We start from the raw sequence: 114006 nt of genomic DNA, 5'->3' as shown, positions 1-114006 counted from the left end.
TTGGTACATAATATTTACCATTAGGTAGAGTTACATTTGTGTTCCGAAAAAACATTATATCGGAACACAAAGGTGTTGAGAAACTGTAAAATATCGAACTTTCCGGGAGATGAGTATGGCAACTTAAAAAGCTAAGGGTTCTTTTCGAGTTTTATTCTGTATGCATTCTTCTTCTGCATATTGTGGATTAGAGTCTAATTTAGTAATTCAAAAATCCCGAATTTCTTGTAATTTTTACAGATTAAATCTGTTCAAGAACTAAGTGAACTAAGTGAGATTGGGTATAACGAGAATGCGATAATAGTTGAATTTGGTAGCTTATTTAACGAAAAAACATGAGTTCAAGCTTCTTCTATTATATTAACAAATTGAACTCAAACGGGCTAACGGGTAGTAAGTTCAATTTAATTTCCGCCTTAACCCAATTAGGTCGGTCCCTCAAACATAACAAATACTCCCTCTGTTCCATATTATCTGTCTTTTTTGAGAATTTTTTTTGTTCCATATTATCTGTCACTTTACAATTCCAATGCTGCATTAATTGCTTATTTTTCAACTTTACCCTTATTAACTCTATAGCACTCTTCATGCATTAATTAATAAACAAGGGTATTTTAGTCCATCAATATCTATTTTCCTACATATTTATTGAGATTCTTAAGATTTGTGCCAAGGTGAAAAACGACACCTATTTAGGAACGGAGGGAGTATAACATAACAAATATAACGAGTATTTAAGACAGTTATGTAATAGTAATATATTTTACTATAGGAGAATTAAAATAATAATATTGATTGAGACATTGTATATAGTTGAAAAAATATAAATCTAATTTGATGTAGTATTTCAATATTTGAATTATGTAATTGTCCTTTATCCCAATAAACCTGGGATAACATGAATATTAATAATGATTTATTAGAGTTAAACTGAAGCAAATAGCATGTGAGTAGTTGCTTGGAAATTCCAAATTATTTATTGGCGCTTTATTCAAATTAAACGCGGGAAATTAAAAATTATGCATGGACTCTTTGTTTTGGGCCTAATTGGGCTATGTTTGTAACCGTTTTTAAATTTTTTTCACACTTTCCCCAAAATGAAAATTATCTTTATAAACTATTTTTAAAAAAATTCTCCAAAACAAATTCAAATATTTCTCTTTCTAACAAACATGATTTGACCGCTACAGTGAAAAATGTCTTCACTAAAATACAAAATCAAATCACTTTATCTTTTAAATTGTTCTTCCAAAATACTTTTTTCCCAAAAGCTTTCAGACATGAGTTGACTTGCTACAGTACAAATTATCTCCTCTCAAAACACAAACAAACCTATATTAATTTTCAAATTCTTCTCCCAAAACATATTTCTCCAAAATAAAATGGAAATGAAAGCTCAAAAGCTTACCAAACACAGCCCTTGTTTCCCAATTACAGGCTATCATAAGGTCCATCACAAAATTTTCTCATCTCAAGTTGTGGGCTCTTTTAATTTTATTTTTTTATTTTTAATTTTTTTAATATTAATATTTAAATTAAAACCCTGTTACAATTGGAGAAATATGCACATATATAACTCAACCTAATGGTACATATTATGTACCAACTCTCTTAATGTAGGTTGCTCGCTTAATTTGTTTTTTGAAATAATGATCTTATTTGTCGTTCCCGGTTCGGGCCAGTTCATACCGGTTCACGGTTCAATTTTTCCGGAACCGGAACCGGCGCGTAATATGCACGGTTCAGCGGGCCGGGTCGGTCCGCCGGTTCAATCCGGTTCCGGGCCGGTTCACGGGTCGGCCCGAAATTTTTTGATTTATATATATATATTTAAAAAAAATACTTAATAGTTAAATAAATTAAAATAATTACTTTTAAATAGGAAAAAAACAAAAGGAAATCAATAAAATAAATTTAACTTAATTTTATAGGAAAACATGGGGTGTAAGGGTGTTTATAAGAAACAATGGGGGGGGGGGATTTAAAAAATAGCAAATGACGGCCGGTTCACCGGCCGTGTTTTGCTTTTTTTTTTGAAGTTTTTGATTTTTTTATTTTTTTTTTAATTTGGGTGAACCGTCGGGCCACCGTCGGGCGGGCTCGGCGGTTCACGGTTCACCAATTCATAGAACCGAGTCTGTCCCGGGGACGACAGGCCGGTTCACGGGTCCCGGGCCGGTTCACCGGTTAACGGGTTGGGCCGGTTCCGTGTCTAGACGGAACCCTAATAATTAGGGGCATAAATGTCAATTTAACTTTTCAGGGGGCAAAGTGCAAGTTACTGTTTAATTAATACATTAAATTATTCTAAAAAGACTTTCCAAGTTATTATGTAATTATAGAAAAGTCTCAAGAGACCGTTGAATTATGTTCAACTGTGTGACTGTGCAGAGTAAGGGACGTACGAAATATAAAATCATGATATTGTAAGTGAGATTTTCAATAAAATCACAATTTTCGAAAATTAATATAGATTGCAAATGAAAATGTAATATGTATTCATTTTTGTTTCAGAAGAAAAAAAATGATGTACCAAAAGTTTTGAAATCCATAGGAAAAAATGTTATTCCAAAACTGGAAATATTCGGATCTAGGTCGACAAAATTCTAATGAAATATGATAGGTAATCTTCAATTTAGTCGTCTGTCCAAAACCTTCAGCGCATCCTCTAGTTAAGTGCGGACGCTGATGCATAGATCTTTCCTTTGTATCCATAGTTCTTCACCAGATCTTCGATGAAAAATAGCTCCTTCCACTATGCCAAAACAGCTCACTGACGACGTTTTTTTTGGCGACGATTTGTGAATAGTCGCGAACTTGCGACGATTTATATTAAAAAACGTCGCAAGATGTCGAAAAATAAGATTTCGGTGGAATATCTCGCGACGATATTATTAATCGTCGCAACTTTGCGACTATATGTCCAAAAACGTCGCAAACGGAAAAAAAAAAAAGAAAAAAAAATTCCTCTCGTAACGACGCACGAAAAATATTTTTTGTAATTTAATTTTTTTACCGTAGCGACGAATATGACGTATACGTCGCTAGTGCAATTGTTAACAAAATACATTTTATTGGGTTGGCGACGAATTTGGATAAACGTAGAGTTATAAAGTAGAAATATTAAATAATATTTATTCGTAGCGACAAAAGGTCGCAAGTAAAACATTTTGTTAAAAAACTTTATAATTTTTATTTGTGACTATAGTGTATTAATCGTCACCAAAATAATTATTGAAAAATTCCCCTTTTTTCTAGCGACGGTTTCAATTTAATATAAATATTTAAATTAAAATCCTATTACAATTGGAGAAATATGCACATATATAACTCTACCTAATGGTACATATTATGTACCAACTCTCTTAATGGAGGTTGCTCGCTTAATTTATTTTTTGAAATAATGATCTTATATGTCGTCCCCGGTTCGGGCCGGTTCATACCGGTTCACGGTTCAATTTTTTCAGAACCGGATCCGGCCCGTAATATGCACGGTTCGGCGGGCCGGGTCGGCCGGCCCGCCGGTTCAATCTGGTTCCGGGCCTATCTGAGCCGGTTCACGGGTCGGCCTGGAAAAATTTGATTTATATATATATATATATATATATATATATATATATATTTAAAAAAAAAATACTTAATGGATATATAAATTAAATAATTACTCTTAAATAGGAAAAAAATAAAAGGAAATCAATAAAATGACTTTAACTTAATTTTATAGGAAAAAATGGGGTGTAAGGGTATTTATAAGTAAAAATGGGGGGGGGGGGGGGGGGGGGGATTCAAAAAATAGCAAATAACGGCCGGTTCATCGGCCGTGTTTTGCTTTTTTTTTGAAGTTTTTTGATTTTTTTGATTTTTTTTTTTTAAATTTGGGTGAACCGTCGGGCCACCGCCGGGCCCAATTTATAGAACCGGGCCTGTCTCGGGGACGACGGGCCGGTTCACCGGTCAACGGGTTGGGCCGGTTCCGAGCCCAAAACCGGCCCATGGTCGTGTCTATACGGAACCCTAATAACTAGGGGCATAAATGTCAATTTAACTTTTCAGGGGGCAAAGTGCAAGTTAATGTTTAATTAATACATTAAATTATCCTAAAAAGACTTTCCAAGTTATTATGTAATTATAGAAAAGTCTCAAGAGACGGTTGAATTATGTTCAACTGTGTGACTGTGCAGAGTAGGGAACGTACGAAATATAAAATCATGATATTGTAAGTGAGATTTTCAATAAAATCACAATTTTCGAAAATTAATATAGATTGCAAATGAAAATGTAATATGTATTCATTTTTGTTTCAGAAGAAAAAAAATGATGTATCAAAAGTTTTGAAATCCATAGGAAAAAATGTTATTCCAAAATTGGAAATATTCGGATCTAGGTCGACAAAATTCTAATGAAATATGATAGGTAATCTTCAATTTGGTCGTCTGTCCAAAACCTTCAGCGCATCCTCTAGTTAAGCGCATCCTCTAGTTAAGGGCGGGCGCTGATGCATAGATCTTTTCTTTGTATCCATAGTTCTTCACCAGATCTTCGATAAAAAATAGCTCCTTCCACTAGGCCAAAACAACTCACTGGCGACGTTTTTTTTGGCGACGATTTGTGAATAGTCGCGAACTTGCGACGATTTATATTAAAAAACGTCGCAAGATGTCGAAAAATAAGATTTCGGTGGAATATCTCGCGACGATAATATTAATCGTCGCAACTTTGCGACTATATGTCCAAAAACGTCGCAAACGGAAAAAAAAAAAAAAAAAGTCCTCTCTTAGCGACGTCTTTATATAAACGACGCACGAAAAATATTTTTTGTAATTTAATTTTTTACCGTAGCGACGAATATGACGTATACGTCGCTAGTGCAATTGTGAAAAAAATACATTTTATTGGGTTGGCGACGAATTTGGATAAACGTAGCGTTATAAAGTAGAAATATTAAATAATATTTATTCGTAGCGACGAAAGGTCGCAAGTAAAACATTTTGTTAAAAAAATTATAATTTTTATTTGCGACTATAGTGTATTAATCGTCACCAAAATAATTATTGAAAAATTCCCCTTTTTTCTAGCGACGGTTTCTTTAGGAAACGTCGCAAGTCTATTTAATTTATTAATATTTTTTTAGTTTGCGACGAAAAAATTTAAAAAAGTCGCCAAGAGATTCGTTTAAATCTCAGTTTGCTACGATTTGGTAGAAATCGTCGCAAATAATTTAATCAGAAGACGTACCCTAATTCTATTTCCCCATTTCTCTAACTCTTTCTTCTCCTGTCTCTCTCTCCCCCCCATCTGCCATCTGCCGGTGCCTCCTCCTCCGCCTCCGCCGCCGCCATCGGCCCTCTTCACTCCGCCTCCGTCTTCCTCGTCCGCCATCCACCCAGCTCTCAGCCCAACATCCGGCGAGGTCTATACGGCGGCGCCGCCACCTCCCTCTTCTCCATACGGCCTCATTCATCTGTAACTAGCCCTAATCTCCTCCTCTCTAGCTAGCCCTTGATCAACAACCACAAAAAGGTAATATTTCTTGCCCTAATTTTTTATGAAGGCATTATTTTCAGTAAACACGAATTGGGGATGTTTAGCCTCGACAACAGGTTTGCACTTTCTCACTTTTAAATTTAATTTTTTAATGTCGGTTTGGCTACGGAAAGTTGAGAATCGTATGTATTTCTTGGGGTTCGTTACTTCTATATATGCTTAATCATAATCTTAATTTGTTTCTATGGTAGAATGGTGCTAGTGTGCCCCGGTGAAAATTGCTCACAACTTTGTAGGCACTTATGTGGTACTACGGAGTTCGATTTTGCAAAGGCAACATATATTACACCAGAACTGAAGTTCAAAGGTTGCGTGATAATCACAAAACCGGTTGTTGTCTAGCAAGATTCGAGATGGTATTTTATTTTATTCTTGTCAATAAATTATTATAGGTAGTTCACGGTTTCCGTTTATACTTAAAAAATTCATTTCAATTGCCCTTTAATGTCTAATGTAATCTGTTCTGATTTAAGAACAACCATTTTCTGAAAACGCTCGACATTGTGTATTTTTTAAGATGGATAACACTTTTCGACAAGTAGCTGAAAACGTACATTTTAACTATGAAACTCAATTGCTATTGAGTTGTTATATTTGTGCTTCGGGATATTGTTTAATATCACAATTATTATGTGAAACAACTAAGGGCGGGCTAATGGTGATGGAACGACGTCAATTTGCTTCTACAACCAATTTAATTTTGAATTTTGAGATCATAATCAATCTAGCGTTTTTCACCAAAAATCCAAACATGCAATCAGAAACGAGGGAGAATGAGAGATGATGAGAGGGAGAAAGAATGACTACCTGAAACAAACAAGGACTAATGGTGTCTGGAGAACGAACAAGAGTCCCAAATTACGCAGATAATGGTTTTTTGTTTTCATTAGAGGAAGGGAATAGGTGCGTTTAGATATATCTGATATTTTATTGGGTTAAAAGCACTTTGCACCCTAAACTATATGTCGATTTGCACATTGCCCCCTAAACAATTTTATTTTTGCAACAGTTCCCTGAACTCAATTATTTGTTGCACCATGCCCAAAAGTTATTATTTCCGTGCAAATTATGGACGGAACTAGACACGGCCACGGGCCGGTTCGGGCCGGTTCATACCGGTTCACGGTTCAATTTTTTCGGAACCGGAATCGGCCCGTAATATGCACAGTTCGGCGGGCCAGGTCGGCCCGCCGGTTCACGGGTCGGCCCGGAAAATTTGATTTATATATATATATTTAAACAAAAATACTTAATGGATAAATAAATTAAAATAATTACTTTTAAATAGGAAAAAAACAAAAGGAAATCAATAAAATGACTTTAACTTAATTTTATATGAAAAAATGGGGTGTAAGGGTATTTATAAGAAAAAATGCCGGCCGTTTTTTGTTTTTTTTTTTTTTTTTAAGTTTTTTGATTTTTTATTTTTTTTTAAATTTGGGTGAACCGCCGGGCCGGCCCGGCGGTTCACGGTTCACCAATTCATAGAACCGGGCCCGTCCCGGGGACGACGGGCCGGTTCACCAGTCAACGGGTTGGGCCGGTTCCGGGCCCAAAACCGGCCCGTGGACGTGTCTGGAACCCTAATAACTAGGGGCATAAATGTCAATTTAACTTTTCAGGGGGTAAAGTGCAAGTTATGACATAGTTGAGGGGGAGAAACGCCTTTTACTCTCATTTTATAAGATTATATGAAATAAATTATATTATTATTCTTAAATTAAAATATTAATAGTTTTTTTTTACATAATTAGAATAATAATGCAAACAATATTTCACAAGTAATTGAGTGAAACATATTGTGGTGAATAAATTCATATTTTAAGATGAAGTCTAACAATTAAAAAAAAATGGAATATTATGTATTTATCTTTGAAATTGTATTTATTATAATTAAATCCTAAAATATCTTAACTTAAATTATGATATTAACGTCTCCATTAAATTTAAGTTAATATTATGTAAAATTGTCTACATAAATTTAATTGAGAATATTTATGTCATAATTTGAGTTAAGGTTTATTATTGCTAATTAAAATAAATGCAATTTCAAAGAGAATTACATAATATTCCAAAATACACTTTTAATTAGTTATACATTGTTGGTATCATTATAACTATTATAATAAAAAGCTACATCTATTTTAACTTAAGAATACCATTTTATGATTCATTAAATATAATTTTAAAAATTGAGTGTAAATGGCGTTTTTCCCCCTCAACTATGTGATAACTTACACTTTGCCCCCTGAAAACCTAAATAGACATTTTTGCCCATGATAATTAGGTTTACGTCCAAAATTTGGACAGAAATATTAACTGTGAGGCACAATGCAACAAATAAAGGAGTTTAGGGAAAATTTTGCCAAAACAAACTGATCTGAGTTAGTCAGATCGGAATAAATAGTATGCGGGATAATTAGAGTTTATGTCCCTATACTATACACTAAAATCGGTTTTAAGTCTTTATATTATTTTTGCCACGATTTTAGTCCGCTCTCAGATTTGGGTGTTAATTTGGATGGAAAAAGTGAGTATGCTGCTTCGACCCCATTAGGTACCTATAATTTTTATTTAAGATTATTCTTACAATTTCGTCCTTAAAAATATAAAAATCCAATAATCTACTAAAACAGAAATAAATCGAATTATCATACAAATCCAATTAATAAATACACACACATACTTTACTACTTGTTTGCGATACGTACACTTGCGTGTTGGTATTTAGCTCCCAACAAGTTTTTGGTTTCTCCTGGCAAAACAAATAATTACAGCTAAGCAAAACGTAGTAAAAAGCGTTTGTCGTTTAATGTAACATCTAGAGCAGCAGCTGATGAAATAAATATGGTAAAAGCAGGGGACTTTTTTTCTACAATTTTCATTGCTTTTTCAACCTTAATCCCCTGTTACTGTACAAATTGTTGTGTTTGGGGTTTGGATTTGAAGGGAAATATATGGTTCACGGAAAAAATACCGAATTAAGATTAAACGACTGTAGAGAGGGTCGTGATTTCCTGTGGTGGTGAGAAAGTGACACGACGTTGGTAGTATGCAGAGGCGGAGGTGGAGGTGGAGGTGGTGCCCTCTCGTTTTTTCAGACCGACGATGGTGATGGTGTAATCGTTCTATAAGAGGTGGATCAACATTTTCGTCTCATGTTTCAGACCAAAAGAAGTCCAACATGGTTAACGAGAATTCTTGGAATTTTTTAGAAACCTTGTATTTACAACTTTCTAAAATATATATACCTAGAACTTTAGTTGGAGTTCACTAGAGTCCGTCGACCGTAGTCGATCATCACCATCCGTACAGAGTAGTCAATCATCACCATCCGTGTAGACAAGTGAAGGAGTATAAATATCACCTTATACTTCACTTCAAATCATCCCACACATTCTCACTTACTCATCAATAATGGAAGACAATAGTTTTTACGACGAGTTAGCTGCCAGCGCCTTTGAAACCGACCACGATGAAACTGAAGATGAGCAAAATGAAGAGGAAACTGAGGATCATGAGGAGCCCGACGAGGAGCCCGACGACGACGATGAAACCGACGACGAGGAAATCGAACCGTCCGATGAGTTTTACATAGAGGAAGTAATATTAGTTAATTTTCATTTCTTTATAGTTATTCATTTTAAGTTAACCTTTCTATTAATACACTGTTTTTTTTTTTTGAGCAGGCTAGAAGAAAGCTCGAAGCCTTTAGGTATGCTGTTGAGACTGAGGACTACATAGCCACCCAAGAAGAAGAATATAAAAGAGATAAAGAGGAAGCAGCTGGTTTCTTTGAATCATTGCCAAATATAAATCCGATTACGATCACCAATTACATGGAATTGGCTGGTTTTGCGGCCATCCTGGAAAATAAAGAAAACTGGAAAGGAACTGTTATAGTTGCAGGAGAAGTTAGAGGGGATCTGTGGAATAGTGTAATGAAACTTGTTACACAAGAGGATGGTACAAGAAGGAAAGGAGTGAAAGTGAGGGCCAGACCATGAGTTATCCGCTTTAGTTTTTTTTTTCTTTTTCTTTTTATTTTTTATTTTTAGATTAGGATTTTTTTTTTGTTTCATTTTCTTTTTGTTGGTTGGGGTACTCTTTCCTTGTTAGGTCAACCAAGGTTTTAACGGGGCCTCAATATTGATAAAATATTTTTTTTTTGCCAAAAAGGATAGTTTTTTTTTTTCATTTCTTAACCTCTTGTTGTTTAGAGTATTGTGTAATTAATTTCCAGGAATATAAAAATTAACTAAAAAGAAAAATAAATATTATAAATAGCATGACAGAATCAGAAGTAAGGAATTTCAGCTGGGAAGAGCAAGTTCTGATCTGTAAGTTTAAATCCACATTTATTTATTTATTTGTTGTCGATTTGGCAACCGTTGTTTGGGATGACATCTTGAGTTGGATTCACAGCAGAAAATTTTCTATAAATATCGAAATGTTTAATTGCGAAAAAAGGTGCTGCTTTTCTGGAGCCAAGGTACTATATGTATATTATGTTGTTAATTACATCATTTTTTAAATGGTTAATCCTTGGAGGGAATACATAAACTAGATGTTGCATTCTTTATGTCTTTGCATGCTGTTTCTCCTGAGTATGTCGATTTTACAATTAAATTCTTTTTGAAGCTGAACCAAGATCCACTATGTGTTTGTTGTTTTTATTTCTTTGTTTTTGTTGGTTTATGCAATTATCCGATCACTTGTGGGAATAATTTGTTTTACTGTTTTTAGTTCGATAATTTTGCTACATACATGCAGGATAGTTCTTTTGAGTTTTTAATATTTTTGAAAATCGACATCCATACGTACGTTGTTTGATTACATAAGGTAAGGCTCATCATAATCAAGAGCATCGAGAGCAAGTCTGTATTAAGTTGTACGTAGCAAGTCATACGAAGATCTTGGAATTCATAACAGGTGGTGAATTGTTTGATCGGGACATATTTTTGTTATTTCTGATGAATAAAATTGGATTTCATGTTTCCAAAGGATTAGTACTGATGCTTGCTGGATTGATTATTTATTGGTTATCGAAAATCACATGTCGAGACCCTTTGATGGATTCACATGCCGGAAAAATTAACTATCATTACTTAGTTTGAGAAGGTAAATGTAATTTTACAGAAAAATGGAGATTTTCGTACTCTTGACATACTTTAAATTTTCAATTATTTTCTCTTTTCCTTTTTATTGAAGGGGAAATAAGGCATTTTAATAAAATTTGAGTTGAGGGGCATAAATATAATTTCGACAAAAAGAAATGCGTCTGAAGGCCACGATCTTGACACACAAGAGCTAAAAATTAAGTCCATTTGTGGATGTGATCTCGTTGCGACTAAGTTGTTGCCAATTGCTAGCAATTGCTGACCAGGACCTCGAGACACTCCAAGAAAGCGACCGATTTCAATGTGCGACTGTCGTGTTAGAGACTCTTTGTCGTCGAGAATGGACTAACGCCTTCTTTGCGCGACATCGTTGATGATCTTATTACGATTGCCGACTATCTCGAGATGCTTCTGCCACTGCCTGATCTGCTCAATCTCGAAGATTGAAATCGGTCGGTCCATTGGAGGCCAATTTGTCCAACAAATTGGTCCTGTTGTTGGAGACGATTACTCGGAACCGAACTCGAGAGGAATGCGATGTCTCTTGGAAATCTGGCATAATATCTCGGATTACATGATGTAATAAAACAAAATCACAATTGCGATTCAAACCCAATTCCTAAACAAAACCCAATTACAGAAGAAATCAAATTGGTAGAGTTATATATGTCCATATTTCTCCATTTGTAACAGGATTTTAATTTAAATATTCATATTAAAAAAATTAAAAATAAAAAGAGCCCACAACTTGAGATGACCCAATTTTCTGATGGACCTTATGATAGATAGCCTGTAATTGTGAAACAAGACAATTTGGCCCAAAACAAAGAGTCCATGCATAATTTTGAATTTCCCGCGTTTAATTTGAAGAAAGCGCCAATTAATAATTTGGAATTTCCAAGCACTAGTCACATGCTATTTGCTTCAGTTTAACTCTAATAAATCATTAATATTCATGTTATCCCAGGTTTATTGGGATTCATAAACGACAATTACATAATTCAAATATTGAAATACTACATCAAATTAGATATATATTTTTTCAACTATATACAATGTCTCAATCAATATTATTATTTTAATTCTCGTATGATAAAATATATTACTATTACATAACTGTCTTAAATACTCGTTATATTTGTTATGTTTGAGGGACCGACCTAATCGGGTTAAGGCGAAAATTAAATTGAACTTACTACCCGTTAGCCCGTTTGAGTTCAATTTGTTAATATAATATATATAGAAGAAGCTTGAACTCATGTTTTTTCGTTAAATAAGCTAGCAAATTCAACTCGAGGTTGATTCGTGTACGACTCAATCAATCACTTTTCGTTTTTAGTAATCATTTTTGCTTGCACTAAAAGTTGTTGCGTATATATCACTAGAAAGGAATGTGTGTTACGTATATTGTTATTTTTCGATAATCATTCAATTAAGTCTCTTTAGTCACAATTTTGACTAATGTACGAGTATATATGGTTGAGCCTTGATAAATTAATAATTTTACTTAAATAATAATTTATCTCGATTTCGACTCATAGTAAACATATTAAATTATTAGTTTGCTAATTTAATATTTAACTACATTAATAGAATTTAGCTAGTCCCGCTGCCTTAATTTATTATCATTACACGTGTCATAAGATCCTAACAAGAACCTACCAAACTATTAAAAAAATAAAAAATATAAGACAATAATTGATCATGATAGAAAGCAAAAAAAAAAAAATATATATATATATATATATATATATATATATATATATATATATATATATATATATATATATATATATATATAATAGTGGGAGCTTTTTAATTATTTTCCCTTTTCAATTCTTCCTATGTAGAGTGGCAATTAAAGAGGTATAGTTTTTGTTTGACATCTTTACATAATTTGGAAAACTAATTTTTCTTGTACAATATTTTTTATAGACATATATAAGTTTTTATCTATATATATATATATATATATATATATATATATATATATATATATATATATATATATATATATATATATATATATATATATATATATATATATATTTTTTTTTTTTTAATATATTTTCATACAAAAAGATTTAAATACATTTTAGTATCAGCTATTAATTTGCAATTGATCATTGAATCATGTAACTAATCAGGAAGTAACAAAAGAAATTGAAAATTTGTTATTCAAATATATTTATAACTTTTTAAAAATTGCATAATTGCCCATATGGTATCCAACAAGTGTTCTCGAGTATCGGAGACAAAACATCTTCGAAACACCGAAACGTTATGCAATTGAAGTTTCTGTACTACATGGCTATCAACCAATCCGTATCAAACATATAAAATCAATATCAAGATAAAATTTATTTCACTAATGTATTTATTTGTTAGGTTTATTAAAAAAAAATTATTGGCATTGCTTTTCAGAAAGATTTGCACGTTCAATATTTTTTCATAAAACACACATATTACAATAATCTCAATAAAATTACTTTAATAAAAGAAAAAATAAAAAAAATAAAAAATCCCCAAGTTTCCTTCCAGTTGAAGGAAATTAAATGACAGGTGCCCACAGAGATAAACCACTTAAGTTTATTTTAATTTAATCTTAAAATATTATTAGTTTATGCATCCATTCTAATGTCTGGATAAATTAAATAATTCATATTTTTATGTTTGTGTAATGATTGGACAATAAGCCATAATATGGTAACTTTATATCAAGAGAATGACAACTTTAGAAGGAATAAAAATATTGAAATGTTACATCTAGTTTCAATTTTACTAATATCATTTTAACTTCAATCTGATTTTGATATATTTTTATTTTTTTTTTGGCAAATTTTGAAACACGGAAATTGTAGTTCTTTGTGTTAGTTTTCTAATTCAACTTAAATTCACTAGATTGCATGTCGTGTGACAAAGTTATGCATGAATGAGTCATATTTTGAATTTTAGATACCTAGTACGAACATCAAAACTGTGGGCAGTATCCATTGATTCGTATATATCTTTCTTATCCGACATCCAATTTTGGTGATTCAAGTTGGATTAGAAAACTAACTCAGAATACTACAAATCCTATTTTTCGGGTTTTGCAAAATTTTGAATAAAAAATGATCAAAATCACGTTTGAAGTCGAAACAGTATTATTAAAACTCGAACGACGTTTATCACATCCCATAAAAATATTAATCTCTCCGTTTACTTTTAATTTTAAAAAATAAATATTTTTAATTTGAACTCATTTTTAGCAGGTAAGTAAGATTAACAAACAAATCAATATGAAAAATGACATTCAAATAATGCAATTAAATTAGTATTTGGAGAGAGAAAATCACAATTATGTAGATAATTAAAGGGCCTTCGGTCAAAGTTGCTGAGTAAATATATGTAAGTTTGACCAATTTAATTACAGTAAATATTAGTAATTCTTTAAAATGGCTTAATTCCACTTTGCACCCTTGGAATATACCATTTTGGCACTTGCACCCTCAAAATAAATTAATAGCACTTTGCACCACCGAAACTCAATAAATCATGCATAATGTACTCTAAATAAAATTTTAAAGCTAATAAAGGTAATATAATATTTTAATGGTATTTTTAAGGATGTCATATGTCGAATCAATGTTTTTATTCATCAATCATTTTAAAACCATAAAGTGCAATATAAAAATACTATCTCATCAACATATTTCAAAGTATTTTTATCCGAAAATCATATTTTATTCCAAATATTTCAACCAATTACAATAAAAGATCCATCAATTGAATAATTTATTGGCAACAGTTTTTTTCTTTTATTTTGTAAGAAAATATAGTTTTTTCTTTCAATAACCCGGTGTGATTTCTATTTTTTTCCACTTTATGCGCTCTAAATTAGGTTGTAGATTGAAAAAAAATTACAATTTAATTTGTAATTTTGCACACAAAAAAAAAACCCGATCTTTAATATCCAATTTATGGTGCATCGTGAATGATTTATTGTGTTTTAAGGGAGCAATGTGTTGTTATTATTTTTTAAGGGTGGAAAGTGAGAAAACATTTAATTTTAAGGGTGTAAAGTGTTATTAAGCAATTTTAAAAATGATCTATCGCTCACTCACGCGGTTTACTTTCAACACCCCCGGGGGGACGCGTTTTCTTTTTGCCCCCTTTTTTCTCACTACTATAATATTTTCTTAGAAAGTATTTAAAGTAATTCGAATTAAATAATTAAAAAAATTAATCCGAATTACTTATTTAAATTACATTTGTATTATCATAGTATTTTTATTAAAATAGTTTTAGAAATATATATATTTTTTTAACGAAGAACAAGGCTCGCTCCCTTAATTTTTTTAAATGTTTGTTATATACATAAAAAATAAACATTTTAATTAAAATAATTCAGAATTCTTATAATAATAATAATAAATAAATATTGAATAGAACCAAACAGAAGAAACAGAAATGGACAAAAATACAAAGACAGCTATATCAGCTTATTTTTAGAATTAAAAATAATAAAAAAATAGACAGTCACAGTCTTTGCACAGAGAGATACACAAAACCAACAAGCAACCTCTTTCTCTCTCTCTCTCTCCACATATACATACACTTTTCTCTGTATATATATATATATATATATATATATATATTACTACATACATAGATACAGAGCTTTTATTACAATACCAACTCCGGTCTGGTGGGGACACCTCAAAGCCACCCACCTCCGCCACAACATTTTGAGCCCCATTTACTTTCTCTCTCACACACACACACACACTGAATTCTTTCCACATTAATTTATATATAGAGAGAGAAAGAGAGATTTGTTTGTTTGGTACATTAGTTATGATACATCACCTCTCTCTCTCTCTCTCTACTTTATCTCTCTACAAATAAAAAGATATATTTGACTAAAAAAGTCCATGAGTCCTGTCCAGCCAAATTACAGTGCAGAGTTAGCTTGTAAAGAAGACCATTTCACATTTCTTTTATTAATTAATAAATTACAATAATAATAAATAAATAAATAATAGTATTACTTCTATTTAATTATTATCATCCTCAAACTGATTTCAAGAAACACACACTACACTACACTACACCTTTTGGAGTTTCTCTTGACTTTCCTCAATATTGTAATATTATTATTTATTTTTCTCCCCCTCATTTTATTTCTTTATTTATTAAATCTCCTCCAATTGGGGTTCTGCATTTATATTTATATATATAATATATATATAACGAGTGCTTTTCCCGATGGGTTTTTCGCACTCGGTGGTGTAAAAGACTCGATCTTTATCGCAAAAAAACCTCGCCTTTTTTTTTCTTTCTTTCGCCGTTTGTTTTTTTTAGCTACTGAATCTTGATTTGGATTAACTGCATTTGACTGAGATTTTACAAATTCTCAAATTAAAAAAAAAATAATTGAAGGGGGTGGATTACTAATCCAGCTATTTAGGGCATTTGACTGTGGAAAATGGAGTGGTTTTAGAGCCTTTAGGTTTAATTTTTTCTTTTTTACAAGATTTGTGTTCTATCTCTCTCTCTCTTCTTTTTTTTTTTTTTTATTTAATAAAAAAAATCGAGATTGAGAAATGGCGATGAATACTGGAGGGAGGCTGGTTGCAGGTTCTCATAATAGAAAGGAATTTGTGCTTATTAATGCTGATGAAATTGGAAGCGTCAGTCTCTCTCTCTCTCTCTCTCTCTCTCTCTCTCTCTCTCTCTCTAATGCTTCATTTCATCTCTGCTTCTTGAAATTTCTGTTTATGATTTCGGTGTAGATGATTTTTCTGAAATGCCATATTTCTGCTTATTGGATTTTTTATATATTTAGATATTTTGTTTTAATTTTTTGCTTTGACATGATTTGGTTCTTCAGCCCTAGATTTGTGTATCAAGTCGAATTTTTTGTTTAATAGAAAATGCATGAAATTGAAATATCTTGATTTCGGGTTCTGGGTTTTCGGGTTTATTGTATTGATGCGTGTAATGATGATTCTTGATTTTTAGGCAAAAAAAATAGTGACCTAATTTCCCAGCAAAATTTCTTCCATTTGAGAAAGCAGGATGAAAAAAAAACCCCGATATTTTCGTTAGATATTTGCATATGTGAGCACACATTCGACTTTTCGATTAGGATTTTATCGAAACACAAAGGTGTTGAGAAACTGTAAAATATCGAACTTTCTGGGGAGATGAGTATGGCAACTAAAAAAAAAGGGTTCTTTTCGAGTTTTATTCTGTATGCATTCTTTTACATATTGTGGATTGGAGTCTAATTTCGTAATTAAAAAATCCCGAATTCTTGTAATTTTTACAGATTAAATCTGTTCAAGAACTAAGTGGGCAAACATGCAAAATTTGTGGGGACGAAGTGGAGATAACTTTAGACGGTGAACTCTTTGTAGCCTGCAATGAATGTGCTTTCCCCGTATGTAGACCTTGTTACGAGTACGAAAGAAAAGAGGGAAATCAATCCTGCCCTCAGTGCAAAACGAGATACAAACGTATTAAAGGTAGAGTCTTTATGTTCGTGTCTGTTATTTTTTTTTTTTTTTATTTTTTTGTTTTTTGATGTGTATAACATTTTCCGATTATTTATTTTGTAGGTAGCCCTAGAGTTGAGGGCGATGAAGATGAAGACAGTGTTGACGATTTAGAGCACGAGTTCGATTATGGAGACATTGAGTATTCGGGTTTTACAGACAGTGCAGGTGTAATAAACTCCGCCTACCGTGGTTCAGCTGGTTCTGCCTCGACTTCGAGACACCACCATTCGTCTTCTCAGGGTCTTGAATTCCCTCTTTTGACTTATGGCGATGAGGTAATCAACGAATTTTGTATGTCGTGTGTGTGTGTGTGTGTGTGTGTGTGTGTGTGTGTGTGTGTGTGTGTGTGTGTGTGTGTGTGTGTGTGTGTAATTGTGTAATGATTAAATTCTTGTAGGATGCTGAGATTGCGTATAACGAGAATGCGATAATAGTGCCCCCGTACGCCAGTCATGGGAATGGAATTCATCAACCGAATTCTGGTACAACGACACCTTGTAAGTAGTTTCTTGATTTTTACTTTATTTATTTATTTTTTTATTCTTTTCAGGGTTGCAAAAAGAGAAAAAATAAAATAATAATAATAATAAAAACTTCGTCTTCTTTACTTTGCGTGCAAATTTATAGTGCATCCGCGACCTATGGTACCGGAGAAGGACCTTGCATTGTACGGGTACGGAAGTGTTGCATGGAAGGATCGAATGGAGGAGTGGAAAAGGAGGCAAGAGGAAAATCTTCAAGTGGTCAAACATCAAGGAAGTAGTGATGGTGGAGATTTTGACGGGAGCGAAATCGACTCCGATTTGCCTACGTGAGTAATAATACTCTTGTAATCTCGATTGCGCACGTCGCTACGATTTTCGCTACCCTTTCAAGAAAAGTTGTTGATTGAATGATGCTCAAGAATTTTTAATCCTAGTGTGAAAAATATATTGATATTTTTCGTTTTCCGAATGGTAGGATGGATGAAGGGAGGCAGCCACTATCGAGGAAATTACCGATCGCTTCAAGCAAAATAAATCCATACAGATTGATAATCGTGCTTCGTCTCGTGGTACTAGGTTTATTTCTTCATTACAGAATCCTAAATCCGGTCCCCGATGCGCAAGGTCTATGGATGACATCTGTTATTTGCGAAATATGGTTTGCCGTTTCTTGGATCCTCGATCAGTTTCCGAAATGGTACCCTATCGAAAGAGAAACCTACCTCGATCGCCTTTCACTTAGGTATAAATATAATGCAAACCTTTCTTTAAATATCAAATAAATTTATCTGTTAAAATTTGATTTTTTTTTTTTTTTTTATAATTTTTATTAATGTTTTTTTAGGTACGAGAAAGAAGGGAAGCCATCGGAATTAGCAGATATAGATGTGTTTGTTAGTACCGTGGACCCGATGAAAGAGCCTCCATTGATCACTGCAAATACGGTTCTTTCGATTCTTGCGGTGGATTATCCAGTTGACAAGGTCTCGTGTTATGTTTCGGATGATGGTGCAGCGATGCTTACGTTTGAAGCTTTGTCTGAAACTTCGGAATTTGCTCGAAAGTGGGTCCCGTTTAGTAAGAAGTTCAACATTGAACCTCGTGCACCCGAGTGGTATTTCTGTCAGAAGATGGACTATTTGAAAAATAAAGTGCATCCAGCTTTTGTCAGAGAGAGGCGTGCGATTAAGGTTTGTGTCTACGAATAATATATTATATTGTCTTTTTTTTAATGTGTCTTTTTTTAATATGATGTTTGTGTATATTTGGGTATAGAGAGAATACGAGGAGTTCAAAGTTCGGATAAATCGATTGGTGGCGATGGCCGAGAAGGTTCCGGAAGAAGGTTGGACAATGCAGGATGGTACGCCTTGGCCCGGTAATAATGTGCGGGACCACCCTGGTATGATTCAGGTTAGTGTTACTCGTAAATCGTGATCCGATTATTTTCTTTTACTTACTATGTTCGTATTTTTTTCCTTATGTAATGTGGGGTAGGGGTGGAAATTTGGACGGATTGAGTCGGTATTAGTACTTTCGGAAAATTCCATTTTTTTCCGAAGTGGAAAACTGATTCCAATTTGGTTTCAAATAAAATTGGAAAAATCAGAAATCGGAATTTCGGAAATTGGAACAACAAAACTTGTTCCAAAATCGATTCTTTTTAATTGGAATCGGCGTTATTCAAATTCCAATTTTTAGTTCACCAATAATACAAAGTACACTAATATTGATATTAAAAACGTAATTTTCGGAAAATAATCGGAATTTTCGGAAATTAAAATTGGATCGAAAACCGGAATCTAATATGTCTTCCAATTCACTTTCAAGAAAAATCGGAATTCGGAATGAAAATTGGTTTCCAATGTATCTTTTATTCAAAAGATGTTCAATTTGTTTATTTTTTTAACTGTTTTGCTACTTGAACAGGTATTCCTTGGTCACGACGGTGTTCGTGATATTGAAGGGAATGAGCTTCCTCGTTTGGTTTACGTTTCCCGAGAAAAAAGACCCGGTTTCGAGCATCACAAGAAAGCCGGGGCCATGAATTCTCTGGTGAATCTCAATTTTCAACATTTTATATATAAATATAAAAATAGGTAGAAGTGAAAAAACAAGAATGACCAAAATACCCTCGATTATATGATTTTTTTCAGATTAGGGTTTCGGCTGTTCTATCGAATGCTCCTTATCTTCTCAATGTGGATTGTGATCACTACATAAACAACAGCAAAGCTATGAGAGAAGCCATGTGTTTCATGATGGACCCCACCTCGGGAAAGAAAATATGCTACGTGCAATTCCCACAACGTTTCGATGGGATCGATCGGCACGATCGATACTCCAATCGTAATGTTGTTTTCTTCGATGTAAGTATCTATCTATCTATATATATATATATATATATATATATATATATATATATATATATATATATACATATATATATATATATATATATATATATATATATATATATATATATATATATATATATATCATATGCATATGTATATGTATATGTATATACTTTATTCGTGTATCCACTTGGGCCTTGTTAAGATTAGCTAATTAAATAATTGGTCCTTACTGGATTTTTGGTTAGTCCGATAATTTTTTCGGGCCGGGCCCGCAATTCCGGAAGAAAATGGCTCTAATCTTGGATAATTGGGTTTTTAATTAGATTATTATTTAATCTTAACTTAGAAACCAAACGAGGCCTAAAATGATTACACAATCTCCCAAGTCCTAATAAGCCAAGATAAGAGCTCATTTTTCCAATATCTTTCGTGGGCCCGCCCAAACACTATTTATTATTATTAATTAATCATGGTTTATCTTATCAACCAAACGAGGCCTTAGCTCTACTACAATGCGGAAACTAACTCGTAAAATTTTCGTACAGATAAATATGAAGGGATTGGATGGTTTACAAGGACCTATATACGTAGGAACGGGTTGCGTATTTAGAAGGCAAGCATTATACGGATTCGATGCTCCGGCTAAGAAGAAACGACCTAGCAAAACGTGCAACTGTTGGCCGAATTGGTGCTGTTTGCTTTGCAATTCTAGAAAGAAGAACAAGAAAGATAAAAAGAAGTCGAAGCACAGAGAAGCATCGAAGCAAATTCACGCTCTCGAGACCATCGAAGAAGGAATCGAAGGAGGTATATATGTATATATATTTATATATATATATGTATATATATCTTTTTTTTTTTATTTTTCTGTCGACATTGTTATTGCATTTAATATTAGTACTTGTGTAATTTTTGTGTATATTTTAATTTATAGAGATGAGTATTATCGGACAACCACTTATCTCGCAAGAGAAACTCGAGAAGAAATTCGGGCAGTCGCCCGTTTTTGTGAATTCGACTTTAGTACAAAATGGTGGGGCCCCTATGTCGGTTAGTTCCACGTCACGGTTACAAGAGGCCATTCATGTCATTAGCTGTGGTTATGAAGATAAGACTGAATGGGGAAAGGAGGTAATTTTTTTTTTATTTAGGGTAAATTGCACTTACCTCCTTGAGGTTAGATCAAATTACGATTAGACCCCTCAAGTTTTGGAAAATTACATATACATACCCAAAACCAACAATTGATAATTTTATCCCCACCTTAATAGTTTTTTAACCCCCGAGTTTTTTCAGTTTTCGAGGTTTTATTTTCGAGCAAGAAAGTACATTGAAACCCAGGTATTTTTTTAAGGGTAAAAAAATGATCATTTTTTATTTTTTTGCCGACATCATCACTTTTTGATTAGTTTACGACCATATGGGATAAATTGTTAACTATCAACCAAACCTGAGGGGAAGTGTATGTAATTTTCCAAACTTGGGGGGTCTAGCTGTAATTTTTTTTTTTTTGTTTCTAAATTTCTAAGTGCTGAAAAAAAATCCAGGTTGGCTGGATATACGGCTCGGTTACGGAAGATATATTAACGGGGTTCAAAATGCACTGTCATGGGTGGCGATCGGTTTACTGCATGCCAGCTAGGCCTGCTTTTAAAGGCTCCGCTCCGATTAATCTTTCGGATCGACTTCACCAAGTTCTTAGGTGGGCCCTTGGTTCTGTCGAGATTTTTCTTAGCAAACATTGCCCTATTTGGTACGGTTATGGAGGTGGATTAAATTGGTTGGAAAGACTATCGTATATAAACTCCGTTGTGTATCCGTGGACTTCTATTCCGTTAATTGTGTACTGCACTTTGCCAGCTATCTGCCTTCTTACCGGCAAATTTATTGTTCCCGAGGTACGTAAATTCCCATGCGACGCTTTCTTGAAATTATCAATTTTTTTTTCGAAACGCTACTTGTTAGGGTTTATTGACGTTGCATTATAGGCGTCGAGGTTTAGAATCTATTATATAACAGAATTTACATTTTCAAGAATACATTTTTTTTTAGCTAATTTCATGATAAAAAAAATTGACAGATAAGTAATTACGCGGGAATAATATTCATGGCACTCTTCATCTCGATCGCCGCAACGGGCATACTCGAGATGCAATGGGGCAAAGTCGGAATAGACGATTGGTGGAGAAACGAGCAATTTTGGGTAATCGGTGGGGTTTCGGCCCACTTCTTCTCTCTCATCCAAGGCTTGCTCAAAGTATTAGCCGGTGTTAGCACTAATTTCACCGTCACGTCGAAAGGTGCGGACGACGGAGAATTTTCCGAGCTATACGTATTCAAGTGGACCTCTCTTTTAATAATGCCCACGACTCTATTGATTATAAACGTCATTGGTGTCGTCGTGGGTATCGCCGATGCGGTTAATAACGGGTACGAATCGTGGGGCCCGCTTTTCGGTAGGTTGTTCTTCGCCATTTGGGTTATCGTTCATCTTTACCCGTTCCTTAAGGGTCTTTCGGGTAAGCAAGAGAGAGTTCCGACTGTGATTGTGATTTGGTCCGTTTTGCTCGCTTCAATTTTGACCCTCGTGTGGGTCCGGATAAACCCGTTTGTTTCGAGAGATGGGCCTATACTTGAGATTTGCGGGCTCGATTGTGATAACTAGAGGATATACGATGACCATTTTTGACGGGGTTTGTTCGAACGGGCTTCTTTTTTTTTTTTTCTTGAGGTAGAATAAGAAGTGGTAGTGTCATTTTGATGAGGTGTGTGTAGATATATGGTAGAAGGTTTATTTTGGGGAAGTGATTGATTGGGTAATTTGTGTGTGAAATGGTTCTATTGATTCTTTTGTTGGATATATAATATAATATGATACATTATCTAATTATGTGGTCAATGTAACTGCAAATAATTATATATTAGTTTAATATTATTTAATCATTATTATTTATTTATTTTTTCTACTTGTGGATTTGGATTTGATCTTATTTTTATGTCTCTTAGGTACTTTTAAATTGGACCAAGTTATGTAATTTGATCTCATGGTGTAATTGTTATTTACCTTTATTTGTAATTGGTCAATATATATAGTTCATCTTCAGTTTTTTTTACTAATTTTTTAATTGTCAAGCAAAATCACAAAAAATTGTATACTATAACACACGATTGTTGCAGAAAAATCAGTCGTAGGTTCAAATCGATCTATAATAGTTTTTTCACACAAATATATGGTAAAAAATATATAGAATCATAATTAGTCATTAAATAGTTTATTTATTAATAATATCACTGATCTTTGAATCGACAAGCAAAATCCCAAAAATTGTATACTATAAGACACGATTTTCGCTAAAATCACTTGCATGTTAAAATAATTTTTGACACAAATATATTTAAAAACATATATATAACACACCATTTTTGAGTCAAATTATTATTTTTAATATTTTTCATAATACAAAACTCATTTCATTAATATTTTTTATCGAAACAATCATCAAATAGTAATCACATCTGAAGATACATTTTGTCAAATATTAAATGACTTGGTAAGCAAATCATGACTTGGTTTTCAAGTCATTACAACATTCCTGCGGTGGGCCCCATTGCATAATAAATCTGAAGAAAAAAAACACATTTAAATTTAGAAAATGTGGAAATAAATATTTGCAGAGTCAATCTGAAACAGCTAAAGGAAAAGAATTAAAGAATAGGAAACAAAAACTTTAGTTGTTAGATTGAAGGCTACGGCATCAACAAAGTCAATCACACGTTGACCATAAATATAATGACTTTTAGACTCTGCCAAAATAAATGAATTCAAACTTAATGCAAAAGTAGAAATGCAAATTATTTAAGTTCAAAAACTTAATCAATCTTGGAGTATTAATATATTATTATTGCACAATAACCTCTCTCTCTCTCTCTCTCTCTCTCTCTCTCTCTCTCTCACACACACACACACACACACACACACACACACACACACACACACCATGTTCCTATAATCTTCCTGGCAATAACACTGCAGTTTCTTTATAATCACACACACACACACACATACACACACACACATATATATATATATATATATATATATATATATATATAGCTCATTCATCATTTGTATCTACGTCTAAAATGGAGTCTGAGAATCAGAATAAGAGCCTTCATATGGCAGCAGAGGTAGTACAGCAGCTCATGGTACAGATATTCGGAGAAGAAGACGACAATACCCATCAATGTTGTAAGAAATATTATTCTACTGGGTCGATCAACAAAAGAAAACCAGAAGAAAATGGCGGGAAAACCATCATCAAGAATCGAAGGTATCGCTCCATCTCTAGTCTGTACATGTCCACACAGCCAATCATATCTAAATTATGTAAAGAAAGTCTATGATGTTTAAACATCTGAATATTAATGCATTGCTCCCTCGTTTCCTGTTGAGTCCCGAACGAGAGAACTTGTTCAAGCTGCGCCTTTGAACTTTGCATCATATTCATACGATTGCTGCAAATAAAGATGAATACATAGTAAACATTTTTATTACCAAACAATAGAGTGGAAACAAATAGACGTCAAAATTATCTACCCATCTAGCTAAAAGTACGAGGGACTGACTTATGTAAGAACATTACCAAGAAGATGGCAGAGATCATTTTTCGTGCAAACCATCTTTTGTGCATTGCTTGCTGTGCACCCGATGCTGCTTCTATACTTTCAAACCTCAAGTACACATAACCAGCACTATTCCTGCCGGTCAACGTAAATATTCGTGAGATTGCATGTAACCATTATAACTTATCCAGTTGACAATCCACAAAAAGAAATGGAAATCGATGAAAAAATCACTAATTTCTTACTTGTCGACATAGATATGCTTCACTCGCCCATACTTGGAGCATTCTTCGTGTACATCATCTTTAATGTCCAAATCAAACTCAGGATCCGCCTGCAAAAATTATGTTCACGTATAAACAAATGAGGAAAATAAGTTCTTCTCCAACCTAGAAACTGAACAAGCAGCAAAAACTAACCTCAGTGGCTGGGTCAAACATATTCTTCAACAGTAAACACTCGCTGGGAATTCCAATAGGTTCAGGAAGCATAGAAATAAACTGGGATGGAAGAAGTGTAGCTTGTTGTGAAGGAGCTGATCCATTCATAGCAGGAATTCCAATGGGCCCCACAACACTACAAAAAGGATCAAATCAATTAATTATGGAGATCTAACCAAGAGAAGACATTGATATAAGATAACTCTGTACACAAACCTTGAAGCAGTACCACTGCGATCAAGCTTGGCCATTAGCATTGCTCTCGACTGAGCATTCAAAGACTGCAAAGATTTCATAAATGAGAGCATGAAGAAAATAAATACAACATGAATTAGAAAATTATGAGCTATACGTCTCATTTTTTGCTCCTAGAAAAGTAATTTAAACACTCACCAAGCCACCACCATCATCATCATCAAAATCTGCAGTTTTTGCTCCTGAATCTTGTGCTCCGATATGGTCAGTGACAGAAGACACCTGAAGATGACAAAAATAGAGTTAAAAAAAGATTGAACCACAGAAGAAAACCGTACCCCCACCCACCCCCAAGAAAAAATAATAAAGGAGAGTTATTATGGGAAACTCAAAGTTGAGCCGATACCTTAATAGTCCGACCAGCAATTTCTAGTTTCCCATTCAAACTTAGAGATGCCTTTGCATGTTCAATTTGCAAAAACTGAAATCACATTAGTAATAGATCAGTAGAGTTATGTTGGACTAGATGGTAAAAACATCAACATGCTATAGCAACTGAGAAAAAAATAACCACCAACACGAAAACATCAATAAATACCGACTTGAACAAACCCGAAACCTTTGCAGTGTCCTGTTTCAGGATCAGTAGGAAGTTGCACAAGCTCCACAGGCCCAAATGCTTCAAATATCTAGAAAGGGGTCAACAACTATGTGTGAAACATTGCTCAAAAGCTGGAAAACAAAATAAAAAATGCACGATCTACTTAAACGGTATAATTGTTACAAGTTGCTTTTGAATATTTATGAAAGATATTGTCGAAATCAAATTCGAAACTAAGTAAATGAAAACTCCATGTCCATGCACATTGATATTTTCACGAACTGCACGACTAGCGTTAAAATGGCATGAATTACATTATCAGAAGAAAAAATAGATAAGAAAAAACAACACTTCACCATTTGTGGCAAGTTAACAAACAGATCAAGAGATTTAACAAGCTAGGTGGTGTTTTTAGTACAACAGAAATGCTCGGAAAATATATACAGAGCTCATCAGTCACGGCTCGCAAACACAACCACATAACGATCCTGAAGGTTGCTTAAACTTTGCTATACCAATTGGTGGTTGGTGATACATTATTTTTTGTTCAAACTGAGTTGATTAAAACAAGAAATTTGAATTTACACAAATGAAAAAACCCAGAGTCAATAACAATCAAGGGCACAAAAATAGAGCATCAACCCACACACAGCCAAAAAATGAAACCTGCACTCAGCATTCACAACTGAACCGGTTGTTCATTTCTAAAATTTAACACAAGGACTACCAATCCAGACAAGAAGTGTAAACTTGAGAACAAATAGTAGCTGTGTCTGAATGGTATCTGGTTCATATTTTTTGTGGTATTCCAACTACATAGAGAATCAGATGGTTCTTAAAAGAGGTCCGCAGCCAAATTACCAACATTGAGATCTTTTTAGTCCAATGTTTGAGTTCCTAAAGACAGACATATTATTGACAAAATAATATATGAATGATAAACAAAGCCGACTAAGACACATACTTGTCTAAGCTGATATTCAGTCATGTTGAAATGTAGATTGCCCACATAAAGCTTCCTATCTGCTGCGCCATAAGGTCCAGCAACTCCTGTACCACCACCAGCAGAAGCAGTTGACTGAACAAGATTCTTTTCAGCCTCCGAAGGTTTTACCATTATAGGTTGTCCAAGAAATAGGTGGCCCGACATTGCAATAGCCATTGGTACAGACATTGAATCAACAAATTCAACGTACCTGTATTAAGGGTTTGCAGATTCAATCAATCAGACAGAAGCCCAAAAATAGACACAGAGCAAGAACAGGAAACACATACCCAACTCCTTTTGAACGCCTTGAATTCCGATCCATTATTAGTTTTACATCCCTTACCTGAATATAATGAAATACATAAATCAAGATTAAAAATAACAAAGCAGCACAAAAAAAAAAGAATTCAAAAGCCAGTTTCACATCATCCGGATCAACATGTTGCAGAAGTACAACAGTGAAAATGGCACCATTTCCATATTCCATGCAGCTAAATACAGATTACAAAATAGACACTACGCTAATTCTAATAGAAGCTGTGGAGCATTTACTGCAACAAAGAGGAAGCATTTCAGGAAAATATGAAAATAGGCAACTCGGTTATGGACCAATTATCGAAGCTTAATCAATCACCAACCTTTCCTGCTTGTGAAAAGAAGTTATAAACATCTCTCTCTGTCGCCTTCAATGGCATCTGGAATAAGTAGTGACTGTTAAATCCGGTCATGCAATAACCAAAAAATGACTAGTACAAATATACCAATGTCACAATATACTAGAATATAGCAGTCTAAAGTTAAATAGTACCTGAAAGGCAAAAACAGTTCTCTGGTCCCTTTCTGGATCAGCTTCAGGTTCTTCTCTTTTATCCTTAAACCTTCTGCATTAATAGTTCAAAGTAAAATAAGCACAAGAAAAATGGTAGGAAAGGGCAATTTCCCAATATGTACAGCCTCGTCAGTCTGTTACAGACTTGAGGTAAGAATATAATCTCAAACCCTTTCTCATACTCCCTGGAGTTCATGCACTTTCACCCCACACAAAACTCCACGCCAGCAACCTTGTTTGAGTTCCAATTACAAAGGTAAATCCTAAACCAGAACAGTGGTTTTAAAAACAAATTAGCATATATATCTGGACACTCGACGAGTACTTATCACTAGACAAACAAAAATGATTAAAACTATTTTTTACCACTACAAAAGAAATACTAACCGAATGAAAATGACACTGGGGGGGGGGGGGGGGGGGGGGGCAATGGCCCGTAACCAAAAAATCTCGCAGCATTATTTTCATAGCACATAAAACAAAAATATTTCAAATTTAATGACATGAGAGAGATATATGATTCAAATTTTAAAATATGGCTATAAACCAAAAAATAGTTCAAAAACCATTTGGCTGATCACCTTTATACTGAGCTCTTTACTCGTATTATATATACATTACGGATGTGAACCTGATTTCTACTGCAAATCCATAAATATTTTGGATCAATAATTCAGATTAAAGGACTACTGATGTTGCAGCAAATAACAATATCTTATACACGCACTCCCAAGAAATGAAAATCGGGTGTTCAACTTCCATGTTCAGAGCAAAGGGAAGGGCAGAAGTCGAACTGAAGAAAATGAAGCAAAATTTATTTCACCTGCAAAATATATAAATTTTCAACAAACGCAAAGGAGCCCTAGAGATAAAGATTTGTGTGTTAAAGGCAGTAACCTTAAACCCAACGATACAGAATATTAAAAGGATGGAAGAGCAAGGTGAAATCCAAAAGCCAAGAACAAAGCAACATAACAGACCTTATCAAACTCAACAAGTGTTTCTTCTGTGAAGAATCTTCCAAGGGGTTTCCGCATTGTTAAGACCGTTAAGATGTGCAAACAATCCATCTACGATTTTCAACGCACATTAGAATATTATATCCTATATATGCATAAACTCATATATTGCTGTGAAATTATACCATTTTTTTATGAATACCATTCATGTTTCATCTCTACTAAGGCTCTAAGTGATCAACTACCACGAATCTCGTTTATTACCGACCAAATTAGTTTAAGTTTCAGGTTCAAAAACAACAATAAACCACAACCTTTTGCAAGATACGGACAAATTTATCGGCAACAATCAAAATAAGAAAAATATAAAATTCTGAAAAAGACAGAGACTATTTTGATATTACCTGCCATCATCACGCTCCCTTTCCCTAATTGGCTCCCTTTCCTTCACCGGCTCCCGCTCTCTTTCCCGGTCCAGCCTCGGCCGACTGCTACTCCTTGTTGACCTCTCCTTTTCCTTCTCCCTATCCCTCTCGCTCCTCTCCTTCTCTCTCCTCTCCTTCTCTTTATCTCTGTCTCTCCTCTCCTTCTCTCCATCCTTTTCTCTTCTATCCTTATCCCTATGCCCCTCTCTATCCTTATCCCTCGTACTCCGCCTTTCTACATCCGGGTCACGGCTCCGACGCCGTGAGCTCCGGTCTCTGTCTCGAACCCTCTCCTTATCGCCGTCGCGTACTTTCTCTTCGCTCCGGGCTTTCTTACTGCTGCTCTTCCTCTCTCTATCGTCTTCGTCGGCAAGCTCATCGTCTCCGCTCCTGTCTCTTCTTCTGTACGCCTTATCACTCTTCTCTCTCTCATTTTCCTTGTCGCCGGCGCTTTCCTTCGTTTCAGTCTCGCCGTTGATGTCTTCCACAGCTTTCTCCAAGTAGTCGTACTCGTCGAAATCCATTGAATTCGGATAACTGAAGCTGCCAAAAATCACACTCAATTTCCCGCCAAGATAAAATGGAAAATGGGATAATCCTCTGTAAACCCTAGATAAAATTAGGGTTCTGAAAGGGAAATCGCCGATGAGCTGAATGGAGAAGGGAATTGAACTGAATTGGGCTTTACGGAGCTAACTGTTGTTGGGCATTTTATATTGGGCCGTCCAAATGACATTTTCATTATTTCCCACAAATTTCAAAATAATTTCTAAAATGTTTATTAATCGTCGCTTGTTGATCAATCGCTAAAAGCTCGTTCGAGTTTAGTTCGTCGACACAATAAACATTCCTTTTGATAAGTTACGAAGCTCGACTCAAGGATCAACTAGAAAGAAAAAAAGATACGTATATGATTCATGCTCGATTCCATTAAAGCTCAAAAACAACTTTTGAAACACGATAAAGAAAATAAAAATTCAAACGAACTCGAACAAGTACACTACAAAACTAACAACAACTATAGGTTACATCATCTATACTCAATTCAAGCGTCACATTGAATACAAAACAATGGTTAAGTACAGGATTTAACCAACAAGGTACAACACTTTTCTTTTCACATTCTAGTTTAGAACAAATGTGCGTTTTAATCTCCGTTTTCTTGTTTAATAGCCTCAAACAGCTTCAACTCCCGATTTACATATGGTGACCATCGTATAAGTAAATGGTAGAATTCACGAGATAAAAAGCCCAATATTTGCTTTCTACATTAGTCTGCCGAGGGGAATTCTATCACCTTGTCGAGCAACTCTTTGAATTGGAGAGATTGGAGTGATCCTTTCAGGCATTGTCATACCTCCAGAAACGATAATTTCTGCAATTTTCACTTAAATGTTAGGTACAATAGAAGGAAACTTCTCGGAAATAATATCCAAAAACAATGTTAACATAGATTTAAACACAAATAGAGTATCGTACCTATCCCTTCTCGAATAGAGAGATTGGGTCTTATAATCTCTTTGGAATTAACCAAGAATATATCTCCAATATACAAGTGATTTGTTGGGACGAAAACGCTGCATAACTCTTCATCCCCGTCATCCCTCTGTATCAGAGGAGAAAAAATAAACCAATAAATACAGTATAATACTATAAGATGTGGCAAATACTCGACATACGGAAGTAATCGCATTATATATAATTGAGTAGGAGCTGCGAACTAGTTTCAGACAATTGGTTTTCGTTCTTTCCTTTTCTGGTGAGGACAACAGTTCATGGTATATTCCATCCTAAACCCGTAAAGAAATCCAGGATCTTATATGTACAAACCTGGTACTCCATTCTACAGTTCCTTACACATGGCTTTCTTCTCCAATTTCAGTCATCAAAAACAATTTTATATTTTTGGAGAGTTATTTACCTCTTATTAATACTAGCTAGTAGCTACATATTGTTTCATTAAAGCCTGTCTAAATTAAACTCATGTCCCTCACTTTGTTCGGAAACTAGATGGAACAATCATAATAACATTTACCATATAAAAGTAATAACCGCAAGAGACAAACTTTGGTATTACTTATTTCTTTTATTTTTCTTCTAAAGTATTACAAGTTAGTCTGCTGGTCTTTTTCGTGTAATACAGGGACATGGAGTTTTCTTAATATTTATAAAATATATACATGGAATAATCAATGTCTAATTCCAAAGCAAACATATCACTTGTGATAAAAATATTAGGAATTCATTCTCTCCTACAAATGTGGTCGATTTTCAGAGTTCGTGTTTCATCTATCATCTGCAATAAGTATCGGACTTGATAAAAAAAGACTGCTCGATATGTTGACGATATAAGGCCCTAGAGAAAACCAGAACAATACCTGAAGGATAACTGATGAAGTGATAAAGCCAAATGCATATTCACCCACACGTGGGTGGCTTATAATTGCCACTTCCTTAAACGCAGTAGTATTTTGGTCTGCAGCAAATAAGAGTATAAACTTCAAAAAGAAAAATTAAACCAAATAACCAGCATTTGAAGAAAAAGTTATGTTTTACATGAATACTCCTCAGAACAACAACCCCCCCCCCCCCCCCCCCCCCCCCCCCGGTCTTAGAGGGTGAGTGAATTGATAAGGTAATCCCAATTTACCTAGCTATAAATTCAATTATGTCTTCAACTATAGAAATTATAATGAGTGTATAGTTCATGAATTAGGAAGATTGTCGTCCTAAAATATGAATCACTAGTCCATAAATAACTGGTTTCAGATTTGAATGCTTTGGAGAGACCGAAGGTTTTAGAAGACGATGAATACACAACTACACACTAGTTCACAAGAGGCAACTAATGTAATCCATAAATCCTTTCTCCTAGCTGGCTTGCAAGTTGCAACATTATCAATGAAAATATGCATAAATGTGGAACGTGATAAAACTTATGTTATGTTCAATTCAGTGGGGGTGTCGTTTTGACAGCTCTGAAAAGAAGTAGATATAGTATTGCAAAGTCCTTATGTAATTTATTAAAAAGAACTGCGTAAATAGTCTATCTTTTTACCTGGAGAAATTGCAGAACTAATTTGCTTGGAGGCTGAGTAAATATGCTTAACAAATGGCATTCGCTTTATAAACCATTCTCCAATCCAGAAAACCGTAGCACCCAACCACGATGAAACAAATACGCCAACAAGGAATACAAAAAGTAATGACGTAATAAATCCAAGTCCTGCACCAAAACAATCGACTCAAAAAACATACCAAAATACTTCTAACACAAATACAGACAGGAAAAGGATAACAAACAATGAATTCAGTTAAACGAACAAAAGAGGAATAAAACTACTTGTAAGAGAAGAGATACTACTCATGAGACAAACACAGTGTTGAAATTTTTTAATCTAATTAGCATCTTGAAGAGGAATAGGAAAGTGAAACGGAAACAAGAGCATACTAACCTGAAACGACCTACTAACTAGATGTATAAATAGATTGAGACATAAGCAAGGTGTATGTATATAAAACAACAACTAAATAATCTGAGAAATTATTTTCCAGGTGTATCAATTTCAAAATATAGAGAATATATAATATATTAGTAGGCAGTCGGCACTGCCAAAGATAACAGGTGGCACTTTGATGTAATTTCTTTTCAGAAAGTCCTAGATCATTACAATCACCTAATTTTGCTGTTCTTAACTGACTCGATCGTGACATGCAAAAATTCTGAATTTCAAAATAAAGGTGGCAAATGGTAGTTTACCGGTGGAATGCACAGACAAATTGACTTACCAAATACGTTAATGCCCATCTGAGCATACAGAGGACTGAAGAAACCATCCACAAACTGAATGAACCACCAAGTCACAAAAAATGAAACAGCAACTGGAAATAGGACTACGCTGCAATTATAATGTTGAGTACAATGTTAACTTAATCTGACAAACTCAGATAAATATAAGCATATTTAATAGAAATATGTAAGGAAATAAGTACCATCCGGTCATGAACTTTTTGGAAACCCAACTTTGAAGAACAAAACAGCAAGCCTGGACAACAGAAAACAAGAGAAATTTAGACATAAAAAAAAAAAAAAAAAAAAACAATATCTGAATGTCAATTCAATAGATTTTAGTCATTTAGCACATATCGTATTTTTGTATTGGTTATATTTATGGTTGGCAAAATGCGTTATTGCTAATTCTGTTTCAAAACAATAGTTTCTCAGAAATTCACTCATATTATCAGAACTACAGGGTCCACTAATAAAATTATCTTAGATCTCAAATTTGTTTTAATACCAAGGGTGTGCATATTATCACGATCTTATCCATTAGCAGTGTTTATATGTGTTTTTTATCTTTTGTTTAATGTCCTTTAGTATTCCACGTGTTCTTTGTTTGGACCCACGTAACATGCACGGTTTGTTCCATTTCTTGTGGCTGTTCCTCTTGATGCTTAAGCTGTTGTTCGATGTACTTGCTCAAAAAGACTGCAAAATTGACGATTTGCCAGGTACAAATAGTAGTTATACACAGGCAGTTATTTTTCCCTTTTTGTTTGGAAGATCCTCCTTAAGTTAAGGAGGTTCTTCCATAACTGGAAGAACTACTTTAGTGTGATTGACAAAGGCTGGGCTATGTTTAGTTTGCCATCTAATACTAAAGAACATTAAAACGACGATAAAAAAATCATAAATAAATACTCTAAATGGATAAAGTTTGTAATAGTCATCGCAATCCAAATATTATCGGTAGAACACGGTGATTATAATGTCCTTTTTAGTCTTGCCAACACAACAAGCAAAATTAGGACATCATAACATCTTTATCACATCGTTATTTGACATATACGCGTTCACGAATTCATTGTAATTTTGGTAGATTTTCCCCCATATACAGGAAAATGTTGAAGAAAAAGAAATTTCCGGCACATGTTATCTTCTTTTCTTTTTTCTAATAACAAATTTACTATAATAAGACCTTGTTCGTTCGTCACTATTAAGTCCAATTTACTAAATAATTGGGCTAGTACGATGTTTCGTTTCTAAGGTTCAAAACAACTCAAGCTCGCCAAAAAGGAAACGAAGCCCACAATTAAATGCTAATATTCAATTAAAGCGGTAATGTCCCTCCTGAGTCCTTAGTCCTGCCTACGATTAATAAAGTACGTGGCAACTACAAAATAAAAATGACAATCTCATCCTAAATTATCGAACAGTATTGAATTATCGGTAAGCCGTATACGTTATTGAAAAATCACAATCCACTGCCAGAATTTTACTAATTTAAGACTATATTATAATTCACATTACAAACATCAAACAATTCAGTTCAGCAAATTGTACTTGGAAGATATCTATCTATAGATCCATTTCCTACCTCTAATCTAGATCAAACAAAATTCAAAATTAGGGCATCCCAATTTTCAATTAATCAACACTTCAATAAGGACACGTTCTACAATAATTACCACCGACCATGCCCAACCAATCAATCATTTGTTAGAATCTTCAAAAATGTCAATAACTCAGCTGATAAATCTACAATTAATATGTGCAATTATTGGATCACAGATCACATTCAATATATATCTAGAGAGAGAGAGAGAGAGAGAGAGAGAGAGAGAGAGAGAGAGAGAGAGAGAGAGAGAGTAAATGCATAAAAAAAACACCAACCCTACGAGTGGAAGAATCGGGAGAAATTGGAGGAGATTTTAGCGGATCTTCAGGGTCTCGGCCTTCTTCCTCTTCGCCGACACCTTGACTCAGCGGCACTGAGGTGGCGTCCTTCTCCTCCGCCATTTTCTTTCCAAAAATAGCAATTTCTTCTGAATTTTCGTCAGCTGTTTCAATGGGAGGGGAATTAGGGATAATGAGAGAGAGAAATTGGATGAATCGATAAATATGGAGGGAACTATTTTACAGTTGTGCCACTGGCGTTGAGTGTTGGGTGAACAAGGTACTACTATTTATGCGCGAGGTACTACATGCAATGCAACTAGTCAGCACCTTGACCTTGGAATTATATTCTGTTTAAAGAAATTAAAAATTAAAAAAAAAATACATGTAATTTAACTGGTTAAATACAAAACTGAAATGATTTACGCGGCAGTAAAATTACGAATGTCGTTCACAATACATTTTCTTTCTCTCTCTAAAAACTCCACAATTCACTCAAATCCCAAAACCACAAAAAAACCCCAAATTTCACAAAAATCCTAAATCCTTCTCACAATCCTTCCAAATCCGAAAATCTCCTCAATTTGAAAGGTAATTACTCATCTAAACTAGTTATATATATTGAATTTGTCGTTAATTATATGAAAATCGAAGGAAAATCGCGATTTGGGGGTCAATTTTGAATAAAAACTGCGCATCTTCCACGCCCAAAATGGGAGTGTGAAAGCAGTTTTCACGCCTAAAACAGGCGTGGAAACTGCATTCACACGCCTGTTTTGGGCGCGGAAAATTGGTTTGGGCGTTCGGTCCGGACGCCGGTTCTCGACCGGTCGTCCGGTTCAATTTTTTTTTTTTATCCCTGTATAAATGACATGGTATATTATATTTAAATAATTATCAGTTAATGAACTCGCTCTGGCCTAGTTGGTCAGGCGTCTCGTTTTTTTCGCAATAGACCCGTCTTCGAGTCTTTCCAGCAGCGTATATTTATTAATTTTTTGCGAAGTATAACGAAGTCTATAAATACAATGCAATAATAATTTATTATCAAAATGGCTGTAGTCTTGTTGGTTAGGTAAGCATGTGCTTCCAAAATAACGTCCCGTGTTCGAATCCTTGTGGCAGCATAAATATGTAATTTTTTTTATTAAATCTCAGTCACAGAGCGCGCCCAAACCGGGCGCCGAAAGCTGTGTTGGGCGCCCAAATCGGGCGCGGATAACACTTTTACGCGCCCAAACCGGGCGTGAATCGGACTTTTTAGCTCCCAGTTTGGTCGTGGGTCGCGTTTTCACGATTTAAAGAACCAAAACGAACAAATTTTACCTCATTAGATTTCATATCTCGATCCTTATTCGATGCACTCATTTTTTTTTGCAAATGGCTACAGTAACATGAGTTTTGGAATGATTTCTAATATAAAAGCTAAAATTGTAGAGAGAGAAAGAAAGATAGAGAGTGGATTTTTTAAAACGACATTCGTAATTTTGCTACCGCGAATGAACTTTGTATCATATATCCCATGTACTACACATAAATACAAAACCCCCACATTATTTCTTTTTCCAAAATATGACCAAATACCCCTACTCAAGCATATATTTATATGTATGTATGTATGACCCATTTTCCACAATATATTTTACCATTTTCAGTTAATTTTACGTGGAAAATTTTGGTATTTATATTTTTTTCCAAAACATCTAATTGCTTAAATTTTTATAATTTTCTAAATAAAACCTTTTCTTTTTGTCATTTTGAGTTTCTTCATTTTTTTTTTCTTAAATGTCTTCCGGTAGTTCAAACATCCTAAGATTACAAACATCTTTACAATCCTATTATTGTTGAAATTTTGAACTACCTGAAGACATTTAAGAAAAAAAAATGAAGAAATTCAAAATGACAAAAATAAGAGGTTTATTCATAAAATTAAAAAAAAATCTAAGTAATTAAATGGTTTGAACAAAAAAAATAAAAATATCAAAATTTCCCAAGTAAAATTGACCGAAAATGTTTAAAAATATAGTGGAAAATGGCTCAAACAAACCCTTATATTTATAGGCTTAGCAGGGGTATTTTCGTCAGATCTTGAAAAAATATAACAACAGGGGGGTTTTGTATTTATATTTAGTTCATGTGGTATATGATACAAAGTCCATAGTATATGGGTGTTTTTGTATTTAACCCTAATTTAATTAGTAGGACAAAAAATTAATTTTTATTTTTTAAATAAGTCCTCTCTCGTTCATTATTTTTCAAGGTGAAAATTAATATAGGCCCATGGGATGGAGTTTTATTACAATTCAGCTCATTATTTAAGTTTTATTTCAAATAAGGCCACATAAATATGAATCCTCAAAATAATCGCCTCATGTTTTTGTGTAAGATGACTAGATAACCCCAACTGTTAACTTATTGGCTTACATTCGATTTTTTTTTCTTTTTAACATTTCTTTTTCAACGATGGGTCGTCGAAACTTTGATTATTTAACCCGGTGTTAGCTGACTTCAATATCAGCATAAAATCATTCTTTTTCCGATGGCGTGTTGCCAAAGCCCCGATTTAGTTAACTAAATCAAGTTAACCGATGTTGAAGTCGGCTAATCACACCTCCGACGACTCGGCTTTGAAATAAGGGAGCTCCAACGACCCGTCCTCGAAAAAAACACGTTTATATCTGCATTTTTTTTATCATCTTTCAACATTATATATTATATAAGTTTGTGTATATCAAACTATCGTATATCCCAAATATTATAAAATACTAGTGACTTGTTCAATGAAATATAGAGATATAGGAACTTCCACTTTCTATAACATTTTCACATTTTACTTATATTTTAGAATGTACCTGAAACTTTTACAAGATCGACTATAGTTAGGGATTACATCGATCTTCACCCTTCATAGTGAAGTGGACTAGTATAAATAAAAGTAAGATTTTATTTATAGATCAATCAGACAAACTTATAAATACTTAGACTAACTATGAAGATCAAGTGTTCCAACATAATGTAATTATCTTATCACTATAATCATTACTTGTGAAGTTTAAACTGAGACAATTCGAGTAGATGGGTGGATATTGTTATAGAAATAAACATAATCGTATAATAAATAATATTTTGACAACTATGACAATATACTGGCCCATGTGAACGAGACAAATGAGTTAAAATGGACGATTGTGGTAAAAGATATGTACTAATTGATCTTGCTGCAATACCAATAGTCAAACGATCTTCAAATATATGTTACTTTGGTAACTAGCAACAACAACTTCACATACCTTGTTCCGAACCTAATAACAATCCTATGCTCGGTGGGAGCCAGTTACTATCTAGCTTACCGAGTTTTAAATGAAAGGGGTTGATTACAATGTCAAATTCAAATTATTGCTGTAAAATTCGTATTTCAAAACGATAAGTGAAGATAAGATCTCGTATATATAAATATACGTACCACTTTTCATCTCTCAAGTTTGCAACAATTTCATATTTGATTCACATGTTTACAAAAAATACATTTGGTCCCTCATGTTTTAATAATTTGAAACTTTTGGTCATTTCCGTCAATTTCGTATTAGTCCATCAATTGCTATAGCGATGGGAACCTGTCTGATTCTGTTAATTTTAACAGAAAATTGACGAAAAAGACTAAGAGTGCTGAATTATAGAAATATGAAGGACCAAATGTATTTTTTGTGAACATAGGGGACCAAATGTGAAATTGAATCAAACTTGAAGGATGAAAAGTGTATTTTTTCCGATAAAATGAAGAAATGATAGAAAACATGTAATGTAAATATTTATTTATATTTGTTACTCTTAATTATTTTATTTTAACTATTGCTAATTAAATAATATAGTTGTAAAAATATTTTTCAATAATCTAAATTTATAACTTAAAAAAGTAGAATGAGAAAAAAAAAAAAAACACCTCATAAATAAACCGGTCCAAAGCTTGTTATGAAAGCCAACCCATTATCCACATACCTTTTCTCCACCGCTCCATATTCCCCGCCACCACCAACCCCGTTTTTTTCTTTAATAAGAGCGGGAAATTTTTAAAACCCGGGAAAATCCCCAAACCCTACCACTATATAAACATACATTTGACAAGCCGTTGTTTATTTCTGCGCGAAGAAGCTTCCTAAAAAACTTGTCAGTGTCTGCACCCACCACCTGTTCGACGAAAGTCCGCAGTGAGCGGGATATTGAAAAATCGGCGGCGAAAAGATGTATGTGGTGAAGAGAGACGGGCGGCAGGAGGCGGTGCACTTCGACAAGATAACCGCGAGGCTGAAGAAGCTGAGCTATGGGCTGAGCAGTGAGCATTGCGACCCAGTTTTGGTGTCCCAGAAAGTCTGCGCCGGGGTGTACAAAGGCGTCACCACCAGTCAGCTTGATGAACTGGCGGCGGAGACCTCTGCCGCCCTGACTGCTAACCACCCTGATTATGCCTCCGTGAGTTCAATTCGTCATTTTTCTAAAATGCTCGTCAATTTTTTTCAAAAATTGTTTGTTCTAATGGAGAATCTATGTCAATTGTGTCAGATTTATGAGAATTGTTTGTTCTAGTGGAGAATCTATGTCAATTGTGTTTGATTTATGAGAATTGCTTGTTCGGTAGTTGTGCGGTGATCTGATTTCTTGAGGGTTTTACTGTTTGGTGTTTTTGATTTTGTTTCTGATTAATCTGCTCTAACATTTGTTAGGATTTGGCTTCAGATGTTTCTGATTAATCCGCTGTAATATTCTAAGGCCTCGTTTTGTTAGGAAGATTAGCCATTATTAATTAAATAGTTGGATTTTGTTTGATGTTTAGTATCCCAATAACTTGCCGGGTCGACCTGCAAATATTATGTTATCATGACTTATCTTGCCTTCTAGGCATGTTTTTTTATTGCATCGTTGGAAGGTCCAATTATATAATTGGGTTTCATTAGATTATTTAATCTTATCTTGGCAGCAAAACGAGGCCTAAAGATACTAATCGGGTTTTGGAAAAAAAAAATCTGAATTTCTTGTTTCTAAATTTTCTTTATGTCAAAGTGTAATTGAACATTGATTTTGTCCTGGTACCTTTTTTATAAGTATTTCGTAAAGTTGAAAAATGTTTTGTTGAATATGTAGTTCAATTATATGAAATACGGGGAATGATTTGGATATCTTCTAAATGTGCAGTTGGCTGCAAGGATTGCCGTTTCAAATCTTCACAAGAATACAAAGAAATCCTTTTCCGAAACGTAAGTAAATTGAATTCTCAACAAGCACTGCAAATAAGTATCAAATATAATTTTCTTTTTGCTGAATTACGCACACATTTACTGCAGGATCAAGGAAATGTACAACCATGTTAGTGAGAGGTCAGGACTAGCTGCTCCGTTGATTGCAGATGATGTCTATGAAATAATAATGAAGGTATATAATCTTGAGAATTGTGAAAAAGTTTTAGTGCTTCGCTGTAATGATTCCTTTTCTACAGAATTTACATCCATGTTTGAGTTATTAATGTTGTGTTATTATTCTTTTTGACAGAATTCTACGCGTCTTGACAGCGAGATAATATATGACAGAGACTTTGAATACGATTTCTTTGGTTTCAAAACGCTCGAAAGGTCTTACCTCCTAAAGGTCCAAGGGAAGGTTGTTGAAAGGCCTCAGCACATGTTAATGAGAGTTTCTGTTGGTATACACAAAGATGATATCGACGCAGTTATAAAAACGTACCATCTGTTGTCTCAACGATGGTTCACTCATGCATCTCCGACTCTTTTTAATGCTGGAACACCAAGGCCACAAGTATGTTTCTTGTATTATATATATATGTGTGTGTGTGTGTGTGTGTGTGTGTGTGTGTGTGTGTGTGTGTGTGTGTGTGTGTGTGTGTGTGTGTCATATAAAATTACTTATTTTATGTAGTGCATAAATTTCTAATTTTCTTGTGGTATGTATGTGTGTGTGTGTGTGTGTTTGACTGACTGAGTGAGTGTGTGTGTGATATAAAATTACTTATTTTATGTAGTGTATAAATTTCTAATTTTTGTGTGGTATGTATGTGTGTGTGTGTGCGTGTGTGTGTGATATAAGATTACTTATTTTATGACATCTTTTTTGGATCTGCAACGTTTACAGTTGAGCAGCTGCTTTCTCGTATGCATGAAAGAGGATAGCATTGAGGGCATATACGATACATTGAAGGAGTGCGCTGTAATCAGCAAATCAGCTGGTGGTATTGGTGTGTCTGTGCATAACATCCGTGCGACTGGAAGTTATATACGCGGAACAAATGGACAATCCAACGGCATCGTTCCGATGCTTCGAGTCTTCAATGACACCGCTCGGTATGTTGATCAAGGGGGTGGCAAGAGAAAAGGTTTGCACAATTGATTTTCTTATTCCAATAATGTAATAAATCTTGCATTAATAATATATTTTTTTGAAACTATCCAACTTTTTTTTTGTGATGTAAATAGGTGCTTTTGCTGTGTATCTCGAGCCGTGGCATGCTGATATCTCTGATTTTCTCGATTTGAGGAAAAACCACGGGAAGGTATATCTATGACTATTTACTTGAAAAATACATTTGATTTCTGTCGAATATTTCTAGTGTTGATTGGTTTTGCTTTCTCGATATTGTATATAATTTTATATTTTCCGTTTGTTTTTATTCAGGAAGAGCACCGTGCCAGAGATTTGTTCTTTGCACTTTGGGTACCTGATTTATTTATGCAAAGAGTTCAGTCAAATGCAAAATGGTCGTTGTTTTGTCCTAGCGAGTCTCCTGGTTTAGCCGATTGTTGGGGTGCAGAATTTGAAGCTTTATACACTGAATACGAGAGACGGGTAATAAATCCAAATTGTCTATTTCGATAGTGCGAGTCAATGATTTTTCTTTTTCCGACGAGTGGTTTCTGAAGTTATGTTGTTTTAAAATCAGGGAAAGGCCAAGAAAGTTGTCGACGCACAGACCTTATGGTTTGAAATCTTGACATCTCAAATTGAAACGGGGACTCCATATATGCTGTATAAGGTGAACAATTAAGACAATGTTACATGGTTGTTCATAGTTTATATCGTGCTACCTTTTCACTTACCGATCTTACTTACTATTTTCCAGGATACTTGTAATAGAAAAAGCAATCAGCAGAATCTAGGCACGATAAAGTGTTCGAACCTCTGCACTGAGATAATCGAGTACACAAGTCCAACAGAAACTGCCGTCTGCAATCTGGCATCAATTGCTTTACCGCGTTATGTCAAAGATAAGGTTATTATCAAGGCACGTAAAATCTATTACTCTTAAATATTTTTGTACAATCTCTTAATTCGTTTATTCTTTTCTTTTGGTAGGGTATGCCAATTGAAGCACAGTCGGCAAAGTTCGTTGGCAGCTTAGGTTCCAAAAGTCGATATTTTGATTTCGACAAACTGGCCGAGGTTCAATATTTTCTTTTGTCTGTTCCTTATCGAGCTCTTAAATATTTTAAGATTTTATTTCTAATAATAGATATCGTCTTGTTTTTGTGCAGGTCACTGCTCTAGTTACCACAAACCTTAACAAGATAATCGATGTAAATTATTACCCTGTCGAAACTGCAAAGAGGTCTAATATGCGACACAGGCCGATAGGAATCGGCGTACAGGGTCTTGCCGACACATTTATGTTGCTCGGCATGGCATTTGATTCTCCAGAGGTGAAGCTCCCGATAAGCTGTTACATATATTTTTTTTTTAATTTTTGTGCAACAATAACTAAATTAAATAACCGATGTATTTTTATTTATATTGTCTGGTGTAGGCTCAGCAGTTGAACAAGGATATCTTCGAGACCATATACTACCACGCATTAAAGGCGTCCTGTGAACTAGCTCAGAAAGAAGGCCCTTACGAAACATACGTCGGAAGTCCTGTCAGCAAGGTATGTATTTTTATTTACATAACTTATTACGACACTCTTATTTTACAAACACGGCAAGGTTAAAAACGTCATTATAATTATCATATTGCTTTTTCGATATTTCAGGGAATTTTGCAGCCAGATATGTGGGGAGTGAAGCCTTCGGATAGATGGGATTGGGAATCTCTTAGGGCATCGATTGCGAACTACGGAGTGAGAAATTCGCTTCTCGTTGCGCCTATGCCAACTGCTTCGACAAGCCAGATTCTCGGCAACAATGAGTGCTTCGAACCTTACACTTCGAATATTTATAGCCGAAGAGTTCTAAGGTTTTTTTTTTTAATTAATATATTTACATTTTATTTTTTGGCGTGATTCTAATTATAAATAACCGACTATCTTTTTTTTTTTCAGTGGCGAGTTTGTTGTTGTGAACAAGCATCTTCTGCATGATTTGACCGAGATGGGTCTTTGGTCTCCTACCCTTAAGAACAGGATAATTTACGAAAACGGTTCCGTTCAGAACATTCCGGAAATTCCTCAAGAACTCAAACTGATTTATAAGTACGCACGAGCTGTAATATGTTCTTTGTTATTCCTTTTTTTTTTTCGGGCTTTCATGCTAATTGAATTTTTTTTTTTAATCAGGACTGTTTGGGAGATCAAGCAACGGGTATTGGTCGATATGGCTGTTGACCGTGGTTGCTTCATTGACCAGAGTCAAAGCCTAAACATCCACATGGATCAACCTAATTTCGGAAAGCTCACTTCCCTCCACTTCCATGCCTGGTCTAGGGTAAATGAAACTTAACTTATTTTGGAATTTTATTTTTATTTTTATTATTTATTGACCATTAAATATCTTTATCTCTGTTGGTTACGAAGGGTTTGAAGACAGGAATGTACTACCTAAGATCACGAGCTGCAGCCGACGCTATCAAATTCACAGTCGACACTACAATGCTAAACGTAGGCGCACTTTCAAAAAGTCGTAATAAAAATTATCCGTTTATAATATTTAATTGTGTAATTAACTTGATTTTTTTCGATTGGTTTGCAGGATAAGCCTGCGGTGGTGGAAGAAGACGAGAGTGCTAAAATGGCGCAAATGGTATGCTCGTTAACTAACCGCGACGATTGCTTGGCTTGTGGAAGTTAAACGGAGCTTTTCTTGTATTTGTTCTTGATTAAGAAGGGGCTATAAATTATGTTTTTAACTAAATTTTATTGATTAAAGAAAATTAATCAAAGTAATTAATTATCTTATGTATTATGATTATGTGTGCTGTGATGATCCTAAATGGAAGTTAACTCGATTTCCATAATGTTGTTGCTCTACTTTGGAACAATTGAATCTTTGTGTATATATATTAAGTTTAATATATCTGTCTAGGTATTAACATTTTTTTCCTTTTAATATTCTATTTTTTTTAATCCTCATTGTTTGTAGTGTAAATAATAATCTGAGGGTAAAATCTCGATAAATTAATAATTATGCTTAAATAATAATTTTTTTTGGTCTTAACTTGGTAAAACTTACTAAATTATTACTTTGATAAATTAATATCTCGCTAAATTAATAAAATTTTGGGTAGTCTATTAATTTATAGATGTTTAACTATATTTGGTAAAAAAAAATTTACATGGGGATATATGTAAAAAATGTATATGAAGTTCGTTATATGTAGCATAGAATATAAATTTTTTTATTTGGTGTATTTGAAAATAGTAATTTTTGGGTAAATTACAACCTCCTTAAGGGGTAAAGTGTAATTAAGAAAAAACTCATTTTTGAAATATTACATTCAACATCCACCCTAGAAAAGGGTGTAAATGTAAGAAATTTACAAATAGCAAAAGGTGGATGTAATTGTGAAAACATGTGGGATTTTTTTTTGTAAATAGACCTTACTCAAGGGGTAGTTTTGTAATTTACCTTTTTTTTTTTTGTTTTGTTTACATTATAATTTGTGACCATTTACCTCTTATTGTTATAGAAAGTTCTATAATGCTAGTGGCTATTGCAGTACATAAAAAAATTATCAATAATATTGACTTTGACCAAATTTTGTGGCAGACAGTTGATTGGCTACCCTTGAAAAATAGTTTAAATAGAAAAGTTATTATAATATTGTCTAGAAACATCTATGTCACTATTCATATATAGTAAGCAAAATCAAAATTTCAATTTTATTTCTTATATTCGAACTTGTATTAAAAACAAATTTAATTTGACTTGACCTACTAGATCATGGTCACCTTAAAATTTAAATATCATTGACATTTTTTTTAATTGAATCCTTTTGTTACCAATAATGTTGTTTTCTCTTATAGCCCAAACCTAGTCCCTAAAACCATTAATTATGGCATTTTATATAAAATTGTGATTGAGATTTGGTTATGGACCAAAACCTTAGCCCACTAGACCAACTCCAATACCTCTTTATTACACAATTGACTTGCTATATTCTTCGGTTTTGTGGATGCTGCACCTGATGAAATATATCAGGTGATTTTAGACAATGGATCTACACATAATAACATACAAATTCATGTGTACGTGTGCTCAGTGAGTGATTATTTGCATAGATCTACGGTTTAAAATCATCCAGTAAATTTCATCGAGTGTATCATCTTATTGACCAAACACTTATATGTTCACTGAAAATAATTTAATATGTTTTGTGACTAGTGTTTAATTTTATTTTATTTTATAATTTCTCTTTAAATAAGTTGTTTTAAGTAATAATTTTTTTTTCTGCAACAATTTCGTGATATTTTTTATACATTTTAATCGATATTTGTTACCATCTAGTACCAAAGTTAAGAATATTATTTTCTTATCACCAAACAATTGTGATTGATTCCAACGTTTTATGTCTATAATCTTCTTCATCAATGTATATTTGAAAACTAGTCGAATAAAATAAAATAGAATTTTCTATACAATTTTATTCAAGAAACTAACCGATTTTGAAAAAAAAAATTAGAACTCAATAGTAATCACACTTTTCAAAAATCTAACTGTCTATAAAAATCCAAGTCTATGGTCCAATCCAAATCATTAATTTAAAGACCTGGTCAACTTATAGTTTTAATGTAACTAGCCATTGAGTAATCAAATTACCAAATTGACCTTGACCACGTGCAACATATGGTATGCCCCCACAAGAGTTACACTAATTGGTGGATCAAGAATGTGTAGTGTAGTTAAGCCGACTTCGAATCGGTCAACATTTAATAAGTTGAACTTGTCACACATTATTAATATCTTTTGCGCAGTTTGCTCGGTATTCTAAGGATTGTTAAAAAATAAAAATAGAATTCAAACTCTTTCCAAATTTCAGTCCAATCAAATGATCGGCGACTGCCAATATGTCTCGGGGTAACAAAAATGTATTGTTCTGGGGTATATCAAGGTTCAGTCTTCGATTCATATTCCGTCGACCAATTCTTCATAATTCACATCTTTGTTGAAAGAACTTCTTTTGTAATTCCTTACATAAGGATTCAGAAAATACCGGATCCCCACCTACACAAGCAAATTGTTGATACAACTGCAAAATGGCATTTTCTTTTGATCCAACTTTTTTTTTCTCTCCTTATCATTCAGAAAAGACAAAAAAATTCAGGATAATAAACATTGTCTAGAATTTCTCTTAGATTCGAACCCATTGTTGATGATAGACTAGAATATATATTTTTTGTTTAATTTCCTACTCACGCGAGCCCATATCCTTGCTTTTCTATCAATCTCTAATTCTGATCTTCCTTCCCAATCTGATATTATGGTGCCGGTATAGACCGAAATTCCGTTATGGTCCAATTCTGACCGGTAATAAATACCGGGGCTTTGCAGTATTTGATTGATTACAATTCTATATATTCCATTTACTATAGAAGTTCCTAGGGAATTCATTAGAGGAATGTTTCCAATCAAAATAGTTTGTTCTTGCATATCCTTACTGGTTTTCCAAATTAATCCGCGGATACATATTATTCAGAAGAATATGTGAGTGATTCATACACAACATTTCTTTCCTTTATCACTGGTTCTACCAATTGATATCTTTCCACAAATAATTGAAATTCGATTTCATAATATGTATCTTCAATTTTTGGAAACTTATAAAGTTCTTCTGTCAAACCCTGATCGATGAACCTACAAAATCCTTCAAATTGTATCTGATTAAATCCAGGTATTGTAGACATTGCCTCATTTGGATCCCCGAGCATTTTGAATTTCCCATTTATAAAAAAAATCTCATTCTCATTATTAAGTTAATTTAAGTACATTCTTCATCGAATTAGATCGACGATCTAGCATTGATGGAATTTCTATTCTATTTACTGAGTTCTTTTTACATGAAAGTAAAAATAGTTAATACAAATATTTATGACTATTGATTTTTGTTTGATTTCAAATAAAATAAAAAGATAACTGTACAAGTTTCACAATTTCATACCAAATGCAATGAAGGTATGCCCACTAGGTAAAGATAAGATAATCATGCACCGTTGAGTTTTAGATGATGAAAATAAAGTCAAAATTTTCTTTTGTTTTTTGATTCAAAGTCAATTTATTTGAATTAGGTTATTTTAATTTGCCTAAAAAGGCCAAGGAGTTGAAGATCATATAGCATGAGTTTAGGGCTCTTTTTTATTTTTTGTCAACCTTTTCATTTTTTTATTATATGCCAATGAAAAATGTCCCAAGAGTTTGACTTTGACTTTCAAATAAGATTCATAAAAGAAAAATTAGTTGAATTAAGAGATAGATAAAACGATTTTTTTTTATACGAGAAAATATAAGTTTCGTTTATCAATAGAGAGTTAAGAATTCGTGACCGATTACTTAAAATTAATCTGTTGTTGGATTCGACTGATATAATAGACCAAATTGAGTAAGAAATATCCCTCTTGCACGGACGATTTTATATGAATATATCAACTATACTCTAAGATACAACGACCTTATTTCAAAATAACTGCAGAAAAGCCTCACAATAATGTATTTTGAATTCTCAATAAAATATGAAATAAAATATTTAGATCCTTGTTGATTTTGACATTTTGTCACTAGAATTGAATGAGACGATTGATAATGGAGTATATGCTTTTGTGAACCACGTTTGTGAGAGATAGTGGTTTTGACCGAAAGTCAACGGTGAGAGATAGCAATAAGACAATCAACTTTCTCAGCACCGTCATCGTGGCCCACTTAAATTCTGACACTTGGTTTGATTAATTAATTATGAGCAGGTTTTATCTATTATAATAGGGTAAATTACAAATACCCCAGAGGTATGGTCATTTTACAAACAAACCCCTATTGTTTGGATAATGACATCTACCCTCTCAGTTATGTTTTTTTCTTACACCTCCACCCTTATGATGTCAAATTCAATATAATCATCTAGATTTCGTGGAATGTGCTCTAGTTTGTACTCGTTTTGTATAAAAATACAGTTTCTGATGCACCACAATCTGATACATATGCAAGTCAAAAAACACATATTATGATCATCTTGCTTCAAAATGTAGAGTTAGAATGGGATAAACGTGTACAAAAGTGATAATATTTCATATAATCTCGAAGATTCCACTAATTTGAGGAGTTGAGAGAATGATTGTAATTATCCAAACAAGATGGGGGTTTTCATAATTTGACCATACCTCAGGGGTGGCTGTAATTAACCCATTATAATAATAAAAAAGAAGTAATAATAATAAGATTCCGTTGACAATACTTATTTGGGGTTGTCTAGGGTCCGAGAGGGTTGTACTTCTCGGACCATAATCAACCAATACAAATGTGACACGTAGGATTAGTACGTACCCAGTAAAAAAAGTACGAACCCTGGGTTATATGTAAAATTACATAAATGCCCATTCTAATTAAACTTAAAACTTAATTATAAAAACAAATTAAAAGTTTAATTACAAATCAACAAATTAAAAATTGTATTAAAATAACCAGTAATCTTGCACCTAATCTAATAAATCGTAAACCCTACTTCATTGACATCAATCGTGCTTGCAATGCTTCTCCTTCGTCATCAATCGCTACCTCCGGCCCGGGAAGCATCGTTTCCTTTTTCATCATCATCTATTATTTTCGCTTCTCTCTCCCTGGAAAAATTGAGGCGCCGCGTATAGTGTAAGACTGCGTAAAAGCTTTTGCAATGGTCATGTTCATCGTATTGTGGTAAGTATCTATTCCGTTTTAAAAATTGGTAAAGGATTCAATTCACATCTGGAGGATTTCTCATCACCGTTGGATGACCTAATAATTTTTAATGTTCAATCAGAGTAAATAATTTGATCATTTTATTAAGTTTTTCTCATTCAATTTAGCGTCTGGTGTTTTTTTTTACCGTGTGACTGTGTGCATCTTGTTAAATTGTTTGTTTGAAATTCAATAACTATATTATAAATTTTGTGTTGATTTCAATTGATGGATTTGGTGGATCACTAAGTAAAATCTTCATACATTTTCATATTGGAGTAGTAAGCTAATTTTGTAGAATATAAGAACACAAAAGGATATTCTACCAGAAGTGTTGCTAAAGAGTTACTATTGAAATGATCCATACACTTACTTTTTTCCTTTTGTGTGATATAATTTGGTTATTTAATTTGATGTAATAACATTGGTGTGCTCCGAGAGATCAAGAACACTTCGTTTCCTATAGCTTATGTGAATGGCAAAATGCATAAATTGAGGCTTTTTGTGCCTTTATTTAATTTTTTTTTCTTTCCGAAAACTCAAGAACGCAAAGTTAATCAAGCTTCAAGTACAACCACAACCATAGAAATAGGATAATACTTTTAAACGCCGATGTGTTTTTGTTATTAGGTTCCTGAAGTGCTTGCAACAAGTGAAGACATAATTATTTACAATCAAGATCAAGTTGGAGGCAGTGTGACGAATCTGTTTTCGATATCTGTGATTGTAAATTTGAAAGTGTTATCTTATATTTTGCAGTCGGAGCAGCACACTCTGGGAGCAATTCCCATGTTAAATGAATCTTATTGAAACAAGTTGTAGACTTTAAGAAAGTCTGGTTACTTATTTATTAATTTTTTTGTAATGACTTATGTGATGGTGTGTAAGGAAAATAGTATTGTGGAGGATTCAACATGTTACGTCATTTGCTGCTGGTTTTAACAAATTTTACCTTGTCGTGTTGGTTAAGAAATATGCCGAGAAAACTAAAAGGGTTACTAGTTTCTTCCTTTTTCTGTTGGGATTTTGTTCAGTATAATTTCAAAATAGCAAAAACTCAACCGATCTTCCTTAAAAGAAAATCAAACAAAAGAATCCCGCAAAATTAAAGAATGGCACGAGAATGATGAGTTGTGAAGAAGTGCTAAGAATGGGTATGGCTTCTTGAAGAAGTGTTGTTGAATAGTTGAATACGAGTGTATTCCGTAATTTTTTTATTTATTCTGATGGCATTGCAAGATTTTAAAACGCAAGCTAACTAAATATATATTTTTCATTTTCACAGATCGAGAAATTCCACCCCACCAGCTCGTGTTGGTGTTTCCATATTTTATTTAAAAATGTTACAAACGTCTGAGCTACAATAAGAGAATATAAAAATATCAAGATACACAAATCCCCGACAATCATTTTTGACATGTTGCCTTAATTTTCAATTCCTGTTGCAAACCATACAATACAATTTTGAGATGTACTTTGAAGTAATCATTTTTGGCATATGTCTTCTCCAACTGCAGTTCAAACCTGCACGAGTAAATATGTCAAATTATGAATACAGCTCAACAAATCAGCCCACAATCATGGAACTAACGTTTATACACGTCTGTTTTCATAAAAAAATACTAGCAAAACCCATTTTCTCTCTACTAAACTGTCAAATGCTAGGTGTTATAACATCCCATGAACACACCATGTAGTCATGTCAACTTTTTAAGATTAACGAATAATGTACAACACATGAATACAACAAATTCCAGTGTTTAAACCTGGACAGCAGATATGATATTTATCTCCCAATGTATCAAACTTCAATTCAATAGTGCTCTCCCTTAAAAAACGAACAGATCTAAACACAGAATTATAACATAGAATCTAGTTAACATATTACTGTGAAATCCTAACAACTAGAAGTGCTAAAAACACATAAAAAATAAAAGGATCTTTAGTCTTGTTTCAATATAAAACACCGCCAAGCTTCACCAAGAGGGCCAGGCATGCCAAAATTTAATCAATAGGAAAATATAATATGCCTAACTAATATTCAAATCAAAATTTCAAGGAATCTCTTAAATAAAAATGCAGACTACCCGAATATATAGTAAAAACAATGTCAAATTTTTATGGGAAAAGAAAAAACCCATCAATAAAAAGGATAGGAAATAATTGATTGTTCATACATTTCAAACAAAAATATGCAGATTACAAGAATAACATGAACCATCTCAATAATAATAAGAAATTGCAAACTACATGAACAGAGAGGCATATAAAAAAAGGGCAGTTTCAGTTATTTAATATTATGCCGAAAACTACTTCAAACGATATAATTATTAAATACTATGAAACCCAAAAAAAAGAACTGTACCTTCATGAAACAAAATCTAAACTAGGGTCAAAGTAAAATTCGGGTAACTACCAACAATCCCAGTGCAATTGATGGTTAATTGTTGTTTGAAAGACATAATAATATAATATGCCTCTTGCATTCGAATTTTGCCAGTAAATGCAATGTAAATGTAAAATAGGTTAGAAACAATTCTATAAAACACGAACTCATTTAAAAAAAAAAAGAACTAAAATATTCAACAATTGATATTTACCGGAACCGCTTGCGACACGCATGGTTTCTGCAGATCTCAATCTCGAGGGAGAGTTGCAGAGAATCAAATCCCCCCAAACACACACCCACACCCCAATTCGTTGATCCCTGACGGCTGACTCGCTACCCATTACCAACTACACCTCTGTCTTAGCAATTGAATTGTTCCTAAAAAATCTGACGAGATTCTGGACAACTGTATGGAGAATTAGAAATAAAAGCATATAAACCCTAATTTCTTGAATTCGCACATGTTCAGAGAGTTTATGGATTTATGTTAATGTTTCAATTTTTGTTTCCTCTCGTATATTTTCCATTGAATTCATGAATAAATGAAATATTTAGATTATTAATTTGAATATTTACTCAAAAAAAAAAAAGATTATTAATTTTGAATATAAGGTTAAGAAGGTAAATTATGTGAAGTACGATGGGGTATGATGCGAGTACGAATATGTTTTCATAGGTACGTACATTATTTGATGGGGTCTTGGTGTCGTACTGCATCTGTACATTAGATCAACGAACAAGATTTTTTGTGCAATGATTTATACGGCTAAGATTAATTTTTTTATAGTCCGAGAAGTACAACCCTCTCGGACCCTAGACAACCCCTACTTATTTGTGTTTGCCTAACTTTGAACGTGTCAACTTCTAACAAATTTAATTACGAACAACAATCTAAATAATATTAATTATTAAGCGTACGGAATTTGACTGGTCCTCGTATTATCCGAAACTCTAGGGAAGAATATCTAATATTAATAAAATATTACATAAACCATAGAATATAAACACTGGAAATTTTGGTTAAAATTTTCGTCAAAACTATTTTATATACCTAATAGCCAGCCCGAATACTTTGAATTTGCTTAAACTCTCATAGACAGTTTAATTATCAACTTAAACTGAAAATAGACAATTTATAAGTTTCAGAGTTTAGACTTTAAATTAAAAATAGTTTGAAAATGGATAGTTGAATTGGATAATTATGACAAAATATAGATATTTTGAACTGAAAAAGGGGACGACCGATAATAATAACCTTTTCCAGTGATGTGTTTGGCAAATTTTAGGCGGTCGTCGGGAAGGAACTGATAGAGACATTCTCAACGGAAGAAACGTAAATTTTTCGAGTGGATTCAGTATTGAAAATTGACGTGGATGAGAATAAGTTATTTTTCATGAAAACTTAGATGCTACATAATACTATTTACATTGTCTATAATAATGTGTAGATCTACGATTAAGTATACTTAACCAATGTTTAATAAAATATCACTGAAGAATATGCTATATATATTGATGGTTTTGATTTACGACCAATTTTTATTATATAAAAAAAATCCGAAACTCGATTTCCATACTATAGTTTCTAATTTTGAAATATTGATTACTTTCATTTTAAGAAATTGAAAATTTTATTTATTTCAAGGTTTTTCGAGACAAAATGTTAATTAGTTTCATAAATGAAAACAATATTGTTTTTTTTCCCTTCTTTAATTGTTAATTCCAATTCAATGTATCCTACGTAGAATATGAAAATCGACATCTAATCTTAATAATTAATAAATCACGTGCACGTATTATTATAACTATTAGTTTTATTTATTTATTTAAATAAAACCCAAAAAATAAAGCTTGGCGGTTGTTGATGTCGGCTCCGCCATTGCTCCGCCGACAAAAAAATGAAAGCGTGTATCGGATTTTGAGTTTCCGATTAGAAAAAATAAAAAATAAAATAAAAAAAATCCCACTCTCACATATGTGAATTCACACCTCACAAACCTTTGACAAATTAAACTCACTCCTCCATAGTTTTAACAAATTATAAAAAACACCCCACTTGTATTGTAAAAAATTCCTTAAAACACCCCCCACAAAAAAAAAATGTCAAAATCAAGAACCCCACAAAAACAAAAAGCATGTAAGAAAAACCCATTTTTTTATTTGTCTTAAAAACATATTCTTGCTTCACTATGAAGAAGAAGAAGAACCCCATCCCCTCTATATCGGTCGACATTCTTTTATTTGGCGGCGCTATTTTTTAATTCAAAATTAAATAATTAATTATTCAACTCAAATAATTCCCCCTACTATATAACGTTCTATTCAAGAAAGGCTAGTTATTTAAACTTGTCAACTTTCTTCACAAGTAATAAAGATCCAATTTTTCTTCTTCTTCTCCTTCGACAATAAATCAATATTTTTATTAATTAATTAATTAATTTAATTAATATTAATATTTATATTTCTTTTTAGTTTACATGTGTGTGTTCAACAAGGTGGCGAATCCAAGAGATGAATTTTATCCCAAAAAAAGGGGTGAAATTATAAATAATGTAAATTTCGAGCTTTTCGATCATGGCGGCGGGGAGAATCGGGTGTTGGATTCTCTGGTTTCTCCTATGTTTTCTGGCTTCAACAGAGAGCAAGAAATGTCGGCTATGGTGTCGGCTCTTGCTCATGTCGTCGCCGGAGATGAAGGCGGAGCAGCCGCTGCTGCCGCCGTCGGCGGCTCTTCTTCTTCTTCGTCTGCATGCAAGAGGGGGCGCGATGAAGAGCCGAATACTCAGTACTATTCCGAGAAGTCTGTTGCCAGAGTTTGCAGGCCGCCGCCGCCGCCGTATGCTGATTCCTCCATCGGAAGTTCCAACTTCAGACAAGGTACCATAAAAAAAAATTCATATTTACATTTCGAATTCTTAAATTTATATTTGCCATTCTTATTATATATACTAAAAATTTCAAAATTTTTAAATTAGAGAATTTTTCTTTTCACTTTTGTCCTTAATTAACGAGAAGGGTATTTTAGTCATTCTAAAATTTAGGCATAATTATTTTATTAATTGGGTAAATTATGGCCACCTCCTAAGATAATGTTAAATTACGAAAAAAAATTCTCTCATTAGGTAATTACAATCAACCCTTACTATGGATTTTCTTACGCATCTACAGCCTTATGGTGTTAAATTCAACGTAATCTTCTAGATTATGTAGAATATTTTCTAGTTTGTATTCGTTTTGAACAAAAAATGCAGTTTCTACTTTCTAATGCACCACAGGTCCACAATCTGATACTTACAAGCTGAGAGACACATCTTATTATTACCTTATATCCAAACGTGGAGTTCGACTGGGGTAAAACAAATACAAATTTGAAAATATTCCACATAATCTAGAAGATTATACTAAATTTAACCGCAAGGGTAGACGTGTAAAAAAATTCATCGTTGATGGGTAGTTGTGATTATCCAAACAAAAGGGACTTTTTCGAAATTTAACCTTACTCCTAATTCACCTTATATTTAATAGCTTTCTTAATAGGCGCAAATTATTTCAAGCATGAGGAGAAACTAATTAAATCAAATATAATTTAATTTTTTATTTTTCTGCAGAAGGTGGTGGTTCAACAAGCATGGTAAGAACAAGTATAATAACATCAACAGAAGCATCAGCAGTTTACACATATACCCCCACATTATATCATCATCCTCAACAAAACTCCATTAATAACAACGAATCGCCACCGGCATCGAGAATCAACACCCGAAGGTACAGAGGTGTGAGGCAGAGGCCGTGGGGCAAATGGGCGGCGGAGATACGAGACCCTTACAAAGCCGCCAGAGTTTGGCTCGGCACCTTCGACACCGCCGAGGCTGCTGCGGCCGCCTACGATGAGGCGGCACTACGTTTCCGTGGCAACAAAGCTAAGCTCAACTTCCCTGAGAATGTCAAACTCCTCCACCACCACCACCCTCCTTCGGAGGCCGCGGCGGGGCCCGTTGTTCGTGGCGGAGGAGATGGTGGTGATGATCGGTTTCAATGGCTGAGATCGGATTTCGAGAGGCAGCTGTACAATGTCGGATATGATTATAATAATAGTAATAATGGATCGTTATCGAGTTCAGAGATGATGACTCCTCCTTCTTCATCGGGAGTTGTGATGACTCTTGATGATATACAGAGGCGGGATGGATTGATATCAACAATGCAATATCCGCCACCGGAGACTTCTTATCCCTTATATTATCCGGCGGCTCAGCCGCCTGAGATCGATTTCCGGCCGGAGGGCAGTCACAGCAGTGGAGGTGGAGGCGGAGGTGATTTTTCTTGGACAGATTCTGGTCATCAGACTTCGTCTGGATGATCAATCACCACTTCGCAGGATCAAGAATCCTTTTTTTTCTTTTTCTTTTTTAAATTTAATTGAAGAAAAGATGGAAGTTTTCGATTTTTCTATACGTTTTCGATTCACAAGGGTAGGTTCTTGAGCATTGCTCACCTTTCCCATTAAGCAGTTGAGATTACTGATGAATTTATCATTTAAAAGCCAAGGAATAATAAAGAGAATGATTTTTTAATAGACCATTTTGATGGTTTTTGGTCTATTGATTCGATATATTAATATTTTGCTATGATCGGGATTTATTCGGCCAAGAAATTTCTAATGCCTACAAACGGGATAGACTTGAAATCCAACACAGGACTAAAAAATCAACTCAAAATAAGCTAAACAAAATTAAATTCATTGCAAACCAGATTCATTCAAAAAAGTTGCGATGAATTTAATATTCCGAACTCGAAATCCTCCCTTCAAATCAGTCAAGCCTAACCAAGCCTTAAACAAATAAAACTAGAAGGATTCGTAATACTAGTAAATCGGGGCCAGGAAGAAATGATCACACCAGCCAAATAAGACATTTCAAGCAAAAAAATATCTGCGAATTAATGAACAAGTCATGAAAAAGATTCAACATGACTTTTTCTCATTGGAATTTAAGGAGCTTCTAAGGAAGATTCGATAAATCGCGATCCATAAATCCCGAGTCTTCAAAAATTAAAACATTGGTGACATACATTTGTGAGTGATCTACGATAAAATCCAAACATATAAGCGCATAGACCCAACTCATTCCTCTGCATTAAGTCTAAAGTGACAAATGAATCATTCAAAAAGTAAAAGCATTAAAAAGGACTGGACATGTAACCACGTTTGATATGAAGAGCCGAAGAGTAGCAACAAAAGTCCATCTTGGTCATTGCCAAATCAATAAAACGGACACAGAAACCGGACCTGCATATATTAATATTTACTCAAAATTTGTACCCATGTATTAAAATTCTGAATAAGTTAGAAAAAAAAAATGTTTCCAACCTTTACGTAGAGATTAATCAGCTTTTCAAACTCAGTGCAGCTTTGTGGACCATAGTCTCCTTGTGAATTTGGTGGCAACTCTTCTCTACAAGGTCGAGGAGTTTCTCCAGGTTCGTTGACCATAAGTTTAGAATATCGTTACTGTCTTTGGCTGATTGGAAACAGATCACACCCATTGGTCTGTCGATTTTTGCAATCAATGCTTTGGAGACAACCATTTCAGAGAGATGCTTCTCAGCTTCCTGTGAGATAGTAAAGAGAATGCCGTGAAGAAAACGATAAAGACAAAATTGACTATATAATGCTATCATTGTTTGAAGTTGCAGCTCAGCAGCAATTTCATTAGTGTTATAGATCACGTCACGTTGGGATATAGAGAAACAAATTGACTATTTAATGTTCAAATCTCTCCAGTAGAGAGTAAGATTATAAGAAAACGAAATAAACACATGTAACCACTTTCTAATGCATAGTAAAGACTTCTAATTAAGTATCACTAGTTCCTTGGCAATGAATTATACCAACAAACATTCCTTTTTTATGACCTGTTCATTATATAAAGTAGTTCTTTAAGAAAGAAAGAAAGTGAGCTTTGTTGTTAGATACAACATAGAGACAATCTATTATTTTAAACATTCTAGCCCATTATATCTGATGCAACTTTAATATCATGGTAAGATTCATCCACTGTCATCCAATTATGGCCTAGACACGAAAACTTCTGGCATAATAAAGTGTCTACATGAACCAAATTGTATTAGAAAGCAGTTCTCTAAGAAGGATATGGAAGTTCCATTATTAGATAAAATATCTTCAACAAATTGACATTAGCAATTATTATCGGCCATAAGTATCAGTTTCCCAAAGCCATTTGCTTGGATTTCAAAGATAGTGCCAGAATAAGAGTTTTACGTCACAAATAGAATAATGGTCAACATCACACCATATCTGTGAAACATTCAGCAACAAACTATAGCCAATAACATAAGATCGGAAACTATAATTCAAAACTATTAGATTTTTTTTCAGCAAAACGATATTCCACAAACAGAATGCAGACAGACCTGGATGGTAAGGCATAATAGATCAGCAAGCCTCTTCAATGTTATCCGTGCGTAGTATTTTGAGACAACAAGGATGTTCTGCAAGGAATTCATCTTTTCGGTGAGTATTGCATTTGTATACATCTAAGTTGCTATAAAAAACAAAATGATAACATAAAATAAAGCAGTGAAAAGGAATCGCAATTCATAACAAGAAGCGAGATTTAGGAGCAATACATGTTCTATTACTCTAAGTTTCAGACTCTCAGCTGCCTTTTCATCCAAGGAACCACCAAGCATGTTCTTTTCATTCTCAAACTCTTTTTGGAACGTGCCCCACAGAACTGTCCACTGAATAACTTCCATGGTAACTAGTTGTTTCAACAGCAACCTAATGACAGGGTAGAGCAAGTAGTTATAATATCGTGTAGACAAAGAAAGTGGAAGGACTAGTGATAATGATATTTAAAAGGACTAACTTGAAGTCGGGAATTTCTGACAAGTTTTTATCTTCCAGGGTTGAGTTAAGCAGACTAGACTGCATAGGATCGTGAGGAGATAAGACCAAATACCAGCAAATCTTTCTCAACACCTGCAGAGAATATGATCGAAGCCAATGCAACGAAACGAATAATAGGGATTTATTAAAAAGCAACAAACCAAGTCTGGCACGCAGATTTCCAGACACAATAAACGGAAATTGCAAATGTAAATCATTGAAGAACCACAAGAAAGATGTTCATACCGGTATCCACTGAGCAGGGTCTTCTTTCACAGAGGGAATCTCATATATCGACTTGTAACACCGACATATTTCAAGGTAATCGTTGCTATGTGCGTGATAGCTACAAGAGAAGAAAGAAAGCTAATCAACAAGTATACATAAATTAATTATCAACCGATTAATCAACCAGAATAGGGAGGCTGAAAGCAAATAAATAGTTGGATCGAGCAAGCAATAATCATTGGAATCCAAACAAAAAATTCCCATATGCCAGGAAGGATCTAACTTAAATGGCAAAAACCTATACCATATATCAATATTCATAACAAGACGTCACAGAAGATTTTCCAATTTCCCGATAGATAACCCATCATGAACATTATAAAGAATATAACAGCAATGGGCCAAAGACAGCACTAGATTCAGGCTTGTAGCCTCACTTCTTGTATATTTATGTTTGAATAAATATGCATTTCCACGACATTTGTATCATCGGTGATCAGACAGATATGAGTTCTATGAATGCAATTATATCTTGTTCGGTAGAACACAAATTATGATGAAACAATACAAGGGAAAATAAATATCAATTTGACACATACCGAATCATTAATTCGTAGTAGATCCGTTTCAACTCCAACAGTGATGGAATATCAGCAGGAGGCTCTTCAATGATGCTTTCACTTTCTTTGGGCTTCTTCTTTTCTTTGGATGTATCAGCTTCAAAAACCCTAGTACTAATCTTTCTCGAGAGTATTTGTGCACGAACATAATCCTGACGATCCAAACACAAACGGACCTACAGAATTTGAAGAAAAAGCTACCATGTCACATGAGCCGAATCCTCCACGCAAATAAACTATCAATTATAGATAGACAGAAAAGGGAGAAAACCACATACTTGCTCAAGTATGAAAGCTATTTTTTCAGTTTTTGCCATGGCCCCAAATGTTTCCACCTATGGAACAATCAGTCAAAGAAACTAGTGAGGTTGGAAGAAATGTACGATTTGACAAATGCATCAGGCCCAGAATATTTGAATATTATTAATAGAGATCATGTACTGACCGCAACTTCCTGCATCAAGTCAGCTGCCTCAGCTATAAGTCCTTGTTCTTCCTTAATCTTTGCAAGTTTCTTGATCAACCGAGCTCTCTCTATCTCAACATATATCTGTAAGCAATTTGAGAATTATACTAAAATTCGAAGTCCTTAATATAAAAAAATGTGAATGGGATCTCTGCATGAGAATCACCTTCCCAGCAGATACACTGTTAAGAGTTTGGATAAGCTCTATTTTAGTATCAATATCAGGAGTCTGGTCAATATATTGCATTGCTTGCTGGACCATGGATTGTACAGCCTGCATCAAAACATCAAGAATAAAAATCAAACATGACTGCAAACTTCAAGTGGTCAAAGAATCCCAGAAACATCAATTATAACCTGATACATGATAGAAAGGAGTGCTATTTTATAACCTGATTTTTCTTTGGTAAAATCAACCAACCTAAAATAATGATGTTGGAGTACCAACTCCACAGATAGAACACTTACTACCTCATATAGTTGCTAGCCAAAAATATTTTCAACGGGTTTAAGATTTGACCCCATTACGATCGGTCAACAAGAACGCACATGAATTATATTAACTTATTAACATAAAGCATCTGTGTGGGGATCGGATATCCCCATATTCAACTATGGTTAGTAAGTGAATACGTAGGTCTAGCATTTGTGTAGATAAACAAGGGTTTCTACATATCTTGTTTTGTTTTTAGATCAACAAAATAATTTTCTTTAGGTAAAAACATTCCACTATGGATTACGCCATGTAAATGTCTTAGTTCAATTACAAATAGAAATGTTTAACACACAGTAGAAACACAAGATGATTGGCAAAAAGATTTAAAAATACGAGATGTGAGAATAGACATACACAGAAACCATCCCAACCCCTACATAACCAAGGAGACTAAAAAACACAAACTATGGTTTCGAAGTATAAAAGAACTACACAAGTTTATCCTAAACATGTGTTAGAGAACCATAAAGCTTAATCAGACCAACAGACTCGAAAAACATCGCATACCCCAGACAATTAGTCAAGTAAGATCACATTATTTTCATTACCAACATAACCAGTGATATACTTGATCGATGGAGAATAATACAAGGTCATAAAAAGGTGCTAACAGTTTTCTCTGCCCAGTATTATTTTCTTTCATTATGTCAATACTTGACCAACGACCATCATAAGAACATACGAAGTCAAACCCAAAATAAAAGGTACAGTCATTCTTATTTTCCTCGGTCGAATCATAACAACGGTTACAGCTATCAACAAGAGAGAGAGAGAACCAAGAAAATACAAAATTAGCACAAACTACCAGACTTCACCAAAAACAACTTAGTTATAAGCCAACAAAAAAGAAAACCAACTTCCAGAAATCATAATCCATACTGTACGATTCAAGTCGATTATTGGGCATAAATCAGTAATATAAAAGCTGCACATGCGTCCACAATTTTCAACTACAATACAACAGTCTATGAAAATAAATGTACATAAATGCGTAGAAATCGATTAAACCTGCTTCAACTGTCCACGCCGCTTAGAAATAAGCACAATCTGTTCGTTGAGTGTTTTCCACGCGCCGGCTTCAAAGCACAGCTGCATAATGTCGGTGACAGCCTTCCGAGTGCCGGCGATTTCACCCGCTTGCCTCATCTGCTTCTCCACGTTCAGCAGCATCTCAATTTTAGCCTCCAAATCTCCCCCTCCATTTTCCTACAAAATCAAACCCCAAAATTTGACAGAAAAAAAAATTAAAATTATACCACGAGATCCAAAAATGCGTAACGAAACACAAGAAACTGAAGCTAATCGGAATTCAGAAGGCCCCATTTTCGTACCATTTTGATGAAATAGATTCGAGGAACTGGGAAATTTTCGTGCAATCGATGAAAAATCAAACCCTAGAGAGAGAGAGAGAGAGAGAGAGAGAGAGAGAGAGAAGGAAGGAGACGAGAGAGTTGAAATCTGTTTTACTGTCCGACTGCCTTTAACAATTAGCACTGGCTAATAAAACTCTACTTTAATTTTTATATTTTCTATTTATTTTTTTTGCTTATTATCAGAAAAGCTATATATAATAAACTAATATTTATCAGAAAATTTTAATAAATAATTATACAAAATATTTGGCTTAAAATGTAAACAACAAAAACTTCATTTGACATGGCAAATGTTTCTTCAACTTTTTATCGAAATATCATTAGAAAAAAAATAATAAAAAAAAGAATATATACGAAAATTTGAAGTACACGAGTTAGTATTGTATTGGACTCAATTAAAATTATATTAAATGTACGACATTGTTTAAATTTGATGAAGATAAATTTATTAGTGAACCGTTTTTAAAAACAATCGATTTAATATTTTTATTTATGAACAATCATGTAACAAGAGATAAATTAAATTGAACTTGTGACATTGGCTCGTCTATGTTCTTATCAGTTGTCCTAAAATTAATTGGTGTTAGAATAGACGCGAATTGTCCACGGCAATCAATTGCTGACAAATCCAGACTAACCAATATAATTCATTCAATAATCGACATTAACTCAACAAATTTATCAAAAAAAAAAAGACATTAACTCAACAAGTACACAATTAATTGATAAATAATCAAATACTCATTATAGTAGAGTGCCAAATATCTAATAATTCAATACTTACTTTCAAATCTCGCAATATACCTACTAAATGAGGGTTTTTTGGTAAGAAATAAATAATTGGGTAGAGGTTTGTAATTTCCCAAACTATAAGGGTTTTTTCGTAATTTAACCTTACCTCAGGGGTTGACCGTAATTTACCCAAAAAAAATTTACTAAAAAAATTCAAAATTTAACATCATACAAAAATGCAGCAACAACAACAACAACAAACTTCAGTATGTAGATTCTTGGTTCTACTCGACACGTATCATTGTACCAAAACAAAATCCACGTAGACGAAATCTATCTAATCTGCTCACCGGCTCGTACAGAATCGCGCCGTTGAGAAATCTTTAAAATATCGTTACCTATATCGACACCTTCTTCTACATTTGCTCGTCTATCTTCGACCGTACCGTTCTTTTCAGACACATAGGCAAAATTTGCTACCACTTGATGTGCATACGAACGGAGCTTTATTCTAGAAGGTTCTGTTTTTCCGCAAAATATTTCGACAAAATTGTTCGTGCATCCTCGGTCAAAAGCATTGACCACCCTCGAACCCCCTCTTCTCCGAAAATTTTCATACGTTGTCTGAAAAAAAAAATCAAGAATGTCTATATAACAACAGCCAAGGGATGTGTGTGTGTGTGTGTGTGTGTGTGTGTGTGTGTGTGTGTGTGTGTGTGTGTGTGTGTGTGTGTGTGTGTGTGTTCTGACCTGATTGGAGCAAATGAGATAAAGATGGAAGAAAGTGAGGCCTCCGATAAACCAGAGAAGAACGAAACAATATGCGATTAATACGAGCGATGCTGGCGACTCTTTTATAGCTTTCAAAATGGTAGCGTGTTTATTTATAAGCAATTTCATGTGCAGAGCCGACATCGAGAATACGGTTATACAGAGAAGTGCCGACGAAGAAACGAAGAGGAAGAAAGTACGATAGTTCCGCTGCATATCGAAAATACGGTACGTTAGCTTTTATTTATCACAAGAATAAAATATTCGAAAGAAAGACGTATCACCTTTCCAATGCATTGACCAACCCAGGGGCAATGATGGTCAAACCTCTCGACACAATTATCGCATATCGAGCAGTGAGAGCATCTCGGAGGACGGTAAACCATGCACGTTTTGCAATACTTAACTCTCACGGGAACGCCGTTCACGAAAACTTCTTTCGAACGAGGGAATTGCAAGTTTTCTGAGAGTTTTCCACCGACTTCTACCGAAGCCGAAGACTCGTATCCTCCGAATTCTTCTGATGGAGGGTTTGTACTTCGAGGTACAACTCCAGGATCACAAGCCGATGTCAAAAATAGAAGGATCAATACCTATTATTTACCGACGAGACAAGAATTATAGGATTGCTTGCTTCATAGTTCGTATTCAAGTTCATCGTGTTTTTAACAGATTTGGTAAGAAAGATACGGAGTACTTACGTATACGGTGAGGATAATAACGAGGAACAAAATTGCATATCCTGCATTATATGAATGAAGTTCGTGGAGAAGTTTCTTTGCAACTAGAGCACAAAAGACGAAAACGGGGGCTAATATAAGTAGTAAGGTAAATATCAAGGAGCCGACGTCTGGTCCGAACATCAACCTCCCACCAAAGAAGAATTTCTGCACGAAAAAAACGAAGCCCACAATTAATTGCACACGTAAATTTTCAAGAAATACACAAACAGACGCGCGCACACGAACACTAATCCCAAGGTTCGATTTTTTTGTATTGGATGTTCCGTATCATTATTTAGAGGTAAATTAATTGAAGAAAAAAAAACAATTTAATTAATAAAGTTGAACTCGGACAATGGAACTATCAAAATTCTCGTATTAAGCTTAAACAAGCAACTCATTCCGAAACGACCTAATACGTTTTACTATCAAGAAATGTACCATCTAACTACAAGTGTTCGATGAAAAGTCGTTCTCGTATATTCAACAGTAGAACACTAATGCTTTCACATTGTAGCATCAAAATACAAGATTAAACTAACTTGAATCAACATGGAATTGTGATATAAAGTTTCAGACAAATCCTTCCACAAATTTACGGATACGCCATCATACATTGCGGCAAGAGATCACTTCTTAAACAATCTCCCGGCCCCGTTATCAAAAGAACCGGCAGGATAAAGCAGGCAATAGAGTAAAAGATTGGAAGTAACTGGCACACCCACAGAGTCAAATGAGTTCAAGAAATCAATAAGCTTATATACAATTACACACACACAGTCAAATGAGTTCAAGATATCAAGAAGCTTATATACAATTACACACACACACACACACACACAGTCAAATGAGTTCAAGAAGCTTATATACAATTACACACAAAGTTCAGTTACACGAATCCAGGAATTAGAACTGAATTAAAGTCATTTAGCTGTATGAGAGAGAGAGAGAGAGAGAGAGAGAGAGAGAGAGAGAGAGAGAGAGAGAGAGAGAGAGAGAGAGAGAGAGAGAGAGAGAGATCTGCCCAGCAAGTCCCATTTCACATAATATCACCAAACAATAATGAAAAATTATAATAATAAAAATGCACATTACATTCACAGAGTTAACAGAAACCCACCAAAAATCTTTCATCCATAAAAAAAAAAAAAAAGGTTGATAGATATGAGAAAGAAGAGCTTACATTCTTCCCTTTCCACACCTGATACACTCGTTTGGGCTCTTCCATCAATTAAATTAGGGTTTACTTTTGATGCTCCATTACTTCAAAATAAGCAGCGATTTGATGAAAATATTTAAAGGGTTTCGTGATAAAATGGCGCTCTGTTATTCAAATGTTTGAATTTGAGTGATTTTCTTTATTTTTCTTATCTTTTTTTCGTCTTCAAATTTCTAGAAGCAAAACGCTTAATTAATTGCATTTTACCCCCTCTCCTTATAATATAATACATAAAACCCCCAACATTTTACCTTTTATAATCTTTCTTGCCCATTATTTGTAAAAATTATAATTATCCTCCCCAAATTTTTCGACCTTCGAAAACCCGAAAAATAATGAAATGTCTAAATTGCCCCTTGAAGAAGGAAATATCTAGAACCGTCAACGATTGGTGAACCGGCAGATCCATTTGCAATCCCTTTGGAAATATTACTTGAATCGTATTTATTTTCGATGTTTCAAATACTTCGTACATTACCCAATAAATCATACAAATCTATGAGATATATCGTATTATAAAAGTCTTCACTTATTTGCAAAATTATATTTATTCCCATCGACTCATATACCATTGACTTTATAATTGTAGGTTCATGTTCAACTCATATATTATTTTGGACTTCGTGTTAATATTCAGCTCAAATAAGATTATTAATATTAATATCTTTTAATTATTAGAGAAAATTTACAAATTACTTGAATACATGTGAATTACCTAATTTTATGAGAGCAACAAAATTTATGTTTCATGCATAATGCATAATTTAAAATATAATATCAAAGATGAAAGTAATTATGAAAAAGCTAATTATTTGAAAAATTACAGTATTCATCCCTCAAGTCTGCTTCGATTTCAGATTTGGTCCCCCATGTTCATACAAAATACATTTCGTCCCTCATGTTCCAATTTAATATTTTTTGTCATTTCCGTTAGTCAATGCATGATGGACACACGCTTGATTCCGTTAGTTTTAACGGGAAATTGACGGAAATGACTAAAATGTTGAATTTTTGAAACATGTGGGACTAAATGTAAAATCGATGCAAACTAGAGGGACAAAACTGTATTTTCCCCTAATTATTCATTAACAAAAAATACTTTTGCCAAATAGTGTTATTTGTATAAAAAAAAATAATAAAATTAATAATGATTTTCTTATTTAGAATCCCAGTGTGTTGCAAGGGAAGGATTTGAAGTTCCGAAATAAAATCCATCTTTTCTTACAGACCATCGACAAACCCCATGTAGTTCCTCCTCCTCGTAATCACAATTGTAACTCAAATCGTAGTTATAAACTTCGAAAGCTATATCTTTTTCGCCCCACCAAAAATGGCAAAAGTACATTGTAGTCCACCAAAAGTTGACGCATAATTTCCAATGGAATTCTTCGTTCGGTCCAAGCGTATGAAACCCGAAGTCGGTATCTTTAGAAGCGCAATGGATTTCCAGCGGCGCACTTTTGCTAGGGAGATTATTGATAACGTGAACTTGGTACAGTGGAGTTATTACTGGGCAGAACGAAAAGGCTTTAAATATGAAAAGATTGAATACTACGAGAAATAGTGATAATTTTTGTTCGTACTTTGCGGTTGATTTACACATCTTGAAGTTTATATAATAATCTTGGCCGGTAGATTTCAGATGAACATGGGATATATGAGTTGGTGAAGATTATGACAAATTTAATTCATGTATTAGTGCAAGCGTTACATTTTTGTGTCATCACTCACACTTACTTGCAAGTTGCAATTGTGTAACATTTAATTTACATTTTACCACTTAAAACATCAATTTAGGTGGTGTTTGCTACAACTTACTTCTTGTCTTTTTTTAAAACTATTTTTGTACCCTATTATCTGTTACTTTAGATTGCCAATACTGCACTAAATGTATTTTTTTTTTCTCCTATATTAACCTTATTAATAAAACTCTATTCATTAATTTTCTCTTATAAATTATTAAATATTAAAAATTGTTTTAGTCATTTTTATATGATTTTCTTAAAATCAAGATATATATATTGAGTTTCTTAATTTTTGTGAAAAGTGACAATTATTTAGAAACGGATGGAGTATTTAACAAGACAAGTTTTGATTTTGCAAACATCTAAAAACAAAATTATGATAGCAAGCTTTTGCAATCACCACTTAAAACATCAACATTCAATTAGGGATTCTTTGTCGTAGATCGGGTAATTCCATTATCCCAAATTTACCATTTGCCACTACGAACTATTACTCATTATTTGATTTTTTTCAATTTTAATTTATTTTTCTTAATTTTCAGTTTTTTTTCCAGAATAAGTACAGTATTTCTTAAATCAACTGCAATTTATTTATTCTTTTTTCAAGCAAGTTTAGCAAATTGAAAAATTACTACATATTATTAAAAACAATTACAAAAAGGTTGCGGCTATACGCAATACTAATTCCACTTGTGCAAGACCAAATTAATGAAAGATTAAAAAAATTCCATTTTATTAAGATGAAATGACAAATATACCCATAAATTAAATTACTTTTGTTTGTTAATGCAAGACCAAATAACAAATAATGAAAAAACAAAAAAAAGAAAACAAAGAAAATGTAAAATTAAAAAAACCCAACACCACAACGACAACCACCACCACCACCCCCCCCCCCCCCCCCCCCCTTCAAACCCGACCATACGCCCAAGCTCCGCCGCTCTTGATGCGATGTTCTTGATGTCTTGTACATATTTTTGAAACATTGGATTAATTTGGACGTTAAGCGTCTTTGCATTCGCCTTTTGCTATAAAAAAATAAATGAATATTGAAAAAAAAGTAATTGGAAATAGAAAGTTAAAGAAAATATGAAACGACAAAATTTCGACATTAAGGTGTCGAATATATGTCCAGAAATTCGACATCTTAATGTCGAAATTTAGTATATTTGGACTAATTTGCAAACAGTTAAATTTCGACACTAAGGTGTTCGATTTTGTACTCCAAAATCGACATTTGTATGTCGATTTTTTACTATAAAATTCGACATGTACATGTCGACCGCGTTTGCGCGGGATTTAAAAAAAAAAATATATGAAACAATAAAATTTCGACATGTCCATAAATTCGACACCGTAATGGATAAATTTAGTATATTTTGACTAATTTGCTAACAGTTAAATTTCGACACTAAGGTGTTGATTTTGTACTCCAAACTCGACATCTCAATGTCGATTTTTACCACTGCGTCTGCACGAGATTTTTTTTGGAAAAATGATATTCTGGCCAAAAAATACATAAATGCATGCCTTCTTGGATTCTTTGATGTCTTCTAACTCCATACTTGCCATCTTTGTCTTTGTAAGATTTGTTGAGTTTTGGATTCTTTGATGTCTTCTAACTCCATATTTGCCATCTTTGTAAGATTTTGCCATCTTTGTAAGATTTGTTGAGTTTTGATGATTTCGAATGTTTTGGTTTATGGAGGAGGAAGGAGAAAGGTTTTATGGGTTTTGGAAGATGGAGAAGATAAGAGTTGGTCTTGTGGTTTTGTGATAAATTTTTTGTGTTTTTGAGTTTTTAGTATTGCACATTTGGAAGTTTTCAAATTTTTTAACAAGTAAGGATATTATAGTATTTATACATTGAAAATTTTAATTTAATCTTGCACAAGTGAAAATATAGCCGCAGCCTTACAAAAATTGAAATAGACTACAAAAAGTTTACAAAAATCAAAATAGCAGAACCGGAAATCAAATAGTTAAAATTCAAAACAACTAAATTTATATTTTCAAATTTGAACTACAAAATTATCTAAATCAACTACAAATTATCAAAACTACAAAATTTCGTTGAATAATGAAAATCGAACTACAACCAACACAATTTAACAAGTAAATATCTTTGTACTATTGATTGAACAAAAATCGGTCCTACAAAACAATACGAATCCGCCAAAAATAAACACTAATTCGAAATCGTCACCAACAAAGACAATTGAACCAATCGTCGTCGAAATGTAATGCCACCTTCGGCTTCGGCCTCTCAGACACGAGTTTGTTCGATAAAGAGATGATACTTAATTTGCTCGGAACAATTCAGACAAATACCAAAACAATTCAGTATTTAATAAATTTAATAAAATAAGAAAAAAAAAAATCGAAATATTTGATATGAATGAGGAATAATCTCAGACATCCAAGGAAGAAAAAACAGCAGAAGCTCTCAAGCCCGGCGAAAGGCGAAAGCTCTTAGGCGGCCACTGCGAATGTATTGAGAAACAAGCCTTTTGGATTATCATCATCGAAATTCACATTACTCAATTAATCACAATTAACAATCAATTAAATTTCTTTCCCATCTTATATGGCCAGCAAATTATTAAATTAAAAAAAGCTGACAAAGTGACAGATGGATATTGAATTTGAGGGACTTGTTCTTCCCTCTGAGCTACACTAGAATTTCTCCAAACGCTAGAAGGGCAGACATATGTCCCAATTATTAATATTATTTTTTAATTGAAAAAAAAGATTGAATTTTTATTTGAAATTGAATAATTGAAAGTGTCTCAGACATCCAAGGAAGTATAGAACAGCATAAACTCTCAAGCCCGGCGAAGGGCGAAAGTTCTTAGGCGGCCACTGCGAATGTATTGAGAAACAAGCCTTGATTTTTTCATCATTGACACCAATTTTCAACTAATTATCGCAAAAAAAATCGACGGAAAATAACAAAAATTAAAACCTAATTTCATAGAAAAGACTGAATTTTGAACCAATCGCAAAACGAATAACCAAATCGGGGAAGGGGAGAACGACGAAACTGTGCACAGATCGATGAATCGGAAAATTAAATAAATAAATAAGCCTCGATTTTTTCATCATTGACACAAATTCAACAAATTGTCGGAACAAAATCGACGATTTTTTTTTTAATTACGACCTAATTTCATAGGAAGACTGAATTTTGAAACAATCGCAAAAAAATTGGAAAAAATAAATCGGAGAAGGGGAAAAGGATGAATTGTGCACAGATCGATGAATCGGAAATATAAAATAAAAAAATAAATCAAAAAATACATACTGATTAGAAGGGGTCTCAGACATCCAAGGAAGAATAAAACAGCAGAAACTCTCAAGCCCGGCGAAGAGCGAAAGTTCTTAGGCGGCCACTGCGAATGTATTGAGAAACAAGCCTTGATTTCTTCATCATCGACCCTAAATCAGTTATAATTCCATCGGAATTTTTTTAAGCAAAACGGAAAATCAAATAATTACGATCTACATTCCTAAGCATAGTTATTTAGAGAGAGAGAGAGAGAGAGAGGAATTGATACATTGCTGAATAGAATAGGTGAAGAAGGGGAGTGTTTATATAGAAAAGGGGGATTAGGGTTTTTCTAGGGTTTAACTCAGAGTCGAATTATCTGGAAAGTTTGAGCCCATTTTTATGGCTCATGGGCCTGGCTGTTGGCCGACAAGTTTTTTTTTTTTTTTTTTTTTTTTTTTTTTTTTTTTAAATATAAATTCAAATGAATACTTTCAATTTCTCTCTCCATCTATATACAATTTTCAAGATATAATAAGATTAATTATATTTTTCAACTTTATAAGTATTTAAAAATAACTTATTTTGGCCCTTTAAACCTTCATAAAAAAAAAAAAATTGTTGCACTTTGCATCCTCCAAGAACATATTGCCCAATTTGTTTTCTTCAAAACACTTTTGAATGAACCAAATACAATCTAATCTAATCTAATCCGGTCGATCTAACCGAACATGGCATAAATCTTATATAATTAAAATAATATTTTATTAGATAAATTTATTATTTAGCTAGGAACTCATGCAATATATTAGGGGTGGGTGGGTGACATTGGTATCGATACCAAAGTTTTTTTTATTAATTATAGTGAGCTCAATCGTAACTTATGTTATGAGATATTTCATACCGTTAGCTTACCAAAACATTCGGTATACCAATAACGTTACGTTTGGTACGATACACTGGTACATGATACTCTATATATCATTATCTTGTATTAAACTTAAAATTGAAAAACAAATAAAATTGTTGATTCTAACCACCAATGAATCCCGTAACATATAAATTCATATTATTTGAATATATTTATGCATTTACTCAGCTAAACATTACACATTAATTTTATGACGCCACGTAACACAAATATATATATATTACATTTAATTTGAGAAAATATAAGAAAACTTACTCATAAATAAAATAAAAGGTATTATAAATATTTTTTTTTTGAATAAAGTTATAAATATTATGTTATGGAAAATAAAGGAAAAAAAGATTTTCTTTTAACAAAATATTTGGTTTTTTAGTTGGGGTGGAAAATATATATAATTTGAGGGAGTAAATTGAAATTGAAACGTATATTATTTTGTTTTTAAAAGAAACACTTGTATTTTATTTAGAGAAGGAATAAACACTTATATATATTTAAAAAAAAAAAAAAAAAAGTTGAAAGTTGAAATACAGACAATATACTCTTGGTTGAATATCGCCGACGGACCGGCCGGAATTTAATCTGAATGAAAACATCAGAGATAATAAAACTCGCTACTTATAATCACGAACCTGAACATGGGTCTAAACTAAAATTGGTTTCGAATTCAGGCCTGAAAATCTCGATTTCCTTAGGTGTATTGGGTGCTGCTGTTATAGCTTTGGCGCTGAAATTCACACGGTTCATCGATTTCAGCTCTTCGTATGAAGAATTCGATTCGCCCAGGTTCTGGGTTGTTCCCGGATTGGAGAATCTCGGCAACAATTGCTTTCTCAATGTTGTTCTTCAGGTAAAAATCGGTTCTTTGATTTTTTTTCAGTTTGCAGGTTAAGTTAGTTTGTGTAGGAATTGGTGTTCAATCGAGGTTTCTTGAGTTGTATTGTATTATCGTATACATTAACTGTGTGTGTGTGTGTGTGTGATTTAATCTTAAATTTCTGACCTAATCACGGAGTTCAATTGTGTGTGTGTGTGTGTGTGTGTGTGTGTGTGATTTAATCTTAAATTTCTGACCTAATTTGATGGTATTATGTGTGTGTGATTTAATTTTAAATTTCTGACCTAATTTGACGGTATTGATTTTATGGGATTAGGCTTTGGCAAGCTGTACGAGCTTTCGAAAATATCTCGGTGAGATGGTGAAGGAGTATGGATCATTGTCAGATGAAGAAAGAGATGAAAATATACCACTCGTTAATGCATTGACTTCACTAGTCGAAGGTCGGTCGGTCGGTCGGTTTCGTTTATATGTATCGATAAATCGAAATTGAATTTAACGCGATTCCTCTTTAGCTCTTTCGATATTTAAAGTAGTTGAATTGAATAGTGAAGAATTTGATGAAAGTTATTATATCTTGCAGAGTTAAGTACCGTTCGGGATAAAAACACAACACTAAGTCCTCGTAAATTGATGGTCGCAATGGATCGTTACATTCCAAATTTCAATCTAACCAGTCAACAGGTAGTTCTTGATCGGCAATTTTCGTATCTATCAATTTTTATTTTATTGTGTCGTTTAATTTTTTTTATTTTTTTTAGGATGCTGAGGAAGCGTTTTCTCGTCTTTTGTCTTCTTTGAGAGAAGAAATATCGGAACATTGTGTCCCCCAAAATGGCAGCTTAGCGGATTTGCCCATTGTTTCGAATAGTAGGATTGTTACCACAAAAAGCAACGAAAAAGAAAGTGAATTGCAAAAATGGAACCGCAGTTTTCTTAAACCGTTTGACGGGATTCTTGGCAGCATCTTAATTTGCCAGAGCTGTTCGTTTCAGGTTGATTGGCACTAGTAAGAATTTCATTTATATTATATCTTAAAATGTTTTTATTTTTTTATTTTTTTGATTATTTTTTAAAATTAATTAATTATTTTCATTTTTACAGATTTCTCTGGATTTTCAACTGTTCCACACTTTACACCTTTCGCCTCCACTCAGCAGCGACGAAACAATTGTATGTTAGAACAAATTTCTCGATTATTCTTCTGTACATGCTTATGTATTTAATTCCTAAATTATTCTTATATTTTATTGGTATTATAAATTAAAATTAAAATTTAGATGGACGGATGCACATTGGAGGATTGCCTTAAGCAATTTTTCGTAGCGGAACATATCGAGAATTATTGCTGCAGTAATTGTTGGCATACTGCTGCAATCGATTATTTGTCTGTTTTCTCTTCAGATAAGGTATTTTTTCTTCATTTTTTATAATGATTAATTTTTTCTATGCTACAAAAATTGCTTACTTTTTTATTTATTTATAATTGTGGTATTTATTTTAGAATATTTTCTACGATTCTTGCAGACGGACATTGAAAAACTCCAAAGATGTAATAAGAACGATTCTTGCGAGTGCAAATTTTTTTCTTCACTTGAATCTTTTCCTTGGTTAAACAGATTCTCTCGTACTTTCAAGCAAATGAGTATTGCACGGAGTCCTAAGGTATCGACATTTTTATATCCTTGTATTGATATTTGGGTAAATTGCGGCCACCCCCGAGGTAAGGTCAAATTACGAAAAAAACCCCTCATGTTTGGGTAATTACAACCACCCGTCAACTATGAATCTTCTTACACGTACAAATTCAACATAATCTTCTAGATTCTGTGGAGCTCGAATTGGGTAAATCGGGTGCAAATTGGAGAATATTCTACATAATTTAGAAGATTCCACTAAATTTGACACTGAAATAGTGGACGTGTAAGAAGATTCATAGTTGAAGGGTGATTGTAATTACCCAAACAAGAGGGGGTTTTCCGTAATTTCACTTTACCTCAAGGGGTGACCGTAATTTACTCATATATATATATATATATATATATATATATATATATATATATATATATATATATATTTCTAACATAATTATATATTACATGCAGATTCTATGCATTCATTTGCCACGAGCTTCATATAACATGTTTGGGGAATCAGTAAAACTTCTGGTAATTTTTTTTGGACCGCCAATTTTACTATTTTTTTTTAGTTACGATTATGATTTGTTGCATTTATGTGTAATCATAATTATTGCCGTGAATTATTCGAACAACTAATCCTTATAAAAGCAACATGATCGTTTTATAAAGTGGTTAAGTGCTATTTCGTTTTCTTTCAGGGTCATATTTCTTTCCCTTCGATATTGTATTTGTCACCGTTCATGAATACTGGAGTGGAAATAAAAAATATGGAGCCGAATTTGCAAGTTAGTCCCTTGAATCGACGTAGTAGGGAAATAAGGTCCTTCACTTATTCCAATTACCAAAATCTGCTACTCGATCCAGCAAAATTAAATTGCAAATCCACCGCAGAAAAAAGTGTTTCCTCAGAAACAATGCTAGAAGTTCCGGAAGCTTCCAAGCCTAGCTCGTCCGATTCTACAAAATCTGCTGATGGCAATGTGAGTATTTCCTTCGGTTTTAATTTAATTTCACTTTGGAGATTTTTTTTTTTTTTTACGTTTCTTATTATTCACTTAATCGTCCCTTTCGAATTCTAATTAGTGACGAATTAATTGCATTTTTTTCTTCCAATTTTGCCCTTGCTACTCGTAAATTCTCTCAAATATTAGTCTGTCCTTCTATAATACATTACATGCTTCAATCTTCCTATAATCGTGTCGATTTTGAAGATTTTGAAATAATTTGTATTGTTTAGATTTTAACTAATTATTTGTTTAAAATATAGATTCTAATGCGAATTTCAATTAATTAAATTAATAAACAATATATAAATATTTTAGCCCTTTTCTTTTTCTTCGTAAACTTATTATATATTAATTAGTGTTTTAAATTTAATTTAATTTTTTTTCTTATTTTTATCAGATGGATGTAAATCTCCGACTTTCGCCAGTTCGGCATCAAATGTACCGACTCGTATCAGTTGTGGTGCACTACGGAGGCGGCGGAGACGGGCATTACACAGTTTACAGAAAAGTTAGAGCCAAGTTAGGTGACGAAAATAATTTTGTTGCTTTATTAGAATCTTCGATCGAGCAATGGTTTTCCATTTCCGATTCTCAAGTTCTTTCCGTCTCGGAGAGAGACGTTTTCGATGCAAATGCCAGTATGCTCTTTTACGAGAAAATCGAAAACTCCTGAAATTTTTTTTTTAAAGTAGGAAAAGTCATTTTTGCCCTTCAAAATTTTGGGGCATCTTTTTTTTATATACAGAATAATTGGTTTTTTTGACATAGTGAGTTATTGTTATTGGCAATTATTTACCAAGGAAATAAACCATATTTTTTTATTTTTTGAATACTGAATATTTTTTTATATGAATTAGTGAACTAATAGGTTTATTTATGAATTGTGAGTAATATATATGATTTGTTTTAAAGTTTAAAATACGATACACTTAATTAGTACAAAATACAAAATCAATGGATAATGAACACTTAATATATCTATTTAACATGGACAAAAATATAAATTTAAAATATATAAATTGATAAAATATGAAAACATATTAAAGTCTCTAAAATTAATTAATAGATTTTAAAAGCTTATAGTATAGAGAAAAATGAGAGACAAATAATTAATATCTTACACACTCTTTTTATTTTTTTTATTATTTTTTTTACACTATGTATATATATATATATATATATATATATATATATATATATATATATATATATAAATATAGTCACTTTCTTGAATATTTATAAACTACTCCAACTGCTTTCCTTATATAGACATGCTAAAACTATCCCAATATGCAAGTAGTAAATATCGAAACGACGAAAAATTTCATCGGTTAGTTTATTTTTAGTTATGAATCGGTATTTTTCTCTGGGCAGGGGTGTAATCCATCACTGATAAATCTTCACTACGGTCGAGAAGCTTTTCTTCTACTGCAAGCATTTCAATCCCATTGATCTTATTTCCATGTTTTGGAGGTTGATCATTTGCTACACATACAAAAACTAAAAATAAAAAAAAATTAAAAAGAATTTTCGACAAAAACCCGTTTTGTAAAAAGTTATGTTATAACTAATTAATGGTAAGAAACTAAGTTTGAGAGAGAAGTAAGTAAATAAGAGGTACCTTGAGTAGTGGCTGCTATGAAGATCAAAATCAAGAAAAGAGTTACCTGAAGAAGATTCTTGGAAGATATAACATACATATTTTCTTGATATTTTCAAGAAATGTGTGTGTGTGTGTCTCTCTCTCTCTATATATATATATGTATATGTATGTATATATAATATATATGACTATTTAAGGACAGACAAATTCAAGGTGAGAGGTTTGAAGCAGTTGTAAAATGTTGATGAAAAAATAAAAAAAAGTTTGATTATGTTCCAGATTTGTTGTGACCAAAGTAAGATCATCAAAGGGGCCCTTTTAACTTTAGGGCAATGAAAAATGTATTATATATATATATATATATATATATATATATATATATATATATATATATATATATATATATATATATATATATATATATATATATATATATATATATATATATATATATATATATATATATATATATATATATATATATATATGTACGGCCGCCACCTGAAGTAAGGTCAAATTACGAAAAAATCCATCTTGTTTGGGTAATTACAACTATCCCTCAACTATGAAACTTCTTATCCGTCCGTCCTTATGGCGTCAAAAATGTTCTCTAGTTTCCGTGGAATGTTCTTCAGTTTGTACTCGTTTTGTGCGAAAATTCAATTTCTGATACACCACAATCTGATATTTACAAGCCAAGAGACGCATCTTATTATCACTTGTTTCAAAATGTGGAGCTCGAATGGGGTAGAACGGGTACAAACTGGAGAATATTCCACATTGGGTAAATTACAAACACCCCCCTGAGGTATGGTCAAATTACAAACAAACCCCTCTTGTTTGGATAATTACATCTACCCCCCTCAACTATGATTTTTTCTTACACCTCCACCCTTATGGTGCCAAATTCAACATAATCATCTAGAGTCCGTGAAATGTGCTCTAGTTTGTACTCGTTTTGTGTAAAAATACAGTTTTTGATGCACCACAAACTGATATATACAAGCTAAAAATCACATATTATGATCATCTTGCTTCATAATGTAGAGTTTGAATGGGATAAAACGGGTACAAAAGTGATAATATTCCATATAATCTCGAAGATTCCACTAAATTTGATGAGTTGAGGGGGTGGTTGTAATTATCCAAACAAGAGGGGTGTTTTTGTAATTTGACCATACCTCAGGGGGGTGTTTGTAATTTACCCTTCCACATTATTTAGAAGATTCCACTACATTTGACACCACAAAGATTGACGCATAAGAAAATTCATAGTTGAGGGGTGTGGTTGTAATTACCCAAACATGAGGTTTTTTTTCGTAATTTACCCCATATATAATTCAATCACAGAAAACTACCAAGGCAAGTTATTTAAAAAAAAACAATAAATGAATTCTTATATTAAACTGTGGAAGATATCACATATGTATAAAACAATCAAGAAATGTAGTAAGGAAATTAATGTATGGAACAAGCAATAAAATCGTTACCTGCTTACGACTGCACCCGTTCGGATTAAAACTAAATAAAATTCATTTTATTTATCCGTAACTATTTTATCACAAAAAAAGTTATATATATATATGGATGCTCAATTATCTTCTAAGCCAAAAAGCTTCGAAATCTTATCCAAATCAAGATCTCGAAAATCGATGTGGGAAATCGACCTGCGGTAAAGACCGGAGTTACTCTCTTCAAGGTGGTGCGCAGCTTCGGTTAAAGAAGCGAGCAAGAGAGGGTAGTTCTTTATGTTCTTCAGAGCATTTGGATGTGCCTCCGTTTTTGCGGATCGGTTGTTGTTATTATTATGATTGTTCGAGCGGAAAGATGGAGTCGGTGAACGAGGTGGCATTTCTTGGGAGCTGTTTGTCTTTGTAATTGAGGATGATGTTGTACTGCTCGAACTCGTCGTACCCGTATCCTGGCTTTCCGAATTGCTTGTCGTGTAAGTTTCCTGTTTAAAACGGCAGATTAGAGTGGCGGACCCGAAATACGACTATGGGGGCCATGGCCCCCCCATCGTTTCTCGAACATATAGTAGTAATTTATATATATGATGGGAATAAACGAAACGTAGAATAACCTGTTTGGGATATGCAGCACCTCCGATAAGGTCAGGGAAAGAGACCTTTCGTCCATGTTGCTTTGTATTATAGTTTCTGTTAACAATAAATAAACCAAACATATTTTACATTTAAAATATAATATATATGGGCAAATTACCCCCCTGAGGTATGGTCAAATTACGGAAAAACCCCTCTTGTTTGAGTAATTACAGCCACCCCTCGTTTTAAATATTTTTAAGATAAAATTTATGTAATTCGGTTATTTACCGAACCAAATCGTATATTCAGTTCGGTAAACGGTATGAAATGTTGGCGTACCGAAATTTTGGTTCGGTTTTACCGATTTAACATCCCTAAATTTACCTCTGGAGGGGTATTTTCGTAAGATAATACATAGTTGAGGGGGTGGTTGTAATTACCAAAACAAGAGGGGAATTTTCGTAATTAGACCACAACTCAGGGGGGGCCGTAATTTAAAGTGTAATTGTGAAAAACTCTCAGAGTTTTTGTGCAGGGCAGTTGAAACCTACTTGTAATAATCGAACTTCACAATCAACGAAACCATAAGATAGAAACAAAACAAAGCAAAACGAAATGCACGTAAACGTACCTTCTCCGGTCGATGGATCGGATATATTCATTTGCCTCGTTGCTTATCAAAGGCAGACCAGACAGTTCACAAGGCAATGGAGTTGTAGTGAAGAACTGTCAAACGTTTATCGAAAGTCAAAGTCGAGATACTAACAAACCATTTAAGTAGATGAAACGAGGACTAGGTAAAATAGATCGTGTTTCGAAAACTATGTTTTCATTTGCATTTTGATTTTCTGCATTTCAAAATCCGTGAACCAAACAGAGCCTTAAACGATTGGCAACTTATTAAAGATTATATTAAATTTCCTCAACTAAAACAAAAAAAAACCGATTCGTTTCAGTTTCCTGATTTTTCGCTTTTAAGATCAATATTAGATTAAAGATAGTTCGTTTATTACTCACTTCATTTTGGAGACAAGAAGCAGCACTTCCACGATATGCTGGATCGAGCGATAAAAGTCTTCCCAAAAGCTCAAACACCGAATCGGGAAAATACGGAAACATTTCTCGAAAATTAGCTTTATACTGCTGTGGCGGCCTAAAAGTTGCCGGTGGCTTCACCTTTTTCCAATATTCCTCCGACGGCGAACCACAAAGCTTGAATATTTTATGCAGCTGCTCAATCTGGAAAAAAAAAATCGAAATTTTAATTTAAATCATTATTATTTTTTATCATAAATATTAAGAAATTGAATCAAGAATGTTTTCGTTTTTTGTTACCTCGTTCCTACCGGGCATAATAGGCCTTCCTACAAACATTTCAGCTAAAAGACAACCAGCACTCCATAAATCGATACCAACTCCGTAATCCGTGGAGCCGAGTAATAATTCGGGTGCTCTGTACCATAATGTCACGACTCGGCTTGTGAGGGCCCGCTTCGGTTTATTCTGATACGAATTCGCTAATCCGAAATCGGCTATTTTAAGCACGCCGTATTCATCGATCAATAAATTCGATCCTTTTATGTCACGGTGCAAAATCCCCCTCTCGTGACAGTGCTGCAGGCCCGAGAGTAGCTGCTGCATATAACTCTTCACCTGCAATTTTTTTTTTACAGTTTTAAACTGGAATAACTTTAAACTATGAGCATAAAATCAGACTTTTTTGGGGAAAATTACACCTAGACCCCCTCATGTTTGGAAAATTACACCTAGACCCCTCAGTTTTGAAAAAAATTACATATACCTCCATTCAGGTTTTGTTTCGATTGCAATTTCTTTGTTGAGCTTAAACAAACACTTGTAATTATTTATCCTCATTTTTACCCTTTCAGATTTTATTTAAACCAAAAGTAAGAGTTTCGATGCACTTTTTGCTCGAATTATAAAACCCTCTATCCAACGAAAATTCAAAATTCAATTGTTTACGTGAAGGCCGAAGAGTAATTACGATTCTCAACCTCAAACCAAATTTTTTTTTTCTTTCTAAATAAATAAAAAATATTACGGCAACGATAAAATTATCAATTGCTGGATTTGTGGATTAGACAAAACATCAATGGAGGTATAACTAATTATCCAAATTTGAGGGGGGTCTAGGTGTAATTTGACCTAACTTCAGGGACCTTAAGTGTAATTTACCCTTTTTTGATTGATAAATCTTCAAGCACCGAATATATAAACTTAGGCTGTTTTTCGAAAAGGAGAAGAATTTTACCTGAGGTTCGGTAAGCCTTCCTTCTGGTCGGGAGATAACTTTGGTCAAATCCGATTGCATAAAATCGAAAACTAAATAAAGACTGTATTGCATTCTTGAGGTGGCGATTCCTTCAAGCTTAATGATATTAGGGTGGTCGAGCTTTTTCAGCATTATAATCTCTCGTGCCATAAATTTCACACTTTCAGAATCTGACGTGTCGAATCGAACCTTTTTAAGGGCAACGATTTTTCCGGTGGATTTATCTCGAGCCTTGTACACGTTACTGTATGTTCCTCTGCCTACCTGCAAAGTTAAATCAGCCATGTTAAACGTGTAATAATATCTCGTTTTTTCAGGACTAATAATACATCAGCTAAAATGGAGCAGAGTTCAGATAAAGTTTGTACAATAATATCTAGGCTGAAAGTCGGATGGATCGGGCTGGAAATAAGCCGTTCGGAAAAAAAAAAAAAAAAAAAAAAAAAAAAAAAAAAAAAAAAAAAACCAAAAATCAAATAACACTTCCGAATCCAATTTGAAAATTTTCGAAATTCAAAAATATGTTTCAACTGTAGAAATTTCGGTAATTCAAAAAATAATCACAATCGGAACAATTTTCGGAAATATTCAGAATTTGTTTAGAGTTTTCCACAACCAGAAATAAATTGTGTCTTTGTTTAATGAGTTAAATAAAAAACAATCTAGCCTCCGTTTATTAAAATATGCAATATGCAATAAAATATTTCGGAAAACAAAAATCCGGAATCATCGGAATTATTTTCGGATATCAAAATTGGTTATGCAATTCCAATTCCAATCCAAAAAAAGTGAAAAAAAAAAATCGAATATCGGAAATCGGAATGAAGGTATTTCTTCCAAAGTCGGAAAATTTCGAATCGGAAACGGCCGAATTCGGAAATTCCGTTCCGATTAACAATCATTACCATTACATTTACTACAACGGATTAGCAACAAAACGAAAAAAATGTAATGCAAACGTAATGCAAACGAAGAATAAGATATAAATCGAAGAACAATGGAACAATATTTCAAGTTTCAACTATATATATATATTGATTGAATTGGTTTGATAAAATTAGTGACCTTAGCCAACTTATCGTAAGAATCGGCACTTTTCGGAACGAAACCGGACAAAGCATCTCGGTTAACGTTGTCAACGAGCCACTTAGGCCATCCATCAACCAGTTCATCTGCATCAATCTTCTTCACCAAAACATTCCCACCTGATCCACTAATTCCTTTCTCACTCTCTCTACTGATGTTTCTCTCTCCTCCCCCACCACCACCGCCGCCGCCGCCGCTAGTGTCCGTTTTTTCCTTTGAGGTAATGGGCCTCTCTACATTTCCGCCCTTGACGTAACCACCGTCGAGTTTCAACTTCACAAGCGTCTTTGGTGGGGTGTAGGTGGTGGTCCCTTTACCCTGGACGCATCCCATTCTTGGCTCACGGCGGCGAATCTCCGAATATTCTTGACTTCAAACGAGGTATCTGAATGGTGATGATCACTAGGTGGTGGTGGTGAGGGTTTCAATAAACCGTCCATCTCGGATGATACGACAGAGGTTAGTTGTCGCTGTTGAGTAGGCGGCCGGCTTTGTCCGAAACGCGCAAGAATTTGAGGGCTTAGCTCCGTTAAATCCGCCGCGAGGAAGAAGGGACCCAATAATTGTAGCCATTTTCAATGATTTGGTTTGTGAGAGTGAACCTTTGATTCAAATTTCAAAGGCTGCTGCTTTGTTTTACTCCCGGGGGTTTTTTCGTAATAATAGGATTATATATTTATAATCTTGTTTTAAAGTAAAATTAATTAATATTATTTTTTGGTTTCATTAATAGAAATTACTATTTCAAATAATTTATTAGTTACTCTTTGTCTCCGATTGATTATTTATATGCTACACTCTATGAAAATTACAACGTGTGAATTTTAGCGATGTATTTCACTAGTGAAGTGAAGCATAGAATAAACCTGATCTAGTCTCTTGGTTTCAAATTAACTATTCCTTTTTCTATAATTCTCTTCTTCTTATTATTATTGGTGACTTAACTATTTTAATAATGAATTTTGATTTTTTTTTTTTTAATTCTTTTTTCTTGTTATTATTGGTCACATAAATATTTTAATAATGAATTTTGCTCTAATTATTTATAGGGTGAATTGCATATAAGGCTAAGGAAGGAGTACACACACACCATGAAACCACAAGATCAATATTAAGATAAGATATAAAAATTAACAAAAAACAAAGGCCCAATTCACAATAAATTAAACTAGGCAAACCTTCAATCAAAACCTCATTGCACACACTTGACAGATAAACCCAAAGTTATTTATACTTCAAACCTTCCCATTTATAATAATCATGTGTTAGCACCACAACTTCAACTAATTTTTTTTCACCTTTTCATTTTGCTCTATCAAATCTTTAAACTCTAAGAATGTAAGTACTCGAAAATTTCAACAAGGAGAATCGTTGCCAGGGCTATAAGGATGCATATCCATCGAAGTATCCGTCGAGCCTGGTGGATTCGAATCTCTGTTCTGTTGACCTCCTTGAGGGAGGTGATAGTGTTGGAGACTCCGTCGAACGGGACTTGAGAGAGCACTCGAGAAAACGGAGTTTCTAGATTGTTCCGTCACCTGTCCTGAACGGAATCCTTGCCCGACAGTTGCGGGACCCAGTGAATTGCTAGAAGATACCGGAATTCCTGAGTGAGTTGGCTGTAATGCACTTTGAGACTGAGGCTCTTCAATTCCATAATCAAGTTCGTTCTGCAAATTTGTCGATAAAGAGTGGGCAAAATGAAAGGGAAAAAATAAACAAGAAAAGGGAAAAAATAAACAAGAAAAGGGAAATACACATGCATAAACGATAATAAACAGGAAGGCAAAGGCTAAAACTTTATTTAATAGCTAAGCACCTCAAAATCCCAAGCTAACAATCCAATAAAAAAAACTCTAACGAAGTATTTTTTATGTAGGGACGATTTTAAAGAGGCTTAACTAACACTAGAATTCGTGGGGTATGTCGAGTAAAGATCGAATCTTGTAGAGGTAAATACAAGCGAAACAAGGATTCTTAAACAAATTATGATGCCAAAAGTAAGCCATCTATTTGTTTTATAACGACTTAGTTAATCGACTATGATAAAACTTTATTTTTCACGAACATCGGATTGTGTGACGTCGAGAATATATCTTCTTGACATGACGATGTTCATATGCTTCCAAACAAAACTAACTCGTTAGAAAGTGAAGTTTAACCAATGATACCAGAAGCCAGAAATGAAAAAAGCAATTAAAGAAAGAAAAGAAAAGGAGTGGGGAGAACATAAAGAGCCTTTTAGGAAAGACGAAGATGTTAAGTTTAACAAACTGAGTGCACTATGTAAAATAGGTTTTCATATGCACATGTGTAGAAAAGAAATCACCGAGTATATAACTCAAAATAACAACCTTGAAAACTCGTCTTATCATATGCACTTGCCAACGAAGAACATGTATAATAGTCCTTGAACGGTGTTATTACATTGACATATAACTAAGGTGCCAAATTTCTGATTCAGAAAATGAAAGTCAACACAAAATCGATAAAAGCTGAAACCGAACTCTTCCCTAACATAATGCACGTTACCCTAAAAACGGTGATAGAAAACGGAAAAAACGGTGATAGATGTTGATGAATAAGCTAAGAATAGAAGGACAAACCTCCACATATGCGAGTACGTCATTCGCCGTCACTCGAACACCGTCTTCTTGCTGCCTCAATATTAAATTATAAAGCTTCTCCTGCAATTAGGAAAAAGAAAAAAAAAGAAAAAAAAGCATTAATCAATTTTCAAATACAACTACATTTGCCTTCAGAGGAAAATCATCTCAAGAAAATAACAATGCAAAAAAAAAACATATAATTGACCCAATTTCTTCACTACTTTTCATGCGCAATCAAATGTATACGGCTAAGATGAATAACCCACTAAAATTAGAGCTCAATTGACGAAAACCCCAACAAAAAAATAATGAGGAAAAATAAATAAATAAATAAAACAATCGATACGAACCAACGCGTGGCGTTCACCGTCCTGGAACGAGAGTCTCTGTTGGTGCATGGCCTGAGAGTATAGCTGAGAAAGGGAGTTGGCGCCGCTGCAGAAGGCGGTGTACATGCTACGATCCACCTCATCGAGGCGCGTGGAATCGGATTTCCTCTTCTTCGCCATCGCAATTAAATAAAATAATTAAATTAAATTAATCAATTCCAACGAAATCAGAATTCTTTCTGTGAAGCAAAACCCTAGATTGGTTTCAGGGGATTTTTGTATCTATCTATCTATCGGTGTGTGATATATATATATATATATATGGCGTGCGTTTCATTCTAAAGGGGAGAGATGAAATGGGGAAGAAATGGGATTTTATACAGTAAAGGGGTGCCACGTGGCGGACAAATGGCAGTGGTGTTTTTTTTGGCTTTTGGTAGAGCTGAAAAGGCTAATGCCAGAGAAATTTATTTTGCGGCATCTCCTTTTTGCCCTTCAAAATATATACTTTAATAATGTTTGATTTTAGTGATTTTATATACTAAATTATGGATTTTCTTTTGCTATAGTGCTGAAAATAATAATTTTAAATTCTATAGTGATAATATTAGAGTTATTTTCATAATATATCTATATATGTCAGTATATATCTTGACTTAATTAATTAATTATTTTTTTCAAACATTACAGGTTGTGTTTGAAATTAATTTGATTAAAATTGCACAAATCAAACTTGAATTGTTTATATATATATATATATATATATATATATATATATATATATATATATATATGGGTGTTACTATTTGCAGCGGGGCTTTTACTGAAATTGGCTTATTTGCAGCGGTACCTTTTTCATTTTAATTTTTCCAACTTTCAATTTCTCTCTCCTATTCCCAAACACTCTCTAGAAATTTGAATTTCGTAAAAATTTTCGACATTCAAACCGTACAAACGAGGCTCGATTCCGGTAAGTTTTCGATTTCCTACTACTTTTAATTATTTTTATTTCCAATTTAGGTAAAAACACGTGTTTAGGAATAGATCTAGCAAATTCTCGGAAAAAAAAAAAAAAAATTTACGGCACCCGTGTTCTGGGGCACGGGAACTCGAAGAACATTCAAGTTCCCGTGCTCTGCAGAACGGAGAATTCAAGAATTCTTGAATTCTCCGTTCTGCAGAGCACGGGAACTTGAATGTTCTTCGAGTTCCCGTGCCCCAGAACACGGGTGCTTCAAATGTTCGTTCTCTATAAAACGGGAGTTCCAAACTGTTTTTGAAATTTAAATTTTCCGAAAAAAAAAATAAAAAAAAATATTTAAGATTCCCGTCTTGAAGGACACGGGAACTTGAAGTTTTTTGAGTTTCCCGTGTTCTGGGGAACGGGTACTTGAAACATTTTGAGTTTCCCGTTCTGCAGAACACGGGAACTTGAAGAATCTTCAAATTCCCGTGTTCAACAGAACGGGAAATTCAAATTAATTTTAATTTTTTTTAATTATTTTATTTAATTAGTTTTTTTATCTTTTACAGATGGCACGTCAGGACAAGGGGAAAGGGCTTATGGGTTCTTCTTCGAGTTCGGATAAATTTCCAAAGATTAAATTTCGGTATGGCGGGCAAGGCGCGACGGAAGCCGAGGCGGAAGCGGAGCGCATTCGTATGACTGCATCTCACCGTCGTAGGAGAGTTATGGAGCGCGACACTGATTTACCCGTCGTAGACGAGATTCCCCACATAGATCATAGTTCTAGATCTATGGCGGGTAGCATTCGATCTGTAGGGGCATCAGTAAGTGTATCATCAGCTTCATTACTTCGATACCAATATTCGTATCCAGATTCTTGAAGGTTCGACATCACGTGTTGTATCACAGTCTTCCCCGCCATATTCTCTTTTTTCATCTTCTCAAGTTGGTTGTAGACATGTTTCACACTCGTTGATGTCTGTGGATTATCCTTTCTCAATCGATCCATAATTAATGCCGGCTTCACGTGGCTCCTTCTAAGTAACTTCACTACCTCGTATTCTTCTGGTGTCAAACGACTATCCGGTCCTTTTCCGGTAGGATACGGTAGTGTCGGGTGAGTGTGAGTGCCACTTTTTAAATTCATTCGCCATAGTCCATCGTTTGAATTTTTGCTACAGTATATACGAAAAGGACATTCACATTTTTTTGTTCCCACATTCCGTGGTTTCGCACCTACGGTTCGTTTTTCACGTCCCTCCCCAGACAAATAACATCTAATTACTATATACACGTTTTTCTTGCTTGAAGTTACTATCAATCGATGACCATGAGTAGCAGCCATTTTTTTTGCCCATTCCACTAATTCTTTTCCCAGTTTCAAACTCAACACCTACATTGAAATGTTGACTGTGATCCTCAGAAGTTGTTGGTGTGTCTTGAGGAACATCGAAACACATGTTGGGATCCTTGTACTCGTTGTACGCTTTGTCACGATCAGTTGTAAACTCATTGTCAAAATCACCTAGTACCCTATTAAGATATAACAAGTAATAATTAGTATATAAATAACAATATTTAAAAAAAAATAAAAAAATTTAGGGGTTCCCGTGCCGGAGGGCACGGTGGTTTACTGTTCCCGTCCGCCAGGGCACGGGAGTCTCAAATCTCCGTCTTCCAAGGCACGGGAGCACGATATTCCCGTGCTCCACAAGACGGGACCTATATTTACAATTTTTTTTTTGTTATGGTGCTCCCGTGCTGTACAGCACGGGAATCCCTAATTTTTGGGGTTCCCGTGCTACACAGCACGTTGACCCGACGAAAAACTAAAAAAATCCGCTATTTTCTTCGATTTACCTCGTAAAACTCGTCAGGATCGGCCATATTGTTATATGTTGTCGTCGCGGTCGGGCAGTCGATTTATCAAATAAACACGAAAATCTTAATTCTCGACTTTTTTTAGTTAAGAGCGTTTTGAGAAACTCAAAAAGTTGGAAAAGTTGAAATGAAAAGGTATCGCTGCAAATAAGCCAATTTCATTAAAAGTCCCGCTACAATTAGCATTTCAGTATATATATATATATATATATATATATATATATATATATATATATATATATATATATATATATATATATATATATATATATATATATATATATATATATATATATATATATATATATATATATATATATATTCATTTTACAAGTATTGGGCCTCTATAAAAGGCTTATTTTGATGAGATATTATAAAAAGGCCCTGTGATATCAATAGTGACTGTATTCTATGTGGACTTTTTTTTTTGATAGAATATTTTATGTGGACTTCATTTATTGTGATATGATCCAAAATAGCATGAAATTTTGAAGAAAAAATATACAATTTCGTTTTCTTTAATTAGGATCCTCGTTGATCGGGGCCAATTCCAACCCAAATGGTCCAATTAGGGCCAAAACGCCCCGAAAGCCCAGCCCGTAGGCTAGTACCTTGCCCGGCGAGATACTGGGCGGGCCATGCTGGGATATGAAGCTCCCTCTCGATTGGTCTCCCATTTGGTTGTTCAAAATCCTCTCGTCGATCCATCTGCTAGCTGCACGTGAAGGTATTTAATACATGTATAATCCATTGACAGCCGCAGAGGAATATTCTCTGTGTTCCCTACTTTTTGCAGGGGCAACCGTCAATGAAATGACGGATTACGCTGTATTAGAGGTAACTTAAAGTCCGTAATATTTTATTACAGTGATCGGACTGGTAAATCAAATTGGAAAAGTACTTGGCGTCTGTCCATTTAACTATAAATAGAGGCATAAAATAAAAGGACACACACAAACAAAATCATTAATCATCTCATATTTACACACATCACATTTTCGGAAAATTACTGACTTGGCCGTTAACTCCGGCCTAAATCCGGATTTTTTCTTTAAATGAACTCAATTTAAAGATCCCTAGTGTAAGTACATAAAAAAAACAATAATAGGACGTAACAAATTATTAGTTCTAAAACAACTTGTGAGATGTAAGAGTTCATCAACCATTTAAATTAAGCTTATCCAAACGGGCAAGTCGATTTCGAGTTCATAAAATTCCATACGAGTTTAAACAAGTATTTCAAATTAAATAAGTCGAATTCAAATCAATCTCGATTATTAATTTACAACTTTATCAAATCAACATGAAAAGAGAGAGAGAGAGAGAAAAAAAATCATTCTTTCTTGTTGGCTTCATTCCTTCATTATATTGACCATCCCAAATGAAAAAGTGCATTGTAATAAAATTCAAATAGACAATGTGAAATGTTTTTGCAATTCGTTGACTTTTTCTTAGTGTTTGGTGAAATATAGGGGTGGACAATTCTATGTAAAATGACAAGGAATATTCAATATATAGTATAACAACTCACGTTTCGATTTGGAACAACGAGTACGAGGTAGAAACTGAGTTTCACTATATTTATTTACACACCTAACTCAGAAGCACCTTTTTTTTTTTTTTTTTTTTTATTATTATTACACTCTTACTATTTTATATTTTATTTTGTAAATTGAATAAAATATAAATTAATTGATTCTAATTTTGATTGTATATCGAAATCGATTTGAGATGTGCTTCTATGGACTTGTCAATTAGATTTCAGCCTATGTTCTATAAAATTTCAAAAAGAAATTGTTAGATTACATTGGTCAATGATCTGATAATAAAATCAATACTTTATATATTTATTTCAATAATTATCATATTTTTTGCTTGATATTTTTTTTGATTTTAGTGAGAAGCCCTTTGCAAAAAAATATTTACTTTATAAAACCGATTTCATGTAACAAAAATTAATTAAAAAGAACAACACACACACACACAAGTTACAACTTACAAGTATTTCATGCAAAATGGTTACAATTTGAACTTTCTTTTATTGCTTTATTTATTTTTAATTTATATAATAATATTTATTGCAAAAAAAATCTGATAATAGAAAAAGCACATCCCCCCCCCCCCCCACCCTCCCCTTTTCCACCCACCCCACCCCCAACCCAAGGCCGGCACACACATGTATACTATACATACAAGTGCAGAGATAGATACATACAGAATAGAGACAAGAGAGAGAGAGAGAGAGTTTATTTCTCCAGTCCACGTCTCTTCAAAATGGCGCAACTAAAAGTCTTCTTTGAACCCCCCTTTATAAATATTTGATTTTAATTCTTCTATGATTTATTACATCCCCTTTTCTTTACACCCTTCCAATTTCCTATGTAAGTAATCAAAATCTCGTCTTTCCGCATTCTTTGGTTGATTACTTGATTTTAATTTTCTGGGCTTGTCTGTTTTTTTTTTTTTTTTTTTTTTTTTGAATTAGCCGAGGATGATTCATGTTTCTCTGGTTGGATTTTTGTTTTTATTTTATTTTATTTTAATGGGATATTTATTTGCTGAGGTGGATCAGAATTTTGAGTTCTTAGTTATTGGATGAATGTGTTGAATTCTTGTTTATTTAAAGTGATGAATTTATGTTTGCTTTATCAGATTTCCGATTTTTTTTAGTGATTGGATTTGTTTCTCGAATTGTATGTGCAGTGTATTTTTTGTTTATTGAATTATCCCTTCTTTTCACATTTGCAGCACATTGTATTTTGTTTGAGAGGAAAATGAATAATAATTAATGTCTCGTCTCGTGATTTTCGATTTTTAAATTTATTGAACTTATTTGGATTGATTCATTTCACAATTTTTTTTTTTTATTCTTAACTCTCGTTTGTGGTTTTGATTTTTCGACCCTTCTCATTTGGAGTCGTTTCAAAAAAATTCCTCCAAATCCGAAAATGCACCCTTGCAAATTGAATCGGTTGATTGTTTAATTATTTCGGAAATTTCTTTTAATGTTAGGGCGAGATGGAGTGAGCTTGCTTATTGTGCGTTAACTGGTGTTTGCAAAAGTTTATTTAAAAGCACTAACTTAAGTTAGTGATTGTGCGTTAAGTGGGGGTGCTTTTAAAAAAAATAACTTAAATGGCAAAAAAAAAACCAGGTCTAGGGGTGCTTTTAAAAAAATAGCTTAAAGCAACTTTGTATTTAGAGAAGCAAAAGCAAAGTTGATTTTGCAAACACCTAAAAACAGATTATAAGTATAAAAAGCTCATAAGCTGTTTCTAAAAGCTTTTGCAAAATCTTTAAAATAAGCTGATTTTTAAAATATATATTTTTTTCTTGCAGAATCTTGGGTCATTGGCTATTCGGCTTCGGTGGGTGCCTTACAAATTGCTTAATTCATTGCCGTAGTGCAGTGAACCTAGTATTTTGGTTAGTTCTCTAAACTCTTTAAAGGGTATTCATCGGAAATTATTAAACATAGTATAAGCTCCAAGAATTTATTTAAAAAAAAAAAGAAAAAAAAATTCTCTCTCGAAATTCGTTTCTATACGAGCAAGACGGTTCGTCTCCTTAAACTGATGTGGTTGTAGTTATTTTGTGAAGCAGCAGAAGAAAATGTCGCCAAAGGGCAGCAAAGATAGCCGCAAACTTTCTCTTGATCTTGCTGCATGGCTTTTCAATATCGTAACTTCGGTCGGAATTATTATGGTCAATAAAGCGTTAATGGCTACATATGGATTCACTTTCGGTATGTTTATTACAACTGCCGAATAACTCGAAATGCCTTTGATTATCTTCCTTATTCAAGAATACTTGTTTATCTGCATTGACTTTATTCCACACGAGCATTTTGATTTTGACTTTGGATGCTTTTAGAGTCTTCTTTTTGCTTCTACTTATGGATGAAGGTAAACTGTAAACAGTATGTTCTGACAGTCCGATTCCGATATTGGAACAATATTTTTCGTTTCGAATTCCGAAAGTTCGGTTTCCGATTTTATTTTGTAACAGAAATGGAATACATATTGATTCCCAATTCCGATCCGGTTTTTACTTTTATATTACAGGTGACTGAGAAAATGAAATTCAGAATCCCACCAATTTCGATCCGAAAATTTTCCGATTTCAGAACAAGTTTTTTCATTCCAATTCCCGATCTTTTTCGAAACGGAATTGGAATTAGTTTTTCACTTCCGAAAATTTTTAGAATTTAATTTCGATCCGATTCTCCGATTCCACCCCTAATGGTTGTCAGTCAATATATATATATAGCTTTTACAAAAAAAATAGTATATTGCTTATATTTCTTTTTATCCATATATTTCTCGATCCCTCGTAACTCTTATACTGAATTTTGCAGCTACGACTTTAACCGGACTCCATTTTGCGGCAACTACCATCATGACTCTTATTTTGAAGTACCTCGGATATATCCAAACGACTCATCTCCCATCATCGGATATTATTAAGTTCGTTATATTCTCAAATTTTTCTATTGTCGGAATGAATGTCAGCTTAATGTGGAATTCAGTCGGATTCTATCAGGTTCACAATTTTTCACTATTCCATTTACATATTTACCCTCAAACTTTAGACGGGAACAAAAAAAACTCAAGATACCGATTCTTGATTTTTTAATATTTTTTTTTTAAATCTTTTGTGTAGATTGCGAAGCTGAGCATGATTCCAGTTTCGTGTTTTCTTGAAGTAGTATTGGACAGGGTGCAGTATTCGAGGGACACAAAGCTAAGCATTTTAGTTGTTCTATTGGGTGTTGCAATCTGCACGGTTACCGATGTGAGTGTTAATGCCAAAGGATTTATCGCGGCTTTCATCGCCGTTTGGAGCACTGCTCTACAACAATATGTAAGTCCTTTGTTACGTTATTTAGTACAACAAAGGATTGTACTAAATGCAATTTCTCTATAACTTCTCAATAAATTTTGAAGCTACTAATTTTATTGGATATTAGCATTTAAAGAACAACGGGCTTCGGCTTTTATTACAAGTGCTAACTGTTTTTTTACGTAGTATTTATTTTGTCGATTAATGGGAATTTGTGGTTTGGTTGTCACGTTTTATATCTTTATTTGCAGTACGTTCATTTTCTCCAAAGGAAGCATTCGATTGGTTCGTTCAACTTGTTAGGACACACTGCACCACCTCAAGCTGTATCATTATTGTTAGTTGGCCCTTTTATGGATTATTGGTTGACGGAGAAAAGAGTCGATGCTTTTCACTATACGTCCACATCAACGGTATGTACATATATCTCTCTCTCTCTCTATATATATATATATATATATATATATATATATATATATATATATATACATACCCATATTTTATTCCTAATAATTTGCAATTAATTGTTTTTTTTTAAATTTGTATTTGCAGATGTTTGTGGTGTTGTCTTGTGCGATTGCTATAGGAACGAACCTAAGCCAATTCATATGCATCGGTAGATTCACGGCGGTTTCATTTCAAGTTCTTGGCCATATGAAGACCATTCTCGTGTTGATTTTAGGGTTTCTTTTCTTTGGAAAAGAAGGGCTTAACCTACACGTGGTTGTGGGGATGATGGTTGCTATTGTCGGAATGGTTTGGTACGGTCATGCCTCATCTCGGCCAGGTGGCAAAGAGCGGGCCCCACCTCCGTCTAACAACATACTCGAAGAAGAAGTTGGACTAGTCAAAGCGAACGAGATTGACGAGAAGGTCTAGTGACATTGGGCAAAGTTCATAGTAAAGCAGAAACTTATATTTTTACCAAAAAAGAAAAAAAATAAAATGATAGATTAATTTTATTTGCATGTCAGAAATTACTAATATATCGTTAGAAGAGCGACGAACCGGGGAAAGCACCCGTGAAATCTATAGTTCGAGATTGAATATCTTATGTTTATGTGGATGAAATATATAGTTCTCTCAAAATTGCTATCTTTCCGACTAATCTAAGAAAATCAATACAATACAAATTAAGCCCAATGTAGAAAATTAAGAAAAGTTCTCTAGAAAATACTAGGGACTTGCACCAAATTATAGTGATTTATAGGGACTTCTACTCAATATAAACATCTCTATTATACTTCTAGAATTTACTTAGAATTTTCATTAATACTATAGAGAGTCATTCCGAGCATAGGATTAAATTAATTCTGAACATCTACTGGGAAGGTGGAGTACCAATTGAATATTAAGTAGCACAACTGAAGTATTACACAATAGCAACACAATAGTATAACACAAAATCTAAAAAAAGAAAAATAAACAATAGTGTAACACAATATCTGAAAAAGAAAAATAAGAACAATTGCACAATAGCTCCTCAATAATAAGTACTAAGAACAAAGATTAACACAATAGCACAATAGCTCCTCAATAATAAGTACAAACTTGCATTTTTTCAAGAAATTAATTCAGTAAAAGAAAACAAAAACAGCTCGAAAGTTAAATTCTATGCGTTCTTGTCGAATGAGTCGGTCTAATTATTTGCTTATTCGATTCAATATTTTCTTTGATCTTTTTAAAATTTTATCCTTCCTTTCCAATTCACAAATGTAATCTTTTGTTGGAATGGTTTGGTACGGTCATGCCTCATCTCGGTCAGGTGGCAAAGAGCAGGTTCCAACTATGTCTAACAACAAACTCAAGTAGAATTAGTCAAGACAAACGAGCTTGATGAGAAGGTTTAGGGATGCTTCGCAAAGTTAGAAAGCCAAAAACTTATATTTAAAAAAAATTATAGAAAAAAATAATAATTGCAGATCCATTTTACTTGTATGTCTGAAATTACTAAGATATCTTTAGAAGATCGACGAACTGCAGAAATCACTCGTAAAATTTACCATTCGAGATTAAATATCTTATGTTTATGTGAACTCGATTGAGAATCAAAATTTCATGCACGTGCGGTTGGTAAAGTTTAAGTGGATGTGTTCAAATGGTCATCACATTAATTAAGTTGGTATCAAATCAAAAAGTTAGGTAATAATAATACAGTTGTAATAGAAATTAACTCAGGTGTGCAGTCTTGTCTTTGTCTTAATTTGTACACGAAGAAATGTGCATGAACCTGATAATATATATTATAAAACGATAAATGTATGTAACTATGTACATACACATGTATGTATATAAGTGATGGCTTCTATATCTTTCTCAACATTTGGAATTAATTTCCACTATTTGTACATTAAATTTTATATGACATGAAATGAAAAATATCTCGTTGTTTATTAATGTTTCTCCAATATTGTTTGCTAAATTAATTACTATCGTATCTATAGTAGTTGTTATTAATATAGACTATGTCATATGGTTCAAATGGAGAATGTACATGCATTGATTATGATGTTGCAGTGGCATGTAATGTAACTTCACAATAGGGGCACAATCCAATCAACACAAGTTATGGTACATAGCCCGCATGGGTATAGTTTTAACGGTTGTATAGGTCGATTGGTTTTGGTGTGACACGTCGGTATAGAATTTAGAATCGAGTACTGACAGCCGTAGTGTGTGAATTTCAGCTTCAATTGGTCATTAAGAGTGACAGATAATTATGTAATCATTAATATCGAATACAAAAATTTCTCAAAAGTAACAGATACTATGTAATAAATGGAATACATTTATGGAACTAATATATAATCATATAATGTGGTTGTGTTATTAAACATTTTATATTATTATTTTGGGATTTTAGTAAAACAATATAATTATTCATATTTAATTTTCTTTTCACGAATTTTTTGTTAAAAATAATTTTGTGGGTCAAATCATTTCATCTCTTTTGGCGTTGACTTTTAATTTTTTTTTTCATCTTTGTTTTGTACTCTGGGCTATTGGCTAAAGAGAGAAAGGCCAAAGAGAAAATTGGCCCACAAATTCCATCTTTAACCAACATAAAAGGCCTAGTTTAATTACATGGGCTCACTCATTATCTAATCATCATTATTATTTTTAATTAAGTTATTATCTTAATCAAAATTTAATAATACATCTCCATTTATTTATTATTTCCACTTTCTCCCCTCATTGTCCACCATCTTCCTAACACTTTCCCTAATCTTTGGGATCAATTATCAAAATATTTCATCTAGGACAAAAATTAGTTGCCCCCACCATCTTTCTATCTCTTATTATTAAAATCCCTCTTTTAATAATTACTTATTTATGCATGTTAATGAGTGTTAATAGTAATTAATTTAAAGAAAAGTGGCAAGTTTGCTTAGCTTTATGTAACACGTTCGCGATTACGAACTTCGTTTGAACGATATTGTAAAATTTGAACCCGTTTCATCAGAGAATTTATGAAATCCGTCGAATTTAAAGTGTAATTTATTTGCATATAATTCTCGCTCGATTTAGAAATTGTACCCTCTCGCTCAAATATAATTTGTAATCTTAACAAAATTCCATACTCGATCTCATAGATACAAATCGAATTCTACGGAAAACCATATTCGATGAAGGTCGTGTCTACGGCTTGGGGGGGGACATTTTTCATATATTTCGAGATCCACCCTACTATATGTGGTTAGAAAACGACAAAATAAGTGATTTTAGCCCTTATAAAAAGAAAAACTGATTCTTAAACCCCTTTTATGCTCATGTCACGTCAATTTACTGCAGAAGAAGAACAACCGGTGAAACCCGATCTAATTATCGAAATCGATTAGTTAACATGTTAGTTAACTGTATTCTGAAACACGGGGAAAAAAATCACTGACTTATCAAATTATCTAGATAGATTGAAATTGTCATACATATTACACAATCATGCTATTTTAAGAATGTGGGGAATCAAATATCATCATCACTTCCTTTCCTTATAACTTCTTTTTAATAAAAAAGAAGAAAACTTGTTCAAGAAAATAGTTTTTTCTTTTTTTTTTCTGTAATAAAAAGGTATAAACTTCTTGCCCTTTTAACATTTTCAGTGCCTAATAATTCAAAATAAATGTGAGAAAGTTATAAGAGTTTGGGAAAATTTTGAAACTTGATGATTTATCATTTATGTGGGGCCCTTTAGCATAATTTAAGATAATATTTGATAGTCATGTCATGAAAAGTAGTACTCGAGTAAATTAAAAAAAAATACAAATATTATCAAATAATTGGTTGGTTTTGAATAAACAATAATTATTTATCCGGTTGAAAAATCAATAATAATTTTGTTTTTAGTTAAATTTATAAGTAAAATATATAGTTGCAACAAAAAATCAATTCAATGTATAAAATTATTTTACCATAGAAAAAATTAAAATTTACAAAAAGAAAAAAAAAACTAAAAGGGCATCATGTGGAAAATGACAGCACCATGCACGGTCGCACGTGCGAAGCCTTTCCAATGGCTTACCGCACCGCGACAAAGATCGTACGTGAAATGGCAATTGTGTCCCCACTTCATTTTGCACAGCACAATCACATTTACTTCACTTCATATATAGTGAGTGCCCTTTTAAGTTTATTTACCATTTTACCCTCTTAAATAAAAAGAGAAATAAATAAATAAAATAAAATGGAATAAGAAGAGAAAAGAAATCCCACATTTTTGTGACAATCAGAATATTGTTTTAATTATGATTAAATGCAAATTAAGCAAATTAAATGATACCATATATGTTAAAAGATATAATGAAAGATGAAAGTTGGAATTTTTATTCGTAAAAGTTTTACGAACATTGGCCGCGCAAAAACCGCTGACCAATAAATATGTAGGACGTTCGTGAGTCGTGACCAATCAACATTTACGAAATGTATATATATAATCGACGTCTATTGGACAAATGTAAATCAACTTCTATTGCCTCGTTTACGTGTACGTCACAAAGGATATGGTTGTCGTGATTATTCCGTTGTGTTTTTTAAATAAAAAAATAACTTAAAACATATGGCATTTGAATATATTTAAAAATTGATTCGATTTGTACATTATATATTTAAAAAAAGGGTAAATTTCACTTTCTCCCTTATACTTTGGCTCGATATCATTTTATCCCCCTTTTAGTCTCGATTGCATCGATTTGCCCCTCTGCACTTGAAAAATTGTCTCTAATTTTCAAGTGCAGGAGACAAATCGATGCAGTCGAGAGTAGAAGGGGGCAAAGTGATATCAAGTCAAAGTAAAGGGGGGAAAATAGAATTTACCCTTTAAAATAAAATTAAACTTTTAACGGTGTACATTTTGGTAATTTCGTAGAAAATTATGCAGGATTTACTGCTAGATATTGGTAGTAGACAACCACATATATATTTGGTAAATATGAACAGTGAAATAACTGTTGAATCTTGTGCATTAACGTCAAAAACGGTAGATATTGTCTAATCGTGGGGCCTACATTTGAAGTACCATATTATTATTCAAGCGTAGATGAATACTGGCGCGTGTATTCACCTCTTTTTTTTTTTTTTTTTTTTTTTTTTAATTATGTTAAAAATATTCATAGTATTAAAAATCGATCCAGTGTAAATCGGACGAACCGGAGCCTAATATAAGATTACTTATCGAAAATTAAAAACTAATTGCCACTTCTTTAAAAAAAAATTGAAATCAAAATTCGAATGAATAAATTTGTTCCAATTTTTTTTTTTTCCTTTTAAATCAGAATCGGCATACTTCAAATATTCTTTTTTTTTTTTTATTATTTCCATGAAATATTAAATAATATTATTGATATTACAAGTGTAATTCCTGGAGAACAAAAGTCAATATATTTAAATTATTTTTTCAGCTAAAATCGTTCGGACGTAAAATTTATATATAGTCCAATTTCGTTACAATAAAATTTGGAAATAGGAAATCAGAATTTTCACAATGTTGAATAATGTTCCAAGGTCGGAAATTTTTGAACTGCAACTAATAAAGATCGAATTTTTCACTTCAATTTTCACCTCTAACCCGATTATTCAAATTGCATATGGTTAATTACGGGACATGGGCAAATTGTCTTCTACTATAGGGACAATTAGTGCCATTTTATTTTTTATTTGTTAAAATCAAAGTCTAAAATCATAGGTCAAATTGAGATGGGAAAAAGCCACTTTCATATATATATATATATATATATATATATATATATATATATATATATATATATATATATATATATATATATATATTCTTTTACTACTTGAATATGGACAATGGATTTGATTGTTGTAGCATAACTAGCAAAACCTAGGTTAATGTATAGTATGATATCAATCTAGAAATTAAAGATTCTAGATAATCTTTTTAACATTTTATATAGTAAAAATACACTAATAAGCTTTTTTAGGTTTATAGCCTCTAAATCTTGTCATATATATAGTTAAGAAGTAGCTTAACTCTAGTTCATTACTCATTACATAATCTTACATTATTGTTTTATAGGGTAAATTACAAACACCCCCTGAGGTATGGTCAAATTACAAAAATCCCCCTCTTGTTTGGATAATTACATCTACCCCCTCAACTATGATTTTTTCTTACACCTCCACCTTTATGGTGCCAAATTCAACATAATCATCTAGATTCCGTGAAATGTGCTCTAGTTTGTACTCATTTTGTGTAAAAATACTGTTTCCGATGCACCACAAACTGATATATACAAGCTAAAAAACACATATTATGATCATCTTGCTTCATAATGTAGAGTTCGAATAGGATAAAACGGGTACAAAAGTGATAATATTCCATATAATCTCGAAGCTTCCACTAAATTTGAGGAGTTGAGGGGGTGGTTGTAATTATCCAAACAAGAGGGGTGTTTTTGTAATTTGACCATACCTCAGGGGGTGTTTGTAATTTACCCTTGTTTTATATTTGGATATATTAATTTAAATTTTGTCATTCTTTTTTCAATAATTAAATAGATGGTTACTAATTATTATGATGCATATGAGGACAAAAAATCATAGGTGTCATTGAAAATTATTGCGCTTTGTTTTGTGGAAAATGTGTAACTAGTCAAAATAACTATCAATTGCATCTTTATCTCAATATGACGAAATCAAGAGAATTTATTCATGAGTTTGTTTATTTTAAGAAAATGTTTTATATGGCAATAAATATTTAATTGTATGCTGACAAAATGTATAAAAAGTTAAAAAAATGTTGTTTTAAATGGTTAAAAATATTGAATTTTGTTTTTTGGGTAAAAAATATGTGATAATAGGAATTGATTATAGTAGATCAATTTTTGTTTTCACTAAATAGTAATCATCTGTTCAATTTTAGTTGTCGTTTTTAGTTTTGCACAAGAATTAATAAATTTATTGAATGTGTCTGGATTTTAGGAAAATGTGTGTTTTTAGAGAGAAATATATTCAGAAAAATAGTGTTGAAAAGAGTTAATAAGGGTATAAATTAAAAATTATATAATTAATGCAATATTGAAAATTCAAAGTGACAGAAATATTAAATAAAAAAAATTCTCAAATGCGACAGAAACTATGGGACGGAAAAAGTAACATTTATACGATATAAAACAATAATAAAAATAAATAAATAAACCATAAAGCAAGTGATTTTATGATTACAATTTGTTTTAAATAAATGAACTTTGTTGCCACACAAGTTCACTGAATAAATTATGTATTTTGTATAGCGAATTAAACTTAGAAATTGTTATTAAAAAAAAAATCGATCTCGAATCATTAGACGTTGTGTTACTCTTCTCGACAAAGTAGAAGAGGGCGATTAGAATCTTAATTAGTATATTAGTGGAATAAAAAACAAAAAGTAGAGGGGCAAATAGTAATTAAAGCTTAATCATTCTTTAAAGATGATGAATCATGAATGAAGACAATAGTAATTAATAAAAGCAATGGGAATCTCCAATTTAAAATGGACACTTCCATCTATTCTTAATCACACGTACGCGGAAACCTAGAGAGACAAACACATTGTTTTTGTAATAATAATAATATAATAATAATTAAATATTGAAAAAATTCTAGAGAGAGAAACACTATTATGACCATCACATCTAGAGAGAGAAACTATACGTATAGAGAGAGAAAGAAAGAAGAAGAGATTGAAATATGTGTCACATGCCATGTGAACAGCTGTATACCCTCCCACCCCCCACCCCCCCACCCCCATCATCATCCTCAAGAAATAATATTACTGATTTAATAATTAATTAATTAATTCAGTATATATATTAATATTACCTTCCTCACTTCGACTTTTGACCCCCCTTTCAGTTTTTTCACCCCCACTCTCTCTCTCTCATCTCTCTCTCTCTCATCTCTCTCTCTCTGTCTGAAAATGGAAGAAGCGAAGCCGCAGCTGAACTGCTAGAGAGAAAGAAAAAGAAAAATCAAACCATAAAAATCCAATCTTTGGAAAAATTAAAGATGAAATTAGCCAAGTTTTTATTTCTATATTATTATAATAATCTCCACCTCAGCATCTATGTAATCTTCCTTTTCTTCTTCTTCTTCTCTGTGGCATCCACCGCCACCGCCGCCGGCGGCGGAAATGGACTCGTCGGAGACTCGCAGCAGCTCATCTCCTTCAAGAACTCGCTCCCCAACCCGGAACAAATCCCCACGTGGCAGACAACAATCTCCCCCTGCAATTTCCGCGGCGTCTCGTGCAGAAACTCCAGAGTCGCCACCGTTGATCTCTCCGGCTACCACCTCGACACCGACGTGGCGGCGGTGGCGGAATCTCTCCTCTCTCTCCAGAACTTGGAGTCCCTTGTACTGAAAAACGCCAACATCTCCGGTTCAATACCTCCCGGTTCGAGATTCTCCTGCACCAGCTCCTTAAATTCGTTAGATCTGTCTGAAAACTCCATTACAGGGCCGATTACCGACATCTCGAACCTTAAAATTTGCTCCGGTCTCGTCTCTCTCAATCTCTCCAAGAATTCGTTGGACCCTTCCGCCGCCGTCGCCGCCGCCGCAGGCGGCGGCGGTCTGCCGTCGTTGAACGTTCTCGATCTCTCTTACAACAACATCTCCGGCGACAACGTTGTATCCTGGCTTCTGTCCAGTTCTTTCGCCGGGCTGCAGTTTCTGTCGTTAAAGGGAAACAAAGTCGCCGGAGCTCTGCCGGAGTTCAATTTCAAGAATTTGGAGCATTTGGATCTTTCCGCGAACAACTTCTCCACGAATTTCCCCACTTTCGGCGGCTGCTCCACCTTGCGACACCTGGACTTATCTTCCAACAAATTCTCCGGCGAAGTCGGCGCCTCACTCTCCACGTGCGCGAATCTCAGTTACCTCAACCTCACCGGAAATCAGCTCACCGGCGAATTTCCCAAGCTCACCGCCGGCAGCATACAGTATCTATACCTCCAAGAAAACCATTTCCAGGGCACGCTCCCACCAAATCTCTCCGATTTATGCAAAACCCTAATCGAGATCGACCTCTCGTCGAACAACCTCACCGGCGCCGTACCGGAAACCCTCTCCGCCTGCTCAAGCCTCGAGCTCCTCGACATCTCCGGCAACAATTTCTCCGGTGAGTTGCCCGTCGAGACGGTACTCTTGAAACTAACCCGTTTGAGGATTTTAATATTTTCTTTCAACAACTTCGTCGGCGGGCTTTCCGATTCCTTGTCGGAATTAGTAAACTTGGAAACCCTGGATTTGAGTTCGAATAATATTTCCGGGTTCATCCCTTCCGGGTTGTGCCAAGATCCTCGAAACAGCTTCAAAGTGTTGTACCTTCAGAACAACATGTTCACAGGTACAATCCCTCAAAGCCTGAGCAACTGCTCGAAATTGGTGTCGCTTGATCTGAGCTTCAATTACTTGTCCGGTACAATCCCGTCGAGTTTGGGCTCCTTGTCGGAATTACGAGACGTAATCATGTGGCTGAATCAGCTCCACGGCGAAATCCCGGAAGAGTTCATGCATTTGCGGAGCTTGGAGAATTTGATTCTTGATTTCAACGACTTGTCGGGTTCAATACCGGCCAGCCTGAGCAACTGCTCGAATTTGAATTGGATTTCGCTCTCGAACAATCAGTTGACCGGAGAGATACCGTCTTCGTTGGGTCAACTGTCGAATCTAGCCATATTAAAACTCGGTAACAATTCTTTATCGGGCACGATCCCACCGGAGTTGGGTGATTGCCGGAGCTTGATTTGGTTGGATCTCAACACGAATTCGTTATCCGGCACAATCCCGCCGCCCCTTTTCAAACAATCCGGCAACATCGCCGTCGGATTACTCACCGGAAAAAGCTACGTGTACATCAAGAACGACGGGAGTCAACAATGCCACGGGGCGGGGAATTTGCTCGAGTTTGGCGGCATTAGGCAGGAGCAGCTGAACAGAATCTCGACTAGGCATCCTTGTAATTTCACGAGGGTGTACAGGGGAATCACCCAGCCTACTTTCAACCATAACGGTTCGATGATTTTTCTCGATCTCTCGTACAATAAATTGGAGGGTGGAATTCCGAAGGAGCTCGGTGCGATGTTCTACTTGTCGATACTCAATATGGGGCATAATGATTTATCGGGCCCCATTCCTCAAGAGCTTGGTGGGTTGAAGAGCGTGGCGATTCTTGATTTGTCATACAATAGGTTGAACGGTACGATTCCGCAGTCGTTGACCGGTCTTACTTTACTCGGAGATATCGACTTGTCGAACAACAATCTCTCGGGAGTAATACCCGAATCGGCCCCGTTCGATACCTTTCCCGATTATCGATTCGCGAATAATAGTGGGCTTTGCGGGTACCCTTTGCCAAAGTGTGTGCCTGGTTTGGGGGCGCCGGGGGGTGGTGGCCCCCACCCGAGGTCCAATCGGAGACAGGCTTCACTCGCTGGAAGCGTGGCGATGGGGTTGCTATTCTCGTTCTTTTGTATATTCGGTTTGATTATCGTGTTCGTTGAGACGAAGAAGAGGAAGAAGAAGAAGGAGGCGGCTCTCGAGGCTTATATGGAGAACCACTCGAATTCTGCCACGGCACAAAGCAATTGGAAGCTTAGTGCTAGAGATGCGTTGAGCATTAACCTCTCTACGTTCGAAAAGCCATTGAGGAAGCTCACATTCGCGGACCTTCTAGAAGCAACCAATGGCTTCCACGACGACAGTCTCGTGGGGTCCGGTGGGTTCGGTGATGTGTACAAGGCGGAGCTAAAAGACGGGAGTGTCGTCGCAATCAAGAAGTTGATCCACGTCAGCGGCCAAGGGGACCGTGAATTCGTGGCCGAAATGGACACAATTGGAAAAATCAAGCACCGAAATCTAGTTCCCTTATTGGGCTATTGTAGAGTCGGTGAAGAACGGCTATTGGTCTACGAGTACATGAAGTACGGAAGTCTAGAAGATGTTCTACACGATAGGAAAAAAATCGGGATCGAATTAAATTGGTTCGCGAGGCGGAAAATCGCAATCGGAGCGGCGCGTGGATTGGCTTTCCTCCACCATAATTGCATTCCGCATATTATCCATCGCGACATGAAATCGAGCAATGTTTTGCTCGACGAGAATTTGGAGGCTAGGGTTTCGGATTTCGGAATGGCGAGGCATATGAGCGCGATGGACACGCACTTGAGTGTGAGCACGTTGGCCGGTACTCCGGGGTACGTACCACCGGAGTATTACCAAAGCTTCCGATGCTCGACTAAAGGGGATGTCTATAGCTACGGGGTGGTTTTGCTAGAGTTACTCACCGGTCGTCAACCGACCGACTCGCCCGATTTCGGCGACAATAACCTCGTGGGGTGGGTGAAGAGTCACGCTCGGATGAAAATAAGTGACGTGTTCGATCCGAAGTTGATTAAAGCGGACCCCACTATAGAAATCGAGCTCTTGCAACACTTGAAAGTCGCGTGCGCTTGCTTGGACGACCGGCCGTGGAAAAGGCCGACTATGATTCAAGTCATGGCGATGTTTAAGGAGATTCAAGCGGGGCCCGGTATCGATTCGGGGTCCTCGATTGCGGTTGACGAAGGAGTGGAGATGAGTATAAAGGAAGGGAATGAATTGAGCAAGCATTTGTGATTGAGGAATATTTAAATTGTTGTTTTGTTGTATTTACTAGTTACTAAATCAAGAAAATCTTGTTTTTTTTTTCTTTTTTTTTTTTTAATTATTATTATACGTTTAATTAACTTGTAACATTATTGTACATATAAAGTTTTGAGTTTGTTGTATTTTTATTAAATTTTTGTTTGAACTTCTGTTTTTTTGGGTTGTCTGAATTTAGATTGGGATGTGTGACCTCATAGTGATGGTGACTGACTAAGTGGATGGTATTTTTGGATCTTTCTTTCTACTTTTTTTCATAAATTTTTATTATTATTATTTATTCCTTTTTTCGTATTGTTTACTTTTGAATTTTAAAATATTGAAAAATTGTGATTATGGTCAATACATGTACTTACACATGCATTGGAGGTCATACATCAAATCCTTCATTAGGGCCTATTTATTCATGCTTGACAACTGTCTATTTTCCAGCCATTTTTTTAGTATTTCTTCTTATAATAATAATAATAATAATTATTATTATTATTGTTTTAATTTTATTTTCACAAAATTAGGTGTATCATAATCCAATAATTGTTAGGAACGTTGACCGAGTCAAAAACTTTAATATAGATATAATCATTTGTATACAATGAATTATGAATTTTAAGTAGAGAGCCATTAGAACTTGAATTATACAAGCAATCTTTTAAAGGTCAAATATGTGCAATTTTTGTTTTGAATGAATGCTAATGATATACAATTTATTGGAAAATATTTGTCTTTTAATTTTTCTTACTTACGTATTAAAAAAATATAAAATATCATCGAATTTAAGGGAGAAATATATTATGAGGTGATAAAGAAAAGTTAATGTTTGACAGAGATGTATTAATCTGTTTAAAATCGAAAAAATTCATATAATATTTTACTGAAATTCTAAAGTGACCGATAATATTAAATAACGAATATCTGTCGAGCGACAATTAATTTTAAAAGGAGAAGTAATTGAAATGAAAACCTTATTATTATTTTTTTTATATAAATTCATTTTCCTACCACAACAAATTGGATAATTGGCATTAATGCCTTTGTAACTAGAATCTTTATTTATTTATTTATGAATTATTATTTTTCTTTTTTTAGTAAAAATGAAAATCTTACTTTAGGAAGATACTATGTATTCATTTCTTGGAATACAATTTGTCATCATATTTTATATCAACTCTACTTTTAAGATTAAGTGGTCCTCAAAATTACATTTGGTTTTTATTTTGTGTTTTTGTGTCTTCAATATGTGTGTAGTGTGTGTGTGTGTACACATGCGCATGTGCACGTGCGTTTCTTGCTTGAAGACTATGCAATATGCATTCCTCAAAGCAAGGATGCTCAATTACCCAAAAAAGGCACATTTTACCTTAAATTGATAGAACATGAAACTCCAAATTTTCTTTTGCGAAAATTACGGCCGCCCCCTCAGAAAAGATCAAATTATAAAAGAAACCCCTCATCTTTGAGTAACAACAGTTACCTCTCAACTATGTATTTTCTTAGAAAAAACTCCTCATTCAGTAGGTAAATTTGACACCGTAAGAATGGACATGTAACACAGTGCATAGTTGAAGGAGATGGTTGTAATTACCCAAACAACATAAGAGATTCTTTCGTAATTTAACATTAACTTAAGGGCGGCGTAATTTGTCCTTTTCTTTTATCCTATGGTGATATATTTAAATATTCTAATTACTTTTACATATAAACTTGTTATAAGTTCTAAAAATCATGTCCTAAATTATTGTGAGATGCCATGAATGGAATGTAGCAAAATATTTATAAAAAAAAGTCCAAACAAAAAAAAGAAACTATATAAATTAATTAATTTATTTAATTAATATAAACCCTAGTGTTCAATTCCAAGGTTGGACCATGAATAAAATAAACTCTTACATCTCATAGTTTCAATGCATCAAGGCACAAAATTAATTAATGTCTGAGCCACTTGCATTTAAAATAAAATAATAAATAATAATAATTAAATAAATATTGTTTACTTTCATAATTCAAGATTTGTCCCTATCTCTTGAACCAACTTATTTCCTGGGGGGTGGGGGTGTTGATGGGGGCATGTTTCCAAGGTTCAAAATCAAATTAAATAAATATATATATATATATATATATTTGATTTACACTTCCAAGATTTATGAATTCAATTTTAGATATTCCAAAATTGATTTTTTATTATAAATAAATAAAAATGGAAAAAAATAAATAAATGAATAAAGCTACCTAATTAAATGTGCTCACACCTAATTAAACAGCTTCCGGCAGAAACAGCTGGTTTTGTTCTTCATTTCACAAGTCTATGATTAAAATAATCCTAGTTTGTCCCCTTAATTATCTTGCATAAATTAATTAATTAATTTAAAATTAATAATATTAAACAATCCACTTATTCTAGTTCATATTATTTTCTAAAATGACCCAAAATACACGTTTATATCTCAGATCCCAGTAGAAGAATTACATTTTTTTTTAATTATTTAGTACTGTTTAATTTTAATACATACTATACAAATCTCATACCTAACTATAGTATTTAATGACAATATTTTTTTTTTAATATAATTATTTTATTTCAATTACTTCCATTACAAGTGGCTTGGAATTTAAAGCATCTATTGAACCGTTACCTGTCATTTCGATAAGAGAAGTATGTGGAATACGGCTGTCCTAATTGACGTACAAATTAGTACTATGCCATATATTTATTTATTTTTTATTCTTTATTATTATTATTTATTTTTAATTAACAATGAAGAAATTCTTAACGAGCTTAGGTATTCAATGGCTTTCACATATATTGGTATAAATGAATTGAATCGAGTCGAACTTTTTGTTTGATTATGGTATAGACGAATTGAATATCTGCTCGCACGCATGCTTGTTCAGATTTGTTTAAATACCTATCGAATTTTGAAAGTTGTGTTTGAGTTTGATTTAATAATTAAGCAATGGGGTCGAGCTTAAATGGGCTTCAATCGACATGAATTTGAATTGAACCCGATTAAAGTTGTTTTTTCTTTTATATAGTTTATAAAAAAGTTGAAAAAATCTAATCGAACTCGAGTTTGAGCGGAATTATGTATTTTTATCAAACAAAAATATATGTTCAAAATTGATTCGTTATTTTAACTAGCTCAAAGGAGTTTTAGTGAATGATCTTAAATTAAATATCGAGTAGTTTTGTTTGATTTTCACCCCCTACTTCTATTACTACTTCAAATCTCAACTATAAATATGATTGCACGTCAAATAAATTTATCCGATACCCAATTCAAGATAGATAGCTAAAAGGTCGTATGATAATTACAAAAATACGATAATAAATAAGATCAAACTCGATTTATATTCGGCTATATTACATATTGTCCAACACGGCTCAATTTCTAATCAAACCAAGCTTTTGCCAATGTTTTTTTATATCGAGTTTGTTAAACATGGTGATAGGGCTCAGTTTGACAAACTATTGGGCTCGTATAAATATTTGGGCTTGATGTCTATTGGTGGATTGTGATCCAATAATATTATACTTGATAGGCTCAAAAAGGTCAAAGCCCCTCAAGAATAAGTATGACTTATAAGTTATAACCATAAAATGTACGCTTTATTTTATACACAATGTAGGCTACTGCACACACTAAATCACAAGACCAATGCAATCCTTTTTACTTTCTTCTTTAACTGTTTTCTCTAAACTAATTTGAGCGTCGGAGGATCTCCCGAGGCTCAAACCCTGAAATAATTTTCGGACAACCGAAATCAGGGAAGATGTTCGAAAAAAGCCAATGTTAGTAATGATTCAATCGACATCCATCAAATAGTTGATACATAAAATAGTTTACATTTCTAGTATAATTTACGCGTAAATAGTTCACTGCGAATTCCTTTAGTATTAAAGAAGGAAAAAGAAAAATACATTGTTGACATAGAAGTTAAAAAATGAAATTTAAATAACACGTTGATTTACTTTATTTTAATTAATTTTTCTCCTAAAAGATTACTTTATTTTAAAGAAGAAGAAAAACACTATTACATAAAATAGACTTATGTGGAAATTAAAATGGTCTCACGTGCGTGAGAGCGAGTGAGGGAGATGGAAATTTGGCATATTGATAGACAAGCATAACTGTGTGGGATGTGTGTGTACGTGGGTAAGAGAGTGACCATCACACAAAGAGACACGCGCGTGTGGGCCCTATCACCTCAATGGGTCGGGCCGTGGGGGAGAACTACCATACCAACATTAATTACTATAGCTGTCATTTTATTATTGTTTTAATTAATTTTATGCTATATTTTAAATATAAATAATAATCAAGAATTATTGTTAATTTGTAATAAATAAATTAATAATTTTTTTTAATAGAAATAAATTTTATATATTAACTGCATTAAGAAATCATTAATATAATATGAATGGATTGTATATTTTACAGCTTTTATGAGTTGCGACTTTGTCCTGAAAAAAGTGATCGGAAATAGAGGTATAAAAGAATTGAGTCGACTTGTTTGTTGGATTTATGATTCGTTTGATTGAAAATTAAGTCGAGGTTCGATGAGATTTGATCGAGTTGAACATGAATTAAGTTTGTGCAACTTATTTTTCTTAGATATATTTTACTATTTCTTTTTCCATAATCGATTTTGTGCCGAACTTATTCTAAGATAGAAAAATTTCAAACCTAGTTCTTCATATCATGTCATCCATATCATATTATACCATATCAAACTCTAATGAGAATTTAACGATCAATCTCGAATCAAATATCAATATTTTGGATTACTTATATGTTCTATTCAAAGATAATTCTTTTGAATTACTAATTTAATATATTTTTTTTTCGAATTACTAATTCATGATTATATTTTGTTTGAATTTTATTTGTAAAATAAAGTATTATGCATCCATGAAGTATTATCAACTATTTTAAAACTGAAAGTAGTAATTAAAAAACATTTTTTAAAAAAGAAAATAATTTAATTTTTAATTATGAAAAAAAATAGGAGGGCTAAAAAAGGAAAAAAAAGGGAATAACAGTTGTGGAAAACTGCTTGTCCTCAAGTAGTAGTTCAATTCAATCACTCTCTTATCTTTCATCAACCTGAGAAAAATACATGATTGATGCGAGCCGTCCTTTCATCAAATATCAGCCGTTGATTAGTTTTCGGTGGAGCCCACACGGTACAATCACATTAGTGCCTGTGTACTCGATTATTACCCAGCGAGTGTAAAAAAAAACAACTCAGAACACACATGGAAGCAGAAGTTTGTTGGGCCCCACGAATTCTATTTTTAGTAATAAAAAAGGAAATTGAAGACAATAAAGAGGAAAAAAGGAGTGATATTTTGAATCAGCTAATTTGATTGAACTCTTAACTGAATTTTCAGCCCGAGTGACGTCGTTTTTTTTTTCTTTTAATATTTAATTTCGATTTATCTTCAATGTAAGGTTTGGCCAATTTTATAAGATTTATATTTAAAATTAGGAGAATGGTTGAATGTTGATAGCTTTATAATTCCAGTATTAATTACTCTTCTTACAATTTATAAATTACTAGTATTTCACCCGTGCGATGCACGGTGATCATGTTCGAGAACAAATTTACTATTGAACTGAAAGAATTTATGGTCCTGAATTCGTTTAATACAGAGATGTTATCTTAAGTGTTATGACACTTGAGAAAACATGCAGCGGAAATATAAAGATAAAAAGACAATACTCAGATCTAAAAAATGTTCACAAGTAAAAACTTGTGAACTTGCCCTTTACATGACGGAAAAATTATATTAAAACAGTATTCCAAGAATGCAAACAGAAGATGTACGAAAACTTCTTCCTTATGAATGAATCATTCTCATGATCATTCTTACATTCAAATCTAGAAACAAAAAGAGAAATATTAAAAATTCTAGATTTCAAATAATGTACTCGTAAGGAGTACGTAAAGAACTTATGAATGAATCACTATCTTGATCATTCTTACAACCAAGTCTAGAAACAAAAACATATACTAAACAATCTAGACTACAAAGAATGTACTCATGAGGAGTACGTAAAGAATGTACTCATGAGGAGTACGTAAAGATTGTACTCATGAGGAGTACAACCAACCGATTCTAAAAACACACTAAAATATTCATGTATTCTTTTCAGCTCTCGGTGTTTTATTTCGTGGAATCGATCAATTTCCTTGAGTCTTGAAGTCGGTATTTATAGACATTCCAAGCATCCACTCTTCAGCCCATGATCTGCAAGAAAACCAACTACAAGAGCACTCAAGAACATGGGTTAGTGGGTTAGTTTAGTAGTTAAGATAATATCCACAATTTAACCCACTAAGCACTACTTAGCCCACTAAGTATTATACCTAGCCCACTAAGCACTATACTTAACCCACTAAGCAATACTTATTCCATAACTAAAATTTAGTTAGAAAATAAGAAAGTTAAAAACAAAATGTGGAAATAATCCACGTGTTTCATGAACAATTTAGAATCGTAAAAAAAAAAAATTCAAAATAAATATAAAACTAATATAAGTAAATATGTTGTTAAACAAAACATTTGGTCTGAAGCAACATAATATTTATTTATAACATAATGCATAAAAATATTCCGTTCAACATGTCTTTCATATGAGAATGCTAGAACTAACTAAAGTAATAGAATCAAACGCACTGCACCACCTCGTTGGTCCACTTAAATCAAACAGTACATAGTAGATAACCTGCAAAGTTTACGTACTTCGCATGAATTGAGTTCAATGCATTCTTTATGAAACAACATTGACAATAATGCGTAATCAAACAATATTTCCATTATATTACTTATCAAATAAATTATTTCTCTTCTTCCAATTTTGCCCTTAAGTATGGTCAAATTACGAAAAGACCCTCATATTTGGATATTTACAATTACTCCCTCAACTATGAACCTTCTTACACGTCCATCCATATAGAGTCAAATTCAACATAAAATCTTGATTCCGTGTATGTTTTCTAGTTTGTACTTTTTTTTTTGTTGCAAAAATGCAGTTTTTGATGCATCACAATCTGTTACAAGTCAAGCGATACATCTAGTGATTCTCTTGTTTCAAAATGTGGAGCTCGAATAGGGTAAAACAGGTACAAACTGGAAAATATTCCACACAATCTAGAAGATTCAATTAAATTTGACATCATAAGGATAAACGTATAAGAAAATTCAAAGCTGATGGGTGGTTGTAACTACTCAATCACGAGGAATTTTTCGTAATTTGACCTTAACTCAGGAAGGTGGCTGTAATTTACCGATTATTTCAAACATTAATTCTCACGAATAAAAGATATAATTAATGAATAAGTAATTAAGCCAATGAATGATATATTTTTGATCGATTTAAATTAACTTTGAGTCTTTGACCAAATTAAAAAGAAAAGGATAAAGAAAATTGAGTAAAGAAAAAATGCCTAGGAATAAGGGGTATTGAACGTGCGGGTCACAAGGGACCACGTGGTGGTCCCCGGTTTATTTTGGAAGGTAGTGTGTAATAATCGCTTTTTTTAATCAAAAGCGACTTTGATTATAGAAATCCCTCACGTGCTCTTCTTCTACAAAATGTATGTATCATTTTTGTGTGTGTACGTATTATGTATGTATTGATTTTTGTTTTTTCTAGAATAGATCAAATGAATTGAGTATATATTTAATTAAATATCACTTTAGTGATAAATATTATGAATACTAATAATATTATATTAGTAGTAATAATTTTTTTTAGATGATATAATAGTTCATTATAATTCAAACATAATATTTTTTCTTGCATGAAAGTATAGAAATTAAAGAATAATTAATCCATGGCGTGCAGAACTAAACATTCTAATTTACACGTACAATTTATTTTATTTTATTTAGTTATTTATTACTCAGTGTCACATGCAAAGTATCTCCTTCTTTAAAAGTAAATATTTCTTGGAAAAATATATAACAAATAAACCCAAGTATATACTTTTAATAAAATTGTAGACAAGAGAAGTACAAATGAATAAAATAAAATCCTTGATATGTGTAATAAATAATTAATTAAATAAATAAATAAAATATTAGGACAAGCTTGTCTTACAATACAAAATATTACTTTGGACTCCAATTACCTTAAACTTTGGGACTTTGTTTCTTTCTACTTCTTGTTCTCATTTGTCTTGGTTTCCTTAAAATTCATGCATTAATAATTTACTAAAATTAATTCATGGGTTTTTTTAGATTTTTTTTTTAATTTTGTATGTACATTGTCAACCGACTCAGGTTCGAAACCCTTTTGTCAACGGTCACGAGGTGGAACTCGTCACATGTGGTTAGCCTAGTGTAGCTTACGTCTCTCGTATAGTTTGCAACCTATTATACGAGAGTGTATGTTTATCCAGTGCACTTATTTGGTTGGCTGCTGATTTTTTCGATTATAATTATAATTCATAAATATTATTAATTTTCTTTAAGGTTTAACTTGCTTTTTTTTTTTTTTTTCTTTTTTCAGAATTTTTTGAAGGTTTAATAATTAAATAAAAAACTATGATATATTAGATTTTACTATTGGACTTTTAGCACTTAATGAATCGTGGTCCAATTTGAAGGCCCAAAATTGTAAATTAAAAGAATCTTGAACAATATAGAAATACTGTTGGGCTTATGTTTTGAGTAGGCCCAAATATGGCACGGGTATCTGTTTGCAATTAGTTTTTTAATATCTTATGGGGAAAAATATCAGTTTTCACCCCTCAAGTTTGCAGATTACACATTTGTTCCCCATGTTTACAAAAAACATATTTGGTCCCTCTTATTTAAATAATTTAATAATTTTGGTCGTTTTTGTCAATTTACTGCTACTCCGTCATTTAAGAAAGTGATGGGCATTGGGCACACACTTGATTCCATTAGTACTGACGGAAAATTGATGAAAATGACTAAAAGTTTTGAAATTTTTGAAAAACGAGGGACCAAATATGTTTTTGTAAACATGTAGTCAAAATGTGAAATTGCTACAAACTTGAGGGACTAAAACTGTATTTTCCCTGTCTTATTACATTGCCTTACAATATATTCTTTAAAAATTCGATTACATTAATTTATAAATAAAACAACAAAAAATGTATGAGATTTGCCAAGTTAGTGTTTGCAAAATTTATGGTAGACTAAAAGAAAATATGATTATTAAGTGCAACTTTGAAGACATTGCCTCTAACTCGGACTAAACTACATTTTACTTGAGTTCGAGTTCGGTGAATTCGACCACTTTACCCATTTTAGGTGCAAGAAAATTGAACAACACTAGGGTATGATTTTTCACCAAAAAATGAACCATCAACATCCTAAATTATATTGAGATTTGACTTATTTGGTAATTTAGTGAGAGAAATAAGATGAACATGCTAGAGAAGAGACTTTTTATTTTTTGAAGGACTCGAAAGAAAAAAAAAAAATTATGTTACTAAAAGTAATCATATATAATAATTAATAAGTTTGATTGATTTTGTCTCACGACTCAATTCTATGATGAAATCACGTATTACTTTTTGTAATATTTAATCCAATTGAGCATTTGAACTAGAATCATGTTTACAAGTAGTCCTTTCAAAAATAGAAATTTTGACTTCGTATATAAAATATTTTTGGATAAATTACGAAAACTCCCTCAACTTAGGCTAAATAACAAAAAACATCCCCACCTATCTGTAATAATCAAAACCCCCCTATGATTTATTGTTGATCGAGTTTTTTTAACAAAAAATGTGTACAATCTATTACACCTTATGTTAAATAGGTGAGAAATAAAAGAAAATATCTGGAAATTGTGTAAAGTCTAATAAAATTTGTAAAAAGTTACACTATAAGGGATTGATGTAAGACGGAAACAAACCTCAAGGGATTTTTGACAATTACGAATAGATGGAGG

General features: G+C 33.5%; 13 protein-coding genes and 4 non-coding genes across 27 annotated transcripts; 7 read left to right on the top strand and 10 right to left on the bottom strand.

Annotated features, from left to right (window-relative positions):
- The first annotated feature begins 8862 nt into the window (after window positions 1-8862).
- Window positions 8863-9722, top strand: LOC105965233 (uncharacterized). The gene is made up of 2 exons (XM_012989768.2): window positions 8863-9147; window positions 9234-9722. Exons 1-2 carry the CDS (start codon window positions 8962-8964, stop codon window positions 9549-9551), a joined length of 504 nt encoding a protein of 167 aa, XP_012845222.2. The 5' UTR covers window positions 8863-8961; the 3' UTR covers window positions 9552-9722.
- Window positions 9723-15715: 5993 nt separating this feature from the next.
- Window positions 15716-23039, top strand: LOC105965232 (cellulose synthase A catalytic subunit 5 [UDP-forming]). Its single transcript, XM_012989766.2, has 14 exons — window positions 15716-16339; window positions 16981-17176; window positions 17270-17484; window positions 17607-17706; window positions 17837-18020; window positions 18170-18436; window positions 18539-18884; window positions 18970-19107; window positions 19624-19749; window positions 19851-20063; window positions 20600-20861; window positions 20989-21185; window positions 21602-21952; window positions 22135-23039. The coding sequence occupies exons 1-14, from the start codon at window positions 16253-16255 to the stop codon at window positions 22717-22719; spliced, it is 3267 nt and encodes a 1088-aa protein (XP_012845220.1). The 5' UTR covers window positions 15716-16252; the 3' UTR covers window positions 22720-23039.
- An 870-nt stretch (window positions 23040-23909) lies between these two features.
- On the bottom strand, window positions 23910-29805 carry LOC105965231 (Splicing factor, CC1-like protein). 7 transcript variants are annotated; one of them, XM_088822557.1, is made up of 15 exons: window positions 28711-28769; window positions 28312-28553; window positions 27901-27993; window positions 27710-27782; window positions 27540-27596; window positions 27189-27244; window positions 26878-27109; window positions 25915-26001; window positions 25719-25793; window positions 25511-25594; window positions 25334-25398; window positions 25097-25253; window positions 24923-25011; window positions 24698-24812; window positions 23910-24569 (listed from the first exon to the last, which is right to left on the bottom strand). In XM_088822557.1, exons 3-15 carry the CDS (start codon window positions 27924-27926, stop codon window positions 24528-24530), a joined length of 1158 nt encoding a protein of 385 aa, XP_088678683.1. In that variant the 5' UTR covers window positions 27927-27993; window positions 28312-28553; window positions 28711-28769; the 3' UTR covers window positions 23910-24527. The 7 variants fall into 7 exon arrangements, with proteins under 7 accessions (XP_088678683.1, XP_088678687.1, XP_088678686.1 ...); XM_088822561.1 differs by lacking the exon at window positions 28711-28769 and having other exon boundaries at window positions 28312-28371; window positions 28458-28553; XM_088822560.1 differs by lacking the exons at window positions 28312-28553; window positions 28711-28769 and adding an exon at window positions 29094-29232.
- Window positions 29806-30025: 220 nt separating this feature from the next.
- LOC105965280 (protein LIKE COV 2) lies at window positions 30026-35047 on the bottom strand. Its single transcript, XM_012989815.2, has 7 exons — window positions 34789-35047; window positions 33108-33160; window positions 32904-33013; window positions 32173-32340; window positions 31493-31590; window positions 30594-30720; window positions 30026-30489 (listed from the first exon to the last, which is right to left on the bottom strand). Exons 1-7 carry the CDS (start codon window positions 34912-34914, stop codon window positions 30380-30382), a joined length of 792 nt encoding a protein of 263 aa, XP_012845269.1. The 5' UTR covers window positions 34915-35047; the 3' UTR covers window positions 30026-30379.
- Window positions 35048-38732: 3685 nt separating this feature from the next.
- On the top strand, window positions 38733-44076 carry LOC105965230 (ribonucleoside-diphosphate reductase large subunit-like). Of its 2 annotated transcripts, XM_088822556.1 has the most exons (17): window positions 38733-39258; window positions 39979-40040; window positions 40128-40215; window positions 40333-40596; window positions 40930-41170; window positions 41271-41347; window positions 41470-41640; window positions 41735-41827; window positions 41915-42064; window positions 42148-42234; window positions 42327-42491; window positions 42596-42715; window positions 42821-43023; window positions 43109-43258; window positions 43343-43490; window positions 43580-43663; window positions 43755-44076. In XM_088822556.1, exons 1-17 carry the CDS (start codon window positions 39031-39033, stop codon window positions 43851-43853), a joined length of 2430 nt encoding a protein of 809 aa, XP_088678682.1. In that variant the 5' UTR covers window positions 38733-39030; the 3' UTR covers window positions 43854-44076. The 2 variants fall into 2 exon arrangements, with proteins under 2 accessions (XP_088678682.1, XP_088678681.1); XM_088822555.1 differs by having other exon boundaries at window positions 38735-39258; window positions 43109-43490.
- Window positions 44077-53674: 9598 nt separating this feature from the next.
- On the top strand, window positions 53675-55893 carry LOC105964992 (uncharacterized). The gene is made up of 2 exons (XM_012989497.2): window positions 53675-54189; window positions 54921-55893. Exons 1-2 carry the CDS (start codon window positions 53790-53792, stop codon window positions 55670-55672), a joined length of 1152 nt encoding a protein of 383 aa, XP_012844951.2. The 5' UTR covers window positions 53675-53789; the 3' UTR covers window positions 55673-55893.
- A 332-nt stretch (window positions 55894-56225) lies between these two features.
- Window positions 56226-61531, bottom strand: LOC105965229 (26S proteasome non-ATPase regulatory subunit 12 homolog A). The gene is made up of 12 exons (XM_012989764.2): window positions 61364-61531; window positions 61041-61238; window positions 59703-59810; window positions 59516-59620; window positions 59349-59405; window positions 59050-59246; window positions 58469-58568; window positions 58203-58315; window positions 57961-58114; window positions 57745-57822; window positions 56681-56922; window positions 56226-56599 (listed from the first exon to the last, which is right to left on the bottom strand). Exons 1-11 carry the CDS (start codon window positions 61364-61366, stop codon window positions 56698-56700), a joined length of 1338 nt encoding a protein of 445 aa, XP_012845218.1. The 5' UTR covers window positions 61367-61531; the 3' UTR covers window positions 56226-56599; window positions 56681-56697.
- A 790-nt stretch (window positions 61532-62321) lies between these two features.
- On the bottom strand, window positions 62322-64990 carry LOC105965011 (protein S-acyltransferase 8). The gene is made up of 5 exons (XM_012989518.2): window positions 64814-64990; window positions 63610-63795; window positions 63193-63501; window positions 62888-63118; window positions 62322-62761 (listed from the first exon to the last, which is right to left on the bottom strand). The coding sequence occupies exons 1-5, from the start codon at window positions 64856-64858 to the stop codon at window positions 62471-62473; spliced, it is 1062 nt and encodes a 353-aa protein (XP_012844972.2). The 5' UTR covers window positions 64859-64990; the 3' UTR covers window positions 62322-62470.
- A 4011-nt stretch (window positions 64991-69001) lies between these two features.
- LOC148768924 (small nucleolar RNA SNORD14) lies at window positions 69002-69124 on the bottom strand. The gene has a single exon (XR_016033347.1). It is a non-coding gene; the product is annotated as a small nucleolar RNA SNORD14 (small nucleolar RNA).
- Window positions 69125-69165: 41 nt separating this feature from the next.
- LOC148768923 (small nucleolar RNA snoR99) lies at window positions 69166-69268 on the bottom strand. The gene has a single exon (XR_016033353.1). It is a non-coding gene; the product is annotated as a small nucleolar RNA snoR99 (small nucleolar RNA).
- A 111-nt stretch (window positions 69269-69379) lies between these two features.
- Window positions 69380-69502, bottom strand: LOC148768922 (small nucleolar RNA SNORD14). Its single transcript, XR_016033325.1, has one exon. It is a non-coding gene; the product is annotated as a small nucleolar RNA SNORD14 (small nucleolar RNA).
- Window positions 69503-69909: 407 nt separating this feature from the next.
- Window positions 69910-70032, bottom strand: LOC148768921 (small nucleolar RNA SNORD14). Its single transcript, XR_016033338.1, has one exon. It is a non-coding gene; the product is annotated as a small nucleolar RNA SNORD14 (small nucleolar RNA).
- A 1195-nt stretch (window positions 70033-71227) lies between these two features.
- UBP27 (ubiquitin-specific protease 27) lies at window positions 71228-75105 on the top strand. The gene is made up of 10 exons (XM_012989867.2): window positions 71228-71640; window positions 71945-72071; window positions 72212-72312; window positions 72390-72623; window positions 72733-72801; window positions 72909-73037; window positions 73156-73293; window positions 73734-73796; window positions 73967-74248; window positions 74673-75105. Exons 1-10 carry the CDS (start codon window positions 71377-71379, stop codon window positions 74946-74948), a joined length of 1683 nt encoding a protein of 560 aa, XP_012845321.1. The 5' UTR covers window positions 71228-71376; the 3' UTR covers window positions 74949-75105.
- Window positions 75106-77248: 2143 nt separating this feature from the next.
- LOC105965325 (uncharacterized) lies at window positions 77249-81891 on the bottom strand. Its single transcript, XM_088822554.1, has 7 exons — window positions 81282-81891; window positions 80196-80480; window positions 79259-79576; window positions 78941-79162; window positions 78555-78649; window positions 77962-78037; window positions 77249-77832 (listed from the first exon to the last, which is right to left on the bottom strand). Exons 1-7 carry the CDS (start codon window positions 81633-81635, stop codon window positions 77470-77472), a joined length of 1713 nt encoding a protein of 570 aa, XP_088678680.1. The 5' UTR covers window positions 81636-81891; the 3' UTR covers window positions 77249-77469.
- Window positions 81892-82396: 505 nt separating this feature from the next.
- Window positions 82397-84589, bottom strand: LOC105965359 (uncharacterized). The gene is made up of 3 exons (XM_012989902.2): window positions 84262-84589; window positions 83909-83989; window positions 82397-82972 (listed from the first exon to the last, which is right to left on the bottom strand). The coding sequence occupies exons 1-3, from the start codon at window positions 84418-84420 to the stop codon at window positions 82658-82660; spliced, it is 555 nt and encodes a 184-aa protein (XP_012845356.1). The 5' UTR covers window positions 84421-84589; the 3' UTR covers window positions 82397-82657.
- A 4699-nt stretch (window positions 84590-89288) lies between these two features.
- Window positions 89289-93540, top strand: LOC105965339 (UDP-rhamnose/UDP-galactose transporter 6). Of its 4 annotated transcripts, XR_016033314.1 has the most exons (8): window positions 89289-89469; window positions 90428-90514; window positions 90692-90833; window positions 91446-91630; window positions 91751-91951; window positions 92182-92343; window positions 92483-92964; window positions 93460-93540. XR_016033314.1 is itself a non-coding variant. In XM_012989885.2 (7 exons), exons 3-7 carry the CDS (start codon window positions 90701-90703, stop codon window positions 92807-92809), a joined length of 1008 nt encoding a protein of 335 aa, XP_012845339.2. In that variant the 5' UTR covers window positions 89289-89469; window positions 90428-90514; window positions 90692-90700; the 3' UTR covers window positions 92810-93019. The 4 variants fall into 4 exon arrangements, 3 of the variants coding, with proteins under 3 accessions (XP_012845339.2, XP_088678679.1, XP_088678678.1); XM_012989885.2 differs by lacking the exon at window positions 93460-93540 and having other exon boundaries at window positions 92483-93019; XM_088822553.1 differs by lacking the exon at window positions 93460-93540 and having other exon boundaries at window positions 89294-89469; window positions 90689-90833; window positions 92483-93019.
- Window positions 93541-100266: 6726 nt separating this feature from the next.
- On the top strand, window positions 100267-104222 carry LOC105964989 (brassinosteroid LRR receptor kinase). The gene has a single exon (XM_088822548.1). It carries the CDS (start codon window positions 100436-100438, stop codon window positions 104045-104047), a length of 3612 nt encoding a protein of 1203 aa, XP_088678674.1. The 5' UTR covers window positions 100267-100435; the 3' UTR covers window positions 104048-104222.
- Window positions 104223-114006: the final 9784 nt, after the last annotated feature.

The sequence above is a fragment of the Erythranthe guttata genome, chromosome 8, assembly GCF_056151865.1.
Source record: "Erythranthe guttata isolate IM_541 chromosome 8, IM_541, whole genome shotgun sequence".
Classification (NCBI taxonomy): Eukaryota; Viridiplantae; Streptophyta; class Magnoliopsida; order Lamiales; family Phrymaceae; genus Erythranthe; species Erythranthe guttata.
Note: the sequence above shows the minus strand (reverse complement) of the source record. Positions and strands in the feature narration are given on the sequence as shown.

Bases quoted from the DNA above. Each gene is read 5' to 3' on its own strand.
- UBP27 (XM_012989867.2), top strand. From the start codon at position 71,377: ATGAAAACATCAGAGATAATAAAACTCGCTACTTATAATCACGAACCT. The intron at 72,624-72,732 runs GTTGATTGGCAC...TCATTTTTACAG, and splicing joins GCCAGAGCTGTTCGTTTCAG to ATTTCTCTGGATTTTCAACT. The intron at 74,249-74,672 runs GTGAGTATTTCC...TATTTTTATCAG, and splicing joins CAAAATCTGCTGATGGCAAT to ATGGATGTAAATCTCCGACT.
- LOC105965359 (XM_012989902.2), bottom strand. From the start codon at position 84,420: ATGGCGAAGAAGAGGAAATCCGATTCCACGCGCCTCGATGAGGTGGAT. The intron at 83,990-84,261 runs GTTCGTATCGAT...TCCTAATTGCAG, and splicing joins ACGGTGAACGCCACGCGTTG to GAGAAGCTTTATAATTTAAT. The intron at 82,973-83,908 runs GTTTGTCCTTCT...ACAAATTTGCAG, and splicing joins ACGTACTCGCATATGTGGAG to AACGAACTTGATTATGGAAT.
- LOC105965011 (XM_012989518.2), bottom strand. From the start codon at position 64,858: ATGGAAGAGCCCAAACGAGTGTATCAGGTGTGGAAAGGGAAGAAT. The intron at 63,796-64,813 runs GTAAGCTCTTCT...TTTTTCGTGCAG, and splicing joins AGGTGTGGAAAGGGAAGAAT to AAATTCTTCTTTGGTGGGAG. The intron at 62,762-62,887 runs GTCAGAACACAC...TTTTTTTTTCAG, and splicing joins ATCTCATTTGCTCCAATCAG to ACAACGTATGAAAATTTTCG.
- LOC105965339 (XM_012989885.2), top strand. From the start codon at position 90,701: ATGTCGCCAAAGGGCAGCAAAGATAGCCGCAAACTTTCTCTTGATCTT. The intron at 91,631-91,750 runs GTTCACAATTTT...TCTTTTGTGTAG, and splicing joins ATTCAGTCGGATTCTATCAG to ATTGCGAAGCTGAGCATGAT. The intron at 92,344-92,482 runs GTATGTACATAT...TTGTATTTGCAG, and splicing joins ACTATACGTCCACATCAACG to ATGTTTGTGGTGTTGTCTTG.
- LOC105964989 (XM_088822548.1), top strand. From the start codon at position 100,436: ATGAAATTAGCCAAGTTTTTATTTCTATATTATTATAATAATCTCCAC.
- LOC105965232 (XM_012989766.2), top strand. From the start codon at position 16,253: ATGGCGATGAATACTGGAGGGAGGCTGGTTGCAGGTTCTCATAATAGA. The intron at 18,885-18,969 runs GTTTGTGTCTAC...ATTTGGGTATAG, and splicing joins GAGAGAGGCGTGCGATTAAG to AGAGAATACGAGGAGTTCAA. The intron at 19,108-19,623 runs GTTAGTGTTACT...CTACTTGAACAG, and splicing joins ACCACCCTGGTATGATTCAG to GTATTCCTTGGTCACGACGG.
- LOC105965280 (XM_012989815.2), bottom strand. From the start codon at position 34,914: ATGGCGGAGGAGAAGGACGCCACCTCAGTGCCGCTGAGTCAAGGTGTC. The intron at 32,341-32,903 runs GTAAGTCAATTT...GTTTTGGTGCAG, and splicing joins GATGGGCATTAACGTATTTG to GACTTGGATTTATTACGTCA. The intron at 30,721-31,492 runs GTATTGTTCTGG...CCTCTGATACAG, and splicing joins CTTCATCAGTTATCCTTCAG to AGGGATGACGGGGATGAAGA.
- LOC105964992 (XM_012989497.2), top strand. From the start codon at position 53,790: ATGTGTGTGTTCAACAAGGTGGCGAATCCAAGAGATGAATTTTATCCC. The intron at 54,190-54,920 runs GTACCATAAAAA...ATTTTTCTGCAG, and splicing joins AAGTTCCAACTTCAGACAAG to AAGGTGGTGGTTCAACAAGC.
- LOC105965325 (XM_088822554.1), bottom strand. From the start codon at position 81,635: ATGGGATGCGTCCAGGGTAAAGGGACCACCACCTACACCCCACCAAAG. The intron at 79,163-79,258 runs GTAACAAAAAAC...TTTTTTTTCCAG, and splicing joins TTATGCCCGGTAGGAACGAG to ATTGAGCAGCTGCATAAAAT. The intron at 77,833-77,961 runs GTTATTCTACGT...CGTTTTAAACAG, and splicing joins GTGCTGCATATCCCAAACAG to GAAACTTACACGACAAGCAA.
- LOC105965229 (XM_012989764.2), bottom strand. The intron at 58,115-58,202 runs GTTAGTCCTTTT...CCCTGTCATTAG, and splicing joins TCAGAAATTCCCGACTTCAA to GTTGCTGTTGAAACAACTAG. The intron at 56,923-57,744 runs GTCTGTCTGCAT...ACTATCTCACAG, and splicing joins TATTATGCCTTACCATCCAG to GAAGCTGAGAAGCATCTCTC.
- LOC105965233 (XM_012989768.2), top strand. From the start codon at position 8,962: ATGGAAGACAATAGTTTTTACGACGAGTTAGCTGCCAGCGCCTTTGAA. The intron at 9,148-9,233 runs GTAATATTAGTT...TTTTTTGAGCAG, and splicing joins ATGAGTTTTACATAGAGGAA to GCTAGAAGAAAGCTCGAAGC.
- LOC105965231 (XM_012989765.2), bottom strand. From the start codon at position 29,638: ATGGATTTCGACGAGTACGACTACTTGGAGAAAGCTGTGGAAGACATC. The intron at 27,783-29,093 runs GTAATATCAAAA...CTATTAATGCAG, and splicing joins AGGGAGCGTGATGATGGCAG to AAGGTTTAAGGATAAAAGAG. The intron at 25,012-25,096 runs GTTAGTTTTTGC...TAATTTTTGCAG, and splicing joins TGTTTGACCCAGCCACTGAG to GCGGATCCTGAGTTTGATTT.
- LOC105965230 (XM_088822555.1), top strand. From the start codon at position 39,031: ATGTATGTGGTGAAGAGAGACGGGCGGCAGGAGGCGGTGCACTTCGAC. The intron at 41,171-41,270 runs GTTTGCACAATT...TGATGTAAATAG, and splicing joins AGGGGGTGGCAAGAGAAAAG to GTGCTTTTGCTGTGTATCTC. The intron at 43,664-43,754 runs GTAGGCGCACTT...ATTGGTTTGCAG, and splicing joins TCGACACTACAATGCTAAAC to GATAAGCCTGCGGTGGTGGA.